Raw genomic sequence first — 144,179 nt, forward strand, 5'->3', positions numbered from 1 at the left:
TTCCTTCAATGTGATCCTTGAAAGTGAGATTTTTGTCATACGTTAAACCTAAGTATTTAGCTTGATCAGACCATGTCAATTCCAAGCCATTCAATTTGAGAATGTGACTATTGTTTGGTTTAAGAAAAGAAGCTCTTGGCTTGTGAGGAAAGATAATTAATTGCGTTTTTGCTGCATTTGGTTTAATTTTCCATTTCGACAGATAATCACTGAAAATATTTAAACTTCTTTGTAGGCGACTGCAGATCACTCTTAGATTTCTACCTGTGGCTAACAGACTTGTGTCGTCACAGAATAGCGATTTCTGACAACCAACGGGTAGATTTGGAAGATCAGAAGTGAAAATATTATACAAGATTGGAGCTACACTCGAACCCTGCGGAACACCGGCTCGTACGGGTAGCAATTCAGATTTACAATTCTGATAGCTAACCTGAAGAGTACGATCAGTTAAATAATTTTGAATCATTTTGATCAAATAAATAGGAAACTGGAAATTAGACATTTTTGCTATTAAACCTTTGTACCAAACACTGTCGAATGCTTTTTCTATGTCTAGAAGAGCAACTCCAGTGGATAACCCAGAAGATTTATTTGATTTTATCATGTTCGTTACTCTGACAAGTTGATGAGTAGTTGAATGTTCATGACGAAATCCAAACTGCTCTGGTAAAAAAATTGAATTCTCATTTATATGAGTCATCATTCTCAACAAGATAATTTTTTCAAAAAGTTTACTGATAGAACCCACTTAGAAAAAAACGTTCAACGGTGGTCCTTCATTGGTCCAATACGTTGGATCATTGGTCCAATGAGAGTCCAATCAATCGTTCAACGGGAGTCCAACACGGGACCTTCGTTTGCCGATTTTGAAACAGACCGTTGAACCGAATGCCATTTTTTTGGTTCAACAAACCCGGCAGACAGAGGTCCATTGTTGAGCCATTTTTAACATGAGGAGTTGGAGCCCCGTTGGACTAGTTTTACTTCAGAATTTCTGAAGTTTTTTCCACTTATTTGTTTAAGCTAACAATACATACCTGCACAATACTTCTACTTCACGTAGAATAACAACAAATTTTCTTTCTATGGAACGGTAACACTTATGTCGTTTTCGTTTTTAAATTGCACTACACTGGTGTAGCGAAAGCTGCACTGAAACCGTTCGTTTTTGCCAATTGCACTACACCAGTGCTACACTTTTTCTGCACCGATACCACTGGTGTAGCACTCATTGAAAGTTTGGTGTAGCTCTGTGCAATGGAATCGTTAATTGTAGTCAATGGTTACTGTTTATGTTTTCGTCATTTTTGTTCGTTTATTCATGCCTCAGTGTAGCACTGCACCGGTGTAGTGCAAATTGAAAACGAAAACGCCATTAATTTTCACACTATTTTTGCAAGAGAAAAAACAACAACAAACCGTTCCAGCAAATTGAACGAATATTTCGTGCAATATATCGTTCAACAAGCGCTCAAAAATCAACAAAATTGAACGGCCTGCTGATAGGGAAGAAAGTAAGCTAATTGGGCGATAACTTGATGTTTCTGCTGGGTTTTTATCAGGTTTTAGGATAGGAATTACTTTAGCGTTTTTCCATCTTTTTGGGAAGTAAGCTAATGAAAAACACTTGTTGAAAATTTTAACCAGGAGTCTCAAGGCAACATCGGGAAGATTTTTAATAAGAATATTAAAAATTCCATCATTACCAGGAGCCTTCATGTTTTTGAGTTTCCTAATAATTGATTTAATTTCATCAAAATTCGTCTCAATAATGTCATCGTGTGATAACACTTGGGTTGAAATATGATCATATTTCAGTGAGACTTCATTTTCAATAGGACTCACAACGTTTAAATTAAAATTGTGGACACTCTCGAACTGCTGAGCAAGTTTTTGAGCTTTTTCACCATTTGTAAGAAGTATTTGATTTCCTTCCTTGAGAGCAGGAATTGGTTTCTGAGGTTTCTTAAGAACCTTAGAAAGTTTCCAGAAAGGTTTAGAATATGGTTTAATTTCGTCGGTGTTGAACAGTCGTTCGCACCGCACGCGTATAGCTCTTGGCTCCTGGAATTTTTTTTTTCTGGCTACCTAGAGTTTCATTGATTCAAGGCTTCAGTCTTTTTCAAGGCTACCTGAATCACTAACTAAGTGACTAAGTGATACAAAGAGTGATATTAGAGTGACTAAGTGATACAAAGAGTGATATTAGAGTGACTAAGAAATTAATCAGCCTTTTTTAAGGCTAGCTAGGAGTCTAATCGAAGACTAATTTAGCCTAGTTAATTTAATTTAAAATTTCATTAATTTCAAAAATGCCTGCGTCCAACCGGAAAGGCAACAAGCCTAAGGCTAAAAATAATTCAATACGGAATAAATCACAATCCGTTATTCTACATTTTTCTAATAACATTCACGATCTTATAGAATCTGAATGTAAAAATAAAAGACAACGGACGGATTTCCCTACCGTTGATCCTATGCCGTCTAACAATATTTACGAGATTCTTCCTGAATCCGATTGTAGCGACATAGAAGAAAATTCTTCAAAAATTCCCAAAATGGACGCTTGTCGTTCTGGGAAGAAACATCAATCTATGCCACCAGTGACGGTGATGATTTCCGACTTCAAAGCATTCCGTACTGAGCTTTCTACTTTTCTCCCGGAAGTAAAAGTCTCATTTCAAATCGGACGAAGAGGAGAATGTCGAGTCTTGGTGGATGGATTGGAAGATTACGAACGTCTTATTCGATATTTGTCCGAAAAACTTCATAAATTTTATTCATATGATATAAAATCAGACAGACCCTTCAAGGCTGTCTTGAAAGGATTATCAAATGATCAAAGTATTGATGAAATTAAAAATGAACTAAAAGAATTGCTTGGTTTTGCCCCTTCCCAAGTAATACTTATGAAAAAAAGAGCGAATGGTACTTCTAAACCACGCTCTGGAATTTCCCATGAACTTTACCTAATACACTTCAATCGAAGTGATGTAAACAATTTGAAAACTTTAGAAAAAGTACGTTTCATTTCCCACATTAAAATTCATTGGGAACATTATAAACGGCATAATCGTATTGCAAACTTAACGCAATGTCGTCGTTGCCAAGGCTTCGGTCATGGAACCAAAAATTGTCATATGGATATACGGTGTTTGAATTGTGGTAAATCGCATTCGAAAGACGCTTGTCCAATGAATGAAACCACTGATAAATTTTCATGTTCAAATTGCAATGGAAATCATAAATCCAATTATTTGAAATGTCCTGTCAGGGAAAAAATTTTAAACGCTCGTTCGCTTAGACAACAAGTCAAATCAACGACCTTAAATTTACAGAACATACCTGAAAATTCTTCTAAGGCACCTGCCAATTCGTCTTCTAACGAAAACAATTTATTGACAGGTAGATCGACCTCGTCATCATCTTCTTCTAATTTCACTTATGCTGGTATATTAGGTAGAAATCTATCTCCTATTTCTTCTAATGTAAATAATCAAAACACAGGACCGCCTTGCAGTTCTTCTTCTAACGAAAACAATTTATTAATAGGTAGACCGGCCAAATCATCTTCTTCTAATGGCAGTCTACCTACAAATATTCCTTCAATGCCATTCGCTTCTTTAAATGAAGTCGATTTAGGCGATATAACTGAAAATAAAATGATCTACCTACAAGATCAACTTTTTCAAATGATCATCCAAATGAATTCGACTTCATCACTTTTTGAAGCATTTCAAATCGGATGGAAATTTGCAAATAATATTATAATGAATTTAAAATTTAACAGTGATGTTAAATAATTATTTGAATATTTTAAATTGGAATGCTCGATCTTTGAAATCGAGTGAAGATGAATTTTATAATTTTCTCAAAGTTCACAAAATTCATATTGCCATTGTGACAGAAACTTTACTTAAACCAAATGTAAAATTGAAAAGTAATCCACATTATGTGGTTCATCGATTTGACAGGTTTACTGGAATTGGTGGTGGAGTTGCCATTTTTGTCCAACGGCAAATTAAACATCGAATTTTACCTTCTTTCAATACTAAAGTTATTGAAAGCTTGGGAATCGAAGTTGAAACCATTCATGGAATTTATTTCATCGCTGGAGCATATTTGCCATTCCAATGCACCGGCGAACAATTAAATTTCTTTAAAGGCGATTTGCAAAAACTTACAAGATATCGATCGAAATTTTTCGTAATAGGGGACTTAAATGCTAAGCATGTCCAGTGGAATTGTAGGCAAAATAACAGTAATGGTAAAATACTTCATAATCAACTCTCAGCTGGTTACTTTACAGTTCTTCATCCCAGTAATCCTACTTGTTTCTCTTCCGTGAAAAACCCGTCTACAATTGATCTGGTTCTAACAGATCAAAGTCACATTTGTAGTGAACCGATTACTCATGCTGACTTTGACTCAGATCATCTTCCTGTAACATTCAGACTTTCCAACGAAGCTATAATTAATCCAATTAGTTCTATTTTCAACTATCATAGAGCAAATTGGTTGGATTACAGATCTCACATTGAAAATCATGTGGATCATGAAACTATTTTAGAAAATTCTGCGGATATCGACACAGCAATTGATAATTTGAATCATTATATTATCGAAGCTAGAAATCTTTCAGTTCCCAAAGCTCAAACTAAATTAAATTCTCCTATCATCGATGACAATCTTCAACTGCTCATTCGGTTGAAGAATGTTCGTCGACGACAATATCAACGTTCTCGTGATCCTGCTATGAAAAACATAGTTAAGGATTTACAAAAAGAAATTAAACATAGATTTACTCTTTTGCGAAATGAAAATTTCGCTAAAGAAGTTGAACAAATTAAACCATATTCTAAACCTTTCTGGAAACTTTCTAAGGTTCTTAAGAAACCTCAGAAACCTATTCCTGCTCTCAAGGAAGGAAATCAAATACTTCTTACAAATGGCGAAAAAGCTCAAAAACTTGCTCAGCAGTTCGAGAGTGTCCACAATTTTAATTTGAACGTTGTGAGTCCTATTGAAAATGAAGTCTCACTGAAATATGATCATATTTCAACTCAAGTGTTATCACACGATGACATTATTGAGACGAATTTTGATGAAATTAAATCAATTATTAGAAAACTTAAAAACATGAAGGCTCCTGGTAATGATGGAATTTTTAATATTCTTATTAAAAATCTTCCCGATGTTGCCTTGAGACTCCTGGTTAAAATTTTCAACAAGTGTTTTTCATTAGCTTACTTCCCAAAAAGATGGAAAAACGCTAAAGTAATTCCTATCCTAAAACCTGATAAAAACCCAGCAGAAACATCAAGTTATCGCCCAATTAGCTTACTTTCTTCTATCAGTAAACTTTTTGAAAAAATTATCTTGTTAAGAATGATGACTCATATAAATGAGAATTCAATTTTTTTACCAGAGCAGTTTGGATTTCGTCATGAACATTCAACTACTCATCAACTTGTCAGAGTAACGAACATGATAAAAGCAAATAAATCTTCTGGGTTATCCACTGGAGTTGCTCTTCTAGACATAGAAAAAGCATTCGACAGTGTTTGGCACAAAGGTTTAATAGCAAAAATGTCTGATTTCCAGTTTCCTATTTATTTGATCAAAATGATTCAAAATTATTTAACTGATCGTACTCTTCAGGTTAGCTATCAGAATTGTAAATCTGAATTGCTACCCGTACGAGCCGGTGTTCCGCAGGGTTCGAGTGTAGCTCCAATCTTGTATAATATTTTCACTTCTGATCTTCCAAATCTACCCGTTGGTTGTCAGAAATCGCTATTCTGTGACGACACAAGTCTGTTAGCCACAGGTAGAAATCTAAGAGTGATCTGCAGTCGCCTACAAAGAAGTTTAAATATTTTCAGTGATTATCTGTCAAAATGGAAAATTAAACCAAATGCAGCAAAAACGCAATTAATTATCTTTCCTCACAAGCCAAGAGCTTCTTTTCTTAAACCAAACAATAATCACATTCTCAAATTGAATGGCTTGGAATTGACATGGTCTGATCAAGCTAAATACTTAGGTTTAACGTATGACAAAAAACTCACTTTCAAGGATCACATTGAAGGAATCCAGGCAAAGTGTAATAAATATATTAAATGTTTATATCCTCTTATAAACAGAAATTCTAAGCTCTGTCTAAAAAACAAATTGTTAATTTATAAACAAATTTTCAGACCAGCCATGCTTTATGCGGTACCAATTTGGTCAAGCTGTTGTTCCACCAGGAAGAAAACGCTTCAAAGGATTCAGAATAAAATTCTGAAAATGATTCTGAAGCGTCCTCCCTGGTTTAGTACAAATGAGTTACACAGACTCACAAATATAGAACCATTAGATGTAATGTCACATAATATTATAAGCAAATTCCGACAAAAATCGATGCAATCTTCAATTGAATCGATTCGCTCTCTGTATTAGTTAGTAAGTTAGTATATAAGTTCCTTTTCCCCATTACACAATACAAGTAGGTTTAGAATTTTCCCTACACAAAAATCTCAGAATTGCGGAAGCAAATGATGTCTTCATGGTAATAACCAAATCATATATATATATATAACAGGGCTGAAAAGTCACCACTTGTGGCTGAACACCAAATTTAAATCTTAATAATTTAATTTTAACTCATAATCCAATAAATAGTTAAAAAAAAAAAAAAAAATATGGTTTAATTTGTTCAACTTCTTTAGCGAAATTTTCATTTCGCAAAAGAGTAAATCTATGTTTAATTTCTTTTTGTAAATCCTTAACTATGTTTTTCATAGCAGGATCACGAGAACGTTGATATTGTCGTCGACGAACATTCTTCAACCGAATGAGCAGTTGAAGATTGTCATCGATGATAGGAGAATTTAATTTAGTTTGAGCTTTGGGAACTGAAAGATTTCTAGCTTCGATAATATAATGATTCAAATTATCAATTGCTGTGTCAATGTCCGCAGAATTTTCTAAAATAGTTTCATGATCCACATGATTTTCAATGTGAGATCTGTAATCCAACCAATTAGCTCTATGATAGTTGAAAATAGAACTAATTGGATTAATTATAGCTTCGTTGGAAAGTCTGAATGTTACAGGAAGATGATCTGAGTCAAAGTCAGCATGAGTAATCGGTTCACTACAAATGTGACTTTGATCTGTTAGAACCAGATCAATTGTAGACGGGGTTTTCACGGAAGAGAAACAAGTAGGATTACTGGGATGAAGAACTGTTAAGTAACCAGCTGAGAGTTGATTATGAAGTATTTTACCATTACTGTTATTTTGCCTACAATTCCACTGGACATGCTTAGCATTTAAGTCCCCTATTACGAAAAATTTCGATCGATATCTTGTAAGTTTTTGCAAATCGCCTTTAAAGAAATTTATTTGTTCGCCGGTGCATTGGAATGGCAAATATGCTCCAGCGATGAAATAAATTCCATGAATGGTTTCAACTTCGATTCCCAAGCTTTCAATAACTTTAGTATTGAAAGAAGGTAAAATTCGATGTTTAATTTGCCGTTGGACAAAAATGGCAACTCCACCACCCATTCCAGTAAACCTGTCAAATTGATGAACCACATAATGTGGATTACTTTTCAATTTGACATTTGGTTTAAGAAAAGTTTCTGTCACAATGGCAATATGGATTTTGTGAACTTTGAGAAAATTATAAAATTCATCTTCACTCGATTTCAAAGATCGAGCATTCCAATTTAAAATATTCAAATAATTATTTAACATCACTGTTAAATTTTAAATTCATTATAATATTATTTGCAAATTTCCATCCGATTTGAAATGCTTCAAAAAGTGATGAAGTCGAATTCATTTGGATGATCATTTGAAAAAGTTGATCTTGTAGGTAGATCATTTTATTTTCAGTTATATCGCCTAAATCGACTTCATTTAAAGAAGCGAATGGCATTGAAGGAATATTTGTAGGTAGACTGCCATTAGAAGAAGATGATTTGGCCGGTCTACCTATTAATAAATTGTTTTCGTTAGAAGAAGAACTTCAAGGCGGTCCTGTGTTTTGATTATTTACATTAGAAGAAATAGGTGATAGATTTCTACCTAATATACCAGCATAACTGACATTAGAAGAAGATGATGACGAGGTCGATCTACCTGTCAATAAATTGTTTTCGTTAGAAGATGAATTGGCAGGCGTACCTGTATTTTCAGGTATGTTCTGTAAATTTAAGGTCGTTGATTTGACTTGTTGTCGAAGCGAACGAGCGTTTAAAATTTTTTCCCTGACAGGACATTTCAAATAATTGGATTTATGATTTCCATTGCAATTTGAACATGAAAATTTATCAGTGGTTTCATTCATTGGACAAACGTCTTTCGAATGCGATTTACCACAATTCAAACACCGTATATCCATATGACAATTTTTGGTTCCATGACCGAAGCCTTGGCAACGACGACATTGCGTTAAGTTTGCAATACGATTATGCTGTTTATAATGTTCCCAATGAATTTTAATGTGGGAAATGAAACGTACTTTTTCTAAAGTTTTCAAATTGTTTACATCACTTCGATTGAAGTGTATTAGGTAAAGTTCATGGGAAATTCCAGAGCGTGGTTTAGAAGTACCATTCGCTCTTTTTTTCATAAGTATTACTTGGGAAGGGGCAAAACCAAGCAATTCTTTTATTTCATTTTTAATTTCATCAATACTTTGATCATTTGATAATCCTTTCAAGACAGCCTTGAAGGGTCTGTCTGATTTTATATCATATGAATAAAATTTATGAAGTTTCTCGGACAAATATCGAATAAGACGTTCGTAATCTTCCAATCCATCCACCAAGACTCGACATTCTCCTCTTCGTCCGATTTGAAATGAGACTTTTACTTCCGGGAGAAAAGTAGAAAGCTCAGTACGGAATGCTTTGAAGTCGGAAATCATCACCGTCACTGGTGGCATAGATTGATGTTTCTTCCCAGAACGACAAGCGTCCATTTTGGGAATTTTTGAAGAATTTTCTTCTATGTCGCTACAATCGGATTCAGGAAGAATCTCGTAAATATTGTTAGACGGCATAGGATCAATGGAAGGGAAATCCGTCCGTTGTCTTTTATTTTTACATTCAGATTCTATAAGATCGTGAATGTTATAAGAAAAATGTTGAATAACGGATTGTGATTTATTCCGTATTGAATTATTTTTAGCCTTAGGCTTGTTGCCTTTCCGGTTGGACGCAGGCATTTTTTAAATTAATGAAATTTTAGATTAAATTAACTAGGCTAAATTAGTCTTCGATTAGACTCCTAGCTAGCCTTAAAAAAGGCTGATTAATTTCTTAGTCACTCTAATATCACTCTTTGTATCACTTAGTCACTCTAATATCACTCTTTGTATCACTTAGTCACTTGGTTAGTGATTCAGGTAGCCTTGAAAAAGACTGAAGCCTTGAATCAATGAAACTCTAGGTAGCCAGAAAAAAATTCCAGGAGCCCAGAGCTATACGCGTGCGGTGCGAACGACTGTTCAACACCGACTGTTGAAAACGGAGTTAGAAATGCTCTTCCAGGAGCCATTTTGCAAGTGGAGTAAAAACTGTTTAATGCTCTGTGAACATTTTGCTGATTGATTCCATCTCAGGAATTACAATGTATCGTGGCTTTCCAATATCATCAGAAATTAGTCATTGTCCAACTGTAACGAATTAGTACTCGTTTGTGGTGTGTGTGTGTGTGTGTGTGTGTGTGTGTGTTTTTTTTTACCAAATTTCAACCAATCAAATTGAGAAAAAACAACTACAATTTGGGAAAACAATAACAGGATCTTGGTGGGGTGCTCATCCGGAAGATCTAATGAAATTGTATTAGAAAACGATACTTTCAGTGATGGAATATGGATGCGTTTGCTTTCGTTCCGCTGCAAACTCTCATATTATCAAACTGGAGCGAATTCAGTATCGTTGTTTGCGAATTGCTTTAGGCTGCATGCACTCGACACATACAATGAGTCTTGAAGTTCTGGCGGGAGTTCTTCCACTGAAGGATCCTTTTTGGGAGCTTTCATCGCGACTGCTAATAAGATGTGAGGTACTGAATCCCCTAGTTATTAATAACTTCGAAAGGCTAGTTTGGCTTCAATCTCAAACAAGATTCATGACAGTATATTTTAACCATATGTCACAGGAAATCAACCCTTTAAGATATATTGCTATCCGTGACACCCTCCTAAATGTCCCTGACTGACACATCCATGCAGCGTGAAGTGCGTGGAATCCCGGAACACCTACGCTCGACGGAAATCCCAAAAATATTTTCAAGTAAGTTCAGGCATATTGACTCTGACAAAATGTCGGATCACGAATTGAAGAGACTACTGGTCACTTGTAAAATTCATAATTTCTTTCTGTGTACTAATGAGATGACTATTGGTTCAATTGCCCTATATAATGTGCTAAAAAGAGCTATCGTTCATTCGAACAATCGGGACATAAACCTCATGTATGTTTCATTCGAGAATCCATCTCAACAACTTCGAATGCTGTTCACAAATAAAGCTTTCTGAAGCGTTGCATGGCATCTGCGCACTGTAGGTGAAATACTTTCGACACCATCCGCTCCACCTCCAGAGGTTAACCGTTTGGAGTTTTCAATTCATATTTGGCTAGCTGTCAGTTGGTTCGTCGCGAGTGAAAGCTTTTGTGTTACGAATGGCTTCCAACCCCTCCTGCTACAGGCGACCAGCAGTATTGGTTCCTTCCGGCACAACGACCATGCGCATTGGAAGGAACTCCGAGGGATGCGCTGTTGGAAGTGTGCCGTGCACGAAAACGAAGCTGGTCCTGCCTTAGACGAACGGTGACCAACGAGGTAGTCGGACACGTACCCTTTCGATTTTGGGTAGCCTCGAGTGAAAAGGAATACCAAGAACAGGAAGAACCGGTGGAAGAAACAACGGGAAAAGTTTTCAGAATAGAAAATTCACCAATAAAAGATTCAAAAAGTAAGAATTACGAGTGAAAAGGTTATCTTCTTGTGTAAGTTTGCAATATTGGATCGTTGGAAAGTAATTTTCCTTTTAGGAAACGTACTTCATTGCGTCAAAATCGACTGGTTGCAGAGACATGTAAATGGTGTAATGGTGTAATATTGATGGAAAATTATTCATGAAGTGTTAACCCAATTGAAGTGGAAATCTGAATCGAATTCATTTCTTGTCATGAACGTTATATTCTACATTAATAAAACACTGAATCGCACTGTTTCCGGGATATATCTCAGATCTCTGAAGCAACGAAAATCTAGCTATATATCCATATGAATACCTACGTCATAAAGCGTAAGCTTCAACCAACTTCGATTTTCATTTGGTTTCAATAATCTTTTTAGTTTGTTTGGGATTTAGTTTTAAAATGTATGTGGATTTTGAACATTGGTGTAATATATACTATAACGAGAGCACATATTGTCTTAAGTCTGGATAAAGGATGACCTTCAACACAATTTCTGTCGTTGTTCATGTTACTGTATCAGAAGTAGTTCGTCGCATCAGATTTCAAAAGGATGATTGGGATGCACTTTACATATGCGCAATAAAACTTACAACTTTTGTAGTGCGCTACTAATATTCCAAAATGCCACCTTTGAATTGCTTCCGTACGAAATAACATGGATGAAGATAAAGTTCTATGGTCAATATAAACCACAATAGATGCATTAAAATGTGTATTTCGGGTAAAACCTTGAAATGAATATATTTTAAAGAATGAGGATTTTTTTCCTGATTCTATTCGCCAATTATCGTCCATGAAATAGTCTCCATTTATTGCATACAAGAAAATCGGTTCCACCTAATATCTTGACAAAGTTCTTCAATAAGAAGAATGTCGAAGACCAATCTTACGAAGTCTTTGATACTTCTTTCATAGTATCAATTGGAGGGACGTAGTTCAATAAATATTTAGAACCCATTCATAGGTTCATCTCCGGCATATGCAAAACCAATACTGGCTGGAAAACAAACTTCAATTTGTTGAAGTTGCAATTTCAACAATTCTCAGCTAATTTTTCAAATGAGCGCATATGCAAACGACAGTTTCTCTTTGTTTACTTTCTCTTATGTTAAGAACTGAGCCGTTAGTACGTTTACGTATCTACTCTTTGTATGAGACCTCGAAATTTCGACTTCTCGGTTGATTTTTCATTAGGGCGTATAAACAAGTGACAGTTTCTCTTTGTTTACTTTCTATTAATTTCCAAGCGGTTTCCACGTTTATCATTCAACTCTTTCCATAAAATGATACCCGAAACTATCGACTTTCAAACAGAGTAGTGAAATCAAAGAAATTCACAACACAATAATCGGAAGAGAGAGTGATTAAAGAGAAGCTGTCACTTGCTTATACGCCCTAATGAAAAATCAACCGAGACTTCTGATCAGTATCTCCAAAGCCGCACACAATGATCGAAAAAGAAAATATACAAAGAGAAACTGTCACTTGCTTATTGCCTATTCAAAAAAATCACCGAAAACTTGCCCTATATAGGGTAACAGATATTCGTTTCGAGTTCTCGTGTCGCTATAACAGTAGTATTAAACAATTTTTGAACTCTTTTCTGCTGTAGTATTGCTTCTTAGAACCGAAGCAAAGATATTGTATTCAATTTTATCAAAGTGCGTTGATTGAAAGTTGAGTAATCGCAAAATAATATGGCGACTCTACTAATGACTATTGGTATAATCACAGACATCCAAGCAAGTACAAACATTTTCAAAAAAGCTGTGTAAAGCATACATAAAAATACGTTAAAATCACCATTGCGCACGATTTTGCACGCATGAATTACCATTGTATGAAAGCTCGAAATCAAGAACCCATAAGGGATTACTGGGCTGCTCGAAGAGCCTCTACAGGAGAATTGCTACTTGGTGATTGCTTTTAAAACAATTTTAAATCTCTACTTGGATGTCTGTTCTCTGTGGTATAATAGTCCTACATCGATCGGACGAAATTCATCATGATAACACTGAAGTTTGTTGACCATCGCTATGCGCTATCATAACTTTTTTTATTCTTCATAGAACCTCGTTACGCCCTAGTCGCGTGCACATTTTATGAAAAAGTTTAAAGTGTTTCCAAATGTCGAACATGCAAAACATTTTTTGATACAAACGAAAAAGGGTCCATCACAGTTGAATTTGTTACTCCCTCCCAGTTGATCAGAATCAACAACAAAACTTTTACCGACGACTTTTACTCCACCTGAAATATTTCAGGTCACCACACAGTTTATATAAAATAAACTAAGATTTAATCCGTACCCGATGAATCGGTTTCATTAAACGAGCTGGCTCCCCGTTCTGCTGCTGTCAATTTCATCGTTAAATAGCACACTATTTATTTACGTAAAGGTAACAATCGTTGAAATAAAACTGCGGGTCTTGATAGAAACTGTTTTCGATACAATGAAACTTATATCATCGTCAGGCATGCAACTTGAAATAGTTTTAATTACTTTGACATTTGAGTTGTAAATATGGGAACTCAAAAGCAGAGATGTCCGACATTTTCATAGAAATTCTGCATTGCCTTGTATTCAAAATCTGTATTTATCTGTATTCACAACTTAAAAGAAACTTTCGCAGTAATAACATCATTTCACGATTGAAGATGAATATTAGTAGAGGTCCTATGGCAGTTTCTTTTCGTATATTTTCTCCTTCACTTATCACTATCAGCAATCCCCCCTCCAACTCTTTGAACAGTATAATGAATTTGTAGTTGAAATCTAAGTTCCATACATTCATATACCAGATGTGTAAGCTCAAAATGTCCTATTGTTGACAACAGATTTTTTTGCTTGAACCCCACTCTTCAAAACGTGTTTTTTTTCGTTTACGTGGTTACGAGATAAAACCATACTTTTATCTTGTGTTAACCATATCGAATTTCGAGCCAAATGAAAGCATTTGTGTGACAAGATATGATTTTATTGTTCAATTAAGCGAAAACGGTACCGAGTTCTTGTTCAATTGATATTGGACGTAGATGATAAAAAAAATAAAATAAAAATAAAATAAATAATGACGGAGCATTTAAATTTCATCCGGCAAAATATTTGTGATCATCTGAGAGCCTTGGGAAAATTTTAAAATGGTTGGCAAATGGGTTCCATACAAACAGAACGAATGACAGATGTAAATGCGAAAAATCTAGTCCGAAATGCTTCGTTCTCGCTTCGAAACAAAATTGCATCGGATTGTGGCTGTCGATGAAAAATGAATATATTTGAGAATCCGTTATACAAAAATCATGGATAACGCCAGGACAATCATCAATCGAGTTCAAGATCGAATAAAAGTGTCTGATGGGTTCAGGAGTAATAAATTACGAGCTTCTTGAGCCTAGTGATACAATTAATACCGGCCGCTACAGGTAAAAGGTACATGAAATAAAAAAAAACAATGTCATCGTTCTTGAAAACTCGATTCTTTCTTAAAGAAATGTATTTAACAAAGGAAATCTGTACAAAATCTGTATTCTGTATAAAATCTGTATATGCATGTAGAAATCTGTATAATACAGATAAATCTGTATAAATGGCATCTCTGCTCAGAAGCGCTGCTAGTTTAACATCTTTGTAGCCAGTTTAATGGAGGACTGTGATGTGCATCAAAACACGTCAGTGTCAGTGTCAGTGTCTATTCTATATATTCGTTCATGGTGCCACGATTTGTAATGATCTAGATGAGTTGTTGTCACACTCCTTGCTAGAGATGGACAATCCGCTCTTAAGCTGATCCAATGAATCGATCATCCGATGCATCACGGCTCCTTTTAAAAGAACCCAGTTCACTGCATTACGAAGACGGACAAATGTCACGATATGAAGGGATCTTCGGTTCGTAAAGTGCGAGTCCTAAACGAGATGGAATGTGCAGGAGCTTTAGTTAGTTCTTTCTTGTTTTGCTTCTTCTTTCTTCTGGTTAGATTAATCTTACTTGACACCGATTTGATGGCACATCAACTTAGGTTACATTGCCAGTTAGTTTTTGTTTATAGTCCAATAGATTTTCTTTTTCCCTGGACTACAAGCGAAAGTCTCGCTGTGTGGCTACATCGAGTCGCCAACGTACGGATAAAAAATCTAAATAAAACGATACAGTAGTAATCTCATTCAGCAGGCCAAAGTAAAATCAGGGATGTCGCTTTTACAGATATTCAATCTAAATGGTATAATTGTTTCGACGATTTTTGCTTGTATGGTAATTCGTAAAAAATCATAAATAAGATCAAATTGCATCGTTTCAATGCGAATCAATGATTTAATTTTGTCGAATAATGAAGTTTCAGTTCAGTTTAAATGAGCCGATACATTGAATCGATCCACTTTGATAAACTAAACGGTTTGAAGTGGCTCATCGAGATTAGCTGTTTTGCACACCTTTACTCCTTGCAGTCACTCTGTAATGAACATGTGAAAAAAACACTGGGAGCTGTCAAACGACATTCATCCAAACCATTTTGTGAAATTATGTATGTTAGATATGATTAAAAACTAGTGATCCCATAACCAGAGATCAGTGGAGACATTGTTATTATTCCTAAGCGGTTCCAATCTGTTTGTTTAGGATCGTCTTGTTGTCCGTTGTTCATCATCAGTATTGACACAAAATAGGGAGAATATGATCTTTGAAAGAATTGTGAAATAATTTACAAATGCTTCATGCTTTTTTCCCACTGAATTCAAGTAAATTTAATTTTTTTGCTGTTAGTGTGATACTTTACAAGCTAAAATGTGTCAGATTTTTTGTTATATTTATCTCGTTGCCAGATCTGCGATTCTTCTCTCTAATATCTGGTTTTAGGATCACTAATTGAAACCTAGTTGTCAAAACTCCACCACACCGCTTATTCAAATTACAAAGCAAGAACAAAAATCTAACAAAAAGTCAGGGTACTACATTCCCATGTGGAACTAAGCTTTCTGTTTGCAGCTTTTCTTTGCAGTTTGATTGATTAGTATACAGGATAATTACATGGCTAGTACTTTAAATCCCTCCTGGCCTGAGCTCCAAGTAATTGTGATAAAATAAGATGCAATATATTCGCTTAGGTTCTAAGAAATAGTATCACAGAAAAAGTAGTTCGACAAATCCGCAATACTGTTGTTCTGGCAACGCAAATATTCGAAGTGACTGTCACATCTTTCAACTTATCCTTTGTGTCAATGCATCGAACACAGATAGCAGATCTCACACTCTAACTGTTGGTTTTTTGTATTTGAGATGGATGGTGTAGCTGAGATGAATGGGAATATTGTTACGCTATAAATAATCAAATTAGAAGATGAAAATTTGTTTTTGTTTTATTTTAAGAGATGAAGATGCTGGGTTGCTAGGTTTGCAGAATTCTTCTATAAATCTGCTGATCTCTTTTAATTGCTGAGGATATTATTTCGTCTGCACATTTTAAGTTTTGCAAGTATTTTTGCAGATATTCTGCAGTTTTTTGACAGACAGTTACCGAAAACCTCAGACTTTTGAAACTGACTTAGCTGTGATTTTTTCTCGTTGAATCTAATCTATTTTGTCTCATCGATTTTGAGGGTGACATGGATGGCAGCCGCTTGCTGTACTGCTGGTTGTAAAATTGGCAAAAACCGAGTGAAAAATGTGCGTTCAACTTCTTATTTTTGTTATTGTCCAAGAAATTTGTTTTGCATTTTCAAGATGAGAATGTTTTCAATTTAAATAGTTATTTTTAGACTACTTAAAGTGTCGACAAATATAAAAAAAAATCTCAGCTGTTCCTCACCAACCATATGATGGGCTGCCTCATTAAGACGTGCAGCAAAAAGCATTAGTGATAATACTCACTCATTATCACATTATCACTGCTAGACGACGGGAGAATTTTTGTCATTTTGGCTTTTACAGCCGTCATTGAATCGAGCCTGGTGGCCGAAGAGAAGCCCTTTTAGACAGATTTATCAGTATTATACAGATTTTTAAACCCAAATACAGATCCGATTCAAAATACAGATTTGTGCAGAACTGCCGTTACTAATTCCTAGAGCCCGCCGAAATACCCGGAATTCTCCTTCAAAAGTGAATGTCGACAGATGACTTATAGGCCGTTCTAAAAATTATGCAAGATTTGAGGTACTATTTAACAATGAAATCATCTTTTAAAGCCCTACCGACGAAAAACACCACAATAAGATTACCTACATCAATTATTCTTTTAATCTGAAAACTTAGTGAAATGGAACAATTTTAGAAATTTGATTGAAATGAAATTTCGTCATATTATGGAATACAGATAAATACAGATTGTTTATATAGCGTTTGTACAGATTCAGAATAGCTTCATCTGACCGTCTGGTACCCATGGCTGCCACGAAGAGATGATCGGAATTCAGGTATTTGTTCCCGAAACCCGACGGATATTTGTCGGATACGGGTACAGAAAAGGGTTCGTTTGTCAGATTCGGCTCGGGTGCTTCATTTTCATTTCGATTTTTTTTTCATTTTCAACGGTTTGGTACCGTTTTGTACCATTTTCAACGGTTTGGTACCGTTTTGTGCTAAAGTGCACATGACTAGTTTTCATTTTTTACGTTTGGCACTTCGGTACCAATAAGTGATTTGTAAGTAGCAAATCTTTACGTCTGCTCAGTGGTTTATGTTGAACCGTTAGGTGGCGTTAGTAGTTCAACATAAACTGCTGACGCACTGATGAGCTGAATGCGAAACGTAAAAAATGAAAACTAGTCTTGTGCACTTTAGCACAAAACGGTACACATGAGGTACCAAACCCCTAAAAGGCCTAGCCAGTCGTTTTGGGGGAATTCTGTCTGCCACGTACTAGTGGGTATTATAACAGGAATTGCTCGGAATTTCTTTTTTTTTTGTTTGCATTTTGTACAAGTAAAGTGATGTACAATCACAACATTATTGTCGTCATCTGAACTCTGGCGATTGTTGGCAGAAATCACGTGAGCGTATTAAATGGTGTTTTATCATAAACGAATCCAAACATAATTCGTAAGCATTACACGTACAGGTCATGTAAACACATTTATCTATACATTTCGAGTATTTATAATTCCACATGTAGGCAATGAACAATGAAACATCACCAACACTAAATTTTCTTTTTCTCTGTCTCTTCTTGATCTTTGAACACACTGAACACTGTTTTCGTTTCGTAACAAAACTCTTGTAATAAGGATGAGCGCTGAACCAGGAAAAGAGTAAGTTCCCTACGTTTTTACTTCAGTCAGCAAATATTTCCAGAAATCCTAGTTCTAATTGTTCATTATATTACATTACTTTAAAAAACACGCTGGTTCAGAAAGCCATTACTACAGTGCTTAGTCATTTTACCAGTTTTATGAGTTATCTTCGCGATTTAATGAATAATGCATTGTTGTAAACCGTTTTTATTGCGAATGCCCTCAGACTGCACACTGGAAACTAAAGTCTGTTAAATTTAATTGATCGTTCGACACAGTAAAAAATATGTGACAATCTAGATGATATTTCCAATGGATTTTTAAATAATATAGGTTTATTTATCATCAAGCATTTTTTTCTGTTTTAAGGATGTTTACATACTATTGTATTGAGAGAACGTTGTTAATAATTTTCGTCAGTTTGGCTTCGTATTTTGAACGAATTAGGTAACACACTTCTGTTCGTGTAATATAACATTGTTTAGAACGAAAATGTTGCATTACGATGTTTGAAATCATTCCAAAATCGAAGATGGTGACTTCCGATTTATCACTATTCTTCACAAACTCTTGTAAAATAGATAATTTCGGTACGGTTTTGATTATTTTTGAAGAATTAAGCAAAACCGTAAGTCACCATTATAGATTTTGAGCTGATATCAAACATTAATTTCCGGCATCTAATCATCAAGTCAAAAAATTAAGGACACACATGTTCGACACAAACGTTTTTAACAATGTTGGCTCGTAAAACAATTTTCCTGTCAATGCAATAATATTAGTATAAAAGGTGCAAAGTTTTCTTAAAGTAGAAAAATATTCTGTTTGATTTTCAATAAATTTATATTCTGTTTACATCGGTTGTAAATCATTACAGTCAAAATATCAATTCTTTTTAATTTGTGGATATAATTATTATAGAGTACATTAGACCTAACGATTAAAATCTAGAATTTTCAACCTTACACCTGATGATGATGGAGCCAAAAATGATTTATTGACGAACGTGATCTGGTTCCTTTGAAATTCCGGGAAGTGGTAGTGAGTGATTCGAAACTGAAATACTTATATTCACACAAGTGTCGAAAATGGTGGTGCAAAAATCAAAACTCTTTTAAAGTATTACGACATATCGTTTGAGGAATTAGCTAAAACACAGCTTATAGAAATTTTAGTTTAAGGAATGTGCTTGTAAAATAAGTAATTATTATAAGATTAACAGTTTTTAAATCAAAAGACATAAAATATAGAACTAAAGTTTTCTTGAAGATTGCATGAAAAAAGTTTTCGTTATTCAACATTACACGTAATCAGATAATTACCTTATATTTAAAACTTTTCATCAATGATCGGGGCTCCTTTCTATAAGTTAATTTTACTACTCTAAATCGTATTCGTATTGCCCTTGCAAAAATACTGAACTGTTGAATTTTATTCGCTTAATCTACTTAGATATGGCACGAAAATGACATAACCTAAAAAAATGAGCTAGATGAACAACGTTTGACAGCTATCAGTGGTTTGTTTATGTGTTCTTTCTAATTTGAATACGTGTTAATAGATATGTAAATAAACCACCGGAAATGTCAAAAAATGAACTTTACTCATCATGAGTTCATTAGTGATGTCATCTATTGCACAACCTACTTAATGCAAATAAGTGATATTGACAAGATATTCAGCTCTTGGATTTTACGAAGAAATTGTGAATATCATTCTTGCGAGAATGGCGTCCCCGATCGAGTCCGTATCGAAACTAAAGTGAGAGTACCCTCTCAGCAGGCGGTTCTATTTTGTTGGTCGTTGAGCGCTTGTTGAACGACATACTGCACGAAATATTCGTTCAGTTTGCTGGAACGGTTTGTTTTTTTTTCTTGCAAGAATAGTGTGAAAATTACGTGTTACCTTCGTAGAGAAAGAAAATTTGTTGTTATTCTACGTGAAGTAGAAGTATTGTGCAGGTATGTAGTGTTAGTTATAAAAAACAAATGGAATAAACGTCAGAAATTCTCCAGTAAAACTAGTCCAACGGGGCTCCAACTCCTCATATAAAAAATGGCTCAACAATGGACCTCTGTCTGCCGGGTTTGTTGAACGAAAAAATAGCATTCGGTTCAACGGTCTGTTTCAAAATCGGCAAACGAAGGTCCTGTGTTGGCCTCTCGTTCAACGATTGATTGGACGTTCATTGGACCAATGATCCAACGTATTGGATCAATGATGGACCATCGTTGAACGTTTTTTTTTCTGAAAGGGTATTGTCAAAAGTATCCCACATTGTCAAAAAGATTAACTTAATAATGAATTCTTACTCGACTGCTCGAGAAACCCGACTGACAGTAACATTATAAATGTCATTCAATTTTTCGCCTACTTAATGAAAGTCAGTCATTTATAAAAAAATTTTCATTCGAAATTTACCTAAAAGTCAGCACGAAAACGTACACAAACGGAAAACATTAAGACGAAGAAAACCGAATTGTCAATTAAGTTTTACACGATGACGACACAAATGAACTGCCGATGAATAAAGTTCATCTTTGACAACTGCCGGTGCTTTGTTTTGTTTTGCGACTGCAAATTGAAAATTGAAAAATAACGAAAAAGTGCCTGTTAAAAACATGTTCCACAGTGAAAAGAACTAAGAAGATTGCCCTGTATGCGTTTCTAGAATCAAGAAGCGATATGGTTTGAGGCGCAATTCTTTCAGAATTAGTAATTGCAATAAAGTCCGCATTTGACATGATACGTTAAATTTAAGGTCTTGCTACATTTAAGACTGATTTCGCTTCTTTCGTTGAACCGAATGTCATTTTTTTCATTCAACAAACCCGGCAGACAGAGGTCCATTGTGAAGCCATTCTTAATATGAGGAGTTGGAACCATGTTGGACTAGTTTTACTGGGAAAATTCTTTCCACTTATTTTTTTTAAACTAACACTACATACCTGCACAATACTTCTATTTCACGTAGAAAAACAACACATTTTTTCTATTTGATGGTAACACTTAATTTTCACACTATTTTTTTTTTCAAGAGAACAAACAACAACAAACCGCTCCAGCAAACTGAACGAATTTTTCGTGCAGTTTGTCGTTCAACAAGCGCTCAACGACTAACAAAATAGAACCGCCTGCTGATAGGGATCGCTTCGCAAATCGCGTTCTCTTTGACAGTAACCTTAGGGTAATGCCCGGCCTCCTGTCACGACGCCATCTTGATGAGATCAAAATCGAAACTTCAAAATCAGCTGATTGCAACGTAAACAAACAATAAGTAATACATTCGTTTTACGCGTTTACCTTGTTTAGTGCACGAAAATTAGTGAATTTTGGGTCGACTTTTTCACAACAACTTGTCGGTTTACTTAAAATACAGCAGACAGTGTTTTGGTACATCAAGTGGCGATAATTTTCACAATTTGAGAGTCGCGATGAGTATCAAAACATCCCAGTGTTTGGGGCTCGAAACGCGAGGGGCTCAACGTAATCGGTATACTTTCAAATGGCTGGTGCTCACATACCGGTGTCAGATGGGTGGTAATGCCAGAATAATGACGATACGTGACACGAAGAAAAGCAATGCGAAACATTACAGGTAGCATGGAGTCGCACGAACGGACACCGTTCATTTGATTCAAGTAACAAAATGACATGTATATCAGAGTGAATTCGATGCGTTGCGAAACGACTAGTGACTGATCGCATTACACTGAGCATACATCGATGGAGCTCTGTTACGCGACTCCGTGTGAGATACCAAGTTTCGCATCGCTTTGCGGCGCTTGTCGCCATCAATCAGGCATCACCCTAAGCATATTGAGTGAAGTTCTCACTGTTGGTTAGTTTTACTATTTGGTTTCTTTTAAAAATTTAGAATGAACGAAAAAAAAGTTTTTAAGACAATAATAGAATATGAAAAAAAATGTACCGTTAAAATCGGAAGACCTTATCAAATGTCACTTAAATTACTTTATTGATACGCTACATAACCAAATATGCGTTGTTTATACCAGTTTTATTCAAAATTGAGGCTCACATATGAACTATGCGCGAAATTTTAAGAGTAAAGCATGGCGAATATTTGCGGATGTCACTGCGATCGGCACTATTTTGGGTGCTGAACTCACATCACACTAAATTTTTGTTTTGCTGTTGGTTAAAATAACAATTTTTGTTTTATTGAATTCAGGTGTAATTTAAACGGCATGGAAATAAAGTTCTGTTTTATACTTAGAGAAATCGGGTGAGAAGTGTTCAAATTGTTGATGTTGGAATATTTCTATAACAGACAGGAAAACTTTGTTATCGTTTTGGAACGTTTTGAAATATCAAGAGCTGCTTATTTTCAACGTATATCAAATTTATTTCAAAATTTGCACAGATTTTTGATAAACTTTATTCGAGCCTGTATATCTGTTGTCTGTGACCAAACTGATAACAGTTTCGATTATCAATACGGGTCAAGGCAACATGTTTTGAAATCAAAAATGTTTAAATAAATCAAAATAGTTTTCCTAACATTTTGAAATGAGCTGCTTATGTAAAAGGTCATAAAATTAGTTGAAAAAACCAAACATGCAATTGAAACAATACGAGTTTATCATAACAGTCAGAGGAAACTTCGAATCAAGTCCAAGTGAGCGTGAAAAAATACAAAAAGGCCTACCTTGGTTTGAAGCGTCATTTTTTTTACCTGGAGTGTAAAAAAGGGCATGGGTTTCCTGAATTTTACACCAGCAAATCAATAAGAGAAAATTCAGCAGCTGAAAGTTTTATATGGGCGAACTAAAATAGAACTAATACTGAAACAAACGTATCCACAGCCAACCGTTATAGTTTTATTTATTTGAACAGTTCTACTGTCAAATTTAAAACTGGTATACGTTGCTGTTCTATTCTTTTTATATTTAAAACACGAGTAAAATGCTTCAGGGGTTGCCAGTTTCTTTTGTTACAATTTTTTAATTTAAAACTGACATAAATTATGCATCTAGAACTAGAACACTCCTGAGCATGCCCTAAAGAGAGCGAAAATGTAATGACAATGTGACTGTCAAACGGGTTGAGGCATTTAAAAACGAACTGAGTTGAGCACCAGCGCTGTCAACTATACCGATACCGATTTTTAGACTCGATGCAGGAATACAGATATTCTCTCTCAAAATACCGATATTTCAATTTTCATACAGATAAATACCGATTTTCAGTTTTTGTGTTTGGTTCCATAGCGGTAAACCAGATTGATCGACCTTTTTTTCCTCACTAGATCGATTAATATATTATTCGAACGCTGGGAACACATGGTCCAACTTGGAAAGCTGATGTGTATTCGAAAATAAAGTCATAATCAACATGCCACGCAGCATCTGTAATAGCTAAAATTTGTATATACTCTTTTTAAACCACTTCCTGCGAACCAATTGATCTGAAATTTCCAAGGAACCTCAGGACTATCATTTTTAGATGTAAGGATTTAAAATTCTCATTTTGCTTATAACGTTAGGTCTACGCGAAAAATGAACTTCCAATCGATGACGCAAAATATCTTTCCTGAGATGTGAACTAATAACTGAAAGTTACATAACAAACTTACTAATTTACAAATAAATATAAATGACCAAATGGTATACTAAAACTGACGAATGCTGTTTTCGTGTTTGACTACTATCATTAATATTTCAATTTTAACTATTTAATTAATTTTTTTATATTAATTCTACTTAGTACTGAGGACAGTGTAACTGTCAATGGCTGTTGCAACTTTAAATTCTTGAATTATAATAAATGTCTTTAAATAATTTCATTTGCTCTTTCCTGTGTTGTCCGTGGTGTCTAGTGGAGCTCCAGATGGACTTGCTCCACCAGCGGGTGAGCCGAATGCCGACGGAATCGTTGGTGGACCAAGAACTCCCCAGCAGATTGCAGCACAGCGACGACTTCAGCAGACGCAGTGCCAGGTTGATGAGGTTAGTATTGATAATTCTAATAAATTGAATTTATAAGATCTATGAAAATATTATCTAAAAATACACTGTGCTGAATTCGTTAGAATAATATTTTTAGCATTTATTGCATTTCTTCAGACGCTGTTGATAATGTTTCTCTAGATCAGGGGTTCCCAAACTTTTTTGGGTCATGGACCCCTTTACTAAAATTGACTTAGGCCTCAGGCCATCAACTAGTTCCTTTGAATATTGATGTCCAATGCTTACCAATTTCTGAGGATGGTCAAATAAACACAACTTTTTAAGCGTAAATATTTCAAATAACAACTTATGTCAAACAATAAATAGGGGGTCGATTTCTAGACCTCGTCGTCCCCCATAGTCAGTTTACGTTTATGTCGACCCCCGTAAAAAGGATATCGACCCCAAGGGGTCTATATCGACCACTTTGGGAACCCCTGCTCTAGATAAAGACAACAGATTATTAGATACACATTTTTTCTGAAACCTGGGAAAAGTTTCAAATGAATATGCGTTCGTATATAATGTATCACTGCTGCCATCTACTAAAGCTTTTGGTGCAATACTTTCACGGCTACGCTCCCACCCAGTTGAATCGTCTGGAATTTGAGTTTGTTCCGCGTCAGAATCGTTTAGTGAAAGTGGTTACCGAATGAAATTCCAAAGAATTTAACATAGGGTATTAGCAGCCTTCCCACGATACAATATTATTGTCAAAGTTCATTAATGTCAGTTATCTTCATCAATCAAATGATAAACTGGGCTCTTAATTGAGGCCTAGCTGTCTCTACAATTAGTCAATTTGATATGATGGTAATATATGAAAACTATGTACTTCTTAGGTTGTGGATATCATGAAAACAAACGTAGAGAAAGTTCTGGAGCGAGATCAGAAACTATCGGAACTGGACGACCGAGCCGATGCCTTGCAACAAGGAGCCTCCCAGTTTGAGCAGCAAGCTGGTAAACTTAAGAATAAATTTTGGTTGCAGAATCTTAAGGTAATCGTGCTCCCGAAATTGCAAATGTCAATGAACTGATAATAGAAATACTCCTAATTTCCAGATGATGATAATTATGGGTGTAATTGGTCTAGCCGTTCTCGGTCTTCTTGTGTGTAAGTGAACTACTTTTATTTACTAAAATACCAATAAATTTTTCGAGTTAAATTTGTTTCAAATTAACGGTCTGAACATCGTTTATTAGATTTTTTATCGTGACGTCACAAATGAACAAAAAACCATTCTTGACAGTTCAGCGGTACTGTTTACAAACAAGCTTGAACAAAAATCGAAGAACATATCTTAGACAATCATTTTTACACTTTGTAATTAGTCACTTTTTTAGAATATATCTCAAAAACAAACCGTATCCAATCGTAAACAAATGTTTTAAAACTCTATTCAGGCGATATGGACCGTAAATAGTCTTATCCAAATTGTCAACAGACAAAAAAATCCCTGTTTACAAACAGTACTTTTGATTTGTCGAAATGACCTAATATCACCAGAGTTTATCGTAGGCTATTCCTAAGTAGGGTAATGTTTTATAATATGACCGCCTTAAGAAAACATTGAGATATTTCTAAATGTACTGAAATATTTTCTTCGAGGATGTAGGTATTTTTTGCAATACACCTGAGGAGCATAATTTTTAATGATTCCGGTAGAAGTGATGAGAATTTAATGGTACAAACACATTTTCCAAAAAAAAACACATTCTCAGTTTTTTCGCTTGTCGTAGGCATAATGTCCCAGGTACCGTATAATAACAACAAGAGACATTACGTCCCATAACAATGATTCGATATGCTCCTTGAAATGTCGATATAAAAGAGAGCAGATAAAGAAGATATTCTTTGCATCAGAAATCAATTGCATAATCAATTCGTTATAATTGGAAATTATATACCTTTAGAACAATATTTGAACTCGAAGCATACTGTTGATTCGAAGGTGGGTATATCAGAGAAATGACTTTGTTTCTCTGGATTTTTATACTGTAAATAAAGACATCAGCACTGCTAAAAGTTAATTACTAAGTAGCAACCGATCATTAGACATTTTATACGGTAAAAATGCTTGTTTAGTCGATGCAAAACCTTACATCGAAAAGCTGTCTAATGATAACAGTTCGGCTGAAAAGTTCGTGTCGTTTAATAGAAACACACATTTTTTTGCCGAAATTCGCTTTTATTATTCAAACTAAATGCCATCAGAGGCGATACTGCCAAACTTGCATAGCAGAAAGATCTTACGAAAAGTTAGATAGTGTTAGTGATAAAACTTTTGTGTAGAAAAGTCTTGAATGCTTAAAAAAGGAAGGGGGCGTTTTGGCCAGCAGGGGCGCTTTATAACACTTTCCCCTAGTAATCTGTTCTAATATAACAGGCGGTCGTAAAATTAAAAATGGTCAAAAATATGTCTGGAGATCCCAGAATTGTCTAAACACCTGAAGTGAGATTCACATGTTCCGTCAAACGACTGCCATTTGCTAGAAATGGCAACCAGTGTTGCCAGGTAATTTTTCCAGGACTCAGTTCAGTGTGCGAAAAAAAAAGTTTACCACAACCTTTTCTCACGCATATCCAAGCAAAACCCCAAAATCTGTATGATCAGTCAATTATTGGTAATTTAGGAGAACTTATCTGTAATTAGTAAAAAAAACCTTCACATAATACAAGGGTTGTACCGATAGTAAATAGTTCGCGCAGCTCAATATAGGTGGAGCCAGTGTCCCACCAAAATTTATTTTTATAAGAATTTACTAATAGTGTTATGTCTGTTAGTCACCTATTATAGTCGCTACTTCAGGGGTTTGACCCAAATGAAAATTGGGATATTATCATGACATCTTGAGACCTTCCAGATGAATCTAAGTTTGTGAAATCTGTTTAGCCATCTCTGAGAAAAGTGACATTATTTTCAGAATTTTGGTGCATATTACCCTGTAACTCCGGAATGGGAAGTCGGATCCAAACGATACTCAGTAACTTTGAATGGGATCATAAGACCATTTAATTGAATCTAAGTTTTGAAAATCGGTTCAGCCATTTCTGAGAAAAGTGAGAGATAATATTTGTCACACTAGAGAGAGGTTAGAGCTGAGTCCAATTGTATATGACATTCGGCCCTTCAGCCCTTCGGCCCTCGGTTCAAAAGTCAGTTTTCGCAATGATTGTATAGCCATTCTATATGAGAAAGGCAAAAAATGAAATCTTATATGGTTTTATTGATTAGGTTTTGAAGTAAGATTTCTTTTAAAATTTCGAAAATAATTATGACTATTATCAAGGGCAAGTGCTGTAAGTGCTGCGGGCTGTAGTCCTGTTACAATAAGTGGTAGTAAAACATAGTATTATTCGGTACGTATCTGAATAAGCGTAATTTTCTCATAAACTCTAGAAAAATACTTGAATACTCTCAATAAATTGAATGTGTTGTTTGACAAATACAACTATTATCACTTCAATTTATTATTAAACCTATACTTTTTCTTCACTAGTGAAATTCATGCCAGCTGAGCAGCCCCAGCAACCGATGATGGCTGGCCAATACCCGATGCAGCAGATACCAATGCAGGTCCAAGCTGGCCAGGCGGCTCCGGCTGCACCAGCTGGACTCGTACAGGATGTCGCCACGTTAGTTTCCAGCCAGCGCCGAATCGTGAATTAATACCGACAATCTGGTGAGCGGTTAATCAAAGCGATTTGAAGGTGTTTAGCTAAAAGTATATAAATAATACAACTACAGTTGTTTGGTCAGTGAATGCAGAACAATTTTAATTACATAAACATGTAACGTTCTAAAAATAAACTAAACTTTTCCTTCATAATACTTCAAATACAATTTCACATACAATACAAAACAGTGTTAAAACAAGGAGCTTTTTAACCCCTTTGCTGCGGTTTAACCGGATTGATTTGGACTGTAAATACGACTTATGTTGAATTTTGCCTGAATATACAGCACAAGATTAGGTATTGCACTCTTCGCTTACATTATTACATTACGTGAATTGTTATTCAAATATTTAGTAACATTGGTTACATAGTGACATGCGAGTTAGTTTTTACTTTCAGCAAAGCTAGGTTGTTTGAATACAACATCATCGAATAAATGTATACTTATAATGTTACTGAACTCTAAAACGACACATTTGGAAGATGGGATTTTTTCGCGAATGAAATTTATAGGTAAACAAAGCAATCATGCCCGAATTGCGATGTTTCGCAAAACATCAAACATGTTTCGGTTGACATAATAGGAGAACATTGCGATCGGCAAAAAAGCGAACAAAACACTGTAAAGTTCCAACGAAATAAGCGAACACAATTCCATACTATAACACGTTGCTTTGTTTGTTGAGGAAAAGTATAAGAATAAAATTAAAATAAAACAGTTATAGAATTGAAGTTTATGGAAACACAAATCTACCATAGGACACAGTAACTAAAAATGCCGACAAAGGATATTAGAACGATATAATCATTAGCAAACGAATCCAAGAATCAGTTTTGTAGCTATAGTTTGTTTCACAATTCAATACCAACTCCTTTATAATGGTAATGGGGAGTTTTAGTGGCACATCCAGCACATGGCGCTTCTTAGCATTCCACCTGGCGCAAAGCATCCCCGAGTGGTATTTTTATATGTATCAACGGTATTTTAAACATGATTTTTTTCAGTTCAAGAAATGGATTTATAATTTTTTTCACCTTATCTAGTCAAAAGCGAATTACTGACTTCATACCACATGGATCAGGGTAAGAACCACAATTATATGGAATACTCTAGTATTATGCTATATTTAGTAAAGGAATGGTGTGATGTTACAAAATAGTCATGTTTTCTAAACCACACCAATTTTCAAATAATTTGAACGTAGTACATTTTTTAATCTAAACCATGTATTGAGAACCTAGTAAGTTCAAGTTCTATGAATCATAATAAAAGCCACAACTAATAATATTTTGTTTAGTGGAGTTTTAATCAAGTAGTCGTATCACTTTTCCTCCGATCAAATTACTTACTTTACTGACTTAATAATGCTCATCCCATCTCCGGAACATGACCGAACGCATTGCAGATTTTCAGGATTTTATTAATTAGAAATAGCAAAATAACAGTTCTTCAATTTTGTACGAAAAAGTATGAGCTTGTAAATCTTATAAAATGTTATTTTTTTCGTTTGCCCATTAGAAAATTTCATTACTTGAAAAAAAACCTTTTTTTCATATGAAAAATTCAAACATTTTTGAACATTGTGTCACGAACAAAAATAATACAAAAAAGTTATTTAAGAAGCTTTAACCCAAAACATTCGTTCTAAAATGAGAACGGCTTGTGATGCATATTGAGCATTTTCGGAAAAGTTATTTTAAATTGATTATTCCACAATTTTGCGAAGAGAATACTGTTCTATCGTGTCCAGATTTCGAATTAAGGATCAAGAGTAAACCAAGGTAACTTCAGCTGTTTTTCAAAGAAGGACGAATCTTACAAAAGTAAACAAATCGAGTTTCTCTCTCCTACCAATAAATTCTTCAAAATCCTACAATTTTGCCTAAAAAATCGGATTCTACAAAAATCTCAATCTTAGTAATACAAAGAACTATAAAGGGCGAAACTGTCATTCCATTTGTTTACGAAAGTTTCGCCCTCCGTGTTCCATGCAAACAAACAGGGCGATACTTCAATTCCTAATAAGGAAGGGCGAAACTATTTGTTTTCTTTATTTTTGATAGTTTCCGAACCTTTTACTACTGGAAATAATAAATGAGACGATAAAATTACCCGAATATTTATCTTAGTCACGAAAACCAACTAATTTCACAAAAAATGCGCAAGGGCGTAACTTCATCATTCACACAGGAAGCATAAAAGTAAACAAATCGAAAAAGGGCGAAACTCTTTTTATGTTGATTTATTCAGTAGATATAGAAGGAAAGTGGTAAAATTTGCATACTTTTTAAAGATAAACGAACAGATCATCGACTAATCAAAAATTGATCTGAGAATAGACGATGATTTCTAAATACGATTTGAAACCAAAGTTGAAACATTCATCGATGTTTTTCTCCATTTGCTGTCAATGTTAGATTCGCCGTTCTTTGGAAAACAGCTGACTTGTGTTGGTAATTTGTGTATTACGTACATTTTATTTGGTACGTATGCCATAGATCTGTGTATTCATATATGCAGTGCACCGAGTTTATCAAAGTGGATTGCACGATTTTTTCACAATAATTTATTCTCAAATGAATGTTAAGCCTGACATCTTGGATGAAATATCAGTTTTGATCAATTTTTCACCAACGTTTGATGGAAAATTGCTTACATTTTATGAATGTAGATTTTAATTCCCTAATAAAAAAGTTAGCCACACTGTTTCAATGCTTTTGTATTAGATTGCGCTACACAAAATAAACAAAACTAAATATTTTCTGTTACAAAAGCAGTTTGCCGGAAAAATAAATAGTTTTACGACAACATTCCATATCCATTGCCTTTCACGTGTTAAATTCATGGTTCCTTTTTTGCCGGTTTACTAATAGAAGGTACGTAAATCTTTATATCGCAATAATTTCTGCAAGAGGAAATCCATATAGGAATGTGTTTGTTGCTAATCAAATGTTTCAGTGGAAGTAAGCTAAAACTGAAATAATTTTTTTCGATCAGTTTTAAGGAAACCGGAAGTGTTATAGGCGTTACGAGCTTTACATGCGTTACTTTTTTTGAAAGTTGTAGATGTTACGAAGCGCTACAAGCGTTACTTTTTTGTGAGTTGTAGACGTTACATGCGTTACTTTTTTGTAAGTTATAGGTGCTACGAAGCGTTACATGGGTTACTTTTTAGTAAGTTATAGACGTTAGGAAGCGTTGCATGCGTTTTTTGTAAGCTATAAACGTTACGAAGCGTTACAAGCGTTACTTTTTATAAGTTCTAGGTGTTATATGCGTTTTATTTTTGCACGTTACAGGCATTACGAAGCGTTACATGTATAACTTTTTTATAATTTATAGTCGTGAGTTATACAAGCGTTACTTTTTTGTAAGTTATAGGTGTTATGAAGCGTTACATGCATAACTATTTTGTAAGTTATAGATGTTACGAATCGTTACATGTGTTACTTTTTTATGACTTATAGGCGTTACGAAATGTTACATGCGCTACTTTTTTGTAAGTTATATGCGTTGTGAAGCGTTACATGTATAACTTTTCTATAATTTATAGTCGTGAGTTATACAAGCGTTACTTTTTTGTAAGTTATAGGTGTTATGAAGCGTTACATGCATAACTTTTTTGTAAGTTATAGATGTTACGAAACGTTACATGCGTTACTTTTTTATGAGTTATGGGCGTTACGAAATGTTACATGCGCTACTTTTTTGTAAGTTATATGCGTTATGAAGCGTCACATGAGTTACTTTTTAGTAAGTTACGAAGCGTTACATACGTTTTGAAAGTTATAGGCGTTATGAAACGTTACATGCGTTACTATTTAGTAATCTATAAACGTTACGAAGCATTACATGCACTACTTTTTGTAAGCTATAAGCGTTACGAAGCGTTACATGTATTAATTTTCTGTAAATTATAGGCATTACGAAGCGTTACATGCGTTACTTTTTTGTGAGTTATAGGCTTTACGAAGTGTTACATGCGTTACTTTTTCATAAACTATAAACGTTACATGCGTTCCTTTTTAAAAGTTATAGGCGTTAAGAAGCGTTACATGCGTTACGTTTTTGTAAGTTATAGACGTTATGAAGCATTACAAGAGTTTTTTTGTGAGTTATAGACGTTACATGCTTCACTTTTTCGTGAGTTGTAGGTGCTACGAAGCGTTACATGCGCTACATTTTTGTAAGTTATAGGCGTTACGAAGTGTTACAATCGGTTTTTTTTAGTAAGTTATAGGCGTTACGAAACGTTACATGCGTTACTTTTTCATGAGTTATAGTCGTTACGAAGTGTTACAAACGTTACTTTTTGTAAGTTATAGGCGTTACGAAGCTTTACAAGCGTTACTTTTTTGTGAGTTACATTCGTTCCTTAAAAAAGTTTTAGGCGTTACGAAGCATTATATGCTTTGCTCTTTTGTAAGTTATAGGCGCTCCGAATCGTTACATGTGTAACCTTTTTTGTAAGTTTTAGTTGTTAGAAAACGTTACATGTGTTACATTTTCAAAAGGTACAAGCGTTACGAGGCGTTACATCCGTTACTCTTTTATAAATGTTGTGTGTTAGGAAGCGTTGTATGTGTTAATTTGTGTAAGTTATAGGTGTTAAAAAGCGTTACAAGAGTTTTGGCATATCAATTTTGACATATTGAAGAGTTACTTGTTTGCAAAACCTACTGGAAATGTCAAAATTAACAATGTCGGTTTTCTGGGATCGGCATAGTATACTTTTGGAGGACTACCTCAAATCAGAAATAGCCAGTATTGACGTGAATTTTTGAAGCACATGAGCATCGCTAGCATGGTTAAAATCAACGGTTTAGGTTTCAATTATATGTGTATCACCTTCGTTCACCTGATTTGGTTTCCTCGTACTATTATCTGTGCTCAAACGTAAATTTATCTATGAGAAATTAATGTGAGTTTCGTTCTGGAATTTCAGACTTCCGTAATCTAAATCCGAAACCAGTATAGCCAAATTTAATTTGTATGACCTTCTACTAATATGACCTATAAATTTAGAAGATATTTTCCGTTCTCCACGAATCGGCTGTGCTACTCTATGCAGTGAATTGTCGTTATTTAAAACAGGAATATAAATAATCTCAGAATATATGGTATCATCACAAGTTTTGTGGATTGTTATGCTATATAAATATTTAGAAGGTCTTAGACATGTGATACAGATATAACATGACAGTAAATGTAAAGAAATGTAATACAATAACCTCCTCTCGGACACAGTCACAAAGTTTATTTGAATACTCCATAACGACAGTTCTAGTGGAAAAAATTAAAGTGTCTGTTTAAAACGCCGGTAAAAGGCACACTGAGAATTAGGTTCGTAAGTTATCTTCAGAAATATTTTTTTTTATCTGAGGATCCCTCTCGAAACGACGGCCCTGCATATAACAGACATACAGCAAATATATTATATATCAATATGGATCACTTCAACGAATCCAATACAAATCGAAAAAGACATCACAGTAACACCATTTCGTGACGAAAAAGGCTATTAGTTCAGTCTTGTTTACCAGTTTGCGTTTAGCGTGCACCTAGAAGTGAAATGTCAAAAATAATTGAACATGATGCCCACATAGAGGTGTGAACTTTTTTATATTGAAGTGTGTTTTTTTTCTGACGAAAGTAAATATCGCCTATAAATAATGCAGAATTACGCTTTTTTAGACCTATCGTCTTCACTTTCAAGAATTAGAGATCAGTATTCAACTTTACTCATGAATGTTATGAATAGACGAAACCCATAGCCTATAAGGGCGATCTCTGGTAGATCACTTCTGATATATAGAATATATCAAAAAAATTATAAAGAAATGAACGGTGTATTACAAATTACTTTGATTGCGATAGTTTTTTATAGTCAGAATTTGAATTTATATATTTATTTTCTAAAAAGTAATTGAATTTCACTCAACAGACCAACCATTTCAAAATTCGACATGATAAATCCAATACTGTAAGCATAAGAGCAAGTTATACTTATTACTTTTACTACAATTGATAGCTCTCGTTGAGGCGAATTACAAGTTACGTTTTATTTTGTATACTCAATTATTTTGTTTTACAGGATTAATTTATTTATTAAACAACCTGATATTGTGTATTTTTATCACTGGAACCGTAATCATTTTCACAGTAAATATGAATACAAATGAATTAATTTTTCAATTCGAGAAATTGTAAAACTTAATTCGGAAATGTTGGTAAAATTCAGGAATTAGCATTAGGATTAATTTGTGCACATTTCACACACATTCAAAGCTTGCTTAATTTAGATTAGAACAAACTTTTGCTCCTGGTGGACAGATTTGGAAGTTGTAGTGCCTGAATAAAGCAGATATAGATTTATGATTTGTGTGCAAGCCGAGACAAGCCGCTCTTCAAGCGGGTCTAGTGTCAAATATAGGAATTTCCACATTTAGAGCAGTAAAATCTTTCCGCTCAGCTTTCGATAAGGACTAAAATATGTAAACACACAGCATCGGTCTGAACCGCGCACCAGGATGTATGAAGTAAATAATACCTTTGTAAACAAGCAGGTAAAACAGCCCAAGTGAAATTGATTTCAAGGTGTATAGACCGCTACGAGAGCTATCCGGCTGCGAAACAATTACACTAGGCTTCATATAGATACCCCTCAGTAACATTGGTGGCCCCAAGAGGATCCAAGAGGAAACGGTCTCTCAGTAATATTGGTGTCCTCCAGATAGGACGAGAACAGGAACCGATCCAATCATTAACATTGGTGTTCTCCAACGAGGACGAGAACTCACGAAGATCGAATTCACGTTATCAGCACTAACGAAGACTTTCGTTATTAACATTGGTGGCTCCAGAGAGGAGCCAAGAAAAACTGGTCTCTTTCGCCAGTAACATTGGTGGCTGCAGAAAGGAATCTCTGCGGTCAATAACATTGGTGACTCTAGAAAAGAGTCTTGCCAATAACACCGCAAATCGACTGTACTTTGTACAATCAATATGGAAGCCAAAAGAAGGGAAAAAATTGTGCACAGTTATTTGGCAAATCGATTGTGGTCTGCATCTAGCCTAGTTAAACAGCTGAAATTGCCCAGAAATACCATATGGCGCGTTATCAAACGGTATAAGGAAACATTGACGACGATTCGGAAGCCTCAAGTCAATCGTAGGAGTGAAATTTTCGACCGGAAACTGCGTGGTAAGATTTTGAAGACGATTAAGAGGAATCCTAATCTGTCGAACCGTGATTTGGCCAGAAAATTTGGTGCTGCCCATTGTGAGGAGAACTCGACTCCGGGAAGGAATCAAGTCGTATCGAGCTAGCAAACAGCCAAATCGGACCATAGAACAGAATAGTGTGGCCAAAATTTGTGCTCGGAAACTATATGACCAGGTGCTGACCAAGTTCGACGGGTGTCTTCTGATGGACGATGAAACCTATGTCAAGGCTGACTTCAGGAAAATCCCAGGTCAAAAATTTTACTTGTCAACGGCTCGGAGGGATGTTCCAGCCAAATTTAAATTTGTTTTTGCCGACAAATTTGCAAGAAAATTTATGATTTGGCAGGGCATTTGCAGCTGTGGCAAAAAACGAAAGTTTTCGTTACAAATAAGACAATGACATTGGAACTATACCAAAAAGAGTGTCTCCGAAAACGAAATTTGCCAGATTTGGCAAGCTGTCATTACAGCAAAGTCTTTCAAGAATGGTATGCAGAGAAAGGGGTCCAGTTTGTTCCGAAAAACCTTAACCCACCCAACTGCCCCCAGTTCCGCCCTATTGAAGAGGAGACTCAAGACAAAGGGAAAGGTTGTCAAAGACATCAATCAGATGACGACCTAGTGGAATAAGATAGCTAAAACGATGGACGAAGAAGGTGTGCGCCGCCTAATGAGCCGTGTTACAGGAAAATTCGAGAATTCCTTCGAAACCGTGACGAATTATTTTATCCGTATTTTTTCCTAAAAGTATAAAGAAAACGCTACATTTGTATAAAAAAAAATCTTGAATTCAATAATAAATAACTGAAATACAGGCAATTGTCTTTGTTCCAATTCTATCTGAAGCAAGCTTTATATAAATAGGGATTTTCATAAAATAATGTGTTCTCTTCCGAGTTAGTATCAGATTGCAATTCTTAACCGTATTTACAGCTTATATTTTCGTGTAGTGTATATCGAGAAATATTACATATATTTGGAGTTGTTTGGTTCAGTGTACTGATGAGGAAAGCTGTCATATGTGCATTAAAAAATTTGTAGTGTATTAGTAACCTTTTTTACCACCGCACATTACTGTGATGTCCCTCGTGAATCGCAAGAGTGATCCATATTGATATATAGTATATTTGCATACAGGCTCACACATGAATTGTATTTTAAAATTGCTTATTCAGCCTGACGAATATTTGCAGATATCACTGCGATTGGCACTGTTTTGGGTGCCGTATTCACATAACGACACTATTTTGAGTGCTGCATTCACTTCATGCAATTTTTTTGTTTTGCTGTTGGTAAAATGATAGGTATAGTTTTGTTTTATTCACGTGTGAGGTGGAAATAAAAATGTCTTTAGCTTTAAAAAAAATCATGTGGGAAGTGTTCAAATTATTGTTGTTGGAATATTTAATATAACAGACAGGAGAACATTGTTACCGTTCCGTGACGTAGTGGAACGTTTTGAAAGATTGCGGTGAATAGTCGAGTAGGTGGCAGTAGGGAGTTCCTTGTTTCCAATGTATAGCAAATTGAAAATTTTGTTCGAGCCAGTATATCTGTTATCTATACTGAAGATTGAAAATGGGTCACTACGGTCTTAAACGTAAAATGACCTCATTCATTTGGGATCTAAAAGTAAAGGTTTATGCGCGAAAATTCTAGAGTCAAATTTAATTGCACTCCGGGCTCTAAATGGCCCCTGATCATTGAATCTGACTTTCCGTTTATTCTGGAGAATAAAGAGTTGAATACTAGAACGTTTCCGATGAACTTTATTTAACATTGTGAATGTTTTCAGGAATGAGTAAATATCTTTTGCAAGCATTTTCAATAGTAAAACTCAAAGTTGGTATAAAATCAGAGCTATATTTTAAAAACAATTCAATTGTCAGTCGCAATACTGAACCCAGTCAAACTTGCAACCTTGTTCGAACAACGTTATTTTTAGGTTTGTACACAGGATTTTACATAGTCAAGAGTACCATTGACTCATCGAAGCAAATGCTATATTCACCAAATCCAAACCAACCTCATCCTTCATCGTACCGATCGAATTTATAATGCATTTTCCAGTAACTGCGCAGAGTATTTTCCAACTCAACGAACATCGCCCCTCCGCGGAAAACACATGCGATTTCATTCAATACAGCGAACGTTCTATCTGTCATTTCGAAGGGAAATGCTTCCCGAACAGCCTTCCAGCCGCCCGAACTTGGAAGGGGAGTGCGAGTGAGCTTTCGCTGCAATTTTGGAAGTGTGCCGTACAAGAAAAGGAACATAATGTCCTGTTTCGCACACGATCGTTGACCAAGTCAGTAGGCGGACACGTATTATCTTCGATCCGGAACGGAGCCATAGTAAGAATATACCAAAATCGAATAAAGCCCACCAGTAGAACAACGATAAGAAGGAAATAAAAATCATTTTGCATTTCGACCTCGAAGGAATAGAGCCAGCAAGGTATACCAAGTGCGATAAATTTTCCGATTATGTGATTAGTTGGAGATACAATTTTACAACAATCCTAAGCGTTTGGGCCTACTGCCTGCGAATACGATTCTTTGGTAGCAAAAATTACCGTTAGTGAAAGATCGTTTTTCCCTGGAAAAACTGTTCTGTGAAAAGTGAAAATCTCTAGCATGCTTTCAATGAGAAATTTGTTATCCACAGTGTCGTAGGAGTGAAAAGTGCTATTATCGTTAGTGTCAAGCGGAGGCGAGTGGCAGAAAAGCTTAGAACTTGCTAAAATAGAAGGGAATCGTGCTAAATAGTATTGCTAAAATACAAAATTAAATTTTCAGCCACGACAGGATTCTTCCGCTGCGGTGACAGCGGTGGCAAGACTAGGAGGAATAGCACCAAAAATTATCGAAAGTAGGCGATAAAGGATTCGGGATTTTCACACGTCTGCTCTAGTAACTCACACAGCGAAATGTAAGTCAAGAGAAACATTTTCTTATCATTTCGGAAAATTCCCGTGCACTGCTTTTGCGCTGCTTTGTTTGGCACACACAACAATTTCATTCATTCTGTGGATCATAAATTAAGCAGAACATGTAAATTATAAGAATGAAAGAACAGACTTTTCAGAAGAATAAATCACATTCATTTACACAGCACAAACGAACATCATCTTTTCTAATCGTTTCTACACCCACGTACTTCACTTCACCGCTGCCTTCCATAGCTCAGCAGTACATTTTTTTCTGTCATAGGACTCGTTATATCATTTTCTACGGCTGTTTTTTGTGGATGTTGGTGTTTCCAGAGAGACAGAGAGCTAGCATGCGATTCATAACACGAGAGAACGACTAAGTTCTACTCTCACATGCTTCGGTGATCCAAATGTCACAATCGATTGGAAAGATTGTCCAACGTGTGATAACAGAATGCTCTCTCCGGAGTGAGAGGTAAACAAGTGTAGGTACTTGTAGAAAACAATACTAAATGGGACAAGTTTGGCTCACAATTTCTGTAGAATAGTGACCAACTCCTTGAAACATGTAAATGGTTTATAAACGTGCTTTGTGGTGATAGCCAGTCTGCGTAAGTTTGTCTAGGTTTGACATGAAAGTTTCTATTCACTGAACCGCTACTTTCTTACCTTTTGGCGTAAAGGTTACACCAGGTTACAATTGAATGACTTTGCCAACTAACCTTTTCATATCCTCTTTTGTACATTTTGTAAAATTTTCAAAACTGTTCAATATGTAACTTCCAAGTCCAAATGCAGTGTTGTTGATAAATGGAAGGAATTAATTTGTTAGTTAGATACAAATTGTTTTTAGAGACTGCTAATACTCCTGCATCTCAACGTGTATCATGGGAGAGAAATTGTATCCGTAGAGAAGAACATTAACCCGGATATGTCTTGGTAACCAGTACGATTTAAAAAAAAGTACGGTGCACGAGATTGATATGAAATTTGTAAAACTCGTGGCAGCCGGCTGTCGGTAGTGCTACGACTCATTCTTATGATTGATTTGTAGGGTTTAGTTTTTGCAATAAATCCAAGTAATATTTGCATTATATCGCTCGATTGTGTCATTAATCAACCAACCATGACTAACGCACCAATCGTTTAAAACGGTTTTCAGGAATTTATATTCAAATGAAAGGTTTTGTATTTCCGATTGTGGAAGTACTAATCATGTATTCCAAAATGGATCTCACTTATTTTTCTCAGCGATCGCTTAACTGATTTTCACAAACTTAGGTTCAAATGAAAGGTCTTATGGTCTCATATTGAATTTCAGAACAAAAGAAAACACTAGCTACCGAAAACATACAGTATGATTACTTAATCACAACAACAATTGATAAAATAAAGATAAAATCATACAACATAGGATTTAGAATCAAATGTCTAAAATCTTCTTTTGAATACGCTACACTACAGTAAATTTCGAATAGTGTTTTGGTGCGATTTTCGTCCCGACTTTTTAATTCGACCGAATCGGAACACCTCAACCCAATGCAAAATTATCTTTCTGTACAGATAACTCGAACATGATCGAACAGAATGAAAAACTTATACCGACGACCAGTGTAGTAAAACTTCATTCAATTCAATTGAAACTGAATGAGGAACACATTAACGATCTCTCAACTGCAGTAAACTTCACTCTCTGACACACACAATGTTTGCTGACGGCTCGAACGAGCAGCATTCAGTTCATCACTCGTTTCTCTTCAGTCGAGGCTCAGTTTAACCACCGTCAGTTGATCTTTTGAAGTAACAAAATATCTCTTTCAATAGTGTGAGATCGGCCTTCAAATGAGGTTCATGTAAACATTCGAAATGATTCAAGATAATAGATGAAAGACTAATCAGATAGCTGAAATATCAATCACAGATAACACATAAATTAATTGTTTCCTCCTTAAGTTTTCATTTTTAACACTTTACTCCATTTATAGTTCTATTCGTTTGAAATTGCTTACTACCAAGAGCGAAGACAATGAAGCAGCTAGGCTACTTGGCACTTGAAACTGAGCAAGCAAAACTTCAAATGACTAGGTACGATTATTCAACTGACGATGAATTCTGAGAGCTTCACTTGAAAATGGCAGCAAAAGTCAAATGAATTAGGAAGGGTATGCTGACGGTCAGTGGCCATAAATTTCATTTTCATCTTATATTATTCGATTGAAAATGAAATTTTACCGCACTGCCGACGACACGACCAGGCACTCCGAAGAAAAATCGGAACAAAAAGTGTCTGTGAGTGATTTCCCGTCAGTTACCACAAATATAGCGACCCCTTGATAATGATCAAATTAATCTTTTTAGGCAACACTGTTCTGGTTGCTATGCGTTATTTGTCAAGGAACCGCAATTATAGAAATAAACAAACAAATAGGAAAAGTATCCCGATCCATTGTCAGTAGCCACGAAAATGCAAGAAAAAAAGGATCAAGTCCGAAATAAAGCGATATATTCTTTTGTGTGCTAATAATCAAGTAAAATTATTGTTTCTAGAACTCGAAAGAAGTGGAGCAGGATGTTTATTTCGTCTATTATGCATTCAATTAAGACCAAAAACATTATTTCGTAACACTAGAAGAACCCTCACAGAAGTTTAAATCATTGAGAAAAGAACGATAATGAAATTGCTGCGTTCTATGATGTCGATTTGAAACACCATTATTATATTTAACCTATTTTCAAAGATCTTTTATACATTGAATCAGTAACAAAAAATGCATTATTTATGTTATTTCTCTGCTAAATCGTGCTAAAAAAGCTTGATTGTTATCAATGAGGATCTTTATTGAAGATGCGTTTCAAGTCTTCTCAAGAGAATTTTCCATGAATTATTCAGATGTCATACTAAAACTATTCTAGGGTTAGCAAAAGTCATAAAACAAAAGTTTGTCTCAATGGCGTGGAAAAATAGTAATGCTGATGATACGATCTACTTAGAAGAAATTCCTAGTCGCATAATTTGAATATTTTTTGAAAACCATGCAATAGTTTCAATACATGATTGAATTTTTCTAATAGAGATGGTGTAAAAACGAAGTATATGAGATACTGATGTAGTTGATTGGTAACTGCTATGCTATCAAATTTCCGGTGCATTTAATTACTGGTGGTGCAAATAAAATGATATAACATATCGATATCGCATAGCGCTTCACTAAACTTTTAAGGGCCGATTCTTGTTCTTAGGTACAGTGGTAAAATGCGCGACTGGTATATCGATTCGGAGTTAGTTTTGTTTATCTACATAAACATGTCTTTGAACAACAGTATCCAAGGTATCTGTTATTCGAAATCAATAATTTATCAAATCGAGTTGCCAGTTTAAACAAATTTTCAAGCAATTTCGTTTTGACATTTCGAGTTACTGAGGGGTAGTCAGATTTGCGATACAGTTTTAATAGACGAGTGGCAGGTCGTGTCGTCGCTTATACTATGTTCACACCTGCAGAAAATAACATGTTTTAACAATAGTAATATGAAGTTAAAACCGTACTGTTCACACTAGGATTATGTTATACGCATGACATATCACTTGCTATTGAGTTTGTTTAGTAACAAACTGCAAAAACGCATACGTTGCAGGTAGAAAAGAAAAAAGTACTTTGACAATATCCTGGGAATAAAAAATAACAGAAAAACTGCCTATGTCTCAGGTACAAAAAGTTCTACCAGTTTCCATTTTTGTTTTATTATGATTACATGGCAATTTTGATTTTTTTTACATTGTGAAATGCATTTACGCACAGAGTGTGGGGCCGACGACACGACCTGCCACTCGTCTATTAAAACTGTATCGCAAATCTGACTACCCCTCAGTAACTCGAAATGTCAAAACGAAATTGCTTGAAAATTTGTTTAAACTGGCAACTCGATTTGATAAATTATTGATTTCGAATAACAGATACCTTGGATACTGTTGTTCAAAGACATGTTTATGTAGATAAACAAAACTAACTCCGAATCGATATACCAGTCGCGCATTTTACCACTGTACCTAAGAACAAGAATCGGCCCTTAAAAGTTTAGTGAAGCGCTATGCGATATCGATATGTCATATCATTTTATTTGCACCACCAGTAATTAAATGCACCGGAAATTTGATAGCATAGCAGTTACCAATCAACTACATCAGTATCTCATATACTTCGTTTTTACACCATCTCTATTAGAAAAATTCAATCATGTATTGAAACTATTGCATGGTTTTCAAAAAATATTCAAATTATGCGACTAGGAATTTCTTCTAAGTAGATCGTATCATCAGCATTACTATTTTTCCACGCCATTGAGACAAACTTTTGTTTTATGACTTTTGCTAACCCTAGAATAGTTTTAGTATGACATCTGAATAATTCATGGAAAATTCTCTTGAGAAGACTTGAAACGCATCTTCAATAAAGATCCTCATTGATAACAATCAAGCTTTTTTAGCACGATTTAGCAGAGAAATAACATAAATAATGCATTTTTTGTTACTGATTCAATGTAAAGGGTGATTTTTTAAGAGCTTGAGAACTTTTTTAAACAATAAAACGCATAAAATTTGCAAAATCTCATCGGTTCTTTATTTTAAACGTTAGATTGGTACATGACATTTACTTTTTGAAGATAATTTCATTTAAATGTTGACCGCGGCTGCGTCTTAGGTGGTCCATTCGGAAAATCCGCTTTTTATCGACAAATTTTGTTCAGCGATGAGGCTCATTTCTGGTTGAATGGCTACGTAAATAAGCAAAATTGCCGCATTTGGAGTGAAGAGCAACCAGAAGCCGTTCAAGAACTGCCCATGCATCCCGAAAAATGCACTGTTTAGTGTGGTTTGTACGCTGGTGGAATCATTGGACCGTATTTTTTCAAAGATGCTGTTGGACGCAACGTTACAGTGAATGGCGATCGCTATCGTTCGATGCTAACAAACTTTTTGTTGCCAAAAATGGAAGAACTGAACTTGGTTGACATGTGGTTCCAACAAGATGGCGCTACATGCCACACAGCTCGCGATTCTATGGCCATTTTGAGGGAAAACTTCGGAGAACAATTCATCTCAAGAAATGGACCGGTAAGTTGGCCACCAAGATCATGCGATTTGACGCCTTTAGACTATTTTTTGTGGGGCTACGTCAAGTCTAAAGTCTACAGAAATAAGCCAGTAACTATTCCAGCTTTGGAAGACAACATTTCCGAAGAAATTCGGGCTATTCCGGCCGAAATGCTCGAAAAAGTTGCCCAAAATTGGACTTTCCGAATGGACCACCTAAGACGCAGCCGCGGTCAACATTTAAATGAAATTATCTTCAAAAAGTAAATGTCATGTACCAATCTAACGTTTAAAATAAAGAACCGATGAGATTTTGCAAATTTTATGCGTTTTATTGTTTAAAAAAGTTCTCAAGCTCTTAAAAAATCACCCTTTATAAAAGATCTTTGAAAATAGGTTAAATATAATAATGGTGTTTCAAATCGACATCATAGAACGCAGCAATTTCATTATCGTTCTTTTCTCAATGATTTAAACTTCTGTGAGGGTTCTTCTAGTGTTACGAAATAATGTTTTCGGTCTTAATTGAATGCATAATAGACGAAATAAACATCCTGCTCCACTTCTTTCGAGTTCTAGAAACAATAATTTTACTTGATTATTAGCACACAAAAGAATATATCGCTTTATTTCGGACTTGATCCTTTTTTTCTTGCATTTTCGTGGCTACTGACAATGGATCGGGATACTTTTCCTATTTGTTTGTTTATTTCTATAATTGCGGTTCCTTGACAAATAACGCATAGCAACCAGAACAATGTTGCCTAAAAAGATTAATTTGATCATTATCAAGGGGTCGCTATATTTGTGGTAACTGACGGGAAATCACTCACAGACACTTTTTGTTCCGATTTTTCTTCGGAGTGCCTGGTCGTGTCGTCGGTGGGGCTCTCCAAAAGACCACCACTGTATAATTGGAACTACCCACTAAAACACCTTGGATCTTCAACTCTACCTCGCCGGAACTACCGTTAGGTATTACTTCGGGGTGAATGGCTACTTTGATGGAAAACTGTTGTTGTTGAACAGCTTGTCAATTGACATAGTCGAAAAGTGACGAAAAATGCTAGCAGGGCTGTGCTCTACTGACAATTACTTACTTACCTTACCGAATACTATGTTCACACCTGCAGAAAATAACATGTTTTAACGATAGTAATATAAAGTTAAAACTGCACTGTTCACACTAAGATTATGTTATACTTATGACTTATTTATAAACAAACGGCAAAAATGCCTACGTCGCAGGTTAGAAAGAAAAAGTATTTGACAACATCCGAAAATTAAGAAATAAGCCAGGTACTTCGCCTAGCTATGAAGGGTATTATCGTTTTACGCTTATTGCCAACGTTTCAAATATTTTTGAGCAGCAAATGACAAAAAAGGCATCTTTTAATTTAAAAACAAAAGTGTACCAGTATGCGTTGCCAGATAGTTTTTCCAAAAATCTGTATTCGGCGCAAAAATCTATCTGTACCATATCGGTATCAGAGTCTCTTCTACATAAGTAGTAGAAAATGTCACCAAGAGGTGAGCACGAAAAAGGTCCCGCGACAACCTTTTCTCATGTCTATTCAAGCTAAAAACCAAAATCGGTACTTATCTGTATGATTCGTGAGTTATCGGTATTTTGAGAGTACATATCTGTATTGCGGTATGGAGGTCAAAAAATCTGTATAAATACCGAGAAATCGGTATACCTGGCAATGTTGGGACCAGTCTCCAGTTTTGTTTTATTATGATTGCATGGCTACTTTGATGGAAAACTGCTGTTGTTGAACAGCTTGTCAATTGACATAGTGAAGCAAAATGCTAGCAGGGTTGTGCTTTACTGACAATTATATCATGTTATTTCGGGAAAACATGTTTTAATGTGACGATTTTGTATATGGAATAAACACAAAAGTAAAACATGTTATTTCACTTAAAACATGAAATCAAAGTTAAAACTTGTTTTAACTCATAGTGTGAACATAGTATTATACTATGTTCACACCTGCAGAAAATAACACGTTTTAACGATAGTAATATAAAGTTAAAACCTAACTATTCACACTTGTATTATGTTATACGCATGACATATTGTTTGTTTAACAAACTACAAAATGTTTACGTCGCAAATATTAAGCATTTACTTTAAATTCTGAAATACTGCCATCTTCCTAATACATATGTCATGTTCTAACGATTATGTGCCCTAAAACGAATCGTGCTAAAATCGAAACGTCATGGAAAAGGGTGCTGTGCATAGTCTTTTATACTATGTTTACACCTGCAGAAAATAACATGTTATAACGATAGTAATATAAAGTTAAAACCGCACTGTTGACACTAAGATACGCATGACATATTACTTGGTATTGAATTTGTTTATAAACAAACTGCAAAAATGCCTACGTCGCAGGTAGGAAAGAAAAAGTATTTTGACAACATCCGAACAATAAGAAATAAGCCAGGTACTTCTCCTAGCTATGAAGGATATTATCGTTTCACGCTTATTACCAACGTTTCGAATATTTTTGAGCAGCAAATGACCAAAAAAGTCATCTTTTAATTTAAAAACAAAAGTGGTTGTACCAGTCTGCGTTGCCGGGTCATTTTTCCAAAAATCTGTATTCGGCGCAAAAACCTATCTGTACCATATCGGTATCAGAGTCTCTTCTACATAAGTAGTAGAAAATGAGGTAGGCAAAAAAAGGTCACACGACAACCTTTTCTCATGTCTATTCAAGCTAAAAACCAAAATCGGTACTTATCTGTATGATTCGTGAGTTATCGGTATTTTGGGAGTACATATCTGTATTGCGGTATGGAGGTCAAAAAATCTGTACTGCCAATACCGAGAAATCGGTATACCTGGCAATGTTGGGACCAGTCTCCAGTTTTGATTCATTACGATTACATGGCTACTTTGATGGAAAACTGCTATTGTTGAACAGCTTGTCAATTGACATAGTCGAAAAGTGAAGGAAAATGCTAGCAGGGTTGTGCTTTACTGACAATTATATCGTGTTATTTCGGGAAAACATGTTTTAATGTGATCAGAAACGTGAAATAATGCAAAAGTAAAACATGTTATTTTTTTTTTTAATTGCCCACCACACTCCCCCACACCAAAAAGCTCTACAAGGAGCCCCCTGGTAATTTCGCTAAAAACATGAAATCAGAGATAAAACTTGTTTTAACTCATAGTGTGAACATACTATTAATGTGACGTTTCTGAATATGAAATAACGCTAAAGTAAAACAGGTTATTTCGGTAAAATCAGAGTTAAAACTCGTTTTAACTCATGTAGTGAACATAGGTTCACACCTGCAGAAAATAACATGTTTTAACGTTAATAATATAAAAGTAAAACCAAACTGTTCATACTTGGATTACGTTATACGCACAACATATTGTTTGTTACTGAATTTGCTTAAAAGCAAACTGTAAAAAAGTCTACCACGCAGAAATTAAAGACTCTTCAAAAAAGAATTGCGGTTGATCTTTACTTTTTGGGTTCCGGAAATTTCGTAGTATAGTTTGTAATACTTCGAAATAGGAAAATCGACAGGAAAAATTATAGATTGCATTTCCGGCTTCAAGTTATCCACAAAACTGTAAACAAGTACGTTGACAACATCAGGAAAATAAGATTTACGTTTATTGCCAACGTTTCGAAGGTTTATTGCTTCAAACTGTGGCCATTTAAGAGAATTTTTTTGAGCAGCAAATGACCAAAAAATACATCTCTTAATGCAAACAACAAAAATGGTTGTACCAGTTTCCATTTTTGTTTTATTATGATTACATGGCTACTTTCATGGAAAACTGCTGTTGTTGAACTTTTAGTCGAAAAGTGACGGAAAATGCTAGCAGGGTTGTGCTTTACTGACAATTATCATGTTATTTACACGGAACCACAAACAATCTAATTTTAAGTACATTTCACCCATTTTGGGGGTTCCGTTCAATAACCTAATTTTTGGTAAAGTGGCTCTAGGTAGTTTCCGTAAGGTACATGCAAAAAATACTTAAAGATTATTTAAATCTACTCAATGGTAAGTTTTATTCACTCTACAGTTGAGTCGTATTGACTCAATTTCAAGTTGATGTTTTGACAACAATGGCTCCTTCCAACGAAAGAAAAGATTCAAAAGAACTCAAAATTAAGTAAAAAGAAGTCAAATAAGAGGTAGTTTTTATTTTCCGTGTAGGGAAAACATGTCTTAATGTGATGTTTCTGAATATAAAATACCGAAAGAGTAAAACATGTTATTTCGCTTAAAACATGGAATCATAGTTAAAAATCCTTTTTAACTCGTAGTGTTAACATAGTATTACACTATATCGAAACATCCGGATCCAATCGAAAAACATCATCGGCGTGATTATATGGCGTTAGTTATATTATTTAAAAAGCTAACCAAAATAATTTGTTCTAAAATAAAGATTAGGATTCAATGATCTAATATTTTAACTTGCTATGAAAACCTACTTGATCGTTAACATATAGTCCAGAAGAATTCTCGGTAACCGAGACTAAATTTACGAAAAACGAATGAAAAGCAGTCAAATGAAACAGCATAAACTAAGTTGAGGCTGCAATCTGTAAAGAAGTCCCTTGCATACCGTTGAACTACTCTGAGGTAGTTCAACTTTCTAATCGATAATTTTATTTCGCAAGCCCACCCTTCTCTTTTATGTTAATCGACTAGACAACACCGGTTTTCCTGCACCAAAATCTACTACTTTATCTTGAATAAGAATTAGGTAATATACAAATAACAAGTTCGCTAGCGAGTCGAACTTGTTAACATTGAAAACTGTTACTAAAAACGTTGAAAACATTCATTATATGTTTTGTACTGGTTCTATCCGTGACAGTTTTCTTGGTTATGTCACACAACGAAAAATTTTTTGTTCTCCAATCCTTCTCTTGATGCTTTGGTTCGTATTGATATGAAGAAAACACAAATAGGCACCAGTTATAAGCAGTGACGTAAATAGTTGCAAAGCTGTGGAATTTATATACTACTTTTTTGCGTGTAATGTACGTTCTTGGTATTCTGATTTTTTTCTTAATTTGATTTGGTTTGATTTAAAAACAGACAGAGTCAATGAAAAGTATGGAGGCGGTAAGAGCGATGGTTCAGTTCTAGGTAGTTTTTATTATGTCTATTCGATTTCGAAACTAAAATATTTGTGAAGACATAATATAATGAATTATTATCGTAATAAATCGTGGGTATATTCCAGGGAATATCACATATTTTACACCTACATTTACCGCTCATAACATCCAATCATTCTCTCGGAATCAATCAGCCTGCACGTATGCATTCCAAATACTAAGTACAGTACACCATTCATTTTGGCATACACGAGCCTAGCATTTGTATAACAAAACAGCCACAGCAAACGCGAACAACATTGACACACAGAACATACTCTAATCTATGAACTTTCTTCCTTCCTTTTTTTTGCCTCATTGCTCTGTCCTCTTTTATCGTACACATCAACACACTGTTTTCGTTTCATAACAATAAATGTCCGCCAAAGATGAGCGCTGAACCCGCCTGCTGAGTAAGTGTTCATCAGTTCGAACCCCTTTGCAACAGTGTATCCGAGAGTTCCCCTTGAACGTTAGTAAACCTGTTCTAATTTACTTCAAACTATTTTATCCCGCATTTCGTTCAATTGCATGCGCTTAACTTTATTACGTTCAGATGCAAATTTACCTTATTTCATTTGTTGAATGGAAGCAAATGTTAACACGTTGACGCTTTGGAACTGCATATGAATGCACCTACGCTAGTGGATGCATTATCGATTTGCTGGGGCTGTGCCGTTACAAAATCTATTACATCAGTACGTACGCAGAAAGTTGACCGAGTTAGGCATAGTTAAACGGCTCAACCAGCGGCGGAATTTTTCACTAGGGTAGGTGCCGAAGTTCACACTTTTGAAAGTTACTATATTAAATCGAGAAATTTTATCAATTATAACAGTCTAATACGTAAATAGTAGTCAGGACTGTGGAACCGAAGTCTTGTGAAGTAAACGATCACTCAAGAGCCTAGTTTCGCAAATTATTCTATGCATAATCGCACATTTTACACTATTCTGAGATATTTTATTTTTTTTAAAGCAAAAATGCAATGAGTTTAGAAAAAAAAATCTGGGACACAATTATCGGCCTAATTTGAGCAATCCGGCACGATAAAAACACGCTACCTAAAGGTCGATTCACATATATCTGACGCGGTTCTATGCGAACACGATAACGTGCACAGACAACAATTTTTTTTTTCTTTATTTTCTATTCGCTTAGTCAAACTTGTCCTGCTCAACATCGACATAAAACGACGTCGAACTAGCGGTCACCGTTCCGGAACTGAACGGTATGTGAATCGACGTTCAAAATGAGCTTGTTGAAGGTCACTACATTTTCGCGTAAAAAAGACTATAATAAGATAACATGTTTCGGGAAATTCTTGAAAGGATTAATAAACCAATATTCGAAAGTGGTAAAGTATAGCACATTTCACATTGCAGTAAATTAATTTAAAAAATTTGGTAACTTAGTTAAGAAATATGAGTGAGACGAACTACGGAGATAACAGAAAAAAGTGTTATATCATAAGATATTTTTAGAAAATTTTCTAATATTTATTCCAGTTGTCAAAATATTTGGGGGGGGGGGGGGGGGTAGGGGGGGTGGTTGGTGCATGGCCCAAAGATCCCACTTCTCTACAGAGAAACTCCTTAGTTAGTCAAATTTGAGTTCTTCCACTGGAAACGATGTTTGGGTAAAATCTACTCATTTACTGAGAAATCCTTTATTTGTACGTGAGCCAAAAATTGGATAATTAGCACTCAAATTTTGAGTAAAATTTTATTCCACATATACCAAACTTGCTTAATAATTGCACCTTTTCTGGGTGTATTGTATTAAAATATTAGGTAAATGACACGTAATACTTGAAATAACCCTACTGTGTTTATATAACATTCCGTTTACAATTGATTTCTAACTTCGGGACATCATATCAAGTGGCGGTCGCTTGGAGTAGTGTGTCGCACATTAACATACACGTTAGTAATGCTCATGCACCAATCAGATACTTATTCCTCATAAATGACATTTGAGCATATTCGTTTCGTTTGTGTTAAGCGACTCACCCTTGAAATTCACGATCTCACTGACAAAAAATAGAACCTGTTGCTACAAATGGTTATTACACCTTTTAGACTGATCTTGCGAATAGTAACATAAAAACGAGTTCTTGCGTTGAACTCAAATCTAGAATAAGAGTTACTCATTATCATTGATGGTAATTACTCAATTTTTGACGTTTCCATTTATCATTTGAAAATGAGTAACTAATACTCAAACTCTGAGTAACTTTTTCTAAGCGTGCAGAGTGTTGAATCTGACTGGTACACTCTCATTGAACATAACTCAAAATTGAGTGACACATCACTCAAATTCATAAAAAGTGCACGTACTCTAAACTTGAGTTACCAGCTATCTACTCATTTTTGCGTTAAGGGACGAAACTGTCAAAACTTGAGTAATTTTTACTCAAAATAAGGAAAAAATATTTTGTTCAAAATTTGAGTAAGTTCAACTTAAAATTTGAGTTCCTTGCTCTCAAAATGAAGAAATTTTTCTTCGTTAATTTTCATATACAAAGTTATTCTTCTTGCTTTTGAATGCGCAAAGTAGTGATTCAAAATCGTTTCCTTTTGAACGGTTTGGAGTACAAATTGAATTGTTTTGATATCCTTATGTTGAGCTTTTCACTAAGCATAATTGAAACAACATCTATGATTGACGTTGATTCATGTTTTAAAAAACGGGATCTAGAAACGGCAATGGAAAACGACGTATTCTTGCATTCTTTATTTCGAAAAGAATATTCAGAGAATGAAAACGCACTGAACTACAAGAAGTATTTTTTTCACTCAAATGTTTAAAAACTCTAATGTATGAATAAATACTCTAATGTATGAATAAATGCGAAAGAACTCATGGCAACGAGTTTATTTTACTCAAATCCATACTCAAATTTTGACAAATTGTTCCAGTTTATGAATTTGAGTAATCGCAACTCAAACCATGAGTTATGTTCAAAGAGCGTGTAGAAGGAACGGTAGTTTACCATGCTCCTTCTACTTCCTTGCAATTGATATTAAGTTTTTTATCGTGACGACACAAATGAGCAAGTATTCATCCTTGACAGTTCAGCGGTACTGTTTACAAACAAGCTTGAACAAAAATCGATCAGCACATCTAAAACAATCATCTTTACACTTTGCCACTAGTCACTTTTATTTAATAAATATCAAAAACGCACCGTATTCAATCGTGAACAAATGTTTTAAAACTTTATTTAGGCGATACGGACCGTAAACAGTCTGATCCAATTTGTCAATAAACAAACAAAAGAAATTTCTGTTTACAAACAGTACTGCTGGACTGTTAAAAAGTGTTCATCCGATTGAGGTTAGCAGTGACAGTAAAAAACCTAATTGCACCCTGTGTCTAACTTTTGAATATTCGCTGGACAAATATCTGATAGAGGTAAACTTCCCGATGACATTTCATACTCCAGCGGTTATGCTGGCAATGTTTTATGATTTAAAAATTTGACTTTTCAAAGATTGCTTTGCATCTCGGAATCATACAGTCATAAATTGGGATAAAATGTTAAAGCTCGTTGCCAATTGTCAGTTTGCTTACAGTGGAAGCATACTAAATTTGGTTGTACTATTCTCTACAAATAAATAAACAAAGCATTTTAATGAATACTTACTTAAGAACCAATTTATTTCGGTAGAAGCAAAGAATTTCACCACTTGTTGCATTTAAAAATTGTATTTATTACGTCACTTGTTTTTTAACTTAAGGGGGGAAATTTTTGCGAATTTTTTCCAGAATTATCGTTCAACAAAATAAATTCGAATGTTTTGCATGATAAAAAGCATCGTTCGAACAACATTTTGTAATTTTTTCATGGAAAAATATTGAGAAATAAGTCGGTAAGAGGTAGACGCTTCTTAAAAATCATGATTTGCGGTGTCCACTGTACCTCAGCGCAGACTAATCAGAAGTGAACAAATCAAATCTGCATAGTTAGAGTAGAAGTTTTTCTAGACCCCAACGTTTCTGTTTGATTTTTTAAAGTTTTTTAAATTTTTGGTGGTTGTTCAAAGTGAAAACTGCGATTGTTTACGGAAACATCCGCCATTTTGTAGCTGTAAAACCCCCCAAAGTAACAATCAACGAAAAGGAAAACGTTGGGGTCTGGTTTTTATATGTAGAAAGTGCTTGCAAAATTTGAAAAAAATTGGTTCAGTTGTTTTTGAATGACGATGGACTCGGACTTTCAAAACCTGCTTTTGAGAAAAACGCGTTTAAAGTTTTTTGTCTATAAAATCAATGGAAACAATTAGTTACTTCAGGGAGCCCATAGGGTCTAACATTTTCAAAAAAAAATATATTTTTTCCTTTATAATTTATTATGATGATACATTTCAAGAATGTTTTGTCAAGTTTTGAAGTCAATCGAAGTAGAAATTTTTGACCTGTGCGCCGAGCTCTTGCTTCTTCGTAGAATGAGATATCCATAGATAAAAGTCCATAGCTTCCAGAGTTTCATTCCAATAGGCTTGAAAATTTCACAGAAAATTCTTGAAATGTTTTACTATAAGAAAATATAAAGAAAATAAAAAATGATTTTTCAAATGTGTTAGACCCTACCCGCCCCCTAAGCTAAATTGGCTACTTTGACGATTTACCAAATTTCGGTTGTCTAGAAAGCTGTGTACCGCGATCTCAGTAAATTGGTATCTTCGATTTGCTGATTTCGGTAAAATGGTAGATCGATGTTAAACACAGTCATTTGAAAAATCGTATAACGATAAAACCCAACGAATTACTGAAAATTCAGAAAAAACCCAACAAATATATAAGAAAATACTAAGTTTACCGAAATTTCGGCTGAATTATCCGTTTTTTTTTTAATTATCTTCTTTGCCACGATAAAAATCATATTTTAAGTGTGTACAATATTTTCAATACTTTGGCAGATGTAATGTCCACTGTCCAAATTAGCATAGGTGATGCATTTGAATTTACATTTTGGCATTTGATTGAATTTTTCGATCCCGGAAATGCGACCAACCTCAGGAATCAATTGAATAAGGAAACGTGAACAAATCAATGGATTGGTTAGGTGGACAGTTGCTATGCAGCAACGCGTGTCCAACTGATATTACTGCAGCTATATATTTGTATATAATTTTGCTGTCGAGGGCGGCCCTGCCCTGTATGATAACAATTTTCGTAGACCAATTGAGATATAAAACAATGTTACCCACCAAAATCACCAACCTACCATTGTTTGCCTTCACAAGCACATCATGATAATGAACTCTGCGTAGAAGGGATGAATGCAGCGAAATTACAAAATTGTTTAACTAGATATATAACTACAAGACTGAATAGGATCATTCTAACTGACTATCAAATGTGAGTTAAAACATCGCAATATTCAGAAGACACCGCCTTTTCCATAAAATATATTTCAAAGTAAACAATACTTGAATGATGCACGGTTAGCACGTTTCTCCATAGTACTGAAAATTCGATGGAGTCGCGTGGTTTCTCAATTTACTTCATATCTTGGCTATTGCAGGATTTATGTCCCTTGTCTCAAATTAGACATTGTTTTGTTGGTAGTGTTTCAAGGAGATACGCGCATAGTGGTAGGATGACAAAATAATTTAAATATATGGAAGAACAGCAGAAAGCTCTGTAATTTATAAATTCCATTTCGTTACTTCTACCGAGCATTCAGTGAAGGTTATGCCGGAATATGCCGAGCAGACAGTAAACTTTTTGCTGACGATTTCGGTAATAACTGACGTTTGTCTTAAACTGAGGTGAAATGTAGCGGAATGCGAAAATCGCGTTTTTGATCAATTATTCAAAAACTAGACCGATTTTCGAAAAACCAAAAACAACGAAATTAAGTTTTTGAAATCAAATTTATCATAACTAAGTATTCTTAGAATTTTGAAATTTTGCTTTGCCGAGTCGTAATTGGTTTTTGAAATGAATGAACGGTTACTGTTCCGTTCCACGGGGATGATTTTAGAACTGAAAAGTAGTGTTTGTAGCAGAATTTCACAAAGAATCTGAAAATGCAACTCAAAATTATAAGATATTAGCTAAAACAACCGAAATTTGAAAAAGTTTACATAAACTTTTCTGCATTTTTTTATTGCTTGCGCGCTGCTGTTTCGTATTGAGGTGGTGTGAGAAATGCACGGTGGGCATGGTGGCATTATATCGTGCGCAAAAATTACATATAAAATAATGATGCGAATTTATGCAGCATTGGGTTCTGTGTTGAAATAAATACGAGTTGAATACAATAAAATGGGTATTGTAAGAAATCGTATATTTTCTAAGTAACTGTCATTTATAATGCTAATAATGTCCAATTCTGTTGAGTTCAATGCATTGAAGTTTGCTGGCTGTGTAATATCGTATAACAGGTATTATTTTAGATTGTAGCAATTTTTATAGCAAAACTATAACTTCATCATTGACAAGCTACTGAATGAAATGAATACAAGCCAAGTATTATCGTTCAATAACCTGTGATACAAACAATGTGATAAAAATTGAGAGTCAGCTTCGAGCCAGTCAGCATGGAAAACTTATTGGAATTTATTGATTTTTCAATTATTATGAATACAATGAATCAACGATTGATTTTCCTTTCAAAATCGATTGAATAATAATGAACTACGAAATAACTTTATATTTAATTCCGTTTCCCAAATATGTGCTTGAGAAATGATTAACTAATGAATTTTAACTGCATGGTAAGATGAACTCATGCGAGTCAAGTAAATACTTTTACGTAAATTCTATCTCATCGGGCCCGGTGAATTGGCAAAGATATCGAAAATACTTGAATGTTCTCTTGTCTTCAATGGTTCTTTTGGAGAAGAATCCATGCTTGCTACTAAGCCCAGGCATATACATGGTTAGCAAGTTATTCAATACATATACATATACCCTCACGTTAGTCATTCAGAATTACTCATGATTTATAGCTCTAGTGTAAGAGTAATCACTAACAATAACGATTGAATATGCTAAATTCAAAGTGTGAAGGATTCAAAAATTCATTACGTCTAGTCTTTTTTACAAGCCAATATAACGAGAGGTAAACCCACTGCGCTCAATCATTGAAAAAAGTTCTTGTTTCTATGTGTCCGTTTTTCTTGGTATGCTTTGTGCGACGTTTCGTTCAACTGAAGCGGATAAAATTTTGCGCGCATTTTATGACGCTACATTTCACATTAAGATTAACGATACTCTCGGTAATTTTATCTTTTGATGAGATGATTACCGAGTACTCGGCGGTGCAAATTTCTGCAAATAATACCGAGATTCAACGAAAAAAATTAGTTTGTGTGCTTCCAGCAGTGTCTTGTAGTCAAATTGTACGTAAGTTTCGTTAATTAACGACGATACTCATGATAATTTTGCAAAAAGCATGAACAAGCAGTTTCCGAGTACAACTTTTCAAAAAATCCGCCAGAATTTCGTTGCGTTTTAAACTTCGTTGCTTACGGTAAGCTTTCAGGAAATTACGCTTCCTAGCGCGTTGGAGTTCTTTTTGCCTTTCTCTATAGAAAGGTATTAGAATTGCTGGAAAACCCGACTTTCGAACGGAGCCTTGGAGACCCATAGTGTTATATACCATTCGACTCAGTTCGACGAGATCGGAAAATGTCTGTGTGTGTGTATGAAAGTGTGTGTATGTGTGTGCACTTTTCGAAGATATTTGAACGTGCTCAATTTTCTCAGAGATGGCTGAACCGATTTTAACAAACTTGGGCTCGTTTGAAAGCTACTGTCGAGCCATTGATCAAGTTCGAAGATCAAATGGTTGTGACTTTTGGTTCCAGATATATGATGGAAATAAGTGACGTAACCGACAAAACACATTGATTTTTACCGCTCTTATATATATAAGGGTGCCAAAATTTTGGGATCACCTTTATTTTCGTTAAGCTCTAGTGCTCAAAAGTTTAAGCACCTCGAAAAAAGCCTTCATGCAAAATTTGAGCTAAATCGGACATGCGTAAGGGGTGCTGCCCGGTGGTAAAGGTTTGACAATTTTCGATCTTGAAAAAGCACCATCGATTTCTAAAATTTCATGTACTCCCTCCTATGGTGATTTTTCAAGATATATGAAAATTCCACTAAGTGGACTACGAAGGCTTTTTTTAGATTAGCATCACTGTTCTCATACAAATAGGCAACGCAAATGTCAAGGACTAGTTTGGAAAAATGATGCTGACTGTGTGACATAAACACTGAAGCATGCTTTTGTGAACTACTCGAATCAATCTGAATCAATTGGTGTCAAAATTAGTATCCAAAATTATTTAATAAAAGTATGAAACATATTTTCATGAGACTGTTATGAAAGAAGAGAAAGGCATTATCACACCACTAGGTGGGTTAAGAAGGTTTTTTTACTTGAAATACGTGCTAAAACTTAAAGTTTTTTTTGGAGGTTATCGTTTGTTTACTAGGTTAGAAACAACTGTAAAAATATTCCACACGGTGCCTCTAAGGTATGTCCATTGTACGTAAGTTTCGCCATCAACGACGAAACTCATGCTAATTTTGCACAAACCATGAACAAGCAGTTTCCGAGTACAAATTTTCACAAAATCCGCCAGAATTTCGTTGCGTTTCAAACTTCGTTGCTTTCAGGAAATTACGCTCCTTAGCGCGTTGGAGTTCTTTTTTTTACTTGAAATACTTTGACAATTTGCTTGTGCAAATTTCTCTGGATTTTGGCTTTTGCACTGCACAAATAATTATGACTGTCAAATTGATTTCAGCTCAAAATGAATTCTCAAAAAATTTCGGACAATTGAACTGGGTTCTTCTTTCGCTGATTTTCTGAGTAATAACTCTTTTTAGTGCAGTACTTGGTTACAATCGAATTTCGCTTTTCTGTTGTTACGTAGTTAACTCGTCTGGAATTTGTTTTGAAATACAGTATGATTTTCAAATGGATTGCAAATCAGATGCAACAACCTATTCCGAAACGGTCCAAGTCGGAAGTTGAGTTAGCCCTCGCATTGTTCGAATTGACGAGCTATAAAACTTGAACTTTTTGTAAAGGTTATCATTTTTTTACTAGGTATGATGTACAAAATGAGTACAGTTTACGGTCACAGTTCTTAATTTCAACATTGAAATTGGAATTGAGACAACAGATAGCTTATCTGCATGTACAAAAATATTTGGATATTTTTTATGCAAATATATATAAACAACAGTTTCGCATTTATTTTGATCAACAATTGCTTCCGAACAAACGATATATACTTGAGGTAACACAAACAAAGGTACATTAAAGAACCTAGTTTCAGCTAGTTTAGCTGGAACGTCAATATTATTAGGCGCAAGGCGAGAGTTTTTTTTAGTTAGTTAGAAAATTAGTTTATTATTTGGGTCTTAATTGCGTTTCATGTTTGAAGACTTTCTTAGATCACTCGAAACTAACTAGTATTCTTTAACTCAACCAACTCACGATTATCAATTTTCACTTTTACATTTACTCGTTCCATTGCAATCAAACTCATTTTGTTTTTTGTGTTTGCTCAACATTTGCCCGTGCAAAAAAAAACTAAAACAGGTCAGCAGATGGACTTGCACCGGGCGCTGGAGAGCCGGGAGCGGATGGAATTGTCGGCGGGCCGAGGACTCCACAGCAGGTTGCGGCTCAGAAACGGCTGCAGCAAACACAGGCCCAGGTCGATGAGGTGAGTATCTCAGGATTGATTGAGTGCGCCATCCCAGGCGTAACTGAGCTTCTATTTTGATTGAACATTTGCATCTTTGCACACAGGTTGTGGATATTATGAAAACAAACGTAGAAAAGGTACTAGAAAGGGATCAGAAACTGTCGGAACTGGACGACCGGGCTGACGCGCTGCAGCAGGGTGCCTCACAGTTCGAACAGCAAGCCGGCAAACTGAAGAGGAAATTCTGGTTACAGAATCTGAAAGTAAGTTTTACTTTTACGTACTGTTTTATATTCGTGTACCATCACAATAGAGATCAACCTTTTGATCATCCATCAGCTAAACTTGATTCTGTGTAAGGAAGTTTGAAATACCAAGCGCACCATGCCGCCCTTTAGACGAAATGTAAAATTCAACAAAAAATGAAAAGTCGGAAATAGAATTGCAATTCTTTGTTTATTTGTTTTTTAAATCGCTAATATTTTTATTTCTCTAAAGCGTTTAGAGCTGGTATTTGTTAGTTTGTTTGCCATACGACAAAATGTTTTCAATATCCACTTTGAAAATATTTACATAGATTTCTATGAAATTATTGAGTAAAGTCACGTTTTTTACCCTTTTTTCCCCACTGTGGTTAATTTTTATGAAATTTCATGCCTTTAATTTATTTGCGAACTTATCGTAAACATTTCTTTGTTAACGTTTTCAGCAAAGTTGTAGGGGTTAAAAAAAAGTACCGCGCGTACTCTTGAGCAGCAAGAAAGCTCACGCGGAATTTTTTATGTACTTCGAACCAGAGCTACCAAATGTACTAATATCAACTAGCAACTTTGCACGACGAAGATTGGAAAGTTTATGTCACTGGACTGCTGCCAACCAGGTTCTACCAATCATCCTATATCGACGTGAACATTTCATAAGGGCACATAAACCAATGAGAGATTCTCTTTGTTTACTTTCTCTTCTGTTAATAACACCTAAATTTTGACGTTCACTTACCAAATTTTTATATAGAATGTAAGAAAATATCTCCAGCTTTGTAATAGTATCATACATGTAACGAACAATTGCGTAATAACGCAGAAATAATCGAAAGAGAAAGTAAACAAAGAGAATCTGTCAATTGTTTTAAGGCCCTTTTAAAATGTTCACGTTGATATTGAGTGTCTGAGAGCCGATCTGTCATAACTTGAATTCTCTTGATATTACACTCACCAGAACGCTCATTGATTGCCGATGCAATTGATATTATCTTCATTTCTTCCGTCACTGCTTGATTACGATATGACTAAATATTAATCAAGCTGCATAAACATTGAATTAAATCCATTTACACCAATAAACTCCGAAGTCTGATGACTTTTTGCAAAGAACAATGAACTTTATCAATTTATGTTTATGCTAGTACTCTCATGGATTTTTTTTACTTCAACAGGGAATAGGAGAATGAGAGAGAAAACAAAAAAATAGTCTGTCTTTGACTGAGTATACTTCTACTTGGTCATAGAACTATCGAGGACACTTTGACCGTACTGATTACAGTTGACGATGATTTTAGTCAGTCTGTCAAGGTCATTTGACATGACTAACAATTTGCAACTCTGCTTCGAACTGTCAAACATTACCAGCGAGAAGATTCTCAAAAGTTCCGCGTGTACTTTTAAGCAGCAAGAAAGTGGATATTTTAGGTAATAGTGGAACTTCTGGTTGCTTGAGACTTGTCGTTGTAACTCAACAAGCTTCTCGCATCCGGTAAAGAGACTTTATGACGTTGTTGATAGTTTCCGCCTGCGTGTAACTATGGAACCAGAAGACAATAGCAGTCGCATGAATGTGAGAGCTAAACGAATAACCAAATTTCTATGTTCGCTCATTTAGCTCCAAAAAAGCACATCAGTCGCATTCAAGCTAACAAATACATTTCAAACAAAATTCTTTTGAAATCTTTTTTGAAAAAAACTGTTTTAATCCTCCTAGTGGTGTAATACCTTTCTCATATCTCACATATTATCATATATGAATGTGTGGTATTGTTCAAAATATTTTTCTTAAAACAAAAAGGTTAATAACTTTTTTAACAACAAAAAGGTTTGTTCATAAACTAGTATAACCTTTTATTATTTTTACGTTTCGTCTTTGACTCATCAGTACAGAGCAGTTCAAATTGAACTGCTTAGTGCTAAACTCGGCAGTTCAATTTGAACCGCTAAGCAGACGTAAAGTTTCTGCTACTTACAGAACACTTTTTGTTTTGCAACGAAGTGCAATGTCTTTTCTGACATGCCGAACGAAAACGTGTTTTCGACTATTTCTGGCCGATGCAGGTTTGGTCATTTAGGGGTTAGCCAAATTTTGTGCTAGGGCACATAACCGTTTTTATTATTTTTACGTTTCGTCTTTGACTCATCAGTGTAGAGCATAACCTACAGAGTGAAACAGTACTCAGGTCGGTTAGTCCATCCCTGATGAAACGTAAAGAGGTAGTTGGTTCGAGAAAAATGACTGGGATCCATTTTTGAGTCTATGGCTACAATCTTCGGTCATAGTTCAAGGAATTGTTGGAATAGTTTTTAGGCAAATTAAGAAAAATTTTTACGTGTTTTGTATCGCCGCTTCAAGTGACGGTATCCAATTTTTAACTCACTTCACCCTATAATTCCGGAACCGGAAGTCGGATCCGGATGAAATTCGGAAGTTTTGTATGAGACCTTTCATTTGAATCTAAGTTTGTTAAAATCGGTCACGCCATCTATGAGAAAAGTGTGGAAGTAATTTGAAATAAAAGTTTTTTCACTAATCATACTGTAACTCCGGAATCGGAAGTCGGATCAAACTAAAACTCAGAAACTTTATATACAACTGTACCTTTCATTTGATTGTAAGAATCGGTTCAGCCGTCTCTGAGAAAAGTAAGTGCACTTATTTTCATTTTTTTGTGCACATATCACCCTGTAACTCCGGAACCGGAAGTCAGACTTAAATGAAACTCAGGAACTTTATGTGGCGTTACAAGACTTTTCATTTAAATCTAAGTTCATGAGAATCGGTTCAGCCATCTCCGAGAAAAGTGAGCTCAAAAATGGTACATACACACACATACAGACATTTTGCGTACTCGACGAATTGAGTCGAATGGTATATGACACTCGGCTCAAAAGTCCATTTTCACAGTGATTGCATAACCTTTCTATATGAGAAAGGCAAAAAAATGCTTGGACGAAAAGATTCTTCAGATAGAGCAGATAAGAAGAAGGATAACAGGTACTATCTATCATCCAGATTTTTTTGCAAACGCGACTCTCACACGGCCAAACATTAGTTATGTAAAGTTCATCAGCGAACAGTCTCCTCGATGCTATTCAAGATAAAAGTTCGCACATTGAATATATCTGATATGGAGTAATGTCATCAATAGCAGCAAGTGATGTTATTAACCATATTGATACTGATAATAAAAACTTCAATAAAAAAAACAAAACAATCACTAAGCGTGATATGCATCTAATTAAAAATATTTGCCAATTTAGCTTCAATATCATACGCAGAAGTAACAGGAGCGCAGGCTATCGCTACGCCAATTCAAACGCGCCATTCAAACGCTGCGCCAACCGTGTGTTCGAGACATGCTGACAATGCTGAGCTCCTGTTACTTATATAAATTAAATATTTAGCGTTTTATTAGGTTTAATCTAAACAGTGCAATGTAATCAACCAGGTAGAATTAAAACAGGTCGTATAATCAATATTTGAAATGTAGAAAACAATATTGTTGTTCATATTGACCACCCTACATGCATCGAAAATATGGCAGTGACTATTTTTCAGTTGCGATTCAGCAGCGAATTTATTCAGAATAGATCTTTTGTTGATGAAAACATAATATTATAATCTTGCACGAACCACGTCGGTGTTGAACTAAAGCATAGTGGAAATTCAGCATCGAAATATAATCGAAGACTCTTCTCTCTATAGCGATATTTCTGTGGTTAAATTCGTCATAAAGTTTCGTTGACACAAAAAATCACTTTTGAACTTCGAGGCTCAGAGTTTTGTGGATGCTTGTTTCATGAATGAAAATCTCGAATGTGATTTATTGCGTTACTGAGTTATATTTTAGAAAAAAATTTTTTTTTAGATTCGACAAAGATTAAGTTTATTAAGTTTCAAAAGACTTTCCCTGTTTCAGTAACAGAGGTTTTAACTTTGTAATTTTTCGCTCGGGTAATTTTTACAGTAATTTTTACAAATAGTTATTATGGTTTGCCGTTCGTACTTCTAGTTGCATTGGGTTTAGGTTTAGTCTGTACTTTTTAGTTTCAGTTTTGTTACGTATAGATAAATATTTCGGAATGATGTAAACTTTTATTTCCGGCCGTTCTTATTCTCGTTGCTGTTGACTAAATAAATAGAATCTTTAAAAAAAGTAGAAAGATGTTTACGAATCACAGTTAATATTGACGGAAATAAATTCCCACTGTTTTCGACATAACTGTAATTCATTTATTACCTTTTTAGATGATGATAATAATGGGTGTCATTGGCCTTGTTATACTCGCAATCATTGTAGGTAAGTACAATTTAAATGGAAACGAATAATGTCTGATTCAAATGCCAGAGTTACAGTATAATCTAAACACAAAACTGCATATTCTATTTTTTAAATCAAACAATCAAAGTAGATTACTATATATCAATATTATCGTACTTACTAACACTAGATATTAATAGGGACTAATCAAACATACCATATAGATAACGGAAGCATATTGAACCTTTGAATCGTTATTGTAGCTCAAAAGTACAGATGACAAAAGTTCATCTCGCAGGTACCGGTAAAAATACTTTAACACCAGCGAAGATTGACAACTGACATTTCCTATCCACATCCAAATCTTGTCTTTTTGTTTTACGTATCATCGTGTACAGATCATTACAGATTCACATACTCTAGCTGTTCTTTTCTTAAAGCTTCGTTTGATTACTAAGAATAATAATCAATTAATAAGTAATCAATTCACGTATTCGTATATATTAGCTTAAAATACTACAAAAATAATTTTATAGTTTCCCAAACAAATACATTTACATGTGTAGATAAAAATATTTTATGAACTTACATATTCTTTTCGTGCACATATTCAGAGCACGAATCAATTGATTTGATTCACCATTTTCTTACAGGTGGTGTATATTCAAATATATTTTTTGTATGTGGCTTTTAATGCACGCAGAATCGAAGAAAAGTTTCCAAACTTAGATTCTAATTCACAAGTGTGTTTGTAGCTATTCAATTATTTTTTGCTTGGATCTATGAAAAAATTGATCCTAATATTTTGAAATATTTTTTGATTCTAGTGGCGTGTAATTTTTCTTTGTACATCTAAATTACTTAATTAACGCGAGTTTTTTCAATTGAACTGCAATTTTGAACAGTTGTTCCGAAACACGAATGGAATTTAAAAAAGTTACTCAGAGCTATGAAAATCCTTTCTTTACAGTAGTGTCCCGTCGTAATTAGGTAAATAACTACTCAATTCTATCATAATCCAATATAGTGATTAAAAGAATAAATTTGAGTTTGTAAATCAAGTTAAACTGATCTACGACCTTTCCCTAGGCTGAATTCAATATGTTTTGACATAGATTACACGGAAAATAAAATCTACCTATTATTTGACTTTTTTTACATAATTTTGAGTTCATTTGAATTTCTTTCACTCGCTTCTTCCATTGTTGTAAAACTACAAAGAGCAAAACCACTCAACATCGAGAGTTTCGTTCAATAAGCTAAAATTAAGTTAACCATATCAACCTGAAATTGAGTCAATAAAACTCAACTGTAGAGTAAATATAAGTTGCCATTGAGAAGATTTAACTCATCTTCAAGTGTTTTTTGCAGGTGCCTTACGGAAACTATCTAGAGCCACTTTACCTAAAATTAGGTTATTGAACGGAACCCCCAAATTGGGTGGAATGTACTTAAAATTAAGTTGTTTTGCGGTTCCATGTAGATTTTTTACTCCATTTTTGGGTAGTTTTGAATCTTTTCTCTCAAAATACAAAAAGCAAAACCTCTCAAAAAAATTTCGTTCAATAAGCTAAAATTATGAATACCGCATTCAACCTGAAATAGCGTCAATGCAGCTCAACTTGAGTAAATATAACTTACAATTGAGTAGATATAGCTCATTTTTTATTGTATTTTGCAAGTACCTTATGAAAACAGCTTGGATCCACTTTACATAAAACCTAAAATAAAAGCAAAAGGATTTTGATATACAATATACAATACCTCTTAGCAAAATTCACAAATTTATTGCCATATCCAAAACACATAAATGATTTACTGTTGCAAACATGACCAGAAAGCTAGTGAAAGTCAAACTCAAAAATCGAAACACGATCGAATTTGTTCAAAATCATCATTATATTTTATATTTCTTTTCTCTCCGTTTTCACTTTGCAGCCAGAAATTAAGAAGGGCAAAAATGCGGCCGATCACGACTAAATAAACGACAGCGCCCCTTCACAAAAATAACCGTAAATTTGACGCTAGTTCCTAGCGTACTAGCAAAGTTTGTTCTATTTAAGAAGTATAATTGTCGAACTTGGTGGAAAATCAAACCTAAATAACCAAAAACCAACAAAACCAAAATGCCCACGCAAGCCATGCAGTTATAGTTTCCGTCTAAACTTTCTAGTATACTGTATCGACTCCAGCTTCTACAACTACTACTTCAACAGCCACAACTCATGCATAGCATAAGCAGTATGGAAAATTTTCCAAAATTTTCTCTCTCCGGTAATCCAGTCATGTATGCGTATGGTAGATATATATATTTTTGAGCTCCAACAGTGAGATTTGTCTGTGTGATTTGAACTGGTAGAAAATATTCTTGCTCAAAATGTTTGTACATAAAACTAGAGTGGTGTGAAGCATATGAATCCTGTAATAATTAGAGAAAAAACTGCACCAACGTGAACTTCATGTCCGCTATGATTTATAACGAAACATGCCATAATTTCGTATTCCATTCGAGCTTTTGTTGTCAATCATTCGGAATCAACCCACGTGTCATTTCACAGTGTCTGCTTACTTTTCTGAACTGTCGTAATATTGTTGTTTTGTATTCCACGTAGCTTTAAAGTCATTATTTCGAAGCATCCATCTTCACTTAGTAGTTGTATCATCTTACTTGATCCATAACTGAGAAATAAACCATAGACACTAAATAATTAAATTGCAACTGTCAAATATGGAAGTAAAGGAAACCCTGATGTCTACTTTTAAACGAAATGATTTTAACTTTGAATAAATATATTATTGTATAGTTTCCAAGTATGAAAGAAGAGATTCAGTAGAAAAAGTAAATCGCTAGAGACGTTACGCAATTTGACCAATTCGGTACGGCAGAGGTGTTATTGAAGAAATGGTCCAATAATTCGGATTATTGGCGGATAGGCCCAGTAAGTCAACAGAGCCGCGACATCATTCTACTCTGTTACGAGATAATCAGTGTCGATCACAGTTTGTGAATCCCAGAAAACTGTGACCGTCACTATTCCGGTCGATAGGACAGTCTTCCGTTTCGTCGGACTAAATGTAGATTGCTCAACTTTTTTTCATAAATACCTTTATTTCATAAGGCAATATACATAGGTTTTTCTTCGCCGTAGCATCCACAATACATAGTACTTTAAACCTAATACATTTCGAATATCTGATTGCTCACCTTGATTGCATTGTCATTCGGTCTTCCGACGATTTTTACATTCCAAATCACACGGCTGTCTTGTTTACTTATTATCTTACTAATATGAGCGGTTTTCGTCTCGTGTGTGAAGAGCCAATCAACTGAAATCTACGTACGTGACTAATACATACACACTGAATTCATATTGCCGAGTCTCAGCGAATTTTTTCTGAAGTTTGTCAAGCTGGTATTCCAGCAAAAACTATTAGCGGCCCTTACACGAGTCATTAAAAATGTCATTACTAAAAAATAATATCATTTTAATGAACGTGTAATGGTGCACTAATGACGAGATTTCTAACAAATTTGAAATACATCATTACTTAGTCATCATTTAAAAAACATTTTTAATGCTCGTGTAAGGGCCGCTATTGACTTTCAGCCTTTCACTATTGTGAAAAAAATCACTAGAAATCAGTAAATAATTATGTGTATTGCAGAACATTTCAGTGAACCAATGCAGAAACACATGACAGCATTTTACCTAAATTTCAGTATTCACGATGTATTTAATAATCGTCGTTGCTTATTACTGCATTTACAGTAAACGATGTTCTACTGCATCAGTTACAGCAAATCATTTTGCTGAAACAAAATCCGAAAAATTGGCGTGTTTCATAACAATATGCCTAAAGAGCTTTTAAGTTTGAACTCGAATGTGAATCTTCCTTCTTCTCGTTATTTTAAAAGATATATGTTTTCGTTTTCATCATTCCATCAAACATATCATAGCAGTCGTTATTTTTTTGTTGCTTGATTATATTCAATTAACAATTATTAACGTGGCTAGAAACAACCGACCAGCTAGCGATTCCTTTGAATTAAGCAATCGTTACAAGAATTAGTTAGTCACAAAATAAAATGCGCCATCATAAATCGCACTGGTTGTATAAGTCAAGTATGTTCTGGTAAGAATCAAAGTAGTAATTGCATGGTTTTAGAAATATGGTGTGTTGAGAATGCATGTAAAAATTATCCTCAATCTAGACATGAATGTGTTAATGTTCACAGCAATAAAGAGTATGTAAAAATATCATCATTCGTAGATAACAATTTCGCTCAACTAGTTGAAACCTACTTACTAAAGTCTATGAGACCCATATCCTTCATAATTCTATCTCCAACATTTATACAACTTCTATCATTTGATAATAACTCAACATTTTAAATTTGTTTACAATGTCTAGGCCATGATGTTCATGTTTGCATCATAGCGTACAGCCAAAGATAAATAATAAAGACATGTATGTGCCTACAATAATTTAAAAAATTCTGGTTCGTACCCGGTACTTTCTAAAATGACCGCACTCACCGCTTGGTGGAGCGCGAGAATAATTGCATTGTTATCATTTTGATTGAAGTGTGCCATGAGTAGGGCAGAATCAAATGTCAACATTGTCACTCATTTCGATACTATAATAAAAAAGGCAATTGTTCAAAATAGCCAACAAGTTAAGCAAAACGAATCGTAAAACGAAAAAACCGGAAAAGCACGAAAAATGGGCATCCAAAGCCAGGTCATCATGCTCATTTCTTCCGTAGATTTTGATTTTTTAACATTTATGCAATCTACTCTGACTTTTTCGTAGTACATAATGGAACGTCGGAAATCTACTGTGTTAGCACTTGGAATTCCGAGCTTTCCGAGCTACCTTTACTTCCAACGCGAAAAGTATACAATGTAACTCCCATTTAACTGCTATAATTCATATCTGCTGTTAACTGTTCTCTCGCTATTAATTTAAATACACGAGAAAACATGGTGTTAGCTGATTACATCAAAGCAAACAAAATATTAAGTGTACCATAAAATTTCAATATATACAAATGAAGACAAACAAGAGAAACAGTCATTTGCACTTGGGACCTTTTCTAATGTTCATCGAGAAATGAGTAGAGATGGAAAAATTAACGATATTTATCGACAATATCGATATAAGCTTGAAATCGACGATATCGATAATTTACAGCTTAGACAAAAAATATCGATATTCGATATTGCTTCCATGGTTGCATTTGGAATTACAATTTCATGTTTTTATTTCGCTTGCGTAGTTTATACTGAATGAGAGATTACTCCGAAATAAGTAAAATTAAAATTAACTCCCTACTGATCCTCTATAGGGTGTAAAGTACTTTATTTTCTACTTAATTTCACAGAATAGTCATTGTTGAGAAACACAAAAGTAGTTTATTTCGCTATCGCTGATAAATCTTAGTTTATTTAGAAAAATGTATTGCTGCTATTTCTTTGTCGAATTTCCGATCAACGACAATGGTAAAAAATGGGTTTGCGTTGTGCAGCAAGCAAAGTGCAACAAAAAAGCAACCAGCAATTTTAGTCGGAGTATAAGATAATGGTACAGTGAGTAATCCGACAGCGTCTACAAGAAAAATCCTACGCATTTTCGAGATATCTTGTTCCCTAATTATTTTTGAGCCTTCTTAAAATGGGAGGAAAATGCAACGATTTAATTTTAAGGAGCCTCAAACTGATTTTCCTCTCGTTTTTAAGAAAGATCAACAATTTTTGGGACCCTATAAAAACAAGCTTGAACACATTTTGGTGTTCCCTGGGCATGTGTCCATAAAAAGTACACGAGCAAACACGATGTGTTAATAAACATCATAGTTCTGTTAGAATTAGAGATAGTACAACAATTGTTTGTCGTTCTCTATTTAAATATATAAAAATTGCTGGAAAACCGATTTCTGATCGTAGCTACGGAGACCCCAAGTGTTATATATCATTTTTCGTTTGATACCAAACCTAACCCAGTTTTCACCCTAACTGCTGTCAAACTGTTTTAAGCTAGTTTTGAACCTAGTTTCAACGTTGTTGAACTGAAAATCGAGTCAGTTTCGAACCTGGATTTTGTATCAGGTTTGCTCAAATCCCCGTTGCTAAGTGCGAAATAAACACAGTTTCGTGAAAAGTTGAAACTACCCTGGGTCATTTTCATAAGTGAGTTGTCAGAAAAGTCAATAGGCAAATTACTAATTGGTGATCATTTTGCCAAACAACCACGCTCATTCAATGTTACTCTCAGGTGAGTAATTTGTACTAACTTTTGCCTATTTAATTCAAATGTCAAAAAGTGAGTCATATTGATTCAGAAGACTGAGTAACTTCTACTCAGTTTTTAAATTGACAACAAGTTTTACTCACAGTGCTTTGAAAATGTTGTGTGAAAATTTACGTTCACTGAACTTTTCCCTTTGTCGGAGGCGGAAACAGATTATAAGGGCACATTATCGAAATGCTTACTATACACCTCAAAGCAATTCGCGCAGGTTGAAGACGGTAAGAAAGTGTTCAGTTATATAGCAAGTATTTTATTTATTTTTTCTGTATAAGAATACATCAGAGCATTTCTACGAATGCTGTACAAAATGCCAGTACATGGGCAACGTAAGAAGGCAGATCCTTTCCCGGATCCTTTCCAATGACAGATGAACAGGTAGCGGCTTCCTTCATTCGTTGGATATAAGTAAGTTAGTATTTGTTTAAAGCAAAGAATTCCTTATTCAATTCGAATGATATTGAGTAATATTTATTCACTCGAGCTAATTTTCCAATTTGTAGCATTGAGTAAATGTTACTCAGAATTTGACAAATACCTTATTTACTTAAAAGTGAGTAAACAAGCTTTACTCACATAGAGTAGTTCCACTTTTAACGAAAGTAAGTGAAATTGTACTCACTTTAGACAGACCCTGTCAGCTTGGAGCGAAATCAATCTTCAGTTCAACAACGCCCGCATCGAATCTTATACATAGAAGTAGGGGAGAACAATGTCAAATTCGTGAGCGCCAAAATAGCAGGGTTGCGCACTCATACAATTGACATGATATGTTGAATGTAATGCCGTGCGATGGCGTTGCTGAACTGAAGATTAACTTCGCTCCAAGCTGACAGGGTCTGCCTTCTTCTATGTACGAGATTCGATGCGGACTCGCCTGAGGGCACCATGTTCGCCAAAAAGGATGTTGCCAATGATTTGTTCGGGAAATGTGAGAGCTGGATATCTTGTTAATATGATGTCTTTGCTTTAGAGTAACATTGAACGAGCGTGACCGTTAAATTTCTTACACACATTGAAATCTCTACATGGATGTCGGTTCTCTGTCCTAAAAGATTTCCAAATGGAATTGTGATAAATGGTGTGACTAAATTGCAAACATGAACAGTCAATAAACGTTAATTTGCTTTCAATAACACAAACAGCACATGAAACGTTATCGGAAGTATGCTCTTTAAGAAAGGCAACAGACATGATAAAATGACATAATAAACAAAAACGCAAATCTGGTCAAATTAAAACATTTTACCTTTGGGGACCCTTCCCAATTATTTCTCATCATCCATCGTTGATATAGCTCATTGGAGATTTCATACGTTCAGCCTCACGCAAACATTCTGAAATGTTAATTTTAACTGATTATTTTTGTATACAATTCGACTAACCTAAGATCATAATTATTAGGGGACCTGAAAGAAAACCAATAAATTGATCAGCAGACCAATGGTAACCGATCAAAGTCTCTTTGGCATAAAAAAAATATTTTGAAAAGTATATTTCATTAAGGTCTTGATGATTGATGATCATTCAAAATCGAGATCCGAAATAGACTCACATTGCTTCTAGAATTTAATTCGGAATTCAGTATGATTCCGAATCAGATGCAACAACCGATCCGAGTCGGAATCGGTTGTTGCAGCTGATCCGGAATCTGGGTAACTATGCTTTCGAGCATGGTTATTATTGATATAGACAGCTTGATTGTCAAATTTTAATTAAAAATTGAAATAATTCGCGAGATGGTTCACAACCTGATAATACTTCAAGGTGCTCGAACATATAGCAAATGTTTTGTGAGATCAGTGGCAATTGTTTCACAAAGAAGACGTGTTGCGTCCACTGTCATATACACCGATATGAAGTACCCTATAAATCCGTTAATTACTGTTGTAAACTTTCCAACTAAGATCCGGGTGAGGTATATCATGTCAGTGTGTAGGCGTCTTTGTGGGAACAATGAAGGTTTTCAACTTCCACAAATCTTTTTCCGACTGTCACAGCTAATACCATCCATTACACAACAGTTTTGTATATCTTCATTATAGTCTTCAACTGATGTGTTTATAATGCGACTAGCTGTGTTGGTGTGATTTATTTTGAATTTGCGTTAAAACAATACTTTCCATCTCTGCCAACGTAAAACAAACCGAAGGGAAAGATAGATGAAATAACGAAAAAATGAACAATGGAAAAAAAAGCCAGTGGACTCGAACCTACATCTTTGTTTTGACGTAGGACTACGTCTTTGTTCTCTATATATGCGAATTCAATGTACAGAAACTGAAACCGTACAAACAGTAATCTACAGCACAACCAATTTTCAACAGATGTTACTGTGCACACCTTTTGTTGGTTTAATTCATGCATTTGCATTGAAATTTACAAAATAATCAACAATCGTTTCGATTAGCGAAATAAATTTAATAACTATTACTAATAAGACATTAAGCAAAGACTGAAATGCGAAAGCTTTATCGCTTGATATGGTCGTTAATGCCGTTGAGAAGGTAACTGTAGATATCAGCAGTTGAACCGTTTGTGGATTTGTTTTGTGTGCCTGTTCCATCGTATTCAAGAAAAACGCAAGATGAACCACACCAACAAACTAAACGGACCTTTTCAGGGCATCCAAATTTCGAATTTTCGAAAATTTTGTTCCGTAGACACAACCAAATTTCTATAGAACACAAAAAAAAACTGCTATCTAAATAATAAAAACAAATGTTAGGAGTGACAATAATTATTTAGTCCTACGTGAACAGTTCGAACAACCCCATAGGGTTCTCCCTTATAGTTTTTACTGCAAAGATGCTTTACCAACTAAGCTACTCTGGCACATGTGTGAACACATTCCAGAAGACAACCCGATTAAATGGTGCTGAACACGTACATGATACTTTGTACACGCCGGTTGATGCCCATACTGTATCACTGTTGGTTGGATCTCATTTCACACATCTATCTCATCTAATACCACCCTCTTGTATCGTCTAAAGAGGTTCCACTTGTGTGACTGCCGTATTCTAATGCTAATTTGGGGATTTTTTAAGGTTATTTTCAGAGAAGAAATCCTAGTTTTCGTTCTTCTATAGAGTCTGTATGAAAATTTGCTTTGATATCTATTTTAGTTCAGCTTGAATGTTCTGAAGAAGCTGTATAAATTTGAGCGGAAAAACTATTTACAATTAGATTTGAAAGTTAGACTTCATCCGACAGATCACCCGCGATCCCTATGCAGAAATAAGAAAAAGTTAGTGCTCTTACGTTCTATCGTACCGAACAAATGTAACTAGTGAATAAAACCAGTGCGAAAATGCATCTTTATTATAGTTTGCTTAGAAAATCTACTTTCTGATAGTTTTGCACACCTGCTTACTACAATCGTGTTTTGCACATTCAACGAACTTGTCATCTTTTCAAAATACCGTAAGAAAACTTCTGTGCACTAAACCTTATTTGCCGTAATACTATCGAAAATCAATGAATAATGCATAATAATACCTGTATATAATGCAAATATTAGCTATGTTCAGGCAATGTCGTAACTATTGACGTTTCAGATAATATCTCCAGGGTGACTCACTGTCAGTGCACTTCTCAACTATGTAATATAATTAGCAAAAATGGTGCTTGTAGCTGCAAATGTCTTAATTAAATGTAACAAAAAATTGCGTTTTCTGAGCTTGGACATTGTATTTTGGATAAGTAAAGTAACATTTTACTCATATTTATTTTTCCAATTTGTGCAGCGAAATTTATGCCAGCTGAACAACCTCAGCACCCGATGATGTCTCAACAGTATCCGGTTCAACAGGTTCCAATGCAAATGCAAGGTGACCAACCGGCGCAAGTAGCGGCGCTCGTGCAAGACGTCGCATCGTTGATGTCCAATGGAAATCAGTACAACCAGTAAAAGAAGCGGCCACACTAACTTTTGAACTAATCATCAAAATGAAGGCGATTTACTACACTGCGAGAGAGAAAGTAGACAGACGAAAATATACACAACAAATCATCAAAATTACTATGTTGAGAAAAATGTAATGCTCCAATCGGAGAACATACTACAAACATTTGATTTTCGGCACCGCTTTACAGATGGAAATCAAAGTCTATAACAAACCGTCAGATTATCACCAGGTTAAAGTAGATTCATAATCCTCGATGATTTTTTTTTTCGAGAACCCACAACAGCAAGTGACAGCTTCTCTGCATTTTCTCGTCTAATGATTTATGATATGGTATATGAAAACTTCGTCTTTCAGTAAATTCAGTAAAAGAAGAAATAAACAAAAAGAACACAGAAAGAAAAGATGAAACTTAAACGACATGTAAACCGATAGTACTATGAAATAGACATCAGTTGAAACGAAAATCTGATTTAAAACCATGATTGATTACATTAAAATTCATTTAGTTTTTCATTGAACAAGACTATATATTTACAAACCGCTTAGTTTTGTAATGTAACTTTCCATTCAATTGCCTGCTCCAAATATGTGCATGAAAGTAAATGTAAATTCACAAAATATTTTTATCTGTGAAGCTATCACTTGCTAATACGGTTATTTGAAACAGTCATCGAGATTCGTGATTCAGGCATCCAATGTTGCGTTTCTTTTCAACTATCGATTTTGCTGTCAACCTACAGTTCCACCTTATTACTCAAGCGCTTCTTACTTCCACAAAGCTTACACATAATTTTCCTTTTTTTCGCGCTGTCAATTAAGAAACTACAACGCGCTCAATTGAGTTTTGTAGCTTCTACGATAGATGGTGCTGCAAGTATCTATTCCAACTCGTCGTAGTTGCAGGGTTTCGAGATTTTTCTGTCTTGTGTTAGTCTTTTTGGGAAGAAATTTGAAATAAATGAAAACAGGCATTTAACGGTCAACTTCAACTATCGTTCACGGTCTCCTATGCATTATAAACGTATAGGACTTAGCAGAGATATTTTACAGAAACCATTTGTAAGTTTTTATTTCAAATTCATAAAGTAGCTAACGACAGATAGAATTGATAGGTTGTGAAAGAACGCAACAAGAGCAAAACATTCAATTCGGTACGTTCATAATTATACAACTCAACACAGGAATCATTTGAATACACTAAATACTATATATTTACATTGTTAAACTGTTCACATATTTGAACCAACTAAACTGAATAACTACAGAAGTGGTGCTGTTCATTTTATTACAATTAATTCGACAAATATATCCTATGAAACTGATGTGATCTTGTTGAGGCAATTATGAGATCCTCTCTGTACCTCAACATTGTTTTGCTAATACTTTTAAGTAAAAGAGAATACAAACCACTGACATATAACTTTTAACCCATTATCATTGACACATAGGATGCAAACAGGAATCTGATAAGTGATTTTTTAGATTTCCATCGAAAAAACCACCGCAATAATCACAAAAAAAACAGATACAACACTCTACTTTGCCATATATTTTTTGTGAAAAACTAGCTTCTACACATTTCTATAAAAATCAACTTCTAGTAGTTAGTCGTAAAACTGAAAAGAATACAAGAAAAACAACATTCGGAGTTAGTTCCAAGTTTAGGATGATCAGATACAATTTAGTTGGCGATTCAGTTTCCATGCATTATTTCTAACTAACGCTTCAGTTCTGAGTAATTTCAAGAGCGTTATTAGAAAACTTTTTCAAAAGAAACCACTACGAATCGATCATCAAAAAAAATAAAAATCTTTCGGAAAACAACCGCCCATTCTAAATACTGAAATCAATCCATTTTCGTCTATATTCTTCACAAAGGCATCCGAGAAATTCAGAATCTTTGCCGGTCCGGATGTCGCATAAACACCAATGAACATTGAATTAAGCGGAACCAGTAAGTAACCACAAACGAGAAGACCAACAATATCGAAGAATATAATAAATATACCAAAGTTTTAGTAAGTGTAAAACGAGATCACAACTCAATATTGCCAAGTTCCAATGAGATTATCAAACAAGAATGCCTAACTGCAGCGTGACATTTGGTTTGCCATAAGGAAGAACATACACTAAGGGCTAAAAATTGTTAAAAATTGATCATTAGGGAAACACAAATTTACTATAGGACCCAAATAACAAAATAGTGGAAAATACTAGAGAATGCTATTAAACCATTGTAAGCGTTAGCGAAAGATTAAAGCACGAATGATTATATCACTGTTTTTACTTAAGAACCTCTAATTTGTAGTTTCGCACTTGCTTATAGTTGAAAGTCATTGGAAACAAAAAAAAGGCATCTTCAAACATTTGCCACCATGAAACTTTTTTTTAATCTCTGAATAATTGCTTGAACGGTTAACTTGTCCGTGTTCGTATAAGTTTTTTTCCACTTATAATTGCTTCTCCGGCCAAACAATAAGGCAACTTTAGGTACAATATCAGGATGATAATAGAGTAATATCGATAATGTCATGATAATCATCAGAAAATACTTCAAAACACTTCTCTGTGTCCTCTTACAAAAAAAAGTTTTTAGGGAAAAATAGCCATCCTGTCTATTAACGTCTTTCATATCATACAGAAAACAACGTTGAATTGACGTGTAAACTCAACACAATCAATCTTTCCAAAGATCGCAAACTACCACCGCAATAACTAGTATTTGGTTAACTATGACTCCAGATAAATATAACGTTTGCTTCATAACAGTAATGAAAACAAAAACAGTTTCGAGTAATAAATATATCCAGTAAAACTGTAAAACGAAGATTAACTCAATGGAACAAAAATTGCTAAAGTGATTTTATTTGTCACACTAATAGTTGAATATAAAGAAGACAAATATACAAGGCAGAACATATTTTCAACTCAATTCAACGACAGAAAAGTTCGTAAAATCTCTTATCAATACTTAGACATCAACTGCGGAGTAAGTTGAAAACACACAGAGTAAAACATAACTGACATAGACTAACGGCAGCAAGCGGGAAACAAAAACATAAACAAATTGAGTATGTAGAAATTCATGAACATACACGCAGAACATTCACATGTACACAGACATTCATACATATTTACACCACATTATCAGAAAAAAAAACACTCCCACAAACATGTGTTATGAATCTATGTATTATGTAATTATATTTACTAAGAAAACATTCACCGAATATTTTTACTTTTCTTTTGAAATTCGAAAACTTAAAGTGAGCAAACACACTGAATAACATAAATCATAATAATATAGAACAGAAAAATGGGAAAATCATATATAAAATACAAATATACATCTAGCTTTGAAAATTGTAAAAACAAACTATTAATTATTCTCTATACATTTGCGATCGGCAACAATGAAGGGATAGGGAATCGAACGGGAACTATCAACTAAGAAGGAATAGAGAACGAAGTAGCAGAAGGAAAAGGTGCAGCTGAATAAGTCTACCACTGGATAGGAAATGAAGAGTATAAATAATAATGAGCAAACAGTATATAATATTAATGATTAAATATAAAGACAATTAACTAGTGTATGTAAACAAGTGCATTTCTTGTTGTTGAGGTAGAAAATGATGACCAATTCCTTGAAAAAAAAATTATAAATTCAAACAAATGTGACTACGTCACTGATGTGCATTTCCGGTGAGATTTTTAATGATATCACTATCAATGACCTGTATTTGGTCGTTCGCCGAGGGACGGGGGTGACGGAATTTGATCAACCATCTGACTCCGATACGTCAGCACCACCCATTTGAAAGTACACTGATTACATTAAGCCCCTCGCGTTTCGAACCCAAATTGTGAAAATTACCTCCACTTGATTTTAAAAAACACTATCTGCTGTATTTTAGGTAAACCGACAAGTTATTGTTAGAGAATCGATCCAAAAATCACTAATTTTCGTGCAATAAACAACGTAAACTATAAAACAATTGCATTAATGATTGTTTATTTTCGTTGCAATCAGGTGATTTTGAAGTAGAGATGGGCAATTCGCTCCTGAGCTGCTCCAGTGAATCGAATCTTTAAAGTGAGCTGACAGCTCACAGCTCTTTTTAAAAGAACCGCAGCTCACCAGTTCACCGCACTGGTAAGGTGGAAACAAGCTACGAGCTGAACGGATCTTCGGCTCTTGAAGAGCGAGTTATAAATGAGAAGAAATGTGTACATGAGCTTTTGTTCGTTCTTCCAAATGTGTATCTATCCTTCTTTAACAGATAGAATGAGCCATTGTCAATAAGAAATTTTACCTCTCACGCAGTAGGCTACGGTACATTCAGGGATGCCAATAAATGTGACATAATAATGATTCGCGCACAAATTAGTTCGCATAGCACTGTTCTTTGTGCATTAATGATTTCGATCATGCATATGAAAGAAAAACGGAGTAAGAGAAACGGCGCAAGAAAAACGACGCTAAAAACTAACCATCAGTTCAATCTGAATGAGCTGATGAGCTGATGCATTGAATCGATTCACTCTAGTGAGCTGATCGGTTCAGAGCTGCTCACCGGTATGAGCTGTTTCGCACATCTCTATTTTGAAGTTCCGATTTAGATCTCATCAAGATGGCGTCATGACAGGAAATCGGATCTGGCTCCTTTGATTTCGCCCAGTGTGGATCACGGTGAACATTTCCTACAGGGTCCGGCACTCGAAGTGTAACCAATTAAAAAGGCCATAAATTCTGTTTGGAAAATTACTTTTACTTAATTCAAAGTACAAAATGTGTAAAAATAATACAAAATTCAGAATCAATTCACTTTTGCTCGATATGACCACCTTTTGCCTTGACTTGATGACTTGAGAGAGCGAAGGAGTTGCTTCGTTTGGCCGAAAGCGGTCAATTTCCGAACATTGTATTTTCTGACGAGAAATTTTTTTCAATTGAGCAATTCGTAAACTCTCAAAACGATAGGGTTTACTTGACCGACCGTTCATACGAGAATTTGAGTCATCGATTGGCCACCAGGAGGCAGCACCCGCAACAGATAATGGTTTGGGCCGCTGTAACCGTAGATGGGCGCTCTCCAATCGTTTTCATCGAGCCCTGCGTCAAGGTAAATGCGACATATTATCGGGAAAGTATTCTGGAGGTTGCTTTGAAGCCGTGGGCAGACAAACATTTCGGTGGCAGACCATGGACGTTTCAGCAGGACTCGGCACCGTCTCACAAAGCTCGAGTGAACCAAGAATGGCTGAAAAACAACGTTCCGAACTTCATCACGTCCACACAATGGCTCTCGAATTCACCAGATGCGAATCCAATGGATTATTCTCTTTGGGCCATTTTGGAGAGCAAAGTCCGAACAAAAAGATACACCAGTCTCGAGACGCTGAAAAAAGTTATTGTCCGCGAGTGGGCCAAAATATTTGCAAGTCACATTCAGCCAAACGAAGCAACTCCTTCGCTCTCTCAAGTCATCAAGTCAAGGCAAAAGGTGGTCATATCGAGCAAAAGTGAATTGATTCTGAATGTTGTATTATTTTTACACATTTTGTACTTTGAATTAAGTAAAAGTAATTTTCCAAACTGAATTTATGGCCTTTTTAATTGGTTACACCACAGACTAACAGACATGACAGTATGAGTAAATTGTTATAAAAATCATTTTTCGTGATGCAATAGTACCACCTATATTGTACTGCGCGAACTATTCACCATCGGTACACCCCTTGTGTTACGTAAAAGGTTTTTTACTAGTTGGTTTCCCCTCGTTTGTCAACACCGATCAGCTGCTTACAGGGTTGCCTGATTTCATCAAAATATTTGATAATGAATCGTCACAATAAATTATTGGAGTACGTTGATAATATATTTAACTTTTTTAGCGATGTTGGAAAGTAAACATTTATTTTACTCAACGTTGTTCATCTAGACTATTTTTGATTGTGTTGGTAATTTTCATCCGAAATTAAGACCAGAAGCAAGTAAATATTGTAACAAAACGGGTTCGATTTTGTATTGCGTTGTAGGATAAGAAGTAGGCACAATTCTGTATATGGTTTTGGCAATATGTAATTAATCTGTATCCTGCATGAAATTCGCATGGAGGTATACAAATCAATACATTACAGGTAATTCTGTATGAATGGCAACTCGGTTGGTAAATGAAAAAAATAAACACAGTCTAGATGACAGACAGGATGTATTTGATAGGGTAACGTGGCGCCATCATGACATATGCGAGTACTGTCCCAACTAAAGGAATATTCGAAATGACCGTTTATATGGTTAAAGAATCTAATTTGAGTGTTCTGTCTGTTAGTCTGTGGTTACACTTCGAGTGCCGGACCCTGTACTTCCAGCTGATAGCCCGCATTGCCCGTGAGTTGTCGGGCACCTAAACATTTTAATCAAGCAACATAAATCGGTACCAATATGTGATTAGGGTATATCGCATGATAGGCCCTTCCGATTGTTACAAAATATAATGCTATTTACATTCAAAAAATCAAAACTCATCAATTCTGCAATACTTTTTCTCTCCAGATAGGAGACTGTTTAATATGTGCAAATAACTCTTCTTTCAATGATTCAATTGCAATAATAGTAGCTCCAAACGATTGATTTTTTCGAAAAATACGGACATAAGCTACCAAACCAATTGGATTGACAGTATTTACAATACTTTGGGTTGAAAATTATATTGTCACGTGTCAAGACCGCTAATCAATAAAATTAGTTGTTTTGATTTGCCATTTGTCATGTATTTTTATATATCGGTCTATGAGTCACCTGTCGACATTCACTTTGAAGAGAAATTCACTCACTTAGAGATAGTCATAACAGTAAATTGAAAAGGAAAGTTTTCTCGGTACTTATCCGATATCCGGGAGCAAAAAATAGTCCTAACACGGTTTGCTTTGTGTTGGAGACGTGACCATCCCTACAACCCAATAGTAATCGCTGGGCTCACTGGTGTCAGCCTGACTGTCACTCAGTTGATGCACCGACCAGCATCCGGTCTATGTGTCAGAATCAGAATGTGATATGTAGTAGAATAAGGAACACGCGTTTTTACCTCTAACTGTGCGTCTATTAATAAAGTCAGTTTTAATGTTTGGGTCGTGTTATATTCATTATCGGTCACCTCCGAACACACCCACAACAGTGGCGACGAGGATTTAAGTTAAATTGGCGATCAGAAGCTAATCTTTATCACCCACGCGGAAACGAGAAGCATGGCGGAATCTAACCTCAATCCGGAGCATCAGCAACCGGGAACCGGCTTACCTGGCGGTCCACAGCACCCGGGAATGCAGCAAAACCATCTGCGTCATCCAGCTCCATTTTTCAACGGTCCACCATCATCGCAACAATCAGCGAATACCAGCTCATCTTCTACAGAAACCACCTACCAGCTCTTTCAGCAGCTAATGCAGCAGCAGCAAGATTTCTTCCGGAGTATCATATCATCGATCAATGTTCAGGTCCCTCCAAACCCTGAAATGATTCTCGACTCGCTGGCGAACAACATCAAAGAGTTTCGCTACGATCCGGACGGAAACATAACCTTCGCTGCATGGTATGGCAGATACGACGATTTGTTCGAGCAAGATGCCGCACGGTTGGACGATGAAGCGAAAGTCCGCTTGCTCATGCGGAAACTAGGATCAGCAGAACACGAACGTTACGTGAGTTATATCTTGCCGAAATCGCCAAAAGATTACAAATTCAGCGATACAGTGGAAAAGCTGAAAATTCTTTTCGGCGCTGCTGAGTCTGTCATCAGTAAACGGTATCGGTGTCTACAGGTAACCAAACAACCGACCGACGATTATGTTACGTACGCTTGTCGAATCAACAAGACTTGTGTTGAATTCGAGCTGAGCAAGCTGTCCGAAGAGCAGTTTAAATGCTTAATGTTTGTTTGCGGGCTAAAGTCAGAGGGAGACGGCGAAATACGAACGCGGCTGCTGGCGAAAATCGAAGAACGTGATGACGTCACACTAGAGCATCTTTCGGAAGATTGTCAGCGATTGTTGTGCCTGAAACGGGACACGGCAATGATCGAGTCATCAGCATCAACGTCATCAGTGAATTTCATCAAGCGAAAACAGCAGTTTTCAAAACGTCAACATAAGCCACCAGTGGAGTCAGCCGGACCAGACAAGAGCAAACAAATACCCGCTACACCCTGCTGGTACTGCGGGGGAATGCACTTCGTTCGAGACTGCACTCATCGGAGCCACAGATGCAAGGACTACGGCAACATCGGACATCGCGAGGGATATTGTTCCTCTGCCAAGCGAAATTTCAAGATCAGCCGAAACAGAAAGCACCCAGGATCGTTAAAAACAAAAACCGTAAGTCTCCGTATAAATACCGTCGATCAAAAACGCCGTTTTGTTAAAATTTTACTGAACGGTGTGAAGGTGCGTCTACAGTTGGACACGGGGTCTGACGTTAGCATCGTATCGAAACGCTTGTGGGAGAAAATAGGTAAACCACCCACTGCACCAGTAAATGAGCTAGCCTCAACAGCGTCAGGCGACCGATTGCAGTTTCTGTTTAAGTTCAGCTGTCTAGTTTCTTTCAACGGTGAACAACATCACTGTCAGTTTTACGTGGTCGAAAACCCGCTTTATCTTTCCGGAATCGATTTGATGGAAGCATTCGGTCTCTTTTCATTGCCCATTAACATGTACTGCAACAACGTCAGTGTTCCTGCTATCACTTTGCAGTCACTCAAAGCGGCATACCCGAGTGTATTTAGAAACGAGTTAGGGTTGTGCACGAAAACAAAAGTGAAATTGGAACGGAAACCAGATGCAACTCCAGTTTTTCGTCCGAAACGTCCAGTGGCTTATGCAGTACACAGCACGGTTGACAACGAACTTGACCGACTGGAACGAGCAAAAATCATCACACCGGTAGACTTTTCGGACTGGGCAGCACCCATCGTCGTTGTCAGAAAAACGAACGGGTCCATTCGCATTTGCGGGGATTACTCTACAGGTCTCAACAATGCACTGCAACCGCATCAGTACCCGTTACCGCTACCGGAGGAGATTTTCAACAAGTTGGCTAATTGTACTGTATTTAGCCGAATCGACCTGTCGGATGCGTTCCTGCAAGTAGAGGTTGACGAAAGTAGTCGTGATTTACTAACCATCAACACCCATCGTGGACTCTACCGGTACAATCGTCTGCCACCGGGAGTCAAAACAGCACCGGGAGCTTTCCAGCAACTTATCGATACAATGCTGGCAGGTCTTCCTCATACGTGTGGTTATTTGGATGACGTCGTCGTTGGTGGTGTCACTACTGAGACACACTGGGAAAACCTTCGCGCAGTGTTTCAAAGAATCAGCGAGTTTGGATTTACCATTCGAGTGGAAAAGTGCATCTTCGCTCAGCCTCAAATCAAATATGTAGGTCATCTACTTGACCGCAATGGCCTTCGTCCGGATCCAGCAAAAGTTCAGGCCATTAACGAAATGCCACCGCCCACTGATGTATCTGGTGTTCGGTCCTTCCTAGGAGCAATTAATTACTACGGAAAATTTGTTCCTCGTATGCGCTGTCTGCGGTATCCTCTTGATGAGCTGCTCAAAGCGGATGCGAAATTCAAGTGGACAGCAGAATGCCAGGCGGCATTCATCAAATTTAACGAGTTGCTGAAATCTGACCTACTGTTGACACACTACAACCCTGCACTTGATATAGTGGTGTCGGCAGATGCGTCGTCTATTGGTATTGGTGCTACTTTGTCACACAAATTTCCGGACGGCACTCTCAAAGTTGTATACCACGCTTCCAAAGCATTAACAGCGGCAGAGAAAAACTACAGTCAGCCCGATCGTGAAGGACTTGCGATAATTTTTGCGGTGACCAAGTTTCATAAAATGCTGTTTGGTCGTCGCTTTCATCTTCAGACAGATCACGAGCCGTTGCTGAGAATCTTCGGTTCAAGGAAAGGGATTCCTGCTTACACATCGAACCGATTACAACGTTGGGCTCTTACGCTGTTGCTTTATGAGTTCACCATCGAGCACGTTCCGACAGCGAAATTCGGCAATGCTGACATACTTTCCCGTCTGATCAGCCAGCACGTCAGGCCTGAGGAAGATTATGTGATTGCTTCGGTCTCTCTGGAAAATGACTTAAGGTCAGTTACACAAGATGCATTAACCATTCTTCCTTTAAGTTTTAGGATCGTACAACAGTCTACACAGTCCGATCCTATTACCAAGGCAGTTTATCGTTACCTCCTTGATGGGTGGCCTAAAACCGTTACCGATGCAGAGCTCAAACGGTTTTATGCTCGACGTGAATCTCTTACCACGGTACAAGGCTGCATACTATTCGGCGATCGACTGGTTATACCATCGCCCCATCGCAAGCGTAGTCTTCATCAACTTCATCGTGGCCACCCTGGAATTCAGCGAATGAAGGCGATTGCCAGGTCATATGTTTATTGGCCAACTCTCGACAGCGACATTGTTGATTTCGTCAAATCCTGCCGTCAATGTGCGATGGCTGCGAAAACACCGCCGAAGTCAGCGCCGTTGTCATGGCCTAAATCATCGAAACCGTGGCAGCGCGTTCACCTTGATTATGCTGGACCGATCGACGGGGAATACTACCTGGTTGTCGTAGACTCTTTTTCAAAATGGCCTGAAATTGTGCAGACGAGAAGTATCACTACAGCCGCCACAGTGAAAATCCTCAGAGATCTGTTCGCTCGCTTGGGAATGCCAGAGACGCTGGTGAGTGATAATGGATCCCAATTCACCAGTGCAGAGTTTCAATCGTACTGAACGAACAACGGCATCGAGCATCTTACAACAGCACCATTCCACCCTCAACCGAACGGTCAAGCCGAGCGATTCGTGGATACGTTTAAACGTTCGATTAAAAAGATTAAGGAGGGGAGAGCGACAATGTGTGATGCTCTCAGTACATTTCTTCAGACTTACCGGAGTACACCTTGTTTTTCATCTCCAGACGGCAAATCACCAGCAGAAGTTTTGTTCGGTCGTCCGATTCGTACTAGTTTGGATCTGCTCCGTCCACCATCCGATCGTGTACAATCGGAACAATCGAGTGAGATTCATCCCTTAAAGCGACAATTCATCGTTAAGGATACGGTGTATGCAAAAGTATTCGTCAAGAACCAATGGCACTGGGTTTCAGGAACAGTTTTGGAACGTGTAGGTCGTGCAATGTACAACGTTCAGCTCGAGAATGGTAAGCTTATTCGGTCCCACATTAATCAGCTTCGAGATCGTACTGATTCTGAGAGTCGCAGAGTACCAGCATTGACAGATAGAACGAAACTTCCTCTCAGCATTCTACTCGATGCTTGGAACCTTCCGGCTCGTTGCACACCAGATCCATTAGCACATTCAACACCAGTAGCACCCATTCCAAGCTGCTCTAGTTCGAGACAGTCGTCAGTACCGAATACCTTGTTGAGAAGGCCCACATTGTCATCGGAGTCTTCGTTGTCAGCATCGTCTTCGTCATCTTCGACAACGCCAAATTCAACATCAGAATTTCAGTCTGCTAATGAAGCCGACTCAGCTGTACAGGTTCCTCGCCGCTCTTCGCGTGTACGAAGAGCTCCGCAATGGTTCGATCCCTATCAGCTGTATTAGAAGGGGAGATGTTGGAGACGTGACCATCCCTACAACCCAATAGTAATCGCTGGGCTCACTGGTGGCAGCCCGACTGTCACTCAGTTGATGCACCGACCAGCATCCGGTCTATGTGTCAGAATCAGAATGTGATATGTAGTAGAATAAGGAACACGCGTTTTTACCTCTAACTGTGCGTCTATTAATAAAGTCAGTTTTAATGTTTGGGTCGTGTTATATTCATTATCGGTCACCTCCGAACACACCCACAACACTTTGATGCAGGTGCTACTCACATCTTGCACCCGGAGGTTTCTAATATCGTTTTCTCTGGATGTCAAACCTAACCCATACCAGACCCTGTCAGCTTGGAGCGAAATCAATCTTCAGTTAAGCAATGCCATCGCACGGCATCACATTCAATATATAATATCAATTGTATGGGTGCGCAGCCCTGCTATTTTGGTGCGCACGTATTTGACATTTCTTTCCCCTGCTTCTATGTACGAGATTCGATGCGAATTCGCCTGAGGGCACCATGTTCGCAAAAAAGGATGTTGCCAATGATTTGTTTTGGAAATGTGAGAGCTGGCTATCTTGTTAATATGGTGTCTTTGCCCATACTTAACCTAATTCCATCCTAACATCCTAACCTAATTCCATCCTAACTGCTGTCAAACCGTTTGTTTAAAGCCAATTTCGAACCTAGTTTCAACCAAAGACACCGTATTAACAAGATATCCAGCTCTCACATTTCCCGAACAAATCATTGGCAACATCCTTTTTTGCAAGCATGGCGCCCTCAGACGAGTCCGCATCGAATCTCGTACATAGAAGTAGGGGAGACAAATGTCAAATTCGTGCGCGCCAAAATAGCAGCACTGCGCACCCATACTATTGATATGATATGTTGAATATGATGCCGTGCGATGGCGTTGCTGAACTGAAGATTGGTTTCGCTTCAAGCAGACAGGGTCTGTTTCAACTTAGTTGAACACCGCAATTGCTAAGTGCGTTTCAGTTTTGTCGTGAATACGACTTACTTCACTATAGGGCACCTTTTCAAAGTTTACCTTGTATAAGAAAGGGTAGAACTTAGTTGTGAATATCTCTTGCTGAATTTAACGCAGCAACATATTTTTGTTTCCATTTCAACGGAAATATGATCAGCAATTTATGATAAAAATTTAAGTTGTATGAGATAACAACAAACTAACATAAAATTGAAGTTATCTGAAGTATTTGGAATTAACAAGCATTATGGTGAAATTCTGTGCCAAAAAAAAATGCGCAAATTTTCAGCTGCATGAATTCAACGAACCATCGCACGAAGCGTATCGCGCAAAACCGACACATACAAATACGCAATAGGGTTAAGTGGTTAAGGAGCAAGACTCTTTGCAAGCGTATGAGTAATAATATGATCAGTATCTAACGGGGAAACAGATTGGAAAACTGACATATGAACACAATGATGTAATGAAAACCACGATCCATCATCCATCGATTTCATGGATCTCCACTAGTGTGTGGTAGCAGCAGTGACGATTGTGTGATCTCAAACACAATGGTAAAGGTACACAAACCTTTTATTGACCTTCAACGATTCGAATCAGTATCGTGCGGCAAGAATAGATGGGTAGAAATAGACTCGTGATCATTGTACGTGTTTCTGTTGAATTTGTTTCCGTCGATACGGGACTGTAAGTGAATACCGTGGTGGCTAAGTACAGCGAAGCATGCTTAGTTTCATCCAATCAATTGGACTTTCTCTTCATGTGTTTTCATATGCAGGGTAGTTTAATTGGTAAAACAATTTCCCCGGTTAGGAGTTAGCTACTGGTTCGAGTCCCGTCTCTGCGGTAACATTTTCGCGGTTTTCATTACATCATTGTGTTCATATGTCAGTTTTCCAATCTGTTTCCCAGTTAGATACTGATCATATTAAAACTAGCTCAAGACGCCTCTACGTCTTAACAAAGACTAAAACAAATCGTTGTATGAGTAATGCCAACAATGTGTGCGTAAAAACAAATTCCGGCGCTTCTTTTCCTGATTTTACTCAATAAATCTACCATATGGTTGAAAAATAAACCAATCGGTTCATACTGCTTAAAATTGCAATTCAAGAAAAGCGAAAATTATTTCAGTTTCAGCTTACTTCTTCTGACACATTTGATTAGCAACAAACACATTCCTATATGGATTTCCTCTTGCAGAAATTATTGCGATATAAAGATTTACGTACCTTTCACAAGTAAACCCGCAAAATAGGAACCTTTAATTTAACACGCCAAAGGCAATGGATATGGAATGTTGTCGTAAAACTATTTATTTTTCCGGCAAACTGCTTTTGTAACAGAAAATATTTAGTTTTGTTTATTTTGTGTAGCGCAATCTAACACGAATACATTGAAGCAGTGTTGCTAACTTTTTTATTAGGGAATTAAAATCTACATTCATAAAATGTAAGCAATTTTCCATTAAACGTTGGTGAAAAATTGATCAAAAGTGATATTTCAACCAAGATGTCAGGCTTAACATTCATTTGAGAATAAATTATTGTTAAAAAAGATTGTTTGAATCTCAATCATGCAATCCACTCTGATAAACTCGGTGCACTGCATATATGAATACACAGATCTATGGCATACGTACCAAATAAAATGTACGTAATACACAAATTACCAACACAAGTTAACTTGGTTTATTCTTGATCCTTAAGTTCAATGGGCCTACGACATGTTTTGTTCGAGGGTAAAACAGTCATTAATTATATATGCTTATAAACCATGATTACGTATTTTTAGTTGAATAATACGTTTGAAACATATTTGTGTATGTTGTTTAAGACGGTCAATTTAGTCATTCACTTTATAACCGAAATGCTCTTATGATTGATTTTGCCTATTGCTCTTATAAATTGTTCATGGCAATTCTTAAATTCGGTTTGTGGATAATCTTTCAAATCGCTATACATTTTGTATTTTCGGGACGGGTTTAACAAGTTAGTTCTTGTACTTAATATAATATAAATTACCTAGATTTAGAAATCCTGGCTAATAACGATTTGTTGTGGATTTTTCAATATATGAATGAATTTGAACATTGTATTTTTTATGTAATCGGTCTTGTCCCCTTCACAACCCTTCAGGAATCCACAACCCTTATTCGTTTCACGTCATTCAGTTATGTCTCTGATTTTACCCACCCGCCTTTTTTCAAGCGAAAATGACCTAACTAATGTAAATTTACCTTACTAGGGTTGTACCTAACTAAGGTAAATGCATCTAGTTTTAGGTAGACCCGACAACCGAGGCGGTTAAAGATTTTAAATGTTTCTCCACAGACCTATCAATGTATCATAGCCACATAACCGAAACCAAGATGGTTCAACGTTCCCAAATCATTTAGAAAGAAGCGGCATCACGTATTAGACATATTTTCCCTTGCACCCGGATAACGGATAAGTAACGTTTTCTCTTTCGTCTGGTTCTAAAACTTTGCTAAAGGCTTTATTTGCAATGGTTAGAAATTTGCAATTTCTCTTCAAAAGGGATGTAATATGAAGCTTATTGACCGTTACTGAAAAAACGTGACATTTCACCACAGACTAACAGACAGTACACTCAGATTGGATTCTTTAATCATTTCAACGGTCATTTCGAATATTCCTTTAGTTGGGACAGTACGCGTATGTCATGATGGCGCCACGTTACCCTATCAAAAACATCCTGTCTGTCATCTAGACTGTGTTTATTTTATTCATTTACCAACAGATTTGCATTCATACAGAATTTCTTGTAATGTATTGATTTGTATACGCCCATGCGAATTTCATGCAGAATACAGATTTAATACATATTGCCAAAACCATATACAGAATTGTGCCTACTTCTCATTCTCCAACGCAATATAAAGTCGAACCCGTTTTGATACAATCAACCCGATTCTGCAATCCGACGGATTTGTGATACGAACGAATCTAAACTGTCGTTAGAGTTCGAATGCATTCTTCATCCCATTCGACTTTTACATAACTTTTACATAACACAAGGGGTGTACCGATAGTGCATCATTTTATAAGAATTTACTCATACTGTCACATCTGTTAGTCTGTGATTTCACCTGCTGAGTCCGACAATATTATTGATCATAAGGTTGCTATCAGAGTGAGCGCGGAACGCAGAGCGAAGCGATTCAATGCGTTGTACTATAATCACATCGCAATCACTCTGACAGGTTTGCTTTGATCAAATGTAACTAGCTCGCACGCGCGTCTTGACGCTTCGCGTGGCGCTTGCAATTTGACAGCAACCTAATTCACACTGTTCCGTTCCGGTTCAGTTCCGTGACGGTTCAAGGAAAGTGTATTCAGTGTACGTCAGCGTTGTGTTTTTGTTCGAATTCTTCCTTGTCGTTTCCGTTTCGGCACAGTAAAGGCGCCGACAAATCGACTTCAGTGAAAATATTAAATATCGGTGACGCCGAATTCAGGTTTGCCTGGCGCTACACTGACGGCGAGCTGCAATGGTACGATGTCCGTGCATGGTGCCGTGTCAGCACTTAACCGAATCGGAAAGGTGTGAATAGTCCTCAAGTGTGTAGATTGCTTTGCTTGATCCAGCTTATTTTTGTATCTAGCATAATCTCTCTTAATTTTTTCTGAAACTAAATTATATGCATTTAGAATCACGGTATTGTTTCTGTAAATTTATACTCTGGAATTCAATGGTTAAACCTGTTAAACTTTACACAACCCTGCAACAATATATCACATGTTTTAAGCATCCCTAACGAACTGGCAATAAAGAACGTCAAAAAATTAATAAACAAACTTGCGTGACCGGTGTTTTCCACAAAATCCTTTATGGTACGATCAAATTATAAGCAAAATTTTGTAGATATTGAAAAAAAAAATTCATCGAATAGTGTCAAGTGATAATGTCCCATCCCTTCCTGCGTTCACCCAGACCAGTCAGCATATTAAAAAGATACGTTAGCTCCGCAGTTTCGAGCAGTTCCCGGTGTCCCACTACTTGCAGAGAGATTCGCCAGCGGTTCCTAGACTTTTTCGTGAATGAAAATGATCACCAACTTGTGCGGTCCAGTTCGGTAGTGCCGTTCAGTGATCCGACCATTGCTTTCGTGAACGCTGGAATGAACCAATTCAAGAATGTTTTCTTGGGCACGGCAGAAGCACCTTGTCTACGGGCAGCCAACTCTCAGAAATGTGTTCGAGTTGGTGGCAAGCATAATGATATTAACGTAGTCGGAAGTGACAGTTACCATCACACATTTTTCGAAATGCTAGGTAATTGGTCATTCGGAGACTATTTTAAAGCGGAAGCCTGTGAGATGGCCTGGCGACTTTTGAGGGAAGGCTATCGAATAGACAGTAGGCGGTTGTATGTTACGTATTTTGGAGGCGACGAAAGCTTAGGAATACCAGCCGATTTGGAATGCAAGGATATTTGGGAGCGGTTGGGGTTTGTACCCACAATATAAATATAGTTAGTTTTCAATATAGTTATCCGGAATTTATTCACAGAGTTCCAGCAGAACGCATTTTGCCCTTTGGAATACGGGAAAATTTTTGGGAAATGGGCAGTTCCGGTCCATGTGGACCTTGTACTGAAATTCACATCGATCATTCCGATCGTTTTCTAGATACGACAGCTAGGAAGCACTTGGTAAACGCTGATGCCCCTGACCTAACCGAAGTGTGGAATCTGGTTTTCGTTCAGTACAATAGGAGTCTTGAAAGTGGAAAGATAAGTTCTTTACCGAAGCATCATGTAGATACTGGCCTGGGGTTGGAACGATTAGTTGCACATTTGCAGGGAAAAAACAGCAACTATGATACCGATTTGTTTATGCCATTAATAGAACATATTCAAAAAGTATAGATCATTGTATAGCGAATACTGAATTACTCAACCGCAGAATATAACTTTCAGGTTTCCCAAAAAAATCAATATCGAGGAACATTCAACGATAGTGGGAAGCAATGTGAATTGGATACAGCCTATCGAATAGTAGCGGATCATACGAGAATGATCACGGCATGTTTATCGGATGGAATGTTCCCTATACAGAAGTAAAATATGTGATTGTTTTATTCACATATATTTTAATTGTAGTCTCGTTTGATTCTTCTAGCCACAAACTGCGTCGAATCGTACGCCGTTCTCTTTCAATTTCCGATCGCATTTTTGGTTACCCGACTCTTGTGCGTCAACTAGTTCCAGTTGTGGTGGAAATATTAGGCGACACGTATCCTGAAATGGGGAAGAAACTAGCCGAAACTCAACAAATTATTCAACACGAGGAGCACACTTATCAACAACTTTGTGCCAACATGCGCCGAGAATCGCGGGCTCTGTTGAATAAACTTTCCTACCTGGATGAGGCCGATATTGTCGATCATCCTGGTTTGCCACACGCGTTGAAAGAGATACAAAGACTGAAAACAGAACAGCGAGTTATTCGTCTTAGTGGAGAGCAGATCTACAAGATGTACGATACCTACGGTTTAGACGAGGACTTGCTGGTTAAGATTGCACTTCACGAACAAATGGAGTTAGACTTAAGTGACTACGTCATTTATTCTATACGATTGAAAAACGGAGCCAAGATTGAGTTAGCCTCTCGGATGCAAGAAAACTTGTTAACTTCTAACAAAATAAAACATGGGATAGGTCAAAACCAAATTTGTCCTACTCGAAATGAGTATAAGTACAATTATCTGTACAACAAGGATAAACAAACGTACGAAATTCCACAACTGAAAACCAAAATAATATCAATTTTTACAACCGAAAACGGATTGTGCCATGTCATTACCGAGAAAAGCAACTTCTACTATGAATCCGGTGGGCAGCAAAGTGACAAAGGACGTCTGTGGACAGTCGGCGATGCTTCAACTCAATACGAAATAAAAAGTGTCAGCGAAAATCAAGGATTCATACTGCATACCATCGACGACGGTGCAGCAAAACTATCGGCTGGAGATGAAATAATTTTAGCTGTGGATTCCGCCAGACGAAGCTCCAACATACTACACCATACGGCAACACATCTGCTGAATGCTACCGTTAGGAAAGTACTAGCAGTTCCTATTTGTCAGAGAAACAGTTTCGTTGGTGACAAAGGACTAAAGCTAGAGTTAGCGATATGTGGAGCGGCTGTAGCCATTAATGATGTCGATGCAGTTGAACATCAGATCCGGCAGATCATTCTACAGAACGAAACTATAACAACCCGCGTTTGCCACGCAGGCGAAGTTGATTTCGATCAGGTAAATATTTCTCACCTTCTTATGATTGTCGCTGTTTCATATGAACAATACTTCGAACCACAGGTCACCACAATCCCGGGAGAAATTTACCCTGAGCGTGGTCTCCGGCTTGTGCAAATTGGATCTTTGATTTCAACGGAATTTTGCTGCGGCACTCACGCCATGTCAACCGGAGAGTTGCAAGATTTTTGCATCACTAACGTCACACAGACCAAACCGGGTTGCTACGTTTTCCATGCAATCGCTGGCCAATTTGCCAGCAAGGCTCATCTTCTGGGCAAACAGATCACCGAAGATGTCAATCAGCTAAGGAACGACATGGAGAAACAGTTAGTAAAGGAAACGGCAAACGTGGAAACGCGCCTTCAACGATTGAAGAATGTACTTCTCGTGGGCTCGGAAAATAATATCAATCTTCCGTACGTGGTGCGGCAACGCTGCCTGGATATTATTCAAGATTTGTACAAACGATTTAAAGAGCACTCGCGTGAATCGCTGCGAGAATTCATCGATATGGAAATGAAGAACCTGCAAAAAGAAAAACCTTTGCAAAACTACCCATTCGTGGTACACTTTTTGGAGAGTTCACTCATTCTTGAGGAAGTTCAGTTGATTAAGGCAACACGGTATTTCCCGGATCGACCGATCTTGGTAGTAAGCATAACGGATGATCACGTGAAAGCGAGAGCAACGGTCCCAGCCAGCTGCGTTACGGAACAGTTCGATGCGCAAAAATGGGTCAAGGTGGTGGGGAATGTTTTCAAATCAAATGTCGCCGCACCCAAAGGTCAGAATGCCTCCGAAGTATGTAACATGCGGAGCAGAAAAATCAAGACGCTTCAGTTTGATGCACTACTCGAACAGGCCCTTAAACAAGCATCTGAGTTTGCTAGGAACAATATGCAGTAGCATGGCAGGATTAATGTGTTGACTAGTTATATGCATATTAAAGCTACTTAATTTTATAACATGGTATTTTTTATTTTGCTTGGTCGTCAAAAGGTGTGATAACTAATTGCTAACAAGTTCTTATATCATGACTCCCCGTGTGTCTATGATGACATTTAGTCAATAGAAAGATGTCGACTGGATTCTATCGCATTTTGCGTTAGAAACAGAATAAGAGAGTACGAATTGATTTGTATGTAATAATTCATTTGAAACATTCACATTCACATAGGTCAAGTGTTTCACCTTGACGTCTTATCGCTGTTAGTTTAACACTATGTGTTAAACCCCTTAATGTAACCTTCAATTCAGTTGTTTTTAAAGAAGGACTAATCTTACAAAAGCAAACAAACCAAGTTCCTCTCACCTACCAAAAATGCTTCAAAATCCTACAATTTTACCTAAATATTCGGATTCTACAAAAATACGATAATTTCTAAATAGGATTTGAAAACAAAGTCGAAGCATTCATCGACGTTTTGCTCCATTTGTTGTCAATGTTAGATTCGCCCTTTTTTGAAAAACAGCTGAATTGTCAACTTATTTTCATAAAAACTGTCTACAGCATCCTTGTAATTCATAAATTAGCATTTTTCATCCTAACATATATTGACGTACACGTAGAAAAAATGAAGCTTGTTTGAAAGAACAAAACAGTTAGTAGATTTTAAAATTTGATTTATGTTAATTTCTAAATCGAATATGACTGTTTCAAACCAATTTCCCCCTTCAACATCAACAACGATCTCTGTTTGATGTGAATCAAAATTTTGTTCTGGCCAAACGAAAAAAATTGCTGTTCCAGCTGATTTTATTGTTGAAATAAACTTTCGCTTATCAACAAAAGTTGAGTTGATTTTATTAGCAATATCTATGTTGATTCAATTCTAATGTATCGTTATGTTAATAAAAAAAATGATTCCTTTTATCTATTATCTAATTTGTATAATGGTACAACACAGTTTACTGTTGAAATGATAGTTCTTATTATAGTTCTTATAAACCAGAGAAACTTTTTCAACTGTTAATAAACAAAATAGTTTGTACGTGTTTCCAAAAGTTAAATTTCATCTGCTCATTCGTTTTTCGTGGGGCATTTCAACAATCCAAGCGTAAGTATTGATAATATTAGAAGCTTCATAATATCACATAACACGTTTTCTTTACAAAAAAATTGCTGCAGGATATGCAAGAGCATCGAGTCATGATTGTGGTTTGAAAATAATAGTAATTTCATAAATGTAAGTAATTAGAATTGCTAAAGTAAAACAAATCGACAAAAAATGTATCAAAAATATCCCTCCAAATTATTTTGAAAGAAATCATTTTACTTTTAACAACAAAAAAAAAAAAGGATTTTAAGAAACAAAACACGTAAGTAGAAATAATAATCATTTTAGGTTTATATCTTATCATTTATTTCAACTGCCAAGTTTATAAATTCAAAGCACTATAAAGATTACCTTCATGTAAAGTTAGTTCATTGTAAACTTATTTTGCAAGTTAAATTTTCTATGGAATTGTTTGTTAAGAAACTGACAGGAATGCACAAGTCAAATATTTGTTATTTTTAACAAAATATTTATTGAAATAAACTAACTCACTGAGACAAATCAAATATCTAGTTTTGTAGTTCCAAGCAACAATATTTGCTATATGAAACAAAATTTTTTTTTGTCACTATTTCAATAAAATAAATCGTTGCGAGAAACCAAAATTTAGTTACTTTTACCTAGGACAGGACCTGACAATTGTTAATCCACTTTTAGGACCAATTTCGGACCAGCTCGTGATTGCACGCTTAGAAAAAGTTACTCAGAGTTTGAGTACTTGTTACTTGTTTTCAAATGATACATGGAAACGTCAAAAAATGAGTAGCTATCATCAATCATATTGAGTAATTCCTACTCTAAATTTGAGTTTAACAACTCGTTTTTTTGTTACTATTCGCAAGATCAGTCTAAAAGTTGTAATAACCATATGAAGCAACAGGTTGTATATTTTGTTAGTGAGATCGCGTATTTCGAGGGTGAGTCGCTCAACACAAACGGTGTTGTGTCTGCAAAAACCGGAATGATAAACTCCGTGTTGTGCTTTAGAATCGAAATAATATGCTCAAATGTCATTTATGAGGAATAAGTGTATGATTGGTGCCTGAGCATAACTGACATGTATGTTAATTTGCGATTGACACACTACTCCAAGCGATCACCACTTGATATAGTATTGAGTTCAATTACTTAATACCCTCTCAGCAGGCCGTTCAATTTTGTTGATTTTTGAGCGCTTGTTGAACGATATATTGCACGAAATATTCGTTCAATTTGCTGGAACGGTTTGTTGTTGTTTTTTCTCTTGCAAAAATAGTGTGAAAATTAAGTGTTACCTTTACATAGAAAGAAAATTTGTTGTTATTCTACGTGAAGTAGATGTATTGTGCAGGTATGTATTGATAGTTTAAACAAATGAGTGGAGAAAACTTCAGAAATTCTGCAGTAAAACTAGTCCAACGGAGCTCCAACTCCTCATGTTAAAAATGGCTCAACAATGGACCTCTGTCTGCCGGGTTTGTTGAACGAAAAAAATGGCATTCGGTTCAACGGTCTGTTTCAAAATCGGCAAACGAAGGACCCGTGTTGGCCTCCCGTTGAACGATTGATTGGACTTTCATTGGACCAATGATCCAACGTATTGGACCAATGAAGGACCACCGTTGAACGTTTTTTTCTAAGTGGGTATTTTAATACAATACACTCAGAAAAGAAGCAATTTTTTTGCAAATTTGGTATATGTGAAATAAAATTTCACTCAAAATTTGAGTGATAGTTACTCTATTTTTGGTACATGTTCAAATAAAATATTACTCAGTAAATGAGTAGATTTTACCCAAATATCGTTTCCAGTGGAAGAACTCAAATTTGAGTAACTTCGGAGTTACTCTAAATTAGAGTTGTTCCACTTTTTCTGTAGATGAGTGAGATCTTACTCATTTTTGAGTAACTATTTTTAAGCGTGTGGTAGAAATTGACATAACCCTCTCAGCAGGCCGTTCAATTTTGTTGATTTTTGAGCGCTTGTTGAACGACATATTGCACGAAACATTCGTTAAATTTGCTGGAACGGTTTGTTGTTGTTTTCTCTCTTACAAAAATAGTGTGAAAACTAAGTGTTACCTTTACACAGAAAGAAAATTTGTTGTTATTCTACGAGAAGTAGAAGTATTGTGCAGGTATGTAGTGTTAGTTTAAACAAATAAGTGGAAAAAACTTCAGAAATTCTTCAGTAAAACTAGTCCAACGGGGCTCCAACTCCTCATGTTAAAAATGGCTCAACAATGGACCTCTATCTGCCGCGTTTGTTGAACGAAAAAAATGGCATTCGGTTCAACGGTCTGTTTCAAAATCGGCAAACGAAGGTCCCGTGTTGGCCTCCCGTTGAACGATCGATTGGACTTTCATTGGACCAATGATCCAACGTATTGGACCAATGAAGGACCACCGTTGAACGTTTTTTTCTAAGTGGGAAGCAAGTACAAGTTGTTGAAATCAATATTACTGCAGGGTGGTAGAAAAAGTGTTGTCAGTTACGTCGGTAACAATGTAGCTTAATATTGGATACACCCAAACCTCCATTTACGTAACTTATATATGTATATATGTATTATTATACGTACGCATGTGGGCAAATAATTGTATTTCCTACACACTTAAATTTTTTAGCTGAGTCTCGGCAAAAAAATGCCGAGATTCGCACAGCCGAGTAATCAGCAATCATCTCGGCAAAAATAAAATAACTGAGCGTCTCGGCACCCTGAAATTTGACAAACGTCAAATATTGCCGAAATCGTCGGCATAAGATTTACTGTTTGCTCAGTGAAACGTTCACTGAATATTCGGCAATCCAATAAAACAAAAAAATAAATTACCGAATCATCAGTAATTAAAAATCTACACACTTAAATTTTTTAGCTGAGTCTCGGCAAAAAAATGCCGAGATTCGCACAGCCGAGTAATCAGCAACCATCTCGGCAAAAATAAAATTACTGAGCATCTCGGCACCCTCAAATTTGACAAACGTCAAATATTGCCGAAATCGTCAGCATAAGATTTACTGTTTGCTCAGTGAAACGTTCACTGAATATTCGGCAATCCAATAAAACGAAAAAATGAAAAAAAAAATAAATTACCGAATCATCAGTAATTAAAAATCTAGTGAATTAATTTTGTTTGAAATTTCTCAACATTATAAACACGCCATTCAGGATCAAAAATTTATTTTATTAACACTTAAAGGAGGCTTACAAATTTGTTGCCAGTAGTGATTAAAGCCTCTACCTGAAAACATGTAGCATAAAAAAAGCGGCGTTTCCAGATGCGGCCACCTTGAGTCGAGCTGGAAATATGAAAATAAAAATATATATTGATTTTTGGCTTACAAAAATGTTCAATATTTAATGATGCATATACGGTATTGTTCAAAAAATAAACTTACTTTGATCTATTGAATTATTCCATGCATTGGGTTATTTTTTCGCATATCCCCCAAAGTTTGTCTCAAGGACGCTTTGAGCCCCGTGTTGGGTGTTTTTCCCAGGAGTGCTCTGATAAAGTCGCTTTTTATAAAGCGAAACATGTCACTATATTTATTCAATATTTTTACTTGCAAGTGGTTCCATGCTTCTTCGAAGATTATCCATTTTGTCACTCGAGAATTTCATTAGAAAATAATCGCACAATGCGAAGCGAAAATGTAACGCGGCAATAAATGACAGCTGTCGTGCTGAATCTCGGCAACAGCTAGCGCATATTCCGAAATCTCGGCAAACGTCTCTGCTGATGTCGGCATATCTGTTGTTTACTGATAAATTCAGCAAGCAATCATGCCAAATTTCGGCAAAGTGAAGCATTTTACCGAAATATCAGTGAATGCATTTAACGAAGTTCAGAAACATGCGTATTGATTACTGAGCAATCAGCAAATTTACGTGTTGCTGATCAGTTCCGGCATTTTATTATGCCGAGCTCAAGAAATGGTTTTAAGTGTGTAGTCAATTAATTTTGTTTGTAATTTCTCTACATTATAAACACGCTATTCAGGATCAAAAATTCATTTTATTAACACTTAAAGGAGGCTTACAAATTTGTTGCCAGTAGTGCTTAAAGCCTCTACCTGAAAACATGTAGCATAAAAAAGCGGCGTTTCTAGATGCGGCTACCTTGAGTCGAGCTGGAAATATGAAAATAAAAATATATATTGATTTTTGGCTTACAAAAATGTTCAATATTTAATGATGCATATACGATATTGTTCAAAAAATAAACTTACTTTGATCTATTGAATTATTCCATGCATTGGATTATTTTTTCGCATATCCCCCAAAGTTTTGTCTCGAGGACGCTTTGAGCCCCGTGTTGGGTGTTTTTCCCTTATAATCGCGAGTGCTCTGATAAAGTCGCTTTTTATAAAGCGAAACATGTCACTATATTTATTCAATATTTTAACTTGCAAGTTTTTCCACGCTTCTTCGAAGATTATTCATTTTTTCACTCGAACGCGGCAATAAATGACAGCTGTCGTGCTGAATCTCGGCAACAGCTAGCACATATTCCGAAACCTCGGCAAACGTCTCTGCTGATGTCGGCATATCTGTTGTTTACTGATAAATTCAGCAAGCAATTATGCCAAATTCCGGCAAAGTGAAGCATTTTACCGAAATATCAGTGAATACATTTAACGAAGTTCAGGAACATGCGTATTGATTACTGAGCAATCAGCAAATTTACGTGTTGCTGATCAGTTTCGGCATTTTATTATGCCGAGCTCAAGAAATGGTTTTAAGTGTGTAATACATATAAATATTGGTGAAGTAAAAGCGATCATTTCTATGTATAAATGTATACACATATACGCAAAGGAGTGAGTGTGTAAGCATACATACATACATATATAAGGTTCGTAATTGGAGGTTTGGGTGTATTTTATTTTTCGGATCATCTTTTCAAAATTATTAATTTCAATAGGATTTAAGTTCAATTTGTTTTTAAGTCCTGTCAATGCGGAAAGTATACGAGTACATTTAACAATCACTGGATGATACAAAGAGAAAGCCTGAAATCACGAAGTGTGATATGGACGAGAATATTGATTATGTTGGTTGAGAATAGCACCGAATCTTTGGATACTTCTGTATGTTATTATTTTTTCTCAAATAGAATATGTTGAATACTTTAGTTAATAAAGCTGCAAAAATTAATTACCCAAAATTGAGTGTTTTAGGAAAATTTTATTAAGCTATTTCAACTAAACGTTTTCTTCAAAACAAACATCTGATCAAAATGAATTCAGAGCTATATTTTTGACCGATATAACATTTGTCTAAGTGTTTTCAAATGATAAATAATTGCATGTTATAAGGGGAGAAAGTTTTCAGAATGAATAATTATCTCTACTGGCAACAGTGATCCCGAGGCATTTATTATTTACAGCAGGGAGCAACTGGAATAAGAAGAGAAATATTTTTCTGGAAAAAGAAGCCAGTTGTCTGGTCCTGTCCTAGACTTTTACCAAATTTTCCCCTTACGTTCCCAAATCACGTCTTATGAGCAAGGATAACTGTTTGGGTTGAAATAATTCTATTCTTAAAATTAGTGTTTTATGCAGGAGCGTCTTCAGAAAAATATTTTTTTAAGTTTAAAGGATATTCCATGGAAGACACCGGAGAGCGAATCGTATGAATTTTCGTTGAATCGCTTCAATGCATTGGGTATCGTTTTGGTAATAAGGTGACCAGATAACATCAGCATACTCGAGAGTTGAGCGAATTAAAGCGCAATACAGAGCTTACAGTCCTTAAAACAAGATGCGCGTTTGAGAACAGTTTGTGAAATATTATAGTCGAACTTAAATACAGACTTTTTGCGACTAAAAGAGATGACGGAGCATTTAGTGGCATTTAAAACCATTTTGTTGATGTTACACTAATTAGTTAAATTATCCAATTGTTCTTGTAAGAACTCTGAGTCAGCTGCAGATTTGATTCTATGAAATATTTTAAAGTCATCTTTAGAAATTTAATTTAAAATTTAGATCGTTGAGATACAATAAAATTATAAACGGTCCATGGTGACTTCCTTGAGGAACTCCAGAGGTAACAGCAAATGGTGAGGCAGGCTCCTATTTTCACTATCATTTCATGACCAGATAGATATGATCGAAGCCAATTAAAAATTATCCCTTAAGTCACATGGGACTGCAGTTTACTTAACTTGGAGATCGTTATGTGATGATTGATTTTGTCGTATATAGAATATATGAAGACAAACACGAGAATAGGTCCTAAGTGCCAATGAGAGTTTCTCTTTGTTCACTTTCTCTTTCGATTATTACGGTCCTATCGGTAATCCCTCTCTCTAACTCTTTACATAGAATAACGACTGAATCCATCGACTTTCGATCTGTAGTTAAGAAATTGTTGGAAAATACAGGGATATGCGGTAATAACAGAAAAAGTGAATAAACAAAGAGAATCTGTCAGTTGCACTTGGGACCTTTTCTAATGTTCATCGAGGTATATTTGTAGTCGTGCTTGTAAAGAAGGTATGATGAAGGAAGGGTAGGTTACTAAATTTGTGGAAGTTGAAGACTTTGGCATGAATCCATGCTGAGTCTCAAATATGTAGTCAGAGCAACTATGTGTTATAAAATCCAGAGCTATAATTTCAAACAGCTTCGATACAGCGCTCAAACCAGCAATTCCACGGCAGTTGGAAACTATACCCTTGTTCACATAGGATTTTTTCTATATTTTAGGAAAAATTTCAGAACGCAAAGAACAATTGCAAATGTTTGATAGTGGATCTATTAGAACAATTTCTTATCACAACGGATGGAATCCCGTCGGATCCAGCACTAGATGAGTGTTTCAACTTTCTCTTCTTTGTTTCTTTTCTTGTCCAACTTTGCTTCGTGAGTCTGTCGTGCATATTTAGCTTTAGGAATTTGATTTTTATCACACACAAAATTAGTGACCAAATTGTCGAAGAATAGCATTCCGTTCTTTGTATTATTGAATGTGTTTTCACTGAGACGATATCTTCCATCAAACATCAATATCTTTGGGTGCGAAAATCTTCTTTCGATTTCCGCATTAGAATGGGGAAACGCAATCACATATATAGAAAAGTTGTTGTAATTCCTGGGAACAGCTCTGCTGGAATAGGAATTTGTACCACTCGAGATCGGAGAGCATAAAATCGATATTTTGTCCACTGAAGAAAACATTTGATAGAACCGCCTTCTCCTAAATGTTGGTTTCATCAAGGTGAAAATTCACCAATTCGACCAGCTCGACCAATTGCTGAAACGTTCGCCCATCTTTAATATTTGTGATGTTTCATAAAACTCACAAGCTTCAAAAATTTGCAAAGAACTTTTTTTTTCGAACTATTGATTCACAAATGTGAAATGATGTTTTTTCGCGCGAAATCCGCGCCATCGCATCAAAATTTGAGCAGAAACCGCGCTAAATCCGCGAAAATCAAAAAACCTTGCATACTATGTTCCAAGAGTGTAATTGGTTGGTTCAGAAGACTGGCGGTTTGGAAGGTTTCGAGACGGTAAGAAATGTTAGAATTTACCCGTTTTTATAAGAAATCGTTAAAAATATGAAGTAATTAAAAAATTTTCTGCCGATTTGACAGCTCTTACTGAAACAAGCAGCGCCTCTACATTTCATTTTGGCGTCATTGTACCAATTGAAGAATCCAACCAACTCTTCTACGATTGCTGCGCTGCTCGAGTGGCGAGCTTTGAACTAAGCGATGGTGATAATTTTCAGATTTTGCTTTCGAAAAAATGCCGGGTTTTTATTTTTTTCTTCTTATGAATCGAATACTAACATACACAAAAGGTGTGAAAATTTGGTAATATCAAATTCGAAGAAGTGAGGTTGGGTACTGTTTTCATATCTGGGAAATTCTTTGTGTTTATGGTTGGATTTTGAAATTAATTGATAAATTATGATCAAAAGATGTTTTACTCGTCTATTTACTCATGTTTTATAAGCCAAATCAAATCTGTATGTGATTTGAAGATTTCAAATTCAGGGCTTGCAAATTGAAGCAACGAATATTAACAAAAGAGTTTCACCCTGTGTGCTATTCACACACACACTCGTATGTTATGTAGACAGACCCTGTCAGCTTGGAGCGATCTCAATCTTCAGTTCAGCAACGCCATCGCACGGCATCACATTCAACATATCATGTCAATTGTATGGGTGCGCAGTGCTGCTGTTTTGGCGCGCACGAATTTGACATTTCTCTCCCCTATCTTCTATGTACGAGATTCGATGCGGACTCATCTGAGGGCACCACGCTCGCAAAAAAGGATGTTGCCAATGATTTGTTCGGGAAATGTGAGAGCTGGATATCTTGTTAATATGATGTCTTTGGTAGAATTCACAGCGCAGCCCAAGCAAGGAGAGCTGCTTCGTTCATTCATTAGTTCATGAAGATGCCCGCTAGCTGAGACCTATGCTTCATCAGGTTAGCATTTAATGAAAAGTTCTTATATTCAAGACGCCTATGAGGAAACAAGATTCGTAACTTTTAGTTCCGATGAATATTATTTAAAAAAAATGCTTTTTGTGTTTCTAGGATATATACACAGTGTGAACTCCCGAGAAACATATTGATCGTTTTGAAAACGGGCTCAAATGCAAAATTTATGCTATACAATGTTTGAAATGTGAACAAATTTGGCCATGTGTTTCATGTGTTTACTGAGATTGAGATCACAAACAATTTACCAAGCAAAGAAATTGGTCTGCTCAGTAGCACATACTCTCACGCATCCAGTTTCTCTCGGTCTCTCATTCAGTTATGTCAAGCAAAGTGTTCACAGCGGGTGTTTTTTTTTGTTGCTTCATTCGTTGAGGATTCACAATACAAGCCCTGTTCAAATTTCATCCGAGATTTTCAATTGTATAAGACAATTTAGAATCATATGTTTGATGACAACACGTGAATAATCATTTTTTTACCCATATTTGTAATGTTTCGTCATTTACATTCGTTCAAACTCAAGTAAATTGAAAAATTCGTCCAATTGTTTTCTAAATACATGAGATATGTCAAAAGAATCACCATAACGCTATCTCGTGATGATCACTCTGATTGGATTCTTCAATTGGCTTCGGTTGAAGTCGGTATACACGAAAAATAAAAACTACCTTTTATTTCCTTATTTTTTACTTAATTCTGAATTCTTTTGAATCTTCTCTTACATTCGCTCCTTCCATTGTTGTCAAAACAGAAAGAGCAAAACCCCCCAACAGCGAGAGTTTCGTTCAATAAGCTAAAATTAATTAAACGGTATAAACCTAAAATTGAGTCAATACGACTTAACTGTAGAGTAAATAAAACTCATGCTTAAGTTTTTTTTTCCACGTGCCTTACGGAAACTACCTCAAGCCACTTTACCTAAAATTAGGTTATTGAACGGAACCCCCAAATTGGGTGGAATGTGGTTAATTGGATTGTTTTGCGGTTCCGTGTAAGTAAGCGGAAAATGCCTTAGTGATTAGGTTTCAATAAATTTTCATAAAAACTGTAAACAATTTTCCACATTGCTAAAATCATTTTTTCGATTTATGTAATACAATCGGCGGCATGATTACAATGTGATAACCGGCGCACTGATCATCTTTTTCTTAAAATGGCGGCGTGGCGCGGCGGCGTACAGGTCTAATTATGTTCACCTCCCGGGCGCCTACGCAATATAATCCTGATCGTCTTCATCATCATGTTCCTCCTCATCGTCGTGGTCGTAATCCTTCTTTCTGCGAGAATATGCCCGTTTCGAAGGGACCGGCATTTGATCGGTTTCACCGTGTAAGAGAGAATTTTTATACGTCATCAATGGTTGCCAGTCTTCGGATCGGCTGGATGGAATGCCGGCGTTTAATCGACGCTCCAGAAAGCTAAGACTGAAAACAAAATTACAAACTTAGTTTCAACATTCACCAATCAAAACCCAGTTAACTCACATCAATTTCTTATCTTGTTTGATAAGTTTATTTGTCAACTCAGCTAGCACCTCAAGAAAGGCAATGCACGGAGGCGGTGCTGACGGGTCTTCGAATGCTTCATTTGGAACGGTTACGGCAAACAGAATGCCGGCCCGATGAAAAACTGTGATAGCTTCTCGGTTCTTCACGGCATCCAAACCGAACGAAAGAGCGAAACGCTTAGCCAACTCTTTCAAATCTTGGAATTCCTGAGAGTTCTTGGAAACGCGGCCCGCCGGAGAGGCTTCCTGGATGTCTTTGAACATGTTGATTAAACTCAAACACATGGTCAGCGCACAGTTAACCTTGTTGATTTCACGCGTCTTCCCCAAAGTCGTTTTGATGATGTCACCGTACTCGTTGTAACACTGAAATTCCGAAAAACAGTTTTACCAGAGGTTCGTAAGTAACCAGAAATTCATTTGAATTTACCCTTAAATAATGCTTGAAGATCTCTGAAGCCGACTTCATCGGTAAGATATTATAGACAATCAACTTGCAATAAGCAGCTAAGAAGTTCCTTCTTTTGTGCAACTCCTCAATTCGGGTTTCATCATGGCCTTCCTCCTGTTCCGGAGAGAACACATTCGTCTGCACAAATTCATTCAGCAGTGCTTGCTGTTCCGGACTGGGAATGTAGACCAATTGACGAATCGATTCATTCGGGTGGGTAACCAACTGATCACTGAAGACCACCAACAAATCACAAATCGACATGTAAGCTGCTTCCACTATCGGCGCGACTTCGTAGGACATCAGGTTGTTGCAAGCACTCAAATACTTTTTTAGGTTTTCTCGCAATTCATCGACTTCCGACGCCGCAGATCGATCCATTGTATTTTCCAAATAGTATAGACCCCATTTGATCGAGAAGAAGCACGCCTCAATACAATAGACGAGTGCCTCGTGGGGAATTCCGTTGTCCCCCGCATTCTCCGAAAGACTTTCCTCGATATCCTGATAAAGTGAATCGAACAGATTCCATGGATTCAAATTGTGACATGAGTAGAGAATGGACACTTTTTTCAGACTGATGTTGACATTGTAAATCTCATCCTCGTTTGGCGTTTCCTCGCCGGCAATCAAATTACGATAGTCGTCGATCGCTTCCTTGTAGCGATTGACACACTCATCGATAACATTCGACCGGGCCACGTCACAGCGCGTGTAGATAGCACTGCCCTCGGTGCAAAGAAACTCGAACGTTTTCGAGCAGGTGTCCAACACATCACGATCCACGTGAATCGACATGATGTGTGTCATTTTATCCAACAAAGTTTGCAAATTTGCCTCCTGTCGTGTCGTAGTGTACAGCTCCAGATCAAAGTATTGAGGAATAGCCAACAGATTCGTTAACTTTTCGCTATCCGCACTGTACTTATTGAGCAACAGCGGAAGGGTGTGAATGAAATGTTCCGTTAGTTTTTGTTTGTCATCCTGAACTTGTTTGATCTCTTTCGCACTGAGTGTGAGCTTTCGACTGCTACCCCGTCCTACCGGAGGTTCTCCTGTGGCAGCCTGTCTTACTGCACTAACCATTATCTCTATTAAGGTCGATTCCTGTTTGTTGTCCAGCGTTTCCTCCATCTGTCCCGGTTCTTCCAGCAGCAAATCCGTCATACACTCCCAATCCTTCACCATCGGATTGCTATCGATGAACGAATCGACCAGATAGGCGCCGTGTTCGTGCAATTCGGATTCAATGAAGAACTGAACCAAATCGCGCAAAAGTGGTGTATTCGAAAGGCGCTGTTTGCCCCGTTTCGTGTAGGTAATCTGGGCGTCCGAATCAAGGCAGAACAAACGAACGTTCAGAAATTCTGCCGCTGCTTGAGCGACACCCCGGTGAGATGAGTACACCAATTCGTACACAATTTCACAATCCTTGTCCGTCAAAATGTCCTGATGTATCCTTTAGAAGAATAAAAAAATATAATGAGCAATTGACAATTACGCAGCGGTTCAGTCAGTGCTGGGAAAATCATTACAGAAAAAGATTTCAGAAATGTGTCCGGCGCGGGCGAAAGCACATTCATTCTTTTGATCATAGGTTTTAAAATAATTACTGGTATTTAATTGGACTATATTTTTTTCGATTTTGAAGACTTGTGAGCTGAGCTGAAGTCGATCGCCCGTAGTTGCAATTCGTAATTGACCGAATGAGTGGAAATGTACAATGAACCAAGAAAATGAAGCCTGGGAGAAGCAAATCATTTTCACTGTACATACCCACTCACTCCTAAGTTTTTATTAAATGATCAATAACGACGCTGGCTACGACCCAAAAAGATCGAGGATTTAAAAATCTGTCATATCTAGTTGGAACAATTGATAAAATATTGCAAGACAAATACAAATCAAGACGAACAGAGTCTATGTTCCAGTTCGGTTTCACATCTCATCCAAGTCAGTCGATAAACCAAAACCGCTTACGTTCGGGACAGAAGAAACCAAGTACAGTATTGTGTAGTGAACAATAGAACGATCTCGAAATGAGTGAACCAAACGAACAAAAGCCACCGCCGGTACGAAAGAATACAATTATTGTTGACTTCAGACAGTGCAAAATTCGACCTTCGATGCGAGAACTTGAAGGTTTGCTTAAGGAGCAAATGCATCTTGACATTAAACGTGTGCATTTACTTCAATGCAATAAGACCAATAATGTTGTTTATATCCAGTTCTATAAAGAGTGGGATGCAATTCAATTCGCTAAAGACGATAATAATGTGCACTATGTGGAGCATGAAAATATCAAGTACAACATTCCAGTATATATGGAAGATAGTGCTATAGAAGTGCGTGTGCATGATCTTCCCTCAAGCGTCACCGATTCATATATTCGCAAACGCAATGTCCCAATACGGAGAGATTCTCTCTATGGAAAAAGAAAAGTGGTACGTTTGTTACGCATGCGCTTGAAGAGGCCTATACATTCTTATGTGACTTTCGGGCAGAATAAAAAAATTCCGTGCAAATCACTTGTTACCTATGACAATGAGATGGCCACATGTCAATATTGCAAAAAGCTGTTCACTACGGTAAGCCATGTGATAAACCGGACAAGGAGACAACTATACCAAAGGACAACGGTGCTTCCTTCACACCAACCCTAAGCAACCCCAGTACATCTGTGACAGTTACCAACAACAGTGAAGCATCCCCTTTAACGAAACCATCCAACGTATCCCCTATAGAACCAGCTGCAATTAACAGCTTACCATCTAACCAACCATCCACTGCAAACAATGTACAACAAGGCGCATCTACAGCAACTAGCAACGAAATCAACAACAATACCACGGCAATGGATGACGAGACGAACCACGCACAAACTGCCCCTCAATCCTCGCAGGAGGAACATGGAAGCTCCTCTCCCCCTAGAAAAAGGGTGACAACGAGATCCAATACAAAAAAAAAAATTCTAAAATCTCAGCTAAATCGGCCACGTAAAGCTTGTACGCAAATAGGCCTGAATAAAATATCTTTTAAATAAAAAAAAGAGTCTATGTTCTTGATTTGCGTATTCCATGCGATGCGAATAAAAATCGATCAAATGAGGCGGTCGCACAATTGCACATTAATAATGAACTAGTATGACGACTGATTGAACTGTTTGGTTGCCTTGTTTCAGATCAATAGCTCGAACAATCTCATAGGAGTGATTCTTGCCGATGTTGTCTGAAAACCGGATTCAGCTTCAGCAGCGACTCTTAGAGCAAATTCAGCAGCTAGAAGCTCTATATGGAAGATCTATAATAGAAAAGAAACTGGAACAAACGTATCCCCAGCAAGCCGTTCTAGTTTTATTTATTCGACCAGTTCTTCTGTCCAATTTAAAACTGGTCTACGATGCCGTTCTATTTTTTTGTATATTTGAAACACGAGTAAAACACTGCTGGGGCTGCCAGTTCTTCTTGTTTCAAAATCCAGATTTAAATTTTGTAACTGACATAAATTATGCATCTAGAACAAAAACACTGCTGAATATGCCCTTAAAATTTAAATTTTTCCCAACACTTCCTGAAATAACGAATTATACTTACTTCAAAATGTTGATCACCAATTTGACCGCATGGACGGCCGCTTCAAACTCTTTATCCAGTGTCATAGCCACAATGCGATCCTTAAATTTAGACGTGAACAACTCCAACTTTCCTTTGAGCTCCTCGTTCTCATAGAGCGGCAGAAGGGCCTGTAGGCACCTTAGGCGAACCTCGCCAACTTTATCGTGCAGCGTCCAACCGATATACTTGAGATATGAATCGTCCAGGAAATTTTGCGAAAACTTCTGCATCCATATGCCAATCTCCGACATACAAATTGCCCTAATCTCCGGCAGTGTGTCCCGGTAGCGATGAACAAACACAGACTTAAACATGTACGTCAACATGTTCTTTATTTCATCCATATTTTCCTCCAGCTCGGTGCGCTTACCCATCAGAGATTCCAAACGATCCGGGGCTCGTTTGTCGCGAGTTTTCAGACGTTCCGCATCGTACTGCCGGGCGGCATTATCGAAGTTTACCGACACTAGAAGTGCTACGTCTACCAGCGCCGTCATTAGCTTCATTGCTGCCAGTGTGGCGGTGTGCCGAAATGCTCGAACTTGTGAATCAGACAAACCCGTCAGCAGAGATATAACATTGTCCATGAGGAACTGGTCGTAAATGATTGAATACTGACACTGCTTGACAAGTGTCTGGACAAAATCACAAAAATTCATTTTGAACTTTTTCCACTGCTGGCCAGGCATGATCAAGGGATACTCATGGCTGTCTTCATCGAATTCCTCCGTCATTTTACGGATAATTGCAGTGTGCTCCATAGTTTGCTGCATTTCCGGTGTAATTTTACCTTTGCATCCACTAGCGTGCACAAAAAAATTCATCAATGCAATCAATGCTGAATCCTTGTCCACCTTGTAACTTTCAATCCAATCGTCCACGATTCCGGTGATGGCTGATTTGGAATGTCTCAGAATAAAGTACAAACTTGTTTCATCCGTAGTACTCTCACGATCAGTGACTACTACGCGTTCTTCATTGTCGTGATGATATGCGCGTTCTCGTTTTTCGCGGGGCTCTTTCGGTGCGCCTTCTCCGCGAGGTTTCCTGGGAGCTTTGCGCTTTTTTTGCTGCTGTTCAAATCGTGCCCCAAAAAATATGTCATCGTCATCTTCATCGATAATGGGTGCCTTTAAAGGAACTCCACCTCGTGCTCTCAACCGGGTCATACGACCTCCACGTCCCCGGCCGGTCTGTTCTTCTGGATGAGCATCCTCGGAAGGACCCTCCCCAGCACCACCCGAGGACCAACTTTCATTGTGCGGTTCACTAAAAGTAACAAAATAAATGTATTCAGTAATTCAAGTTCAATTGTTTTAACCACCAACTTCGGATATGGAAGATCCAACGGTTCATCGAAATCCGGTGGTGGTTCATCCATCCGAATTCGCTTTCCACCTCGTCGTTGCATTTTGGACTGGCACGAAAATTAAAAACATTGGTATAACAGAAGGTAAATAAACAAAATCATATACCTTATAATATTATTTTCAAAATTAACTTACCAACAAAAGAGGATGATTTCCTCTTGCAAAAATTGATTTTTAAGTAAATTAGGCTGTTAATAAAACTGAAAATACAGTAATTATCGCCAAATAAAATTATTTCAACTATTTCAAAGATGTCTGGCGTTTGTTATGTTAGCTTGGGTGATCATAACTGTCAAAGTTTGTGTTGCGTCACCTGAGCGTCACTATAGTTACGCTTGCGATGCTTTTATCGAAACGTCGAAAAATAAATGATCGAATCAATTCGGTAAGGGACCCTTACACGACCATTAATAATGTAATTTTTAATGATTACTAAGTGAAGACAATCCAAATTTGTAAATGGAATTCATTATTACTGCCCTTGACCGCTCACTAAAAATGACATTACTTGACAATAATGACATTACTGGTCATCGTGTAAGGTCCACTCAACGCAACATCGATGTTGCTACGATTAGAGTTATAGGCACGCACACAGAGTGACGACAGCTGTTCATTTGGAATGACAGCTTTGTTCCAAACGAGCAAATGACCCGTCAAATACAATGTAAAGCTAACGAAACTACCAACATTTCGGATTGAATGTTTTGAATTGCCGCATCCGGAAACGCCGCTGTTTATAGTGATGTCTGAGGAATTTGGCGAAGGAGACTGCTTATTAGTTTAGAGAGTTGTAATAATTTCCATAGGACCGGAAATACTGTCAGCATTTAAAACTCTTTGCATGATTTTTACAGTATTCGGTATCAAATGCGAGCCTTCCGACAAACTTTTTTTAAATTTTTTATGCTACATGTTTTCAGGTAGAGGCTTTAAGCACTACTGGCAACAAATTTGTAAGCCTCCTTTAAGAGTTAATAAAATGAATTTTTGATCCTGAATGGCGTGTTCATAATGTTGAGAAATTACAAACAAAATAATTGACTAGATTTTTAATTACTCATGATTCGGTAATTTATTTTTTTCATTTTTCCGTTTTATTGGATTGCCGAATATTCAGTGAATGTTTCGCTGAGCAAACAGTAAATCTTATGCTGACGATTTCGGCAATATTTGACGTTTGTCAAATTTGAGGGTGCCGAGACGCTCAGTAATTTTATTTTTGCCGAGATGATTGCTGATTACTCGGCTGTGCGAATCTCGGCATTTTTTTGCCGAGACTCAGTTAAAAAATGTAAGTGTGTAGGTTGTTTTTCTGATGCCGTATGTTACATTCTGAATACCAGTATTTAGTAAATATTTAGCAATCGAAAAGTTTTCAACATCGACAATCACATAATTCCTTCGTAACATGGCAGACTGCTCAATAAAGCGAATTCAAAGGATTATGACGCCGTATGTTTTGCCATGCTAGATAGTCTGTAGTCTTTTTATTTCTACTGATCGATGATCACAAGAGTTACAGTTACGGAGTAAATTCGATATTTTCTAATAAATTCATTTGCAACGTATTTTGGAAGATTTATGTACTACGCAAACATATTACCGCTTTAACCCCTTAACGCTCAAGAGAAATATGTTTCCCTTCTTTAAAAATCGTTATAGATTTTTCAATTATTATTAAATAGATGTTTTTTTTACTGAATGTTAAAGAAAACTTATTTCCAAGGCGACAATTGTGTTTCTGAACGAATAAGTAAAAAGAACTATCAATATTTATTGCACTGAAAAAGTTTGTGCAAAATGTCGTATAGAAAATAGAACACATAATAAATACGTTATGTGCAACTTCCACAAGTACATGAAATCGTTTCGTAGAATGCCATAACTAACTATTTATTTTACTATTCTGATAATTAAAGCAATTAAAGCAATAAATTAAACCCAATTATTCTTTTATTCATTTCTAAGAATCAACGGAAAAAATATTTCCCATGAAATTATAGGAAACTTTAGGTTTTTCTGGTGATATTCTTTTACTTTAAACCCCCAATAGCTAAAATATTGTTTTGATAGGCAGTGTTGGTGATTGCCGAAAATTTGACAGAAGCTGCTATATTGCTCTCTATATTGTATACAACATTTTCAATCCGTTAGAAGATGCTACAAGAACTCGAGTCATTCAATGCATGAACCGCAAGAGAATTTCTACATTTCTTCGCTCCACTTCATACTCTGAGTATTTCACAGCCCTTGAAAAAAGAATACAGTCTGATAATGATCGTTGCTGTGTGGAATTTCCCAAGAGAGGATCGCAAGTTGACAATTATCGCAGAAAATCGAATCGATGGTTCAACTTGATGTTTCTCATACTAGGTTGCAATATTTCAAAACCCTTGTTTGGAGCATTCACATACATTTTCATAGACACAACTTATACAAAGGTTATATGCACATAGTTAGAATAAGCGGCAATAGTAAAATGATTCTATCGCAATTATCCACTGCCCATACAGAATCGGATCGCGAAACGAGAATAAGCGACCGTTTGTTGCTTCAGAGAGGATCTCCACTGCAGCGTGCTAACCTTTGATTCTCAGAAATGTCATCGAAAGAAATTCGCTCTCGCACTGGTGTCTATTCTATGTTAAATGAGCCATGCCGGGTGTTTGTTGTTGCGATGATATTAGTCTCTCTTTGATGGCATTGATTCAATCGTGTGAAGAGTGAGCATTCTTTGATACGATAAAAGCCATCCTTGTTGATAGGAGCAGTGAACGTAAATAATTTAGAATGCTGTCGTTCAATTTTAAGATCCCGTCAAAATTCACAAGCGTCACATAACTTACATAACGGTATTATCAATCTGGGAATTTTTTAAATTTGGCATGCTGTCAGAATCTGATCTCGACAATGACAAATGATCTCTACGAGAAACGGTTCAGGCGGCGGATGTGTAAAAATCTTCTTTGATACGAACGCCGGTAGACTTCACACAAACGAGCGATTCCTGCGTTAAATTGATTGCAACCTTCGAGGCAGCTAAATCTTCATACAATAAAACAATTATTTAAAATCTAAGTTGAATACTTTCAAAAATCTGTAAATTTTGACGAAAGTCTGTGAAAAACTCAATTTTAAAGTCTGCAGCACTATATACGAAATTCAGCACTATATACAAATCTGCAGATCTGGTTTCTCTGCTTTTGGTATTTGTCTCCATCACACTATGCGATGCGCACTCAATTTCCCTGCACGATATCACTCATTCATTTGAACGACCAACACGGGGTACCGCTAAAATGCAGATTTGCTTGCAAAACTGTTTTCGTTCTTTTCATTGTAATAAACAGTTACTATGGTGAACTGATTTTTACCCTTCAGCGTTGCTAGTTTTATGGAAATACGATAAAGTACATTGTTACTCTTACAGTGTACCCTTGGCAGTGTACCGCATATTGTAAAATGCGTCCTCGAAAATTTGGCTAAGTATTCCGTATTATAATTTGTATTTGTTCAGGTTCTATTTACAGTCCTACACTCAGGCAAAAATATATGGAATATCATAATGATATCGTATGATTTTAAGTCACAAAAATGTCGTATGCAAGTCATAGGACCGCCTTATAAAGTCACGAAAATTGGAATTCCAACAACAAGCCTTATGAAATTCATACGCATATTTTAGGAAAATTATGTGAAATTTCTATGACAACCATAACTTCTCTCATATACCGGAGTTCATAAGTTGTCTATATGAAAACTCTAATAGTGATAGATGAGATGTATATTGCAGAGTCATAAACATAATAATAGAGGTATATTTTGCATTATAATCTTTCGAAATCGTGTTTTTGGTGATTTTTGATGCATCATAAGATTTACCTTATGATTTTCACTACTCATTTTGCCTGAGGAGGAAAACAGCCATTATTGAAAAACGCAAAAGCAGTTTTCTTCTCTATCACTAAATAAATCTTCTTGAAACGAACAAAATGGAATATTTTTTCTCTTTTGAATTTCCAATTTGCAAAAATGGTTGTCTTCTTGAGATTGTAAATTGACTCTTAAAAGTCGAAATCAGCATAGTTTTTTTTTCAATGCATTTTGGCTTAAATGCATAATTTTTAATCAAAAAGAAATCCGATTGTTTTAAATATTATATTTAAAAATTTTGATTAGAAACAGAAAACTTGTGACAACCAGCTGTACTTCCTATTATTAATATATTTTATTCTGGATCAACAATATTAATGATTTATTTATACTCGTATTTTGTTGCTACTAGAACAACACAAAAAATTGTTTTGACTATTTACCAAGCTGATATCACAAAATATTTTTCTCCGTGAGGACAATATTTGAAATTTCATTTGCTCGTGCGGAAAAAGATTTGTGAAATTAAAATTGACGACTTCCCAAACTTTCGACCATCAGGGGGAATGCCTTTCACGACCGTACGTCAAATTTCAGAATCACCACAATCGAAGTCTTACGCAAGAAGAACCGCAAGTGCTTTTTCTGGTGATTTTCACCTGAATATTCAGTAAATTGCATATAAAAAGGGAATAGCTGTACTGCAATGTCCACCTATCTTGCACTACGTACAATCCTTAGTCCAGGTAAGACTTGTTCTTTCACTAATCCGTTTGTTTGAAAAAGAAAACATCGTTTCGAAAAAGTAAGGTTAACTTTGTTATCATTTTGCAGTTACTCGCAAAAGTTTGTCGCAATTCTTATATGGCAGCGGAACTGGTTTGAATGTCGCTCGTTCTAGTCCTTTCATTTGTCAGCAGGGCTTGCAAAAGCGATTCTATGCTGAGAAGGAGGTTTTCAAACGTGACAAACCGCATTGCAATGTCGGAACCATAGGACATGTCGATCACGGTAAAACAACGTTGACTGCTGCTATTACAAAGGTTCTTGCCGATAAAGATTTGGCCGAAAGCAAAAAGTACACTGATATAGACAATGCCCCGGAGGAGAAAGCAAGAGGAATTACAATTAACGTTGCTCACATTGAGTACCAAACGGAAAACCGTCACTATGGCCATACAGACTGCCCTGGACATGCAGATTACATAAAAAACATGATCACCGGAACGGCTCAAATGGATGGAGCTATATTGGTAGTAGCCGCCACCGATGGTGCTATGCCACAAACGCGAGAACATCTACTACTAGCGAAACAAATCGGAGTGAACCATATCGTGGTATTTATCAATAAAGTCGATGCTGCCGATCAGGAAATGGTGGAATTAGTCGAAATGGAAATGCGTGAATTGATGAGTGAGATGGGTTTTGATGGAGACAACGTTCCAGTGATCAAGGGGTCGGCATTGTGTGCTCTGGAAGGCAAGAGTCCGGAAATCGGCGCCAATGCGGTGTTGCAGCTACTGGAGGAGGTTGACAAGTATGTTCCAACACCAACACGAGATTTGGACAAGCCATTCCTGCTACCGGTGGAATCTGTACACAGCATTCCAGGACGAGGTACTGTTGTGACCGGTCGATTAGAGCGCGGAACAGTGAAAAAGGGACAGGAATGTGAATTTGTTGGTTATAATAAGGTAAGTAGTAAGAATATCGCATAAAACGTGTAAACTATTTAAGCAAATGTATAAAATTACAATTGATATATTTTTTTCGTATTCCCAGGTGATCAAATCTACCATTACTGGCATCGAAATGTTTCATAAAATCCTGGAAGAGGCTCATGCTGGCGATCAACTGGGCGCGTTGGTCCGCGGCATCAAGAGGGATGACATTAAGCGCGGTATGGTCATGTGCAAGCCGGGATCGGTAAAGGCAAACGACAATTTTGAAGCACAGGTTTACATTCTAAGCAAGGATGAAGGTGGCAGGCATAAACCCTTCACCAGCTTCATTCAACTGCAGATGTTTTCGCGCACTTGGGATTGTGCGACCCAAGTACAAATTCCTGGCAAGGAAATGGTCATGCCTGGAGAGGATGCTAAGCTGCATTTACGGCTCATGAGGCCTATGGTTTTGGAACAGGGCCAGCGATTTACGTTGCGAGATGGTCACATTACGCTAGGGACCGGTGTAGTGACGAAGGTTTTGAACCCGTTGAATGAACGTGAGCGATTATCTCTGGTTGAAGGTAAGAAGGCACGAGAGAAAGCAGCTAGCGCTAAGGCTTAAATGAAAGCATTGTCATACATATTGGGTAAGGATGGCTGAATTCATGTCATAGAGTTGTCATAGCATCGTATTGTTAATATAATGTCTGAAGAGATGGCTTAATTTTCAATTCAAGAAATTCCTTGGTCACGGTCTTACATTGAGCTGCAGTGCTTTTATGTTAAGGATATTCTAAATTTCTTGGCTTTTTAAACATTCTTGAAAATTAACGACTATCTAAAGATTTAAGCTTCACCTAGCAAAATAAAAATAAAATTCAATTTTGAAAACATATTTTTAAGACGAGGGTTTTCTTTTCGTTCCTTCGGAAGGAAGGAGATTCAAAAAATTCAGCAGCATTCTGATGGTATGAGACAGATTTCTGTTCTCTTACCTTACCTTACCTAACAGCTATAGGCCTGGGGTGTCTTTTGCTGTATCAAGCATACGTCTCCACATAACTCGGTCCATGGCTGCTCGTCGCCAGCCACTCAAGGCACGGATGCTTCTGAGATCACCCTTCACTGGATCGATCCACCTTGCTCGCTGCGCTTCTCTTCTTCTTGTACCAGTCGGATTAGATTCAAGAACCATTTTCACTGGGCTGTCTTCCGACATCCTTATCACATGCCCAGCCCATCGTAAACGTCCGATTTTAGCTGTCCGTACGATGGGTACCTTTCTTTCGAAAACACTAAGGGCGCGTTGGTCATCTGCCAACATAGTCCAGGTCTCGTGGCCATAGAGAACAACCGGTCTAATGAGCGTTTTGTAGATGGTCAATTTCGTGCGTTGGCGTACTTTTCTCGATCGAAGGGTTTTTCTGAGTCCAAAGTACGCACGATTCCCTGCCAAAATACGTCTATGAATTTCTCTGCTGGTGCCATTATCGGCGGTCACCAGTGAGCCCGAATACACGAACTCGTCAACCACCTCGATATCGTCACCGTCTATCAATATTCGTGGTGGGAGGCGTAGTGTTTCTTCTCTAGAGCCTCTTCCTCTCATGTATTTTGTTTTCGACGCATTTATGGCCAGTCTTATTAGCCAAGCTTCAGCTTTCAGTCCGATGTAAGTTTCCGTCATCTTCTCAAGGTTACGTGTCACAATATCAATATCGTCAGCCAAGCCAAAAAGTTGCACGGACTTTCGGAAGATCGTGCCACTCGTGTCGATCCTCGCTCTTCGAATCACATCTTCCAAGGCAATATTGAACAAGATACAAGAGAGTCCATCACCTTGCCGTAGCCCTCTCCGAGATTCGAAGGGACTAGAGAGCATTCCAGATACTCGGACGTAGCACATCACTCTATCCATCGTTGCTTTGACCAATCGCGTCAGTTTGTCCGGGAAACCGTATTCGTGCATTATCTGCCATAGCTGTTCTCGATCGATTGTGTCGTATGCCGCTTTGAAGACAATGAATAGGTGATACGTTGAATTCACGACACTTCTGGAGTACTTGTCTTATCGCGAAAATGTTTCTGCTCTCTCTATTTACAAATCAGTTACCCTAATACAAAATTTTACAGTTCTCAAAATGTGCACTCTCCCGACTAAAGGTTGATCCGCATTAGTCTGACCCAACTTCGACGTTTTTGACGTCTACTTTACTATGGGACGCCTTTTCAAATTTCGCCCTGCGGGAGAATGGGTAAAACTTCACGATATCGGAAATATGATCAGCAATTTATGATACTCAACAGTGAGATAACTATAAATAACACAAATAAGGTTTTCTAAAAAAATTTGGGAACAAGGAGAAAAATTCATCACGCTTGTTTGCCTTTATCGTACCCGCGAAGACGGCTTTGAACGCTTATACAGACACATATCATATCTTCTTAAGCTTTAAAGGCTATCCGCATTAGGCCGATCCGACCGATCCGAGCTCTCCGGCGTCTACTTTTTCTCTGTTTCGTCTATGTATGAGCTGCACATACAGCTGTGTGCTGGCAGCTGCTCCTAATTGAGTTCTCCATGTTTTGTAACAATTTTTCCTTTATCATGAAATTTACTCACCTGCAATACCAATGTTGAAGCACAACGGCGCACTATTTATTACAAAATTAAACACTTATACAAGATATCGCAATTTCGTCGTTGGAATATGAAATCTGCCGCTGTAATGAAGCTTTATGTGATACTAAAAAAAGCAGACGCGTTGATTGACAACTTGTATAGTCGCACAGAGAAAATACATATTCGGTCGAAAAACACCATACGACGATGTTCTTTCTACATAAATTATGTTGATATGAACATTACATATAATTCTTTCAAACTTTCCAATCTCTATCCAACTATATGTTTATTCATGGTAACATTATTATATTCTGAAGAAGAACTTACTCACATGGTTGTCATCATTATACCACAGACTAACAGACATGACAGTATGAGTAAATTCTTATAAAAATAATTTTTCGGGATGCACTAGTTCCACCTATATTGTACTGCGCGAACTATTTACTATCGGTACACCCCTTGTGTTATGTAAAAGTTTTTTTACTAGTTGGTTTCCCCTCGTTTGTCAACACCGATCAGCTGCTTGCAGGGATGCCTGATTTCATCAAAATATTTGAAAATGAATCGTCATAATAAATTATTGGATTACGTTGATAATATATTTAACTTTTTCGCGATGTTGGAAGGTAACCATTTATTTGACTCAACGTTGTTCATCTAGACTATTTTTTATTGTGTTGGTAGTTTTCACAAGTGGCGGCAGACCAGAAGCAAGTAAATACTGCAACAAAACGGGTTCGATTTTGTATTGCGTTGGAGGATGAGAAGTAGGCACAATTATGCATATAGTTTTGGCAATATGTATTAAATCTGTATCCTGTAAGAAATACGCATGGACGTATACAAATCAATATATTACAGGTAATTCTGTATGAATGGCAACTCTGTTGGTAAATGAAAAAAATAAACACAGTCTAGATGACAGACAGGATGTTTTTGATAGGGTAACGTGGCGCCATCATGACACATGTGAGTACTGTCCCAAATAAAGGAATATTCGAAATGATCGTTAGAATGATTGAAGAATCTAATTTGAGTGTCCTGTCTGTTAGTCTGTGATTATACTGCCCATACTCGCATATCAGTCCCATATGGATTTTGGCCATTTTTGAGTTAGTTCTCATATCAGTCCCACGCATTGAAAAGCAAATTTTAGTACCTAAAAAACGTACAAGTTGTATGATTTTTTTTTCAGGCTACTGGGTCAGTATTTAGCACTGGCAGAGCATACTTAAATTCCGCTAATGTAATGCCATTTTTGTTTCTAGCACTGCACATGTGTAGTGGAGCATCGACTATACTCGCTCCAACTTGGGTGTAATCAAGGTATCATTTCTGTCCTACACCGGTGTAGTAAAGCAAAGTCTTGGCATTACATTCCTTTTGTGGAATTTGGCCTTTCTGTTTCAACAGACTTCGCAGCCGATTCTTAGTGTACAGAATCATTGCTTGGCTAGTACTATGGATCCGGTGTAGTGCCACCGTTGAAAACGAAAACGCTATAAGATAAACTGTCTTTGAATTGATCTCTGGATACAGGAAATGTTTGTTTGCTAAAAAAGAGTGTATCATAGTATGGAGTTTTCATAAAGTAGGTAACTAAAACAAAAACAAGCTATGTCAATCGAAACTCCATGTATTCACAGATTTAAGTACGCTTAACAGGTGAGTTTACCCAAAAATCTTTTTGCTCTTCTTTGACTAACAGTAGAATTGTGTTGGCTGAAACCATAGAATGAAAACTAGTGAATATTATTGATATCATAATACTGAAAGAGTCGAAGAAATTTATAGAATTGTGTAATACCCATTTGAATGCGGTGAATCAAAGTATGGTCTCACTATTTAACTATTAATATTAATGTATTTTCCTTTTGTAGCTAGTACTATTTCGTTCGATTTAATTTCATGACCATCTGCGCGATATGCGCCTTTGACTGCTTAGCAAGCTTCAAGTGTTTTTCGTACTTTTCGCAGGCAGAACAACCATGACTTGAATCAGTATCTTTATGGTTTGATCGATTTTTATGTTGCTTAGCTATGGTGCACGTTTCACATTCTTCATTGCCAAGCTTGACAAGTGAAATGTTCAGTTCCTTGATAATTCTACAGAAGAACGTGTAGCTGACTGTCAACATAGAGTAAATTTCTTGGTAATGATTGTGCATTTCTTTCATGGTGATATCTGAGGGTAAATAAAGTCTAATGGAGCATGCTCACGCCGATAATGTGAAACTGTGGTGTTGTACAATAAAATGTGCGCTTTTACAGCATCCTTCTTCGCCACACTTCTGTCATACTTTCCTCGTTGCTTCTGTATGGCTAGTCCATCCACATCATAATGTAGACATCGATATATTATATTTCTGTTGAAACATGTTTTATAAATTTTGTTATGAATTGTTTTACCCGCAATGCTTCCCGTATCCAATTGTGTTAAGAAAGAATTCTCGGCAAACTTGCACGACGGTTTTGTCGGCTGATTCAAGGGAGAAGCGATAAGTATATAATTTACGAGGATCGTTTAGTTTATTATGATAACTGTTTCTCGTTTTCATAGGTGCCCGATTTACTCTTTCGCGAATAAAAGCCACTTGACCATTTTGGTCCATATTCCAGAATGCTTGACGAATATTGATTTGATCGTTTTTCGATATCCCATTAGTACAATTTTTCCGACATTTACAATGCATAAAATTAGGGGGATGTAAAATTCGGCGCTTCTTTGCAGAAACCAACTTACGATAGTCCTTTTTGGATATTTTGCGTTTCGATCGAAGTTCCTCGCTTCCTTCAGAATCAAACGTTTCAGCTCTTTTGCCATCATTTTGACCAAAACCTACAAAATCACTGTTTGAGCTGTCTTCTATGGAAGTGTTTCCACCATACAATTTAATTGCATCAAGAGCTGACATGATATAATAAACTTAAATAAATCGAATGATTAAAACATTCACGCGAATGGAAAATTAAACTTGACATTTTGCCACGTGCGAGGGAAGCATAGCATGCTAAGATGGGACTATTATGCGAGTATCTTTTCGTTCGTCAACAAAAGTACTCGCAAATGGGTCCCATCTTGTTGCGTAACAGATTTTACATGAACGAATGACAAAATATGCAATATTTCATTCCAGATAAAAAGTTTATAATGTTATCCATGTATGTGATTCAAAAGTATAACGGATTAATCAACACAGTGGCGGAAAAAAGCGAATTATTTCCAAAATTTGTATTCATCTTTTTCTCAACTTGTCGATTTTCAATATGGGACTGATATGCAAGTATGGGCAGTATATCACTTCTCAACTCTATTGTGACCGAAAGCTCAATTTCACCTTAATTGTAATTGTCATTGGGACTTTTTTGTTCTTATTTTAATGATTGTCAGAATTACCACGCCAGAAAAGTCATAAAGACAAATAGTATAGTCACGTAGTAGATTTTTTGTTTTAGTGCTTATTACAATACAGATGGTATATAATATGATATGATGGTCGTTACTATTATTTGAGTGTAGAGTGTAGAAATGACCATGAGGAACCGGTTACGGTTAATGTAATATTTTTCTGAGTGTACTATGATCTGTTGTCCATGGCTGCCAAGGTACGTCATGTGGATGGGAGGAAAAATACTTAAAACAAAACAATTTTTGGACAGCGTGTAAAGTGTGAGCTTCTTTTGAACGATTAAATGATTCTTCGATTTAACAGACCAATACCGACTTTTGACATTCAAGCAATGCACGTTCTGTCGATCAGACAGCTGACGGTTTGTTTATTTTGGACTTGCGCACGCATCAACACCATCGCAATTTTTGCTCGTGTCGTGTACAGTTCGACCGTCGGCCGGGTTTCGCAAGTTTTCCCACACCCTCGCCAGTAGATTTTATTATTGCTTCAGCTCTTTGCGGTACCGATCCGCGAACGAACAGCCCGCAGAACATATTCTGCAATCGAACGAATCGGGCGTGTGTGTGTTTTTTGTGTTTGCCCTCAGCGACTCATTTTGTAAGCTTCTCTCTCTCTCTATTTGCTTGTATCATACGCCCAGTGCAGGAATTGTGAGGCTATCGTCGGATTATAACCAAATAGCAGACATACCGCCGCGATAGTCAACATTTTCTTTTGAAAAGATTCATTTAAGCGTTTCGGAATCGCGGCCTCCACGGGTTTTGTTCTGCTGTTAGTGTGTCACACTGTGTATTGTTATAAAAAAAGAAGAACGTATTTTACGTTTCTGTGCGATCTTGTGCCTTGGGATCAGGAAAAATAATCGAGCTCAATAAGTGAAAAATGTGTTTATAATAAAGAAAAAGCAGGTATCCTAGTCTGCGCTTTATGAGAAGTGTAAACATAAGTCATATTCAAGTGTTTAATTGCGTCAGTCGGCTGAACGGAGTGCTAGCTTTGACAAAGAAGACAATGGCTGATAAGATTGAATGTACTTAACTATTGGATTTATACGGTTCTCTATATGGCACAGAAAATAGATAGGTGGATCTTCATTGGAAGCCAGAAGCCAGATGAATATTAGTGATTTAGAATTTGACTTGCTTTTTGCTCGGAACGATGTGAAAAAGAAAACGGTCCTAAAGGAATTCTCTATGCCCTGATAAAGCTTATCACTGATCACAATCAATTAAGTTTGATTCAATTCGTTCGAGATTGACTACTATCGCATAGCCATATCGTGTGTTGTTGGTTGGCTACACGGCGCACCAAACGTACGGGAAAGCAGCATGTTCGATGTTCATTTATGTAATCTCGTTTGCTTCCTGTTGTTCCACCTATCTGTTCAAATAGATAGGTCCCAATGGGTTAGAAAGTGGTTCATTCATTACATTTTTCTCTGCAGTTGATGATCGCTGGTTGAATATTTTGGTCTTAAAATATATACCAGAAATGCTATTTCGGTGTCCTTTAAATGTGAAGGTCGTTCTGGCTCGTTCTTGTAAAACTTGACTGGACTCGGCTGGATCGTTCAAGACGAGTGAATGTTTTTGATTACTTGTACGGTTTTCGAATTGTAACTTTATTTAAACTGTCCATTCGGTACGATGAAAATTTCCAGGATTATGTTGGACAACAAACAATCCTTGATTTTCAACAGTCAATATTTTGACCCAACGCGTGAAATTTCTAAATTATATGCGACACAAATATGTCTCTATCTTTCATATAAATACCGGTAAATCCTTAATTATGGCATAGTATGTGGAAGAGGAAATCGAATAGTACAACATTGTTTTTGCTTTTATAGTTTCGAATATCTGAATGGCAATCGAATCTAAAATGCTAATCCAACAAATTAATAGCAAGACTGTGTAGTTTGAGTATCAATTTTGTCGATGTTCGCTAGACGAAACGTATTTCTATTGTATCTAAAGCTAAGTTGGTTTCTATGCAATCTAAGCAGTAACCAATTTTAAAATAGACAATTTGTTTTTTTTTTCTACGCAAAATAGGATGGTGGATAATGTCAGGGACATAACCGGATGACATGATTTCGATTAAAACTGATCATTCAAATTCTTCAACTTTAAACACTGCTTGGACCTGGACTTTCCACATTGCTGGTCCAAGTCCAGATTGAGTTCTAAATCTTGGAATTAGACCTGGTTTCACCACATTACTGGATCTAGAACAGTTCAGTTTGGCGTCAATCGTGTTTGTGTTAAAACGTGTATGTTTCTTACTGAATTTTTTATTTATTTTTATTTTTTGGGTGTGTTTGATTTCTGTACATGGTAATGTCGGTCTGGTTAGTGTTTTCAATTACGAGGAAAATATAATTATCTGGACACAATTTTCAACTTGAAATTATCAACAGATTCTTGAAACATATCTAAATATTAATATCTATATTTCCATTCTACTTCTTATTACTTATTAAAACTAAATGTACTATAAATTTAAGTAAAACGTTAATTATATGTAGCGAAACAATCAAATATGCTTCAAAAAAGACTCTCCGGTTCAGCCCGCGGTTCCTAAATATTGAATTTCGGGTTTGTCTATTCTCTCCTGATTTGGTACAGAAACTGATGCATGTTTTTTGCAAGTCACAAATTGGGAATGGTAGCTGAAGGTGGAAGCTACAGCACGGTATAGATAACTTGGGTAAGAACCAAGTTGTAATAGATGCTTTTTTAAATTGCCTAATAGTGTCCGGCTTAGCTCCGGTCTCCCCTAATTGTAATTTCGAAAAGAACTTATCTTGCGATATACCCTAATCGTATATTGGTACCGATTTGAAGTTGATTCTGAACCTTAATTCTAGAACTGAATGGAATGGAGATGAATTCTGGAGCTGAATTCGGAAGCTGAATTCTAGAACAGAATTCCGGAAAGGAATTTGGAGCTGGTATTTTGGATTTGAATTTGAAAACTGTATTCTAGAATTAGATTCTTTAAAGTTAAAAGATGGAATCTGTAATTTCGTTCGAACTCTGGATCTGGCTTCTGAAATTCCTGGAAAAGAATTTCGGAACAGAATTTTGGAACTGGATTCTAGAATTGAATTCTGGAACCAAAATTATAGAATTGAATTCTGGAACTAAATTATAAACTTAAATTCTTGGTCAGGATTTTGGAACTAAAAGCTGGAACGATATTCTAGTATTAAGTTTGAGAAATTGACTCTGGATCTGCATTCCGAACAAGAGTTCAGTACCAAAATTCAGTTACAGAATCCAAATCTAGAATTAAGCTTAAATTCCAGGTCCGAATTCAGTTCTCAAATTTAGTTCCAGAGTTCATTTTCAGAACGAAGACCAAGAACTCAGTTCAGAAATTCAGTTCCAGAAATCAACTCTCTAAATTAAAGCTCCAGAGCTCAGTTTCAAAAATTAGGTTATATAATTCAGTTCCAGAAATGTTTTTCAAGATTTATGTTTAAAACTCAGCTCCAATACCAAATTTCAGTTCTAGGATTCAGGTATAGAACTCAGTTCTAAAATTGCGTTTCTGAATCGAGGTCCGAAACTCAATTCTGAAATTCGCTTTTAGAATGCATGTCTAATAAAATAAAATTAAAAAAAAACATAAGATCGATAGCAACAGAGCGACTTGAACGGAGAAACGTTAGATTACAAAGGACGCTAGTTAATCGACTGAGCCACAGAAGCACATATCTGCTAGAAGAATAATTGATACATATAAATCCAGACAGCGGCAATTGGTATTCGAAGGCAAATTACACTCGGAGCCTGTGAAATTCTATGCGAATGGAGTTTTGCGTCATTTGACACGTTAAGTAGTTATGAATTGTATAGTTTTTAGAATTACGTTACGTCATGTAAAATTCTTAATTTTTTTCTGTGTAGAATACGAGTTCCTAAAAGTCTATTCGCCTTATTCCGGGTCGATCCGGGAAGTTTTTTCCCTCATCGGCGATGGCTGAGCTGCCGGCGTGTGCATGTATTGGAATGCCGGATCCGACATAAAATCCATTTTTTTGCCACCGATATTCCCCGCCGGATTTCTCGCACCGTGGGCACCAGGAAAAACTCGGCGAGGAATATCGGTGGCAACCAAATGGATTTCATGTCGGATCCGGCATTCCAATACATGCACACGCCGACAGCTCAGTCATCGCCGATGAGCAAAAAAAAACGTTCCGGAATAGTGCGAATAGACTTTAACTCAATGTTAGTTCCGAAGTTTTATGTAAGACATGAATTTTGGAACTAAATTTTAAATTCTAATGCTGAACCAGGATTCCGGAACTGAATTTTGGAATTGGATTCTTGGACTTATTTCTAGAACTGAATCTTAGAACTAATTTCTGGATGTGGCTTCTGTAATTGAATCCTGGACTTGAATTTTGGATCTGAAGTTTGGAACGAAATTTCAGGACTTTGTGAACTGAATTCAGGACCTGAAGTCTAGAACTCAATTCTGAACCTAAGCTCTAAACATGAATTCAATTTCAGAGATCAGCTCTAAATTCCAGGTTCAGAATTTCGTTCCAGAGAACATGTCTAAAATTAAGCTAAGTTTCAGGTATCAGGTCCAGATTTCAGTTACAGAATCCTGTCCAGAATTTAGTTACAGAATCCTGTTCCAGTGTTTTCTGTTTTGTATATTTAGGATCTTTTCTACCTTGTGTCAATTAGAGCCGGTGTTCCAGCATTGATTTTCTGAACTATGTTCTAGAATTTAATTCCAAAACACAATTGAGTTTCAGAATCCAGAAATCGAGTTCAGAACGTAGCTCCAGAATCCAAGCCTAACACTTCGATACTGTGTTTCGATTGTATGTAAAAAATCAAATTCGGTAATCGCGAACTCGATCGAGATACAGAATGCAAAATTTCGTATTCGATCGAAACTATCCGATTCGAACGAAGTTAAGAGTCGAGGTGTAAAAGAAATCTTCGATTGCAGAATCCACCTCCAGAATGCAGTTTTAGAATTCAATTTAAAAATCCAGTTCCAGATCTAGAACTCGAGTTCAGAACTTAGTTCAAAAATCCACGTCTAGAATTAAGTTTTAATTACAGAAACCAGATCCAGAATACAATTTACGAATTAGGCCTTCAATTCTGATTTCCGGAAGTCAGTTTCGAAATTTAATTCTAGAACATCTTTCGGTTCAGAATTCAGGTTCTAAATTATTTCGGACATTCATTGCTAGAATTCAAAAATTCAGGCCCAGTATTCTTTCCCAGAAACCGTTTCCTTCGCAGCTTCAAATTCTGCAATCTGGAACCGGATCTGTTCCAGGAGCTGTATCCTGATCTGGACTCGGACTAAAATCGATTCTAAAATTCATTTTCAGAATTCAGTTCCAGAATCCTGTTCCAGAATTTATTTCTCGAACTAATCTCTAAAATTCAGTTCCAAAACTTTCAAAAGTTCCGGAATTGAGTTCCAGAATCCAAGTCCAGAATTTAAGTGCAGAATTCAAGAATCCATATACAAAATTAGGCTTCAGTCCAGCTGCAGAATGCAGTTCAAGAATCCAGTGTATGAATCCAGTTTCGAAATTCAGCTCAAGAATCCAGATCCAGAATTTACCCAGTGAATTCGAACACCGGACGGATCGTGCACGAAAGCTTACGATTACTGTACGAACAAGATTGACGCTTACATTGTCTATCGCTAATGCAAAAGAGTCAAGAGAAACTAATGCAAGAAGCACGTTAAAAATAATGCCGAAGGCGATTAAAATGTATAACCGATTCAAGACAGTTCTATCAGTCTTGTATGGTAAGAATCCGACAGACACAAAACCGTTAATAACCGCTATGCCAAAATTCTCTACTTGAACCGATTGTTGCATCGTTTTCAGACTCTTTCCGGAATTCGGTCAATGCTGGCAAATGGAAAATGCTAGCAAAAAAATTCAGGTAGACATAGTCCGTCGTCTGGAGCAGGGATGCCAGGTTATTTTTTCATAAATCTGTGATCAATCTAAAAATCTGTCTATGTAAAATCTGTGCACGTTTCCCATACCATAATAGCTGATCAGAATCACTTTGGTGAGCAAAAAAAAGGTCTCACTATTTCCAACCGCTCTGTACTTTCTGGTGCTTAACTGTGATCGATTTTCAAAAATATGTAAAAATCTGTGATCGATTGAAGAATCTGTGAAAATATGTGCCAATTTTAAAATCTGTACAGAAAGTTGAAAATCTGTGAAATACAGATTAATCTATGAGCCTGGCATTCCTGGTCTGGGGGGAAATCTGCCAAACGATTGGGAACACTTTTACCAGTCGCAGTTTTGCACGAACATGACATAACCTCACAAAAATGAACAGAATGAACTTTTTTTGACAGTCGACGTGTACTTGTTTACAGTTTAAAAGTTCATCAGAAGTTCATCGTTCGAATGTAAAAATTGCAAGTCGCCTCGCACTCAACAGATTCATACATATATCGCTCCTTGATGCTGGAAACACATACAGGGCAATCTTTTGAGTTATTTTCACTGTGGAATACGTTTTTAACAGGCACTTTTTCGTCATTTTTTCAATTTTTAATTGCAGACGCAAAACAAAACAAGTCATTCTGTTCATTTTTGTGAGGTTATGTCATGTTCGTGCAAAACCTAATTAGATTTTTTATCGTGACTTCACAAATGAACAAGCATTCATCCTTGACAGTTCAGCTGAAACAAAAATCGAAGAACACGTCTTAAACAATCATCTTTACACTTTGCAACTAGTCACTTTTATTCAAAAAATTTCGAAAACAAACCGTATCCAATCGTGAACAAATGTTTTAAAACTAGTTAGGCGATATGGCCCGTAAATGGTCTCATCCAAATTGTTAACAGACAAACAAAAAAATCTCTGTTTATAAACAGTACTGCTTGACTGTCAAAATGTGTTCATTCGATTAAGGTTAGCAGTGACGGTAAAAAACCTAATCTAGTCAAAATCATCTAAAGTGTAATGGCAATGTTCGCTACTCTATTTTTTACAATCAAGTCAAAGTTTGAGTAGAAAACGATTCAGTTACTAACCCCTATGAACTCAGAAAGAGTAACTTGTTATTCACCTATAATTTGGGTGGTAGCCAAACTTTTGTCCTACCTAATTTAGGGTAGCTCATAGAAGAGCTCGACAGTGAGCGGTTTCTCCTCAAAATAAAAAGGTAAACTCGATTGTCAGTGTAGGACTCTGCTCACTGTTCACCAGCATTCGTCCACACGGCCTAGACGCTAACCTAATTATACTTAAACTCATGGTAGCTTTAAGGATCAAGAGTAAACCAAGTTAACTTGTGTTGGTAATTTGTGCATTACGTACATTTTATTTGGTACGTATGTCATAGATCTACACTCAATATAATAATCATTTCGACCGTCCCACGACAAAAGGGCCTAACTGCAAATGACAGTTTCTCTTTGTTTACTTTTTCTTTCACGATTTACCGAACTGATTTTATATTTGGCGCTTTACTCTTCGCAAAACTTTCAAGGTATAACTACAATCTTTTGATTTATATTGGAAACTTTAGAGAATTTGCAATAATGGCTCCGTAATAACCGAAAGAGAAAGTAAACAAAGAGAGGCTCTCATTTGCAGTTAGGCCCTTTTGTCGTGGGACTATCGATTTTATAGTTACGTGAAAAGTTATGTGAATATTTTCCACCCTACTTTTCACGTAGGTTTTAATGGAGTGGTATTTAAAAGCTGTTTAATGCATAATCAAGTAAAAGTTACGTGTTTCATAGGTAAAATGTAATGTATTGTTCATATCACATTTACCTATCAGTTCATATCAAATTCAGATACCAGAGAATTACTATTTTACATACTGGTTGAAGTCAAAATGGAGATTTCTGATGTTTATATAAATCTATAAAATGAAAAATAAAACATTTAAAAAAATTAGCATATAATTTCAATGGCTTGAAAAGCAACTAATAACGTCGTGGTATCTTTAATCGACAAACCTCCAGAAATCCTTGTTGTTGTCACTGCCATCCAAACGAAGCCGAAGTCGAGATCCGAGAACTCCCACGACACTACCGATGCAGGTTGAAGTCACATTACATGGTTCCAGTGTCTCTAGCTTCATACCGATTTTGAACTCGGTTTTCGGTGGACCAACGGGTTGTTTGAAGCATTCGGCAGGAGCGGGCAAACTTCCGGACTCACGCAGGTACTCGGTCCAGTTGAACACATGGAAACTTTTATACTGGAATGGTCCGGTCGATGTAGTAAAAAATTGTAATTAAATTACATTTCTAGCAAATATTTACACTACCTACACTTTGAGGGCCACTGTTTTCCATTTTCAGATTCGAATTTTTCACACTGGAAATTCACGTAGATTGTTTGACTTTTGGTCAATTCACGTAAACCTTATGTGATGACTCTATTCATTTTAGGGGATGTTCTAATAACATTCATTTTCGTCACGTAAAATATTCAATTTGACATTTGAAACCATTTTACGTGATTTTTCAAGTGAATCGAACGTGAATTTTTATTTGAGTATATGTATTCATATATGCAGTGCAACCAGAGCTGCTAAATGTCACTATCAACTAGCAATTTTGCACGACGAATTTTGGAAAGCTAATGTCACTGAACTGCTGCCAACCAGCCTCTATCAATCATCATATATTGAGTGTCTGAGAGCCGATCGGTCATAACATAAATTCTCTTGATTACACTCATCAAGACGCTCATTGATTGGCGATGCGATTGAACTTATTTTCATTTCTCCTATCACTGCTTTATTACGATGTGACTAAATATTAATCAAGCAGCATAAACATTGAATTAAATTCATGTACACCAATAAACTCCGAAGTCCGATGAATTTTTGCAAAGAACAATGAATTTTATCAATTTATGTTTATGTTAGTACTCTCATGGATTTTTTTTACTTCAACAGGGAATAGGAGAATGAGAGAGAAAACAAAAAGGTCGTCTGCCTTTGACTGAGTATACTTCTACTTGGTCATAGAAGTATCGAGTATCTCATTTGACAACTTGACCGTACCGATTACAGCTGACGATGATTTTAGTCAGCCTGTCAAGGTCATTTGACATAACTGACAATTTGCAGCTCTGAGTGCAACCAGTTTATCAAAGTGGCTTGCACGATTGAGTTTCAAACAATCTTTTTTAACAATAACTTATTCTCAAATGAATGTTAAGTCTGACTTTTTTGATGAAATATCAGTTTTGATCAATTTTTCACCAACGTTGGAAAATTGCTTACATTTTATGAATGTAGATTTTATTTCCCTAATAAAAAAAGTTAGCAACACTGCATTTGTATCAGATTGCGTTACACAAAATAAACAAAACTAAATATTTTCTGTTACAAAAGCAGTTTTCCGGAAAAAATAAAAAGTTTTTAGCAGGTTCGAGTCCTGTCTCTGAGCGTATCTTTTTCCAAAAATTCATCTTTTCTGTTAGTTTTTCTTTCACTTGGCGTCTCCAATATATATTTCCGCTCAGTCATTGAAAAAACTGAACATTCCATTGCCATTGACTTTCGCGTGTTAAATTAAAGGTTCCTATTTTGTGGGTTTACTTATAGAAGGTACGTAAATCTTTATATTGCAATAATTTCTGCAAGAGGAAATCCATATAGGAATGTGTTTGTTGCTAATCAAATGTGTCATTGGAAGTAAGCTGAAACTGAAATAATTTTCCTCGAGCAGTTTTAAGGAAAACGGAAGAGTTTTGGACTAAGATTTTCGCTTTTCTTGAATTGCAATTTTAAGCAGAATGAGCTGATTGGTTTATTTTTTTTTCAACCATATGGAAATTTTATTGAATAAAATCAGGAAAAGAAGCGCCGGAATTTGTTTTTACGCACACATTGTTGACATTACTCATACGCTTGCAAAGAGTTTGGCCCCTTAACATAATTCAGAACATTTGAAAATGTTTCACTTGAGTTCAGATGCCATTCTCGATTGAACTTCAAAATGAAAACAGTCGGCTGTCAAAATGATCAATGTTTGAAAATCCAGTCATGACATGCTACAACACTTTTATTCTAGTCTTAACATGTATAGCTCACCACCTCTATTTAGTTTCCATAACTCGGACACATTTTTCGCTAAACCTCGATTACCCCATTTACACCCAACACCGGAAAGGTATATGTGGCCAATTAGAACTATTGACGCTTAAGCTCCTTTTTCTACAGTACAGCTTCGTACCCCACGGTGTGCTAGTTTCATGCGGCAGAGTGCCAGTAGATACGGAAGGAGCCGAGTCGGCGTCCGGAAGCAATGTCAAAGTATTTTCACATGTAGTATGGGTTCTCGTTCGAGAAACTGCACGTTCTTCCCCTAATGTGCATTAACGGGGAATAAAAACGGAAAACGTAACGTGCTGTGTGTGGTGTATGGAATCATTTTTCCAGCATAGCGAAACCACAGCCAAAACAGAACCAGCGTTGGCGTAGTAATGATCCAGGAAGACAATAGAATTATTGTAACTATAAGGGAGCGTGACGACCTCTCATTCGAAATGTTGGCAACAACTCAAAAGATTTTATCCGCAATGTTGGCAATTCGATATGCTTTATTTATTTTTTATTTGATAGGTCGTTTGATCGTTTGGAATGAAACTGACAAGATTATGTTTTCTTTTAAATTTAATATTTACAGTCACTCCAGTCTACTTGGACCTACAAATCTTATTATTCTAACCTGAGAGTAAATGTCAAACTAACATACTTATTGTATGCAATTATAGGAAGATATATTCGATTTGCAATCAGGTTTTGAGGTTATAATATTTTCGGTTCGCTCCATTGCAGAAAGAGTGCCGAGCTACGAGAATGTCAAAGGTAAAGTCCATTTAATCTGTGATGCAACTTTTGATTCACCCACTCTTTTACTACACGATGTAGGCGGAAGCCCACAAGAGAATGAAAAACCACCGGCGGAAGCATTCGATTGTATACCCGTTGTTCCAGTAGAGGAGAAATAGTTGTAATAGGTCACTAGGTTGTTCAGTAGGAAACCGGAATTGGAGTAGTATACCGGTTTGGTACATCATCGAAGGCTCCGATTGGGTGCCACATGGGCTGAAATATTCACGGAAAATGTGGGTGTAGCATCCGGAATACGTTTGTCAGTCACGCAATGTTGTTATTGTTGCTACTATCTGTATATACACAGTGTGTCCCAGGAGAGGAAATATAAAATGCCGAGGTTGAAGGTGATCATTTGGGTAGAGCAATTAAGTGTTATGTTCTCCTTTGTTAATTCAACACGTGATTGTGAAGTTTTTCCTTTTTGTTAATGTTTCTATGAATGTCGACTTTCGCTCGGTAGGCATGAATTGCAGAGAAAATGGGACAAACACGAAATTAATCGAGTTTTTACTTGAAAACAAATTCGAAGAATCTGGGCGCTTATAGAGACTTCTTCGCAATTGTACCGGAGATAAATATGTAGAGTGGAACGCATGATAAAAAGGAAAGTGAAATTTAGTATGGCAGGATATTAGCAACTGTGGTGGTAAAAGTCGAAGGTTGAGTGTTTTACACACGACATTTATCGCTCAATAGGAAATTGCATCCAAACTGACAAAATGATCATTGTATCTGAACGTTTAGTGCTAAACAAGCGGTTGTTACTTTTTCCAAAATATGACAACTCTTTGTCGCTGCTTTGGCATAATAGTATTACGCAAAATATGTTTTATCATGGTAGAAAAGAAGCACATTCTTCCAGCTGCTCATAGCTCCTATCGAAAAACAGGAATTTCTGATGACTATGGAATCACTGCTTTTGATGTAAGTTAAAAAAATATTACCGTCACTAACAACTACGTTCGTCTGGATCCGACTTCCGCTTCGATAACTAGGCACACGTTTTCAGTACGGAAATCCATTTACTTTGACTAATGAAGCGAATGTTGATTGATGGTATTCACAGAATCTTAGTTTTTAAAGAAAAATAATCATTCAAATGCTGAAGTATGATTCTACGAATCAAAAGTAATACATTTACTTGTACTGCGAGTAGTCGTTCTTGAGATATTTGGGCATGGAATTAAATAGTCAGTCTTGGATCATTGAAATCGAAGGATGTGAAGTATAACGACTTCTTACTTGTTTCTGTAAACACTCGCTTCAATCTTTTTAAAAATGTTGCAGAAAAATAATGTGACATTGCATCTTTGACTAGATCTTTTTGTTAGCTCGACTTCTACATCTGATAATATCAATCAATCAAGCGAAAAGATTTGACAGCTTTGAACTCGATTGAAACATGTAGTAGTCGGATGGTGCTAGTTTTGGACTAGCGTGTTCCACTAGATTCCTGGGGCGAAGGATTGGCTTTTGAAGAACTTTTCTTCACATTAGAATCTATAGCATGGAAGAAAATGCTCAAATACAATAAAGTAATGTTGTGAACTAATGCCCAAGCTTTCAATATGATACATCTGACATTCGATTTGGCGGGTCAGAGTATAAGGCACAGGTCTCGCCAGTCACTTGTCGTTTGTTCCAGTCTCGCTCCGAAAAATTACTTAGAGTAGATTTTGTTTGAGTCACTCTGCTTTTACGATTATTCCGGAACTATTAACATCTGGTCTAACCAAGAAATAACTAGAATAATAAACACCTCTTCCTAATCTACCTGGTGTGCTAATGCCTCCCTCTTGTCATTTAAACAATCTCTTCGAAACATTTTGTTTTTCGTTTGGATAATTTCTGACATGAATTTTGGCCGATTTTTAACACAAATTTATTCGGTTAGTTAAAAAAAGCTTACGTTGCATATTCGAAATAATTCTCGAAACCAAAATTATCTGCAATAATACATTTAAACTTAATTATTGGTTACTTTATGAAAAAAGTGCGGATAGAAAAAAACGTCGGTTACGTCAAATATACCAACATTCAACAATTGTTCCAATGTCTTCGACTTTGAATCATCTCGAAACATGATTGAACGATTGTTTCATAGTCCCCTGTCAGATTAGGATTTGTCTGGAACCGTTAAAATTTTATTTTCATTCAACCCCCATTTCGTCTCTCCATCATCTTCATTTGAAACTAACTAGATTCGCTCGCCTAAATTAACCTGGTCGTTATTTCCTCTTTTTTCTGTCTTCCGCCATCCATTTTTTTTATCACTAATTAGATCTACATGCTGATTCTAACCCCCGTATACGCTCGTTTAGCACCCCCTCCACCAACCCTTGTATTCAATTTACCTAACCACTTTTCTCCTCTCTCTCACCTTCTAAGTAAGAGCACTATTACTGATCTGTTATGCTTGGTGTCATCAACTAGTTATAGTGTTATAAATTTAGTTTTAACTGTTAGTTTTAATTGTAGTGTTAGGCCTAAATGTATCTGTTGGATCATTGTAATCTGTTGATACAAATGATGAGGAGGTTTTATGCCTGCTGGAGAGAGAGATTGCCAAATTTCATCTCCACCGGGCTTTGGGTGGAGAGAAAAATAAGCGTTTTGTCGGTTACGTCACTTATGGCGATATATCTTCGGAACAGGATCTTGATCTTCGAACTTGGCTCACAACCCAATAGTAGCTTTCAAACGAGCATAAGCTTGTTAAAATCGGCTAAATTTCGGTTAAATTTTGTTACCTTTCTAGAAGGCCAAAATCTATTCCATTTCAATCCATTCTGTATTTTATTCGAATTAATCTAGATGAGAATATCTCGTGCTTTATGTGAGTTTTAGGTCACTAGGAGTGAGAAAATACTCACCCCAAGTAACATGATTTTTTTTATAGATTTTTAAACAAAATTTCCAATAAAACTTTTTTTAATCCACCTAGAGGTGTAGTGATACCTTTTTCATATTCCTTATATTTTCAAAAACATCACTAGAAGATTCTGTTAAGTTTTTGACGTGAATACGTTTTACTTTACTTTGGAGCGCCTTTTTTTAGAACTTCATCGTGAATATCTCGGATTGTACTAAATGTAATCCCATCATTTTTTTCCATGCCATCAGAAATATGATCAGCAATTAACGATTCAATTTTCAACAATGTGAGATAACCATAAATATATCAAAAATTAGGTCTCTAAAACTCTTGGAAACACTGACAAAATGTATTGCTTGCTTGCCTTTTTGCGCCCGCACGACGGTTTTGACGTTATCGGACAAATACATTCCCGAGTACTCAAAAATAAATTCAAGCTCAGAATTCAGTTCTAGAATTAAACTCGGAACCTGGAATCTGGAAGCAATTCAGTTCAGTTCATTCTGGAATTAGATATTGAACCTGAATTTAGAAACCGAATTCTGAATCAGTCTTAGATTCCGAATTTAGTTCTTGAATCCAGTTCCAGTTCATAATTAAATTATGCCTAAGAGTGCTCAGCGGTTTTAAATATTGGATAAATTCCGCAAATCTGTTCTTCTTCTTAGAATAATTTAAATATTCCCAGAGAATGATGCGAAGTCTTCCTATGTCTTGAGTATGTAAATTTACCTAAAATAACATTTTGTCGTGAATACGACTTACGTTACCATAGGGTGCCTTTTCAAAATTAGCCATATGGAAGAATGGGCAGAACTTAATCGTGAATATCTCGACTTGTATTAAGGGCAGCAACATAATTCTTTCGCCATTTCATCAAAAATATGTAAATTTCATCAAAAATATGATCAGGAATTAAGGATATTGTTTTGAACAGTGTGAGATAACCACAAATAACTCAAAAATGAAGTTTTCTAACACTTTGAAAACAACGCGTCAGGCACATATCTTCATCTGAATGCTTATAAAAGGGGAACCGTGGTCGAAAATCATTTCTTCTTGTGTGTTGGATGGAAGCAGACGTCGTGAGAATGATTTATCATTTGCTTTCCGGTCGTCGAGGGAGCGATATAATCAACCAACAGCGACAGAGAGTGCACCTTCTGCGTGGTTAAATCTCAAACGCTCAGGTAGCAACTCTCATTCGCTTTCCGGTCTTCAAGCCAAGACTCTGAGCCTGCTCTTAGTTCTAAACTTAGTTCTTGAACTCAATTCTTCTGTTTGATTCTTTTTAGAATCATAATAATACTCCCAAAGAATTGTGACATTTTACTGTACATTTTGGTAGTCGTGGCGAGAAATCGTCTTCAAGCTTCAGAGCTTAGTTCCGGAATATGGGTTTAGAATTCAGAGCCTACGTGCTGAACTGGATTCTGGAAAATGATTCCGGAACTGATTTCAGTTTCGAAATTGTTGTCTACTAAATTCCAACTGAATTCTGAGTCTGTTCTAAGTTCTGAATATAGTTATTGAGCTCAGGTCCAGTTCCTAATTCCAGAATTCTTCAAATCGGTTATTTTGTCCTGAATACGACTTACTTTACTATGGGGCGCCTTTTCAAAATTTACCCTGTACAAGAATGGGCAGAACTTTACCACGAATATCTTTTGATGTACTTAATATGATTAGGAATTCGTGATTAAATTTTCAACCGCGTGAAAAAACCCTAAAAATAATTGAAAAACAAAGTTTTCTAAAACTTTTGACAAAAATTCATCACGCTTGCTTGCCTTTTTCTCATCCGGACGACGGTTTTGAGGAAGTCAGGCACATATCAGAATCTACCGAACAAATAGAAAAGGAAATCTTTGAATAAAAACTGTTCATTTCTTTTATTGCTACAGACGAAACTGGATGTCGAGGTGAGGTTCTCCCACCAACATCAGTAAGAACAAACCAGGTATAAAGCGTGAAAGTCTCATTTGGACTTCGGTCGTCAGGAGGAGCAGTCGGCAATGAAAGTAGACCTTTAGCGTGGTGTAAAGCCTCAAACGCTCAGGTCACAGAGCCAGTTTTCAGAATAATTTGATAAGCTTTGTGCAATTTTCGCAGGGCAAAATTCTTAACAGTGTTTAATATCTTAGAGAATTACACAATTTGGCTCTTATGATACCAGAAATTTATCTCGTACGGCATTTTGATAACTTTTTTCACTGAAATGTTTAAATCCGAAACGAAATGATTGACATCAAAATTCTGTATAGTTCTATTTATAACAATAATTGCATACCCAAAGAATTATGCGAAATTTTCTTCACTATACTGTATACGGCCCATTTTTCAACCACTTGTAGTTTGTAGTAGAACTTTCTGCTGATTTGCTATAAAAAATGCATAGCTGACTTAGAAGCCATTAATGAAAGGTTCCTTTCAGAACCACCATTATTTTATCATAAAGAACTATACTGATTATTTCGTAATATTTAATTGTGTGTTAGAATGTTTGATGTAACTAATCTGTACTTTAGTTTAGGAGTATCGTTTCAAATTCTAGTAGTGAAAAAGAGGAAATGACCTTTTCAATTTGCAAACTGTTATGTCGAGTTAATATAGATTTAAATGTGGCTACCCTGCACGCTATACGAAAATGAACAACGCACGCTAGGCGATGGTGTTTTCTTCTTCCGTACCAGCACGTACCGATGAGTACCGAATTTGCATCATTTTGTGCTACAGTTTGAAAGTTTTTATACCCATGATCCTATAATTTCGGATCCGGACTCGGATATGGATGAAATTGCACAGTATATTTTAAAACATTAAGAGCTTTGATTTCAATTATGATTTGTGAAAAACGGCTTAACCGTTGCTGAGAAATTAAAGTGAGTTCAGTTTTTGAAGCTTTTCTTCACTATTACCGGTGCGTTCGGAAGTGGAAGCCGGGCACTAGTAGTCCCAAAGTAGATTTATATATCCACTAACTAACAAGATCTACCAACTAGATGAATTTACTAGTAAGTTTCATAAAAATTTCTGACCCGAAAAGGCGAATGACCTTATAGATAAAACCTCTTCAATCGAAACAAAAAAATGTATTATAACTGAGACGCTTGGTCTGAAAAGTGTTGTCGAATATGTGACATAAACGCTGAAGTATATTGTGAACTAACCGAATCAATTTGAATAAATTTTCGTCAAAAATAAACCCAAATTACTGTCAAAAATTATATCAATGAAAAGGTAAAAAATATTTTAATGAGACTGTATCGATGAAGGAGAAATGTATTGTAACTCTACTAGGTGGATTAGGAATAGGTTTTTTCTATATAATCGATTGCCACCCTAATGGTTATTCATGATTGCTTGGAAAATTAAGGTATAATCCTTCGAAACATTGGCCAGTAACGTCAATTAATATTTTCTAAAGCAACAAATTGTCAGAAAGTCACCTTTCAATTGAAAAGTTATCGTACAGATTTCAAACGAAATAAGTTTACATTTTTTTTGTGGGACATACTGTAACATTTCTAAATGAAATGGGAACTGTCTCAACGTCTGTATTATGTTTTGGAAATGAAATGTTTATATTCATGGGATTAGTATTGCTTATATATATCAAGTACACAATGGTGAAGGTTGAAGTATCAAGGACAGCTTCAACTGGCCGTGACATATTATTCGAGCTAGACTCTATGTTTTTATTATTATTGGTCTGCTATTGTTTGGATCGATGATATCTACGTACATCCGTCACAAAAGAAAAATATTTATACACATTTATTTATTATTTTTTATGGATATTAGACAAAACACATACCGTCTGCAAAAAGCAAGTCATGTTCACGCAGTAACGTGTTTAATCTTACCAGTTATCGTATTCACAGGCCATAAATCAACCGCATTCAAGTAAACAAACCAAGTGTTTACCGTTTTCCGTTGCCAAACTCGTGAAAAAACAATAGTATTTAGCGAAGATTAATGCGTTTCCCGAAAAGTTTGACACGCTGGAATAACCTGGAAGCTGATTGGTTGTCAGTATGGTGGATAAGCCAAAGTCGGAGCTCGTCGGGGAAGAGATAGTCAACCAATCGCCTGCCCTCAGCAAAGGAACCGACAGTAACAGTCCACCGCATGTGGTCTACCTGACGGAAACGTTCTACATCAGCTCCAAAAAGAATACGGTTTTCGAAGTTCGGCTTACGGAGAAAGGGCTCAGCCTAAAGAAGCAGAGTAATGGGTCAACCAAGGAGCAAACGATCCCCCTGAAAGACATCATCGGTTGTCGGTGTTTGCGGAGCAGACGAAAAACAAAGGGTGGATCGGCTTGTGCGTGTACCTCAATCTCGGGAACGGTTCAGCTCAAAGTAGTCGATGAGAATTCCGGCGAGCAAGATGAATCGGATGTTAGTGCGTATCTGTACATTTATGCTTACATACTCAAGCGAAATCGACGGGGTGGATTTCGGGAACGCACCACCATTACGCTTAGGTTTCGATCCTTCGACAAGTACGAGGATAACAACAAGGAGGCACAGAAGTGGCGAGCTGCGATCAAGTATCTGATCGCGGGTGAAACCTCCATCAAATCAATCTTCCAGCCGAAGGATGCACGCAAAATGCTGGTGATTCTTAATCCGAAATCCGGATCCGGTAAGGCGAGAGAAATGTTCCAGCAACGGGTGGTGCCGGTTTTCGGTGAAGCAGAAATTATATACGATCTGCACATCACGAAAAAGTCCGACTGGGCCCGAGAGTTCGTCCGGAATCGGGATATTTATCTGTGGCGTGGAATTGTAGTGGTCGGCGGAGATGGAATTTTCTACGAAGTCCTGAATGGCTTGTTCGAGCGAGAGGACTGGCAGACGGCTATCGAGGAGGTATCGATCGGAATCATTCCCTGCGGATCGGGGAACGGACTGGCGAAAACGATTTCCCATTTGTACGAGTGAGTATTCTAATTTTTGTCTCTAAATCATTATTGGGAAGTATTTTTAGTTGCTTGGGAACGATATCAATAGCTAATACTAAACATAATTAGAAGCAGTGCGGTAAAACTTCATTTCAATTGAATATTATTGGATGGAAATGAAATTTATGGGCATTGACTGTCAGCATATCTATTTGACGTTTATTGGCATACTGAAATGAACCTACCAGAATGCATCGTCAATTGAATAACCGTATCTAGTCACTCAAGTGCCAAGTATAGTCTACCTGCTTCATTGTTTTCACTGTTGGAAGTGAGCAATTAGAATGAATAGGCATGGACATAAACTCGATAACCAAAACTCTCTTCGGCCAACATTATAAGTAGAGGGTGGCGGTTCTCATTTGAGTTTTCGATTATCACCAGTAAGTTTGAATCGATAATTTTCGACTGTTTGAAATGTATTGAGATGTGTTCCAAAGCATTAAAAATGAAAACTGAAAGAGGGAACAATTATTTTGTGTTGATTTTATAAGTAAGATTACAGTTATTACTGGTTTACCTTTCATCCATCATCTTGAACCTCATTTGAAGGCCGCTCTCTCAACTGACATTTTATTTCCTGAGATCAACTGACGGTGGTGGTTAAACTGAGTTTCGATTGGAAGAGAAACGAATGAAGAACTGAATGCTACCGTTCTGTACGTCAGCGAAGGTTGTGTGTTAGAATGTGAAGTTTACTGCAGTAGAATGATCGTCAATGTGTGCCACATTCGGTTTTAATTGAATTGCATGAAGTTTTACAGCACTGATTAGAAGTGATGTGTGTAAAGAATGTCTTTGATAAAAATGGCTCACAACTTCTTTTCGTGTTCTTATCACACGAAACAGTTATATTTTCAATTCCAAACTTTTAGCGATCCACCAGTGAGACGCCTCTGTGTTCTGATTGTAAGCGCACAAGTTTTTTTTTCACGAAAAATTTATCATTTCGACGACTTGACTGAAACTACTGTTGAAATTACTATAAAACTTAACAGATGTAAACAATATACTATGAATAAGATTTACTCTACATTTCAGGAGGATTTATACTCATACGGCTAAAAAGTTTCAAAAGATTCTCGGTATGCCATTTTTTCGAGTACACACTTCAGTGAATTGTACTTGGGAATCTCTTCGTTATTATTCAGAAGTCCGAAGAATTTTTCTAAATTTTTCTAGATAGGAATCTCACATTGTAACGCATCCATTTATAGGAGCCACACGAAAACTATTTAACAAAAAATCAGTCCTAACAGATTTTCGCGTACTTTTTCTAATATCAATCACTTTTTCTTTTCAAATTTGAGAAACACATTGGGTTTTGAAATCTTAACTTATCTGAAATCTATCCCTTAAAGTTACTTCGAGGAATCAGGAACCGGGAGTCGGATCCGCACAAAATTCAATAGCCCATTAAAAACTTTTCATTTGACTCTTGGTTTAGCCGTTTCTGAGAAAATAAAGTGTTTCGTTTTAACAACTGTTTTCGGTATATCTGGAATCGGAAACATGGAATCTTTCATTTGGCCAGCCAACTTTGAAAAAAGCTTTCCGTTTCCTATAAAGTCGCTCTATATTACATTATTATTATTACTACTATTTGATCAAACTTTCGGAACTGGTTCGAAGTCGGTTTGTGTGACCAGCAGCTAACATAATCTACGAAATGAAATAGTTTTAAGTCAAATTTAGATGAGTTTTCCGTTTTTTTGCATCGTCGATCTGAATGACTTTTTACATTTCATCCTGTAGTTCCGGAACCGGAAGTTTGATCCGGATAAAATTTAACAGCTACCAATGGGACCATAAGCATTTTAATTTGAGCCTAAGCCTATGAATGCATCCATCTATGAGAAAAATGAGTGACATTATTTGACACATGCACATACATACATACATACACACATACGCACAGACAATGGTCAACTCGATGAACTGCGTTAAATGGTATGTGACACGTGGGCCTCCGGGCAAGTTTTTTCCAAGTGATTTTTCAAGGCGAGAATTCTTGCAGAAGAGGTTTTCTCATTGCTATCTAACAAATTGAAGAGGAGGTGCAACGGTTAACTGCACATGTGGTTATTGTTTTATTGCTGTTATTTGCCTGAGCGTTTTCTCTCCGAAGTACTGGGAATGCTTGGAGCCGGAGAAGAAGATATACCTTTCTTCTTGGGTGTGGATGACTTATTGTCCCAGTTTTCGCCTGGCTTATTGTTTTTGGCATTATTGTCATGTGACCAGTTGAAGGTCATAGGCGACATGCGTTCCAAGGAACCCTTCACTGAAAGTACGTAAGAAGATATTCTTGAAGACTTCTTGAATGAATGTGTAATGAATGTACATTATTGTAGAGAGCGTGAAAAAAATCTTCCACATTTCGTTTTCGAAAAAAATCTCCATGCTGTAATATGAGTTTTACTTGGTTGAAGCAAAACTCAATCTAGAATACGCCAAGTGTAGGTAAACAAATTAATTGTTATCGAACAAAGAGGTGTAAACTGTATCACTGCAAACTGTGCGTCTTACCCTGATTATTCTTACCAGTAAGTCATGCGCAACAAATAACCTTTTATTTATGGGTGGATTGAGATTAATCTCTGTACGGCTCTCAACCCCAACGAAGTGATAAGAGAGTCGCATTAAGCCATTCAATTAAAACAATGGACCTGACCTGGTTAAGATTAGAGAGTGTTGTTGGTTGGACGGAATAAAATCGCTGATGTCGGGATATTTTTATCACAATTCCGTTTTGTGTTGATTGAATACCTATGGTTTTAATTTTGAATATGAATCTATATGATACTTATGTTATTAAACATGATCCAAATTTGAATTTTTGTTATATCCTTACATACAGACAAGAACATTTAGGATTCGTTGAAGTGACTTAAGTAGAAATTAAATGTTTATCTATGAACTTGATTATTTGTTTGGCTTAATGTAAAGTCGCCATAACTAAATTCAATTTTTTTTAAATAACTGAGCGGACAAACAGATTTGGAAATTAAATGAATTGAAATTCTGAGAAAAGATGATTTTTTTTTTGAAAAAAGATCTGCTCAGACTCGAACCTGCGTTCTTATGCATTCCTTGCATACGTGTTTATCATTTCCGCCATCCTGAGATATGGTAGAGACAGTTTTACAACAGCACCGATTTGGTACATCGTACATCGAACTCGAATATTGCGCTGAAATAATTCTTTTCCATTAGATTCGATGAATGAGTCGAATTTTTGATCATTTCGTTGTATTCGAAGTGCTGTTCTGACAAGTCATATGTCACGTATCGGAACAAAAGGTAATCGGATGGAGCAACGTTGGGTGAATATGGCGCTTGGGACAGAACTTATCATTTCAGCGTTTCCAAATAAGATTTTTTGACTTCCGGCACATGGGATCTTGCATTGTCATGAAGCTAAATTTATTGTCATGGGCATCTTTGTATAACACCAGTGATTGTTGCATCCGGTTGGAACATCGTCTTCATCGAGCAACGTTACCAAATCTCCATCTTCGAACTTTTTCGTTTGTCCTTGTCTTCTAAGCCAAAATTTCCATTTTTCGAATCGCGCAAAGCACTGTCTGAAAGTTTGCTCAGCGAGTGTATGTTCGCCGTATGAAATCCTCTAAATATGATTCGAAGGAAAAGTTACAAAACCTATGTTGAATCCATATAGACTGATTCACGAAATCTTCATCATTACCACCGATCTTCTATGTGTCAAATTGGTGATTACATGGAACTTGCGATCATGGAGATTGGATTTCAGATTTAACAGGATTGTTGTAGTTGGTGAGATTGTTGTAGTTGGTGAGATTGTTGTATTCTTTATTTAATTTTGTTACTTTTCATGATGAAAACCAAGCATCAACAGTTCCTCTCCTCCTTATCATTTATTCTTCCCTATGAACATTGGAGATGGGAAGCGGCCGGCAATTGCTGTTATCATGCTGTTGAGATGTTCAGCTTGAGCTGGAAATTTCTATTCAATTCTTCGTAACTACTAATTCAATTATTAATATTAAAAATTACAGGGTCGTGTACGAAACACGACCGATCATGATTACGTTAAAAATGCATAAGCAACCTTCTCTACGAAATTATCGAACCGCACTGAGCGTAAGTTGCTTTGATACTGATTCTGAATCTATGGGAGCGATTTTCTTATACGCGAGCACACCTATTGAAAATCAATGTCGCTCATGCGAGGCGAACGGCACATAAAATAAATTCGTAGAAGATCCACTCGCTGACATGCACAGGCAACCTTTTCTACGGCATTATTGAACCGCACCGTATGTAAGTCGGTTCGATAATGATGAGCGATGCCAGGTAGTTGTAGTGTAATTTTCGTAGATTGACATTTTTGTTTATTTGTCTGGAGCCGGGAAAAGCCCGCTGGAGTTGAGATTCTTTAAACCTCTTTCTCCAACAGGCATAAAACCTTCTTGTCTTTTGTATCAACAGATTACAAATATCCAACAGATACATTTTTTTTGTTTAAAAATACATTAAATTTTTTTCCGGAAATTCTAGAGGTGTCAAGCACAAAACGTACAAAAGAAGAGTTTCCGTAGAAAAATTCCAATCTCCGTAGATTTTTTCTACAGATCCGTAGAAAATCTTCGCAGACCCGTAGAAAATCTCCGAATCCGCAGATCTACGGAGATTTCCGTACATCTGACATCGCTGCCACACTGAAAAATGAGCAGTTGACTATTTATCGAG

General features: G+C 36.5%; 8 protein-coding genes and 1 long non-coding RNA gene across 17 annotated transcripts in view; 7 read left to right on the forward strand and 2 right to left on the reverse strand.

Moving 5' to 3' along the window:
- Nucleotides 1-10,811: 10,811 nt before the first annotated feature.
- LOC131433676 (vesicle-associated membrane protein 2-like) lies at nt 10,812-29,161 on the forward strand. 2 transcript variants are annotated; one of them, XM_058600197.1, is made up of 6 exons: nt 10,812-11,018; nt 18,217-18,240; nt 24,062-24,191; nt 25,034-25,192; nt 25,257-25,308; nt 27,696-29,161. In XM_058600197.1, exons 2-6 carry the CDS (start codon nt 18,218-18,220, stop codon nt 27,863-27,865), a joined length of 534 nt encoding a protein of 177 aa, XP_058456180.1. In that variant the 5' UTR covers nt 10,812-11,018; nt 18,217; the 3' UTR covers nt 27,866-29,161. The 2 variants fall into 2 exon arrangements, with proteins under 2 accessions (XP_058456180.1, XP_058456179.1); XM_058600196.1 differs by having other exon boundaries at nt 10,813-10,984.
- An 8,199-nt stretch (nt 29,162-37,360) lies between these two features.
- LOC131439253 (vesicle-associated membrane protein 2-like) lies at nt 37,361-76,317 on the forward strand. Of its 4 annotated transcripts, none has more exons than XR_009231089.1 (7): nt 37,367-37,558; nt 37,900-38,032; nt 57,859-57,985; nt 58,072-58,230; nt 62,483-62,534; nt 64,434-64,782; nt 72,554-72,694. XR_009231089.1 is itself a non-coding variant. In XM_058610044.1 (6 exons), coding segments are annotated over exons 2-6 (504 nt in total). In that variant the 5' UTR covers nt 37,361-37,558; nt 37,900-38,030; the 3' UTR covers nt 72,718-76,317. The 4 variants fall into 4 exon arrangements, 1 of the variants encoding a protein (XP_058466027.1); XR_009231088.1 differs by having other exon boundaries at nt 64,434-64,769; nt 72,554-72,693; XR_009231090.1 differs by having other exon boundaries at nt 64,434-64,793; nt 72,554-72,682.
- Nucleotides 76,318-79,723: 3,406 nt separating this feature from the next.
- Nucleotides 79,724-84,589, forward strand: LOC131437638 (uncharacterized protein K02A2.6-like). Its single transcript, XM_058607112.1, has one exon. It carries the CDS (start codon nt 79,964-79,966, stop codon nt 83,543-83,545), a length of 3,582 nt encoding a protein of 1,193 aa, XP_058463095.1. The 5' UTR covers nt 79,724-79,963; the 3' UTR covers nt 83,546-84,589.
- LOC131434159 (uncharacterized protein K02A2.6-like) lies at nt 83,669-84,385 on the forward strand. The gene has a single exon (XM_058600810.1). It carries the CDS (start codon nt 83,669-83,671, stop codon nt 84,383-84,385), a length of 717 nt encoding a protein of 238 aa, XP_058456793.1.
- Nucleotides 84,590-89,171: 4,582 nt separating the features above from the next.
- Nucleotides 89,172-92,632, forward strand: LOC131437760 (alanine--tRNA ligase, mitochondrial). Its single transcript, XM_058607317.1, has 5 exons — nt 89,172-89,853; nt 89,916-90,267; nt 90,325-90,464; nt 90,527-91,664; nt 91,728-92,632. The coding sequence occupies exons 1-5, from the start codon at nt 89,309-89,311 to the stop codon at nt 92,571-92,573; spliced, it is 3,021 nt and encodes a 1,006-aa protein (XP_058463300.1). The 5' UTR covers nt 89,172-89,308; the 3' UTR covers nt 92,574-92,632.
- On the reverse strand, nt 90,509-94,272 carry LOC131437761 (uncharacterized). Its single transcript, XR_009230818.1, has 4 exons — nt 94,076-94,272; nt 90,893-90,975; nt 90,768-90,830; nt 90,509-90,645 (listed from the first exon to the last, which is right to left on the reverse strand). It is a non-coding gene; the product is annotated as an uncharacterized LOC131437761 (long non-coding RNA).
- A 6,981-nt stretch (nt 94,273-101,253) lies between these two features.
- LOC131435070 (cohesin subunit SA-1) lies at nt 101,254-109,387 on the reverse strand. Its single transcript, XM_058602563.1, has 6 exons — nt 109,253-109,387; nt 109,076-109,164; nt 107,727-109,016; nt 104,113-105,592; nt 103,660-104,048; nt 101,254-103,599 (listed from the first exon to the last, which is right to left on the reverse strand). The coding sequence occupies exons 2-6, from the start codon at nt 109,156-109,158 to the stop codon at nt 103,383-103,385; spliced, it is 3,459 nt and encodes a 1,152-aa protein (XP_058458546.1). The 5' UTR covers nt 109,159-109,164; nt 109,253-109,387; the 3' UTR covers nt 101,254-103,382.
- Nucleotides 109,388-113,574: 4,187 nt separating this feature from the next.
- LOC131435071 (elongation factor Tu, mitochondrial) lies at nt 113,575-115,376 on the forward strand. The gene is made up of 3 exons (XM_058602564.1): nt 113,575-113,739; nt 113,828-114,687; nt 114,776-115,376. Exons 1-3 carry the CDS (start codon nt 113,700-113,702, stop codon nt 115,280-115,282), a joined length of 1,407 nt encoding a protein of 468 aa, XP_058458547.1. The 5' UTR covers nt 113,575-113,699; the 3' UTR covers nt 115,283-115,376.
- Nucleotides 115,377-121,127: 5,751 nt separating this feature from the next.
- LOC131434427 (sphingosine kinase 2-like) overlaps nt 121,128-144,179 on the forward strand; it is a 70,198-nt gene continuing 47,146 nt past the window's right edge. Inside the window, exons 1-2 of one of the 5 annotated variants that reach the window (XM_058601122.1) lie at nt 121,128-121,610; nt 138,361-139,421. In XM_058601122.1, coding sequence (XP_058457105.1) covers nt 138,514-139,421 — 908 coding nt within the window. In that variant the 5' untranslated portion in view covers nt 121,128-121,610; nt 138,361-138,513. The other 4 variants (XM_058601125.1, XM_058601123.1, XM_058601126.1 and 1 more) reach the window with 4 other exon arrangements.

This window comes from Malaya genurostris, chromosome 3, assembly GCF_030247185.1.
Source record: "Malaya genurostris strain Urasoe2022 chromosome 3, Malgen_1.1, whole genome shotgun sequence".
NCBI classification, from domain to species: domain Eukaryota; kingdom Metazoa; phylum Arthropoda; class Insecta; order Diptera; family Culicidae; genus Malaya; species Malaya genurostris.

Bases quoted from the DNA above. Each gene is read 5' to 3' on its own strand.
- LOC131433676 (XM_058600197.1), top strand. From the start codon at position 18,218: ATGAGCGCTGAACCAGGAAAAGA. The intron at 18,241-24,061 runs GTAAGTTCCCTA...CGTGGTGTCTAG, and splicing joins AGCGCTGAACCAGGAAAAGA to TGGAGCTCCAGATGGACTTG. The intron at 25,309-27,695 runs GTAAGTGAACTA...TTTCTTCACTAG, and splicing joins CGTTCTCGGTCTTCTTGTGT to TGAAATTCATGCCAGCTGAG.
- LOC131439253 (XM_058610044.1), top strand. The intron at 57,986-58,071 runs GTGAGTATCTCA...CTTTGCACACAG, and splicing joins CACAGGCCCAGGTCGATGAG to GTTGTGGATATTATGAAAAC. The intron at 62,535-72,553 runs GTAAGTACAATT...CAATTTGTGCAG, and splicing joins TATACTCGCAATCATTGTAG to CGAAATTTATGCCAGCTGAA.
- LOC131437638 (XM_058607112.1), top strand. From the start codon at position 79,964: ATGGCGGAATCTAACCTCAATCCGGAGCATCAGCAACCGGGAACCGGC.
- LOC131434159 (XM_058600810.1), top strand. From the start codon at position 83,669: ATGTGTGATGCTCTCAGTACATTTCTTCAGACTTACCGGAGTACACCT.
- LOC131437760 (XM_058607317.1), top strand. From the start codon at position 89,309: ATGTCCCATCCCTTCCTGCGTTCACCCAGACCAGTCAGCATATTAAAA. The intron at 90,268-90,324 runs GTATAGATCATT...TATAACTTTCAG, and splicing joins TAATAGAACATATTCAAAAA to GTTTCCCAAAAAAATCAATA. The intron at 90,465-90,526 runs GTAAAATATGTG...TGATTCTTCTAG, and splicing joins GGAATGTTCCCTATACAGAA to CCACAAACTGCGTCGAATCG.
- LOC131435070 (XM_058602563.1), bottom strand. From the start codon at position 109,158: ATGCAACGACGAGGTGGAAAGCGAATTCGGATGGATGAACCACCACCG. The intron at 109,017-109,075 runs GTTGGTGGTTAA...TGTTACTTTTAG, and splicing joins TTGGATCTTCCATATCCGAA to TGAACCGCACAATGAAAGTT. The intron at 105,593-107,726 runs GTAAGTATAATT...ATTCTTCTAAAG, and splicing joins TTGGTGATCAACATTTTGAA to GATACATCAGGACATTTTGA.
- LOC131435071 (XM_058602564.1), top strand. From the start codon at position 113,700: ATGTCCACCTATCTTGCACTACGTACAATCCTTAGTCCAG. The intron at 113,740-113,827 runs GTAAGACTTGTT...ATCATTTTGCAG, and splicing joins ACGTACAATCCTTAGTCCAG to TTACTCGCAAAAGTTTGTCG. The intron at 114,688-114,775 runs GTAAGTAGTAAG...TCGTATTCCCAG, and splicing joins AATTTGTTGGTTATAATAAG to GTGATCAAATCTACCATTAC.